The 122839-nt window shown below is 36.8% G+C and overlaps 4 protein-coding genes across 5 annotated transcripts; 3 read left to right on the plus strand and 1 right to left on the minus strand.

Moving 5' to 3' along the window:
• Positions 1-15752: 15752 nt before the first annotated feature.
• Positions 15753-34594, plus strand: ednra (endothelin receptor type A). The gene is made up of 8 exons (XM_005797581.3): positions 15753-16014; positions 18138-18659; positions 23104-23231; positions 25746-25944; positions 30014-30166; positions 30260-30393; positions 30801-30909; positions 31302-34594. Exons 2-8 carry the CDS (start codon positions 18186-18188, stop codon positions 31437-31439), a joined length of 1335 nt encoding a protein of 444 aa, XP_005797638.2. The 5' UTR covers positions 15753-16014; positions 18138-18185; the 3' UTR covers positions 31440-34594.
• A 9562-nt stretch (positions 34595-44156) lies between these two features.
• Positions 44157-50184, plus strand: LOC102216645 (transmembrane protein 184C-like). The gene is made up of 10 exons (XM_005797580.3): positions 44157-44273; positions 45060-45190; positions 45281-45317; positions 45447-45652; positions 46520-46594; positions 46684-46777; positions 46857-46969; positions 47060-47159; positions 47245-47416; positions 48468-50184. The coding sequence occupies exons 1-10, from the start codon at positions 44157-44159 to the stop codon at positions 48764-48766; spliced, it is 1344 nt and encodes a 447-aa protein (XP_005797637.1). The 3' UTR covers positions 48767-50184.
• A 230-nt stretch (positions 50185-50414) lies between these two features.
• On the minus strand, positions 50415-65254 carry prmt9 (protein arginine methyltransferase 9). Of its 2 annotated transcripts, none has more exons than XM_023333791.1 (13): positions 65169-65254; positions 62193-62392; positions 61533-61681; positions 61207-61443; positions 60191-60358; positions 60017-60119; positions 58352-58461; positions 57981-58173; positions 56900-57083; positions 54849-55533; positions 53719-53872; positions 51126-51248; positions 50415-50996 (listed from the first exon to the last, which is right to left on the minus strand). In XM_023333791.1, the coding sequence occupies exons 2-13, from the start codon at positions 62388-62390 to the stop codon at positions 50757-50759; spliced, it is 2544 nt and encodes an 847-aa protein (XP_023189559.1). In that variant the 5' UTR covers positions 62391-62392; positions 65169-65254; the 3' UTR covers positions 50415-50756. The 2 variants fall into 2 exon arrangements, with proteins under 2 accessions (XP_023189559.1, XP_023189558.1); XM_023333790.1 differs by lacking the exon at positions 65169-65254 and adding an exon at positions 62773-63786.
• arhgap10 (Rho GTPase activating protein 10) lies at positions 64717-121091 on the plus strand. Its single transcript, XM_023333792.1, has 23 exons — positions 64717-65602; positions 78086-78181; positions 78855-78916; positions 82464-82535; positions 82722-82823; positions 84581-84691; positions 85760-85864; positions 86150-86279; positions 86866-86972; positions 87108-87202; positions 88331-88412; positions 89204-89246; positions 89332-89400; positions 90359-90433; positions 94491-94575; positions 96918-96976; positions 98888-98993; positions 101521-101680; positions 104899-105040; positions 109843-109993; positions 116857-116952; positions 118569-118660; positions 119810-121091. The coding sequence occupies exons 1-23, from the start codon at positions 65449-65451 to the stop codon at positions 119896-119898; spliced, it is 2283 nt and encodes a 760-aa protein (XP_023189560.1). The 5' UTR covers positions 64717-65448; the 3' UTR covers positions 119899-121091.
• The last annotated feature ends 1748 nt before the right edge of the window (positions 121092-122839 follow it).

Below are 122839 nucleotides of genomic sequence, written 5' to 3' on the forward strand. Positions count from 1 at the left end.
CCCGAGGATTTAAAAGCCCACACTGACTGTCCCTGGAGGTCACCGAGGTGCCTGTTTTTCTTGGCCATATTTCATGAGACTGCATCTCTTCCTGATGGGAACTGAGCCTTTGGAAGAAAAAAAATGCTTTGCTTTTGACAAAACCAGCGCAAATGATTTCAAACAAGCCAGCATCCTAATACTGGGGGCAGAATGGAGTAGATTTACTTTGCAGGAGGATATAATGGATGATGCAAAATTTCTTATATCCCTTGATTTTCGTTAGATTTTGTCAATCACAAATATTGATGTATTTTGCCATGATTTTATGAGGCAGAATAATAACGAGTTCTGCATAATTTGAAGAAAAAGGGACATATGCTGCACAGTTCATAAAAATATTTAAGTTGCATTCATAAATATTGAGTCTACACTTTGCAGAACCACTTTTCAGGCCAAACATGTCTGCTGGCTTTTCACTTCCAGAAAAACATTTTGCTTACTTATGAAATAATTAAATCTCAGTTGTTTTGGATGAAGAGAGCTTTTTATCAGCTTCCACAGATTCTCAGTTGGGTTTGAGTCTGTTCTTTGGGAAATTTTAACACATAGCTATGTATTGATCTAAACATCATCACTCTGGTGGCATGTTTAGGGTTGTTATCCTAATGGAAGGTGAAGCTCCAGCCCAGTCTCAAGTATTTTCCAGCTTTAACAGATTTTCTTGTTGGATGTTTCTACTGAAGAAAAGCAATTCTTCATCATGATTCTTCCACCACAATGTTTCACGATTCGGGTGGGGTGTTCACTGTAGTGTTAGTTTGCAGCTCAACCAAAGTTAGCATAGGCCAGAAAGAGAATTGCAGCAAGGGACTTAAAGATGACTCTAAAACTTGAAATCACCCATTCCACTGGACGGACAATAGTCAACAATTGGTGTCTGTTTAAAAAACAAAACTCCAACAGGTACTGGAAAAAAGAAAAATGCCAACCAATGTCTCCAAAATCCCAAAATCTAATCACGAGACCTAGAGCAGGCTCTTGCTTCTTTTAATATGAAAATGAATGCCTGTTCTTCCAGAAAAAAAGACTTCACAACTCTCTTCCGGGAGGTGTGTAAGGAGGAAACCTTGCTAGCTAAAAAAAAAAAAAAATCACCACCAAAGAACAGGACCTCTAAGTCTCAAATTGAATTATTTAGACACTAGAGCAAAGGACTTACTTTCTACAAACCAAACACAGCTTTCCAGGAAAAGAACATCATGTCAGCTGTGAAGCACAGAGCTGGAAGAGTCAGTTGTTTTCATCTATACAATGACAGAGCTGAAGAAGAACTGGACATGACAGTGACTCAAAACTTATCAGTAAGTCTACCAAGGACTGGATGAGAAGTAAGATGCATACAATCCTTGGCAGAGACAATGCCTTGATCTTAAACTCACTGAGATGCTGTGAGGTGACTTAAAACAAGGCGAACATCCAAGAAACACCTCGAACATCTAGAAGCTTTTCACAACTTTTTGCAGACAAATGTCAGAGACCGGTAGATGTCTGCAAGTCTCTCAAAAGTTATTTCAGATGTATTAGAGGATTGGGTGTCTTGAATCTTTCCTCAGGAAGAAAACAAATCTTTGTAGATATATTCCGTTCAATAAAAACAAGTATTCATGAATTTTTCTTAGAATTATTTATGAAAAAAAATTGCCTATTTGCAGATTTCTTTAGAATAATATTCTAAAGAAAATGAAACTTAGAAAGCTGAGATACCTGGGTGGAATTCTAGGTATGTAGGCACCTGAGACGTTATTGGCTGGTGTTTGCAAATGAACCAATCTCATAGCAGCATTCATTTTCTTTGAGACTGATTGGGTGTTCCCTGAAGAAAAGAGAAGCGTAAAACTGTGGATGTTAGCTTCTGCTATTGTGCCAAGAAGGTTTCCTCTATGCACATTAATAAGTATCAAAGCATATTTGGTGTGTGAACTATTAAAATAGGCAGCTATAGGCGATTTTAGAGGGGATCTGAAGTATTTGCGGATGTCAGCTGTTTGCGGGTTGTGGTCCCTAATATTTATGAATATCCAGGTTCTGCTATATTTTGGGTGTTCTTAGTATTTGTTTTACAAGTGTAGAATTCAGAGTCTTTATTGAGCCTGAGATTGACCCTAATCCAAAGGTAAATTGGATTTTTACATGAAACTTTTGTATAAACTGGAATGCTGTTAAAGGTTATACTTCTAACCAATTTGGACAATAACTGTCTTGAGTTTCAGACATGGCTGAAAGTGGACCTCCTGCTGGTACTAATTTTCAAGTCCATCCTCAGGTCAGACGTATCGATAGCTGCAGCCTGTTTGAGCCGAGACCTTGCAGACTCGGGTCATTATCCTGGCTGCTGAGGCAGGTGGAGGAAAACGGCTGTAGGCTGTACTGTGATCCAAGACTTCTAAACACATAATCCGCTCTCCACTGAGGGTCCCTAACCACAGGAAGCCTTTTATGCAGCAGCTCCACAGTTCTCCTGGCCTCAGCACATCTGATCATATCTCCCTCAGATAAACAGCCATGTTTGATTGCTAAAGAAATGACATCACGTTTTATAACGGCAATGATGAGTGAAGTTTCTGTTGCATTGATCTCTTCTAGTGCTTTTTGTTCTTTACGTCTGTGTTTTGTCTGTGACTGGAGTCAACATATAGATTTTCCTTTTTCAACAACAGATATAATCACATTTCCTTCAGCTGGACTATGTAACATTAGTTTTATGAGATTCAGAGCAGTTATGAGAAACAGAGTCTTTGCTTTGAGAAGAGCATGAAAGGGGCAGATTATGAGAATCCCATCTTTCACATCAATCAGACAATTTGTTTTAAATGATTGAACATTTTCTAATATTTCATTTTAAGTTTCTGGTTCCACAGATTACTTTAGAAACAATTACGCAACAGAATATAATAAGTAGTTTTCACAATAAACAATGGATGCATTGCATGGGAAATGCATATGAACTGTGGCTTTGCAGGAATCCCGAGTATCCTGAAAGAACAAACACATGCACAGGGAGAACATGCAAACTCCATGCAGAAAGAATCACAGCTGACCTTATTGTCCAAAGACTGGTCACATGGTTTCAGAGTATTTGTCTATGGGGCTCTGATGTTAGAAGAAAATAAAAAACAGATTAATTTTTAAACCAGTTTTGATGTCATTTTCATCATTAGAGCCCCACAAACAAAAACACTTTTCTACAAATAACAGTTTTCAATTCTCAAATAGCCTTCTTCTGTACACCAGCTGCTTTAAGTAGTACAGTTGTGCCTCCAACCAGCAGACAATAAATGATTCAGTAATACTTTAAAATGGATTTATATTTATTGAAGCAGTGCTAAAATGTCTTTGGACAAAAAAGCAAAAATTTCAATCCATTATTGGACTTTCTAAATGTGATGATTTCCAGGTTTTTACTATGAATGATCAGATAAAAACACAGGTAACGCAATCCATAATCTACAGCTTAAAGGTTTTCTTTTTGTTGGTTAGTTTGCTTGTATCAGAAATAGCAAGAGGTTTCAAATAACTCATTATAACTATAATGGCAGGGCATTACTTTTAAGTCAGCATGAGTCATCTGTCATCATCATCTATGAGCTTTTCATTTTTATTTACTTCACCAAAAGATGTGTTGTGGTTATACAATCAGAAGCTTAACCAAAAACTGTTTTTAAATTCTTTCCCCGCATGGTAGAAAAAACATTATTTTCACATCTGGAGTCTACAAGCCCCCTGATTGGACCACTCTATTCATCCAGCTGTTGTGAATCACAGACATGCACACAGAAACACACAATTTGTGACAGACGGACACTCAGACAACATCACTTGAGCTTGTATTTATATGTAAACACTCCTCTTGTGCAAATATTAACTTGCACTCCTGTATGAAATGGACAGCATTCACTTTGCAGCAGATAATACATGAGCCTGTACAGCCCCAGATTGCTTACAGGTCAGTTCAGTTTGTATTCTGAATCAGATTACAGTATTTAATTTGTTGATTTGATAAATAGAAAGAAATCTACCTGTAAAAATATGCAGCAGGATGAACGTACTCATCTAAGAAAATGGGTTTCGGCCTTTTTAATCCAAACACATATTGTTTGTGCTTGTCTCGCTCCAAGTTTACCACAGTTCTGGCAGTGGTGCATACACACCTCTGTGCATATGCTAAACGAACTTTAGCTGTGGAACCAATGAAACAATCCGCTTCACTCTCGGCTTGTCTTGGCACCGTCACATATAAACTCTAAACTGTTATCCGACATTTTTTAAATTCTAACATTTCTGATAATCACAGCAGCCGTGACTTCAGCTGGAACGTTCAGTGTAAACAAGCTCAGGAAATGAAGCTGACGAAGATGGTGATGTCCACTCATTTCCAGTAAATGAGTGGACATTTTGGGCATAGGAGTTGTTAACCCTTTGTAAATCACTTGTTTTCTGAAATACTTCCTGTTGTAAATATTCATTTATTGAGGTTTTTTTTTTTTTTTTTTGCTCTTTTTATAGGAAAACTATTTTCAGAGTTTGATGGTTTAAAATATTGTAGGAAATTGTATTTTGAGAAGATATCTGGTTTAATATACCCAACTGCTTTAAAAACAATCCGATTTAATACTTTTACAGTTTTAGCAACTACGTTTAAATGTAATGCTTTTCACATGTTTTCATGGTAGTGTTTGTTTTCTCAGATGTTTTTCTAATCAACAGACCTCAACAAACCTCTCAGAGAAGCCCACCCAGCAAACTAAATGTTGTATCATGTAAGTGCAACTTCTGCTCTTAATTACCCAAATCTCCAAACATTCTGTGTCTCAGTAGCTCAACCCAGGCGATGCCAATTTCCCGTGCTTTGATGATCAACCACCGCTTGATGGGAATAACTGCACGAGTTTTGAACTAAAAAGATAACAATGACAACACAACACAATGAAGCATATACTGTACATCTAATTTGTTGTAAGAATACAATGAAGATTAGACAGATTTACCTGATAAAGAAGCCGATTCTAACTTGGGAGATCCAGAGTCTAATGAGCCTTTTCAGGGTTCAATGTGATAGAAATCAAGTAAGAAATATATTTTTCCATATTCCACAATGATAAATGCAACAACCGTCTTACATACTTTAAAATAAGGGAGGAATGTGTAATTTAAGAACAAGTAGTAAACCAATGAGGAATACAGAATCACTTTCCTAAACACTTTCTATAGGTTCTGGTAGTATTTCCAAAATCTAACAAAAACACTGGTGAAACACAGAAATATTTTGATCATTTAAACTTTTATCTCCACTTGCGCCTTTTGTCCCATCTGAATTTTCACCAGAAAAGGCAGAAGTTTTCATTGCTGATTTTATTGCAGGTAAGCAATGATATACAACAAAATTGCAAAAATAATGGCAGTTCTTACCCTTGCATATTGCTTTAGAGGTGGAAAAATACATTTAAAAGAAGTTTGAACAAATTTAGCATAAAATCCAGCGTAAAGACTCCAAGACTTGTGAAAACTCGCTTTTTGAACATTCAAATTTGAACTTCAAAGTTTTTCAAAAGCTTTTAATTTGCCCATTTAAGCACCCCTAAATGTGTATTTGTTAAATGAATCAAAAGAGGAACATGTATAAAAACAACATGTTCCAAACATCTCAAAGCTGCCTGTTAGATGTGTTACGATGAGATTTTGGCTCTTGTGTCTTAGTTTGAAAACAAGTTTCCTGTTTTTAATTGTCTACACAGGTGGGCCTCTGAGTATCCTTTGACCCTGAGGGCCTTTTAAGGTTCCCATTATAAAAGTCAAAGGTCAGTTTTGCGCTTCAGGCTAATTGATTTTAGTGAGCTTACCTATGCATATGTGCTCATGAATCACAGAAATCACAGCTAATCAGTGTGATTGGTTCTTTTGGATGTGAGCCCATCACTCCGCAACATTTAAGACTTTGATCATTAACCGATGGATGCTGTAGAAACAGTGCAATGAGAAGGACTTAGTGAAGAGGCTTTCTGTGCATGTTTATAGTAAATATTAAAACTATTGAGTATGACGTTTCAGAAGAAAAAATGTTCAGACATTCAGGCAACACTGGGGATGAAATCTTTCTTTTCAGTGACATAATCAGAGCCAGATGGTGCCGATCTTCTCCCCTGCTAACCTTTGACTCCCCCTCTCTCTGTCTCCAACTCCTACACTCAAGGGACAACAACACAAATCAAGGAGTTGCGCCTCGATCTACTGAAGGAGTAAAAATCAGGAGTTTGAATTAAGTGTCTGATGATTCAAGGAAACAACTATGACCTCTAGATTAAAAACCAATAAAATGAGGAACGAAAGATCATATTAGATACCTGGGGGTGAAATTCAGAAAGACTTTGGGATCATTATGAGTCTTATAAAGTTTGAGATACAATATTCAGTTCTATGTTTTTTATTCCTGCTATTTATACCATAAACCTGCTACATAAAATCTGATGTAGCTTAGTGTTATCAGTTCCACTTTGACCAAGTTACTGAGATCAGTTATTGTTATATTTAACTTGATTTTAGTCAGGAAAGAGTAAAACCTAAAATATTACAACACTGCGGGTCATTTAATTTGTCATCAACACAACATGCCGTCATGGCAGATTTAATTCAAAAAGAAAAGTTTCCATGCGTGCCGATGTAGTCACTGGGAAAGCTAACTAAGTCATTTGATTGTGTCATTTTTTGAACTCCTTAAGCACCAATAACTGGAACTTGTCATTTTCTATCTGGCTCTATCACTCTCTTACATAATTTTGGAGGAATGTTTGCCTTTTTGTTTCTTCCAGGCTTTACAGTGGACTCCTGTATTCGTGGAGGTTAAGGGCCGCAACCATCTGCAAATAACTAAATACTTAAATAGCTCAGAGCCCCCAAGTAAAAATTCTTACAACTGCATATTTTAATAGTTTAAACACCGCATATACCTCAATAAGCATTAATGCACACAGCGGAAATCATCTTGGCACTGCCGCAAAATTTAATATCTTCAGTCTTCCCCATCTCTGCTCTTGAGAGTATAGCCAATCTGCATCAAAAATTAACTGTGCTAATGAATTGGCTTCTTTGCAAGCACCAGCCAATAGTGTGTCTACACACAAATGGGTGAATGTGTGAATACTGGACAGTGAATAGACTGGGATACATTGTACTTCAGATTATCCAGTTTTTCAGACATCTTTTTACTACCACATGTTCTGGACCACAAAGCTGCCAAAAATCCTACTTTTGAAAATCTGAACCTACCAGCTAATGATTAGTAAACCAAGAGCATTTCATTTGCAGTAGATGGTTGCTCATCATCCCTGTATCTGCAGCAATAGGGTTCTTAATTTTTTTCCAAGGCAATAATATATGTCAGGACGTCTCTGAACAGCTCTACATAACATTTTATTCATAACATTTTATGGCACCTCAGTAATTTTCTTGTAGATTTACTTTTGCATTTGGAATCAATAACCCAGTTTGTTCCAGTCTTCTATGATTTCATATTCGACTCACTGACTGCAAAGTATCTAGGTTCTAAGGCAGAATATAAAGGCAAGGCAAGTTTATTTATACAGAACAAGTTATACATAAGGCAATCCAAGAGGTTTTACAGGACATTAAGCAAATAGGATTGAAAGAAGATAAAGCATAAGCATAAAATCATTGTGTTTAAAACACAAATAAAGGCATAAAAAAGAAAAATACATCAAAGAGTTAATTATTCAGATTGTTGCAGTAGACAACAAAACTGTTTGTTCCACAGCAGAGAAGCATAGAAACTAAATTATGAGAAAATCTTCAGACCAACAATTCTGCTTGACTGTTGTTATGAAGCATTAGAGGATATTATGTACTGTGTTTATTTTTCAACAACAGCAAAAAATAAGTATTGTGTTGTGGTGAAAATCTCTGTTGGTGTCTCTCTAATAAACATTGTTTTGGAAGTCTTATCACAGTGTTTGCAACTTTGCAAGAGAAAGTTGTGCTGTAATGTTCATTTTTGAGTGAAACGATTGTACAGGTAACCCTTTGAGTTTATAAAAGCAAACTTTTAAATTTAATATGCTAACTGAGGTATATAGAGTCTAACATGCAAAATTCAACACAATTAATAAATACTTTATCTTGCAGGAAAACTAAATGTTCTTGTTGCCTGTATACAGTAACTGCTCACTGTACTATGATGGACTTTATTTGAAAAAGGCATCACAATTTTCCCAAACTGATGGACAACAATGATGGCTGCTACTTGCTTTCTTAATTATTGTCAAAACAGCAATAGAGTACTTAGGGGTTTTCTATGTTCTTATATGTATAGTCATAATCTGGCACCTTTAATTTTTGTTTTACACACATTTTTCATGTTGATGTGTGCATGCTGGAAACAAAATTGTATTAAATAATTGTTATGATTACATTATTCTGACAGAAAAATAGACATTGGTATTGTTCTTGTCAGTTACACTTAGCTCACCACACTCTTATTAACCACAACAAAGTTTTCTGCTTCACTTTAATCAATATTCACACTGCTATTACTAAAAGCATTCCAAGCTTTTCTGCTTGGAGTTTGTAATAGCCATAAGCTTAAAGGGCAGATTATATTTGTATTTGGGCTTAGATATGCATAACAGCTGCAGGCGCCATACACAAATTGATGTTACTATTATTGTTCCCTCTACGGGGATGTGATGACACAAGGTCTGCTTTTTATCTGAGTTGAATGACATGTATACTGTATGAACATTGTGAAGCAAGTGATTATTTTGGCCATATTTTCTAAATCAAAGCTGGATAAACTTGAATTCTTGATGGATGTAAGCATAAAAATGCTGTGATGAGGGAGGATGGGGCCTAAGGAGACCAGCACCCTATATTAAGGTGTGCATAATTATTAGGCAGCTTCTTTTCTTGGGGCACAATAGACCAAAAATGGACCAGATGAATGGGTCTGTGCCTGGATAATTAAAAGGGCACTGAGCCCCACTTCAAAGCCCATTCTGCTATAAAAGAAAAAAATAAAAGCCCAAAAAGAAGTCATAATTATGAGATCCAAAGTTATAATTATGGGAATAAAAATCCTAATTTTGCGAATTAAGGTAAAAAATTGTTACTTTTCATGCCATTATTACAAGAATAAAAGTCATAATTCAAGGTCATGACTATGAGATAAAAAGGCATAAATATGAGAATAAGTCTCAATTTTTAGGTTTTAAAGTTTTCAGTTTTTGAGATTCAAAGTAATAATTATGAGAACAAAAGTCAATTTTGGGTTTTAGACTCAATTATAACAAAGAGCATAATTTCAAGGATAAAAGTTATAATTTTGAGAATAAAAGTAATTTTGAGTTTCAAACTCATAATTATGAGAGAAAGTCAAGCTGTTTTTGTTGTGCGTCTTGTGTTTATGACTTTAAAACTCAAAATTATGACTTCCTCTTCAGCTTATATTTTTTGTTCAGGGCAGAAATGGCCTAGTAGAAACAGTCCAAGCGCCTAAAATAAAATAAAAAAACAAACACCAAGCTATTTTTGACTGTAAGTTAATGTGTTTTGGAAAGTGAGCCTTTTCAAAAACCTCTAATTTATTAAATGACGATTTACACTGGCACATTACCTAGCTACCCCAGCTTAGCTTCGCACGTCACCTAGCAACGCAAGCAGAGCTTGAGTATGTTTGGTCAGCTGGTTTAAAGTAGCTGCTGGAAAAGACAAGTGTGTGTTAAACTGCTTATTTTTAATTAAAGTGACAAGACGCCTTAAAACAGCTCATTCTGAAAGGAGCTAATAATGGGCAGGAAACGAGCAAAGTGAAATCTCATTATCTGAGAAAGATTTTGTGCAATCATGGAAAGAACATGACAGAAAACTTGGCTGTTTTCAACTTCGGCGTTCCTTGATATCGATGAACACTCTGTTCCTACAGCAGTGCATTGTTTTCCAGCTGAACAGAAGAACATGTCACGAAATTAACATTTCCATCTCTGCTCAGGTATGCAGCAACTTGGTAAGACAGCATCCATTAAGCCTTATTTTTTATCCTACCCTGTACTTTTCACCGAAAATACTGATTTTTGAACCTTTTTTTATTTACTGAAGACATAAAAAGCATTTTCTTCAGTGGTTCCCTTTCTTCAGGCACAAAAACAATCCAATCCAAATGGGCTCAGTGCCCAACGTCAAGCAACAACAACACCGCTAGCAATCAAGAGAAATAAGTGGAGGGATTAAGTGTTCTGAAGAGAGGGGAGGAGAATAAGGTACAAGCCTCTTCCAACCAAAATAGCAACTGGATCTGATGGCTGGCTGCAAACAGATATAGAACAAGACACAAGGTAGGTGCAGACTAATCTGAAAATAGAAAAAGAGTAAAAGCAAATTTTGATTTATTTCCTTTACCTTTTTGTACATGATATAGAAAAACTTGTCCAATTAATTCTGAATGTAGGCTTACAAAAATCCCCAATAGCTTTTTGATTATAGTGCATGAAACTGTGCTGAAATATATGATCTTACATCTCTATCAGGTGACTGCACTGAGCAACATCTGGAGTTTCATTGTGGAAATCTCTTCAGTCTTTCTTGACTGATGTTTGTTATCTTTGGTCTTGGCCGCTTGGCCTTCACAGCTGTGTTTACAAGTAGCATGCTATGTTCAGATTGTCCACAGATGTTTTTAAAAGGCCAGCCCATCTGAGGAAAAAGCTGCAAAGTGTTGATCACAGAATCAGTTAAGCGTATGTTTTATTCCTGAGAGATTTGAAAAATGACATTAAGAACATAAGAGAAATGAAAGATTTGTTAGGAAATGAAAGTCACTGAAGATAACTTTGTTCCACCCTCCAAAACCATTTTTGCTGGTCTCACTGATATGGAAATATTTTGAGACATTTTGAGCATGCACTTGTGAACTTTGGGGTTGTGTAAAGCCAAGTGAGATGAACCAAGCGTCCTGCTGCCTATCAGGGCTTTTAGGTTCTGTCTGACGAGAGCCAGATCAGAACTAGGAATGCGTCAAGGCAGTAACTGCTCGTCAGAGAACAGCAGACACATATGATTTAGTAATAGTTTTGGAAATTATAGCAGTAGTCCTGCACTGTATGTTTTCAAAAGTCAGTTTGGTTTATATTAACAACTACGCTCTCTCCAGAGAAGGTCTGAGAATGTGTCATAGCCATAAATTTGAAAGCTTAATAACCTCCACTGACTCTTCTGAAACAGGTTACACAAACTGCAGAGATATAACCTTCAATCCACAGAGTATTTGACCTGCATGACATGAGTCTGATATTTGCTTCAAACTCCACGGGTCTCATTTATAAGTGTGATGTACACAGAAAATTGGGCCTGGAACTGACCTCTCACTTTCCACAGAAAGGTTGACATCTGTAAAAAAACCAAAAAACAAATTTGATGTGAGAATGTCCGGCTCACGCAAAACTATGCTAAAAACATTAAAATACCGTGGTGATGACATTCATGCATAAAGCTGACAAAAAGAAAAAACAAAACACAACACAGAGCTGCTCCACGATGCTGCCACCAAAGGTGGTGCAACTCTAGGATAATAGGCTGCCTGATGATTCATATGCTTCCCATTCATATATTTTAAAATATTCCTTCAACAGGAATCATCTTTTATTAGCTAATTATTACATTTTTATTAGAGGCCCCTTCCACATTACCTTAAATGTTATATTAACAACACAATGCTTACACCCAGACTTGGCTCCTCCCTGATGTAAGATGGAATTGCTGATGTTGATAAAACTGAGTAATCAGTTATACCGGCTTGTGTTTAGGAGTCGTAGGAGGTTGATGCTTGGTATGCAGCTGAGATATGAAGCAGAAGTTGAATATCCTTAAGTGCAAAACATTTCAGTGCCGTATAATTTGCACTGCAGCCCTTTTACTGGTGGGAGGACACTAAAAAATACATACTAAGTTTAAAACCTCTCTACAAAAATAACACATTCAGATAGACAGAGTTCGGATGGGTGCTTCAAATGCTTGGATTTCAACAAAATTCTAGAGTTCCGTATCAAGTAATTGAAAGTGCTCGATATTCTATGGACACAATTTTGTAATAAAGTCGTAATAAACAATTAGAGGATAAGACTGAAATCAAGTGATCATGTTGTGCTTAAGAAAAACACAAACAGGTCTGTTCAATATAATTAATATTTATAAATTTTAATGACTCAATGAATCCTTGATCTGCGTGGGTGAAATAAGGGTTGTCTTATATTTTATACATTAAAGTTATTGAAGTTGGGGGATTTTTTTCTTAAATTTGTATTTTGTTCTCAGATCAGTCAGGTGTGTAAAAGACAATTTTCAAAGCATACATTTTTTTTATATTTTAGTTTACTTTGTCCCTGCTATTTAGAATACTATCACAACACATTGTTAATAACAGCAATAAGTGATATAATATAATGGTGACATTAGTTTATTTGTATTGTTTTTATCTCCATAGTTTGGTGCTGGAAAAGTTTGAAAACTTACCATGAAAATGCTTGAAGAGAGATAAAATTTTACAAAAGTGTACGAAAGCTGAAATGCTAATTGCAGACATGCATGCTCACTATAGAGAATTTAAAAATAAACAACCATTTATGACTTGTGTTCATCCCAAACTAGCCATTTAGGCAGTTTTGGCAGTCATGTTGAGCATTTTTTACTTCCTTTAGTTTATGGCCAATTTACTTTTTCCAATGTTTCAGGTCTTTTGTAAAAAGTTTCAGATAAGAGGACAATCATATCCAAAGGCTCATTTCATCACAACTACATCATCTCATCGTTGTCAAGAATTCCCTTCTTTTCTAATTAATCTGTTAATTTTATCTTTAATATTTCATTTTAATATGAAGTGCTTGCAGTAATCAGAACATGAGGGAAAATGGTTCATGAAGACTCCCAGTTTCTGTTTTTGTCTGTGCTGTAACTTTTTGTTTGTGTGAACCATATGTCCCAAATTAATGAATCCAGGCAGTAAACTGAGCCCTCTTCACTCTGTCACTGCTTCTTGTCACAGTAGGATTGGCCTCAAACTCTTTCTCTGAGCCTCCCTCTCCATCTCATCTTCTCCTTACTGAGTCGCTCCCCGCTCTGTTCTTTCTGTTTTTGCGCAAGTGTCCCAGTTATAAAATTGCTTACATCCTACTCAGTCTGGGGCTGGATTGAAATTTCCCATAGGGTATGTACCAATATGCAGAGAGCACACTTCGACAGATGCCATCAGAGAACAAGCATATGAATTACCAGGCAGCCTGCCATCTTTGAGTTCAGACAGAATGGCATTAATACCTGATTACGATCCAAACAACAACACAACAACAACATGAAAGCCAAAGCAACTGGGAGCAGGTAAAGGTTTCATCATTTATATATTAATGGATTAACTAACAAAGACTTTTCCAACCCCCCAAACCCCCTCAAAAGTTAAAATGTCACGGAAGCTGCCAGCATTCAGAGGACGTTTGGGAAAAAATAAAAAGGAAAGAAAACAACAGAAAAAAACTAGGGTTAAGTTGTCAGCAAATTACGTTCCAATAAATAAAATATTTACAACTGCTGACCATAACTAATTCAAAGGCTTTGAGATATTCATGACTACAATTAAAGAAAACATGATTCCTTTAATTTCAAATAGTGGTAAATATAGGCATTACCTAATTACCTGAGCCTAATTACCTTGAAGGTAAACTACTCTCATATTAACCAATGTGCAACAATTTTCTATTTATTATGACAGAAACTATAAAATGATTCATAAAAAAATAATTATCAAACAGAATTTTGTGAATTAGGCAACTTAATAGACTTTTTATGCATCTTATGAAGTAGCTTTTGCAATAGGATCTAAAGCTAAATCAGTCTGCCACAGGTTTTATCGACAACAACAAATTCTTTGGCATGAGCATCATAACGTAAATATACCACACATTAGTGCTGCTGCTGTGGAGATTAACTCACTTCGGTGTGCTGGATGCTTGGAATGGCCGCTATAGTAGGGGAGTTGAACTTAACCACTTGAGGGCATTTATGTGTATAAGGGTTAAATTCTAATATGCATCATCAGTCATTCACACAATTGTTACTATATAAACTTGAAGGACTTTTTCCAAAAACGTGCCTCATTTTTTCATGTTAAGATGAAGCAGGATTTTAGAGTTGTAAAATAAAAATGTTTTTTATATTATTATTATTATTATATATTTATTGTTTATAGTTGTTTTTGGTTTAAAGCACTTTAAACTGTCTTGTTGCTGAAATGTGCAATAGAAATCAACATGACTTGACTAGATTACATAGCGTAGTCCACAGTGACACGAAGCATTTTGGAGTGCGAAAAATAGTCATAATTAATTTTTTTTAAATAAAGAAAGAAATTAACTAATAAGAAGAGAAATTGCAGCTTATGTTTTCTTAACACCGTTTGACTTTGAAGAACCTCAACCATTCGCAGTGTGTCAGCATATGTTTGGTTGTGTTTCTTCCTTTCTTTTACATTTCTCTTTTATCATATGTGTGTTTGGTCAATAATAAATATAACATTTTTATCACACCTTGTTTGGAAAGGCTCTCAGTAAAGGCTTTGATGCATTGCTGTGTTCTATTATAATTAGAAACAGGCTCGGTAAAGAAAAGCCTTAAAATAAATGATTGTGTTTTTTTTCATGATGCTACTTTCTTGACCATCCTGTCCATTGCCCCTAGTGTCACACTTGCGTTTCACTTGTTTCCTAGTTTTCAGTGTGAAATAATTAGAATAAAAGATGAATGTATTTTACGGCTTCCAGAAATAAGAGAGTGTACATTTAGACAAATATGTTGGATTTAAAAATTAATAACGTAATTCTGAAGAGGATTTGAAGAATGTACAAATGAATAGTAAATCCTGACAAGTGTTTTAATTTTAAATCAATGGCTCCACTCATCCAGCACTTTGCTGCATCAGCCTTTTCGAAAAGCAAAAGACACATTGTAGTGAATCTGAAAGCCTGCTTCCTGCTCTCAGCTCCCATCAACATAGATGGTCCATTTTGAAATCCATAACGCTCGCTGACGTAAGAGTACTTGACATTTAACTTTTTTTTTCTTCCCATCCGTCACTCATGGATCTCGTCATCTCAGGGAGCGCCCTCTCTGCTTGGGATTTGTTTGGCTTTGTTTGACATGTTCTTCTGTTTACTTTGGTTTGTTTTTGTTTGTTAGAAACTCGACGAAGCAGCGTAACCTGGTGTTGCAATTTGGCCGCACATGGAGCGCGTAAAAGTGTAGACTGATCGATTGTGAGCTTTTGCTTTTTTTGTTACATTTTTATTTCCCCTCTCTCAAATGAAACAAACATTAACTAAAGGTCTCCTTTACTGAAAGTCTGACCTTTGCAGCTCTTTGTGTGAGGAAACAGTTGCGTGTAATGTATGCAACTCATAGATGTGACTGAGGAGGGGGGCTTTTTAAGGAGGCATGAGGGATTTAAGGAAGGGGGCATAGTAGTGGAGCACTGGGCTCCCAAATGCCCCCCTATATCTGCGTGTGCATGCGTGTGTGTTGCTGCTGTTGGATATGGCTGTCAGCAGGCGGTGCCTCTGAGAGAAAAGGGAAAGGAGGGTAATGTTTCCAAAGGGGGCCCAGTCTGTTACCGAAGGGAGGTGGAGACTACTATCCCACCCAGTCAAAGTGTCTTGCTGGTGCTCTCTCACTCACACACACACACACACGCACACACACACCCACAAGCCTACACACACTTAGACATACTGCAAACTCTCCACAGGAAACTCTGAGCCATAATGTGAAGGCACCTCAGAGCAGACGGGTGCATTGCTCAAACCAAGTGGGATACGGCGCAGCTTTGATAGTGCGTTAATTACTCATGTGATGTGATACAGATGTCTGGGGGCTTCAGCTGAAAGTTTGCCTGACGGTTTCCAAGGGGGCCAGGCAGGCGTTTTAGAAGCGGTAGGTGAAAACCAAACGTATTTATTATTTATGCATGGATCAGTTTGTGTGCTGTCACAGATCCCAGCAGTGTCATGCTGATGCTAAACTGTGATGCTACTTGAAGGGCTGGCTGCTAAATAGTTCTTTGTGTACTTGGTGACAGCAGGGACTTTGAACAGGAAGAACTTTGGGCTATAAGACTTGCCTGCACCCTGACATGATGAAATGGGCTTCGGTGTGGATCTAAGAGTTTGAAACTTTAACAAGTCTTTACTAACAGCATAGTGTAATGAACTGTTCAGTATTTTTCAGGAAATTTGTTGACTCTTTTTTTTTCTTTGGTGAAAAGGAGCGTAATCCAAGAGGAAGTTGAATGTGTTGTTTTTTTCTTTGTAATTTAGCCTGCTTTGTATTTGAACTTCAATGCTTTTGTTGCTCAGGTTACATTTATTTATTTAAACAGTCATAACCATATGTTTAAAGCTTTTAAAATCAAAAACAGAGGCAGAATGTGGAGCGGTGGGAATCAAGAAGTGCAAACCCGAGAAATGGACATCGATCCAAACAGGACAACATTACAGTCTGAACTGAATTTTCATACAGGAATGAGTGAGAGCAAAATATGTGCTCCTTACACTCGGTTGATGTCTTATATTGAATGTCTGAGTATAACTATAGGTGGCATCTCCCATATGTGAGCCCGTTTGAAGACTTAAATATGCTATCTTCATGAAAGTTTCTGATTGAGACAATAACGCTTCAAAATTTATTCTAAATGAGTATTTACAGCTCTTAAACCTTTTTAACTTTTGTCTTTTTACGTCAAAGTTCCATATATTTTTTTATGATTTTTACTGATATACCAACAGGAAGCAGTGCATAATTGCAAAGTGGTAGGAAAACGCCATGACTTTCCAAAAGTTTAACAAAAAAAATCTTAAGAGTTGCCCCATTTACTGTTCTGCAACTAAATCAAATCCAGAGCAACCAATTGCCTTCAGAGTCTGCCTGTGTGTAATCTATCCTCAGTATACAAACATCTGTCCGATGAAGGCCTGAGAGGTTTGTTCAAGAACATTAGTGATCAAACTGTGTGAAAGACAAAGGAACACAACAGCCCTGGGTTTTTCCAGGTTATAATTGATTGTGAATGATATCACAAACTTTTAACTTCTCAGGAAATACATTTCATTCCCTAATTCAAAATGGAGAGAGATTGCACACCTGCAAAGCTAAGGTGGTTCTATTCACTTAAGCCGAGAGGTTGGGTAAGATTAGCGTTAATCCGAGAAGCCGCCAAGAAAGACTTGGTTTACTGGAGAAGCTTTGGCCTTCTGCAGAAGAGAGACTAAACTTTAAAAAAAAAAACAGTCCAACTCTATGTATGGTAGAAAACAAGTCACTGAAATAAAACTGATACTACTCTCATAGAAAAACATAGTGGTGGCAGTATCATGCTGTGGGGATGCTTTTGTCACTAAGGATGTGGAAGCTGGTTGTAGGTGGGAGGTGCTAAATACAGGATGATTCTGGAAAAAAACTAGTTGGTCTGTAAAGGTGTATGTCCTTCCATTTTACCACAATGTAGGACAAGGAGATAAATTGATTCAATCAATTAATCAAATTTACTGTTTCTGAATACTTCATTTCTGAGAAAAATCTGCATTTTGTTTCATAGATGCACTCTTTGAAATTCCATTGTTTAGAATGTTGTTAGTCCATCCAAGGATTACGATCTTTTTTGACAAACAGATTTACAGTTTCTGTAAATTTCAACTCAAAATTCAGGTCAACTCACAGAAGGAATGATTGAAATAAATAAAAGTCAGATTTGTAAGATATTGTCTGTCATTTGTATTTTTAATTACAGGAAAACAAAATCAATTAAATTCACAAATCAAAGTTTGAAAAAAAAAACCCAGAAATTTTATTTTTAGGCTATATCACTCACCCATTCCACAATGTAGAACTTTGTGTTAGTCTTTGACTTAAACTCACTATTAAATACAATAAAGTTTGTATTGACACATTGTGAAAAAGTTTAAAAAAGGGTCTGCATCTCAAATTTCTATTTACTTAGCTTTTATTCTTTAGTTTTAATTGAAAATGTAACCTGTACTTCTCGTTTCTTTTCATTCCAGCAGTGACATATTGAGGCAGTCTTCCAGTCAGTGAAATCAAAGAGCTCGATGTATTCGATAATGGGGACCGCAGCCCGGCATATGCTCATGCTAATGGCCTGCTTGGCAGCCAGAGGAATGTGCCAGATAAAGGAAGCGGGAGCCGAGGACTCTCTGCCAGTCATCCACTCCACCCTCCAGTCCCCAGGTCTCCACAGCACCGCCAGTCCAGATCTGCCTTCATTTGTCCCAGGAGCTCGGGTGCAAGCTTTGGGATCCAGCTCTGATAATAATACAGTCTTGAAGAGACCAGTTTCACCTCCAAAGTGCCTTGCATATCCCTCAATTAGCAACTATTTTAAGTACATCAACACCGTCATTTCAGTTATCGTCTTTGTGGTCGGCCTGGTCGGAAACGCCACCCTCCTGAGGATTATATACCAGAACAAGTGCATGAGGAATGGGCCCAACGCCCTCATCGCCAGCCTTGCCCTGGGCGACCTTATCTACATTTTCATTGATATACCAATCAATGCGTACAAGGTAGCACTCTCACTCCCCTTGCTGTTATGTGTGTTTATGTCTGTTCTTTACTTTATCTTCATAGCCAGACTGCTGAGTGACAGGTTGCACACTGTTGATATGATGAAAAGCAACAACAATGAGGGAGACTTGCTCAGATAAAAGAGGAATATTACAGACGGGAAAAGGTGGGGGAGGCGGTTTAAGGGAGACGGGAAAGCGTAATCAGTCGGAGGGTCGTTATCTGTTTCATGAAGTCAGATAAGTGATGAGAGGAGAACGGATATGACTGTTTTAAATAAACACAAGAGTCAGGCTGGAGCCATGAGACAAGCATGCCTCTTGTCTTTTACTCAACTATCACACAAAGACTTCTGTTAATTCTTCACTTGCAGTACTGTAAAAAGCATTTCCACCCCTTACAGAGTTTTTGGGGGATTTTGGTTCTTATGTAATGATTATAGAGAACTTATTTTGCAAAATTCACAGTCCACTTCCATTTGGGTTCCTACTGCTTCTAAAAACAATAAGTTAAATTTTTGTGGTGTCTGGAAAATGATTAGTTTCATATATCTCCCAATTTTTGAGTGACACTGTGCCGTTACCCAAGAAGAGCTCCAGCACCTTATCAGCTGGTTTTAATGCTGTGCAATGGTTGCTGGAAAAATACCATTAAGAAACCACTTGGAGAATTCTTGTTGATTGTGCAGAAGGCTTTACTAGTGCTTTTCAAAGATGTATGATTGCTTAATTGTGCATCTGTTTACACCCATTTATACTTGCAGGTGTAAAGTTGAGTTAGGAAGCAGCAGCTTATTTGGATTTAAAGTGACAAGAGAGAAAAATAACAGCTCAATCTGAAAGGAGCCCGAAAGACACTAAATTGGGCAGACTAAAATCTCATAATCAAAGAATGATTTTATGTGAAAAAATGCCATAGCCCATAGACCAAACCTAACCTGTTCAAGAAAGTGTAATCAATATTCTCAAAATATTGCAGATAATCAAACAAATCAGACAGAAATAACCGGAGTAAATACAAAAAGCATTTTTCAAAAGATAGGTAACCTAAGCTGGACCTATGTTTGACTTAGGAATTAACTGGTATGAGCCAAAATATTTGGTTCAGTTTCACTAACAACTCTACAACATAGCCTGTAGAATCAAAAAGGCACAAAACAAAACCTATCTTACTGCATGAAGTAGGCTAAAAGATCTCAAATAGCGACACATCATGCCTCAGTCTAAAGAGCTTTAAGTATATTTAATAAAGTCACCTATACTCATCTGGTTTTAAAGGCTTGAAAAATAATTTAGGCTTTGGATCTGTAGCGAACCACAGTGAGAGCCAATATTCATGTGAAACAGCGGCGAACCTTCCCAGGAGTGGCTGAAGGACAACTTCAAAAGTGCTTAAGTCACTCATTCAAGAGGTCACTAAAGAAACCAAGAAAATCTAAAACACTGCAGGCTTCACTATCAGTGATCATTGTTTGTGATGTAACAAAAAGAAAGAGACAGAAAAAGGCCTCCAATGGATGCTTCGTGGCTAACACCTCTGCTAACTAACAACAGCACAAAGATCTGTCTCACATTTTCCTTTAAAACATCTTAATAATCCCTAAGACATGGGGAAATAGTTTATGGACTGATGAGACTAACGTGAAGATTGTTGGGAGGTGTAGCGTTAACTTAAATAAAAATGTTAATGCTTGAAAACCCCCATCTGCAGCTGAATTCTCCAAAACGTGGAAACCAGTTATTAGGTTTAGAGACCAATTACTTTTATGACCATGCTCTTTTTTACATCTTGTATTTTTGTACTTTTTGGTGATCTGAAACAAAGCAAAAGACAGAAATCTAGTCTTTTAGGCTAGATTGTTGCATCTAGCCTAAAAGATGCAACAATCATTTGTGGAAATCTCCACATAAACTATGTGGAGAATTCAGTTTGTTCAGGCTGTAGCTTTTTCATTCTCGTGTTTGTGTAAAGTATTTACCACATAACAAACTTCAGTCATTTAAAGGCGCTGATTTATTAGTTGCTAAGAATTTGCATGAGAGTAACAGATTAAATCAGTTTTTTTATTTAGAAAAGTTTCTTTGTGGTTTCAAGTGACTCACGGCCCTGTTGTTTACTTTTACAACCACTTGAAAATATGAAACATTGCGTGACTTATGTGCTAAACAGTTGCAGACCCTTTTCAGCCTAACTCGATTTATGCCAGTAAACACTGTCAAGCTTTGTGTAGTAATAAAGAGCGATGACAGGATTGAGGGATCAGTCACACCGATCTCTGTGCAGCCACATTAAAAGAATGTCGTTTTGCACAGAGAGAAGTCAGGAAAGCCACCTGGTTAAAATTAACTTGGGACTCTGAGGGGCACAGCGACTTTGTTGTCTGAGCAACACATGTGCAAAAAGGAAACAAAAAATCTTATGGGGGGAGCAGTCTGCACACAATGAGTGAGCCACGTCCACAAGGTTGCAACCCCCCTGCCTCTTCTTCCTAGGGATAAGGACACCGTTTCCGAAAACACTCTTCCTTTGTTTTTATGTTGAAGGGAGGAAAGTACCTGAAAAGAACAAAGGTAAAGTTTCTATGAAGATGTCATTGATGTCATTGAATATAAACTTCAATGATATATGGCACAGAATTCAGATGCCTATAGTTGAACTTTAGATGTTAGTTTGGCCAGTTTGACTTCCACACACCATCTTTTCCCAATGAGCTCTGTAGTTCCATTCTTGCTTATTTTACACCACTCCTTGTAACTTCTAGTAACTCTACTAATTTAACCGGTTATAGCCACAAACAGCAATGCATTTGGATGTAATTTTAGTTAATATTAGATTTCTGAAGGCAGTTGATTGCCCTGAATCTTTTTAGGAGAGGTCAGAGCATAAGGATCTAGTTACAATGCATACAATTAAATGATTACAAATAAACTTTTACAATTTTGAAAACCATTAAGTTCCCCTTCACAATGATGCACTGCATTGTGCATACAACTATACAAAATGCATTGATATTTATGGTTGAAGCATGGCAAAATGTGGAAAAGTTCAAGATGGATAAACTCCTCTGCCAGAAACTCTAGTCTGAAAGCCAAAAGAAAAAGTTCGAGACTAAAATATGGGCCTGAACCTGCAGAAAGAACAGTTTGACTAAGCTTTTCCCAATTTTCCTGCGGAACCATTGTCATTTATATAAGAATGTCCATTTAATTATATTTATTTAAAAAGACTTTCCCTTCTCTATTAAATTCTTTTCGTTAATATGTAACTTGTCCTGACTTCATCAAACATTAAAACACACAAAAATTGACTAGAACAGAAAAGAACCGTATCTTTCCGACTGTTCTGTGGGGTTGTTTCTAACATAATCCCCAGAATTTTTGGGCATTTCAAGAAATTCCTTGGCATCAGCTTATAAATGTTACAGATTGGCTCCACTGCTATAGATTTTATGACTACACATCAAAAATATGGTGCAGTGACCCAACACTTGGTTCATGTTATGCTATGCAGACAAAGGGTGCATTCACAACAGCCCAGTTTATTGCCCTTTAATGCAACTCTAGTTCATTTGCCTAGGTAGTCAGATTTGTTTAGGGAAGGGTGAATGGAAAATTTAACTAATGTGGGTCAAAAAAGTGAACTCTGGACCACTTAAGTGGATATGTGAATGCAAGCGGACCAGAGATCGCTCCAAGAGCAGGAAGCGGACTGTAGACCAGGGGAATTCTGGGTAAATGCAACCCATAAAAGACACGAGTCTAGCACTAGCGGGAGAACAGGCTTGTGGTCTATTACCAGCGACAAAAGAGAAATCCTCCAAGTCTGACGTAACTCCATTTTTGTTTACATTTTGTGAAGGAGGAAGTTGAAGTCTTCTTCAGAGGGTTTTGTGTTGTTTCATTCAATGATTTTTGCTGCAACTCCATCACAGGAGAGGGGGGAACTGGTTTTACAAAGAGATTGAATGGTTTGAGAAGGTGCAGTGTGAACACGAACGATCAACTGCTGAAAATGTAATGAATGTTGGAACTTTGGCCCATAATCAAACCAAGTCTACGAGACCATCCAGTTTGAAAACACCCCAAGATGGCAGTAAAGTTAGGCTTATTCTTAATTCAGCTAATCGTTAACTGACAGCTTGGAGACGCTCATAGCCTTCATGTTTAGGAGTGACACATGGAGCTATGGCAAAATGAATTTCTCTGCTCTTATTTAGTACCATGTGGTAAATTGTACACCCCTTTTACAATGTTTATTTTTCAAAAATGCTTTTCATTTGGGTCCAAATCTGGAGAAATTAAGCCCGTTTTGTACATCTAATTCTTTCAGGTCTATAACAAACAGATATTTGATACAGATTTTTTTTTTTAAATCAGTCAATATCTGCTGAAAAATAACCAGCTGATTGTGTAGCGTTGTTTAAATAATGACTCTTTCCCACAGCTCCTGGCATCCCGTTTTCCCTTTGATGACCACTGGTTTGGCCTGTGTCTGTGCAAACTGGTGCCTTTCCTACAGAAGGCCTCCGTTGGCATCACAGTGCTAAACTTGTGTGCCCTCAGTGTGGACAGGTCAGTACGGTCAGACTCCTCAGTAGCACAAACATATGAAAAATATTAACCTTAATGTTATGAAATCTGTTTGATATGCTGGGAAAGTGACAAAGAAATTAAGTTTAAGAAAAAAATATTGAATCCAAATGCCTTTATACTGATGTTTAACTCTCATGGTCTTGTCTCCTCATTTGTAAAGATGCAACATTTTTTTGTTGTTGTTCTCAAACAAAGATACTAATTACTGCTCAGAATGTATGCTATAGAAGCCAGATTTTAGAAAACAAATTATAAGTAATTTGATTTATTTGGCAACCCCTTGTAATTAATCCTTTTTTCACATAGAGAGGAAATGCATTGCTCAAGATTTATTTTTGCTTTTGGCTTATTTATTTAAGAGACCACATGGAAAACATTCCTTAACAATGACAGGAAGACTAGATGATCACTTTCGGGAAAACCATTGACTCAGTACTACTTATGAGTTTGGTCTGCTGAATTACAAAGTATCCTTTTGCTCCTCTTAACCCCTCTTGCATCAGTTGTTTATAAGATTATCCGAAACTTTTGGCACCCATGATAAAGAAGTGTACAATGCTTTAGAAATTAAATTGCCGCTATGGACACTTTGCTCCAGTTAGTAAAGAGATGCACAGATGGGGACATTAGATATTCTGGGGGAGGCACAACAAAACCAAAATTCAGAACAAAGAAAGAACAAATAAGTAAATAAAAAAAAGTTGTAACTTCTTGAAAAATATTGCAGCTTTTTTATGCGGGGATGGAGGTTTTCTCAAAATTAGCACGACTGGCTGGTGAGGCCAAGCTGCCAATCTTTGTTTCAGTTCACATCTTAGGGCACCAGAAAAATGTAGATGACATATATTTTGGAAAACTGGAGAGTTACAAATGCCATCTATTTGTTTGTACTTTGCAATTACCTTTAAACAAATTTAAAGCATTTTACTCTAAAACTGTATTATCAACTAATATTTGTTGTTAGTCATATAAAATGTTGTTTTAAACATCTTCGGTGGGAAATTTGGACATTTGGTTTTTGCAGGAAAAGAACATGTTCTCTCTTTCCCATTTTAATTAGTATCCAACATAAATGTGTCTATTATATTTATATATCGGGAGTGAAAAATTATTGGATTCATAATGAAAAGAATATTCTGATTATCTTATATAAGGTCATTTAATTTGTCTTGAATTTTTTCCACACTATCTAGATACATTCCAATTAAAGATTGCATTTTTCTCCTTTTTTAGTTGTGAAGCTATGCTTCTGCACAATATGGCTTTACACATCTTTACATGGAGCACTACTATTCAATATGCGCACTTTGTGAAAACAACTTTACTTGCTGTATTGATAGCCAGCATGCTAATGAGTTTGACAGTGCCTTAAAATATTTTTGTAATGAATAAGTTATGGTCTTAAGTGCTGTTGTTCATTGGCATGTCACTTAATGCACTGTCCAGCTTCACAGATGCTGTAAGAGATTCAACCTTCTCCAAAAGGCTCAGAGGTTCAACCAGCCAGACAGTTTTAATAACTTCCATTATGAGGAAGGTCCAGGAACTGTTCAATTGCATTCACAAGCACATCATCTCAATTTGTTCCTGGAACTGCATAGCAAGTCTATTTGAGTACATATTACAATCTATTTTAGTCACCTTTGCATCATTTCACTGCTACAAGAAGAGGAAAAGGTGGATACATTTCCACTTAGTGAAATATAAATGCCGCCATGTTGTTCAACAGGGAAATTCAAATGTATCATGAAAAATATATTATTTTTGCCATAAAATCTTGATGCACAGTTTTACTAAAACATTTTGACAAATGGTTTCCATTAATGAAACAAACAAGCAAACAATTTATTTAGTGCGTGGCAAACACAAGCCAACACACAGAGACCTCGCTGCCAACATGGGCCAGCCTGTTTGGAGGCTTCACAAAAATATAAATATTAGATATTAAAAATAAACAATTGATCATCTCGCCTCATAAATTCCTAAAATTCTGATTGTCTGCTGACAGAGCATTTTGTTGTGTTTCGCATGCTGGCAGGCAGGAAGTCACTTTTGTTAGCTTTTGAATTTAATAAACAAATGGCCTTTTTCAGTGGTGTTCATGAGTCAGTGACTGAAAACAAAACTAATATGAGATTAATTGCAGCTAAAGTGGACATAAAAATCAAACTTATGTGAATTTAAAAGTTAAAGTTTAATCACACATTGTAGATGGAACACAATAATAGAATGGATATGTGAAGTGGTCACCCCAGGTCATTGAAACCTTATAGGAAACCCACATTCTCACAAATAAATTAAATCTTAACCTTACATTTCAGGTATTCATATTTGAAATATCAGATTTATATTCATCCATCCATTATGTTTCGCTCAATCTTGTTCCTGAATAATAACTTTCGGCTAAATTAACAGAAGCAGTTTATCATAAATAACCTTTTGGTTATCCATGTGCAACTCTGACTTTCGTCTTTGCATCTGCCTGTCACACAGGTACAGAGCCGTAGCATCCTGGAGCCGAGTGCAGGGAGTGGGCATCCCTCTCCTCACCGTCATTGAGATCGTGACCATTTGGGTGCTGTCGCTCATCCTGGCCGTGCCTGAGGCCGTTTGTTTCGACATGGTCACCTTCAACTTCAGCAACACCACCTTGCGCACTTGCATGCTTAATCCACAAAGCGATTTCATGAATGTAAGACATTATATTCCTTTTTTTCTGTTTTCAATTCAATTTGAGGTTTACAGAAAAAAGTATTTTAGTTGGCTGGTAACTTGGCTTACACGCAGTGTTTCTCAATTCCGGTCCTCAGGCCCCCCTGCCCTGCATGTTTTAGGTGTTTCCCTTCTGCCACACACCTGGATTGAATCTTTGGGTGATTAAGAGGCTTCTGCAGTACTTGGCGGCCGCAGAAGGCTTCATGCAATTATTTGAATCAGCTGTTCTGGTATAGAGGCACATCTAAAACATGCAGAGCAGGGGGGCCTGAGGACTGGAATTGAGAAACACTGTAAGTCAGGGGTGGGCACTCCTGGTCCTCGAGGGCCGGTGTCCTGCAACTTTTAGATGCATCTCTACTTCAACACACCTGAGTCAAATAATGAGGTCGTTAACAGGACTCTGGAGAACTTGACTGCACTTAGGAGGAGATTCAGCTGTTGGATTCAGGTGTGTTGGACCAGGGAGACATCTAAGAGTTGCAGGACACCGGCCCTCGAGGACCAGGAGTGCCCACCCCTGCTGTAAGTGATCTGAGGGATGATGTTTTAAAAAGTTGATTTTTTTTTATATAAATTTTGATTTTTCTGGCCATTAATATGAAGGTCCATTTTTACATTAAAGAAAAAAATAAAAGCCCAACAGATAGTCATCATTTTGGGTTTTAATGTTATAGTTTAGATATAATTATGACATAAAGTCGGAATTTTGACATACAGTGATATAATTTTGACTTTCAAGATTATAAGAGAATCAAAGCCATAATTTTGAGGTAGAAAATCATAATCTCGACTTTAAAAGACATAATATTGACTTTCAACATTATTTATGTAATATAAAGTCAAAATTTTGACATTTAAAGTTACAGTTATGAGACATAAATTCTGTTTTGAGATCCAGCATCACAATTTAGACTTTCAAATTTATAATTATGAAATTCTAAGTCATGATAATGACATACTGGAGCAATCCTCCATAGAAAAACAGTGCAGCTTTCTATCTCATAATTTTGACTTCGAAAGTCAAAGTTATGATTTTTACTCTTGCAATTATTACTTTTGTTCCTGTGAATATGTTTTGAAAAATCAAAATTTTATGATTTTAAATCTCGTAATTATAACTTTCTGTTGCACTTTTAATTTTTGTCTTTAGTGAAAATGGACAGTGTTTAAAGAAAAACTGAAAGATTATTAGAAAACATTGAGAACTATTTATAAAAGATTACACAACTATGTGGCTTCTTGTACATGACGTAAAAAAATAGAAATGGAATAAATGCTAGACACTTGTCTTTAACACTCCTATTAGTCTTAAGCTGCTTGCAGTGCAGTGTACTTTGGAAGCAAAGTACACTGTACTTGAAAGTGGCATAGAATTTGATGATTGGGAGAAGGCCACCCACCTCAAAATTGTGCCGAGGCTCTGTGATTCTTGGTTGTTGCGGCAATAAAAAGAAGGGGGGAGAATTTTCCTCACACTGCAGTTTCACCTCAACATTTAGCTTTCTGACAGAAGAGAAGCAATAGGAAACACCAAGTTCAGAGAGTTTAGGGTCTTTGCCTACAGGATATCCACTTACAGTCGGTGTCTCTTGTTGCACTACAAAATAAAATTTTAAAACCCAGATTTGGTGTGATCAGCACTCAGAGATATGTCCACAAGTAAAAAAACAAAAACAGATTTTAAGAGATCTCAAATGATTGGTAGTACAAAAATATTAAAATCAATTTAAATTTATATTTAATTTTAAAATGTTTGCTACACTCAGAGGTATGTGTGGGCCAAGTTTTCTCCCTTAATAGGACACATTCACCAGATTTGGATTCTACCGCTTCCTATGTTACACAACCTTATGTTACAGATGGGTCCACTTACACTGGCACGGTTTCTACTCTGAGGTAGAAACTAAAACAGACCATTTAAACGTTTTTTATAGACCACTTTAGGTTGAAGCTAATTTAGTTAACATGCAAATAGTGAATACATTCTCCAACTGCTTGAAGTGCAGACTCCAGTAAACCTCATTTCAACCTTCCTGTCAGTATAAATACAGAAAAAATCTCACTTTCTTCGAACATTGGAATTTCTAAAAAGAAAATAATGAAATAGCACAATATTTCAACAATTTTTTTTCTTTGCTATTTGACCATTTATGAAACTAAAAAGCCAAGACAGTGGAGCTCTAGTGTACAATGGTAGATATTTAAAAATTTGTAAAATAGAACTGAAACATCACTGGACACTGGACTGAAGAGACAGAACGTCCAATCCTGCATTGAAACTACTTGAAGTGAAAGCTAACATGTCGAGTAATGACTCCATCATTTTAAAGATGTAATATTTCTTTGAAATAGGAGTGTTTTTTTTAATGGACAGCTGACAGCTGACATGCATCCCGGTTGTGTTTGGAAGCTTTATTTCAGTGCATCAATGCAACACTGAAGCAAGCAGTCAACTCCAACATTATGTGGTTGTTCAATAAACAACTGAAATTGTTATCCATTGCAATTAAATAAAGAACAAGAAAGAAAATGTGTATAAAAGATATTTCAGTGTTGGAAAATTAGCAATTTCAGCCAACATTTTGAGTAAAGTCTCACTTTCAGATTTGGACACAGTATTTTTTCTTCCTTGTTCTCTCTCTTTGTGGTTGTGGCCTTTCCACATGCCTGACACACATAATTGATTGCAGGCCAAGTGCAATTATGGGGGCCTTGGCCCTCAAGTAGCCACATGTGCTTTCCCACACACTCAAAACTGCTGTAATCTCTCCCAGATATCAATATAGTGCCAACGTCTGAGAATCTATTATAGTTTAATTGCTCGTTTTACCTTTGAATTCTCTACACCCTGCATGATATATGGGGTGGTGGTTGGGCAGTGGGGGATACTTTGATTTAGGATGGCAAAATTCCCCCCATAATGATTGATTTATGAGTGGGGCTATAAAGTAAAACGACTATCATATAAGAAGGCCAGACAGGGTCTACTCAGTTTTGAAGATAGCACATTTATCATACCTTTTTTAGATCCACAGGCTTGTATTATACACTGCATAATTGGAACCAGCTTTATTTGCTACTTCTGAGCAAAAATCCCATAAACTTCACTTCACATCAAAACAGCAGCAACCAGACGGCGTTTTGTGGGTATCGAATGCAAAAGTGAGATATATACTATATCACCATGTCACTGTGAATAATGGTCATTTTTGACTTTCAGAAGCATTTAAATACAGTTTCAGGTACAGTATAAATCGTAGCTGCATCATGAACATAGTTGAGTTAGGATGTATTCACACCTGACACATTTAGCCCCCTGTAAATGAATCAGAGTTTGTTTCCCCATTGGTTCAGACCTTTGGTGCACATGTGAGTACAATCAAGCAAATCCTGGTGCGGACCAAACTACTGTACCACTCCCAAATGAATTCTAGTGCAGTCTGCTTTGGGTGTGAACACAGATTGGCCTTAATCCAGACCAACTACAGGAATTATACGTCAGTATGGTCTTCACGAGCCGCTGTTGCCATCTTGCCCTATTCAGCTTGAAGCTGAATTTGCAGATGCTTTTCCAAAATTAATATCACACCACAAACCTGTATTGTATTAGCTGTTCTTGACACAGAACAAATATGTGCCACAGAAATGGGCAGCACGCAGGACTTCCGAAGTTAGTTTTTTCCGGGTCTGTGATCTGTCCCGCTCTTCATCTTGTCTGTCTAACAGGAGCAATGTTTGTCACCCGTGTGGCTTTGCTTACAAATTTTGGTTCGGATGCTAAAAATCTCAATTTAAATGCAATCCACATCAAATGAAAAAAATTAAGTCAGCCTTTGGTCCTGACCAAAGAACTTTTCTAGTGTGAATATGCCCTTAAAGTTCACATGACTACTCTTTGGGTAAGGATTTGTGTAAAACATTAGCTGTGGAGATGCTTTCAGCCCCACAGACACTCAATTCTAAGGTGACCAAACTACTGTAAACCTTGAAATAAATGCAGTTCGAATATAACAGACTCCATCACTGTGTTTGCCTCTCTCTAGTTCTACAAAGAGGCAAAAGACTGGTGGCTGTTTGGCTTTTACTTTTGTGTACCACTTATCTGCACTGCCATCTTCTACACTCTCATGACCTGTGAGATGCTAAACCACCGGAATGGCACCCTCCGCATCGCGCTTAGTGAGCACCTGAAACAGGTTGGGTAATACTCTGATTTTGTCTTCAAATAAACTACGACTCTACACTTCCTCTTTACCAGGTGGAACCTTATCTTTTGTTTCTCTTTGCAGAGGAGGGAGGTGGCCAAAGCCGTCTTCTGCCTTGTGCTGATTTTTGCCCTCTGTTGGTTCCCATTGCACCTCAGCAGGATTCTAAAGAAGGTGATGTACCGCCCGACAGACAACATGCGCTGTGAACTACTCAGGTAATTTCTTACTGGAATAACTGTGCTTAGACCCGTTTTGGATGTCTTGATATGGCTGTAACATCATTTTGCATCTACCTTTTCAGGCAGTTGTATTGCATATTTATTTCTTTTAACAAAATTAGTTATTCATTTAAAAACTACACCGTGTAAAACAAAAAATTAAAAGTTATCCAAAACATCACCTGTCCAGGATGTATCCTGCTTCTCTCCCAGTGACCGCTTGACTGTGCAAGGATAAGTGGATACTGATAATGGATGGACGGATCTAAAACATTTTCAGTGCAACAAAAACAAAAACTGAAAAATGTGTGGGGGCAGCTATGTTTTGACGTCACAACTTTCACAAAACAGGAGTTCTCTAAGAGATAATACTTTATGATCTTCAGATATGTTTATCTTTTCAGCTTCCTGCTGGTTTTGGATCACCTCGGCATCAACCTGGCAACAATCAACTCTTGCATAAATCCCATCATTCTATACTTTGTCAGCAAGAAGTTCAAAAACTGCTTCAAGGTGAGGTTCTCTCTTATTACACATATTTACACATACGTGATTATGTGTAACATATAACCCCCCACATCATGTTTGTTTTGAGCTAGACTGGTCTGTAGCACAAACAGTGAATTCAACCCTCTTGTCCATGACTCAGAGGCCTCGTAGTGATGACATGCCATGAGCAAAAAGCCAAAGCAGCCTGATGATATATGTAGTCACTTCACAGGCTGAGGTCACAGTCTGTAAATGTCTGTCAAGGGAATGTTACCCAAGATAAACCTTTGCCTGACTTTGGAGGTTAAAGGGGCTTTGTGGGAACAAACAAGAGATAAGTCCACATATGGAAAAACCCAAGGATAAATACAGCCATGCTAAAATGTACATTTTTCTCTCTTTTTATGTTTTCCAAGTCGTGCTTGTGTTGCTGGTGTTACTCTGACAACCAACTGAACAGCATTGGACTCGTGAATGGTACCAGTGTCCAGTGTAAAAGTCCAGAACCCAACAACCTCCACACTGACAAAAGTATCAGGAAAGACAGCAACTGATTGCTCTCTGGAGGTTTTAATGAGTTCAAAGTGCAAGTAAAATGTAAATATGAAAATACAAACGTATATGAAAGCATAATTTGGACTCTGAAGGAACAAATCCATCTGGAAGAAAGAATATTTGGAACTGGAAGACAACAAACAACCAATGGAGTGACTTTCCTGAATCTCACAGAAGGGCCAAGCTTCCTGAGAAACCCCCTCTCTGTTTCCACACCCACAGGCAGTGACACAGTAGCCTCAGAAGAAGAGAAGGATGATGAGGAAGAGGAGGAGGACTCTTTAAAGGGATACAGCTGAACTCTATAAATTAATCTCTGTCAGGACCCAGGCGTGCTGTTCCTGTAAAGGGCAGCACCACTGGGAAGGATGCAACAAGAACGAAAAGGCTGTCTGCTGGCGGTCGGAGAGAATGATGTTGAGACACATGTACATGCTGTTCCCAGAAGTTTGCTACTGACTGGGATTAATAACCAAACAGGCATGTTACTGACTCAAACGACAATAATCGTCAAGACTGAAGGTTTGCAATTTATTTGACCTATATTCACTGCATTTAGCTGGATACTGTTCTTTTTTATCCCTCAAGATTTTTACAAAAAAAAAACTGTGGCAGAAAAATAATTTAAGTGTAATGTGAACACAGACCTGTGTATAGTAAAAGTAAAGGGTTACAAGATTTTGCAGTACTAAGAATCTTCCCAAGTAACTGGCATAAATCTGCAAGATTATCACTTACAACCCTGTTATTTCAAAACTCTTCTTAAAGGCTATGTATATGCAGTCACTTTTACAGCTTTTTATTTTAGTTTTGGGATTGTAGATCATGCCAGTAATAATTTCCATGTATAAATCTGTGAAATATGTGAAAAAAGAAACAGTGCAGGTGAAAGTTGCTAAAGACAAAATAATGCATCCTGGCAACATTTCTAGATTGAATGTGAGCTCATATAGTGATAAAATAATGCTTTTTATAGCAATTGTCCAGTACAAAGTCAGAAGTTAGGAGACATATTTTGTGAGAGACAGAAGCCTGGAGAACTAATAGACAGGCACCCTGCACAGGGATTAAAAGTGTGCTATGGCAAGAGCAGTTCACCCCACTAGCAAATGGCCACCTGTGTCAAAACTAGCAAGTTTCTTCTGACTTTTTTACTTTAACCAGCTATGATGTGGTTGTGTAAAAAATACTAATGGAAGCAGTGTTACCATGTGCTTAACTCTTGATTGTTTCAAGGAAACCACCAATAACGCCACTCACACTCCATAAGTCCATCTACAGTATGTGTCCCTTATAAACTAATGCTGGACATGTGATGGTTGAAAACCAGATCTCAAAGGAAAATACTAATAACAGATCAGATAGTAAGTACAATCGAGCACTCATTCATTTAGCTCAGACATTGAGAAAAAAAAACTTGTCAGTGTGCAGCTAATTTTCCTTAGGTATGGGAAATCTTTGGAGCAAGCGGTTATTGATTTCATTTAGTAATGCAATCTATGGTTTATTAGTTCATGTTTGTACTGAAAGCAAACAAAAAATAAAACAATGCTTCTTTTATTGAGAGAAACTTTATGCTAACAAACAACGCAGCTGCCTGAATTGTCTGGCTGCTGAGTCTCCTTAAGCTATCTAGTCTAGTTGAGTTGTTCCCTCTCTTGAATGTTGGTGTAAAAGGCATTTGTACTGAGAGACGTTTTGGTAGGTGACCTAGAACCTCCCCTCGATTCGTTCATAAATGTATACCACTGTTCCCGCAACAAGAATCTCTGGGTAAAATACAAGTGCGAACTTTAAACGTTTCTCTTTCTTGATAATAAGTAGCAACACATCACAACATACTTTGGTTTTCCAAGAAAACAAACCATTTTCTGTTCAAATCATTAAGAAATCTATACTAAAAAAAGACAAACTAGCTTTTTAATCACGACACTGTGAATTTTACCATAGAAATACAACAGTAAAGGTGTCATGTAGGCTTGTATAACCAAATGAACATCAATCTCTTTAATATCTTCACTTTTATAAAGTGTTATATGATAGTTGTAATACGTATTTTACTCAGGCAACACTAGCTTCATTACAATGCCATTATGCTACAGTCAGAAGATAATTTTGCTTAAAATCCATACAAGCACCAGTTAAAATAAAGAAATGTATGGTAATTTATAGGAGAAGAAGTAAGCTTAACTAAAATATGGGTTGGTTGTGTAAAAGGAAACAAATAGCTAACATTTATCAACCAGAATCGCATGTAAAAGTGAAAGATTTGACTAATTATCAATGTTGTGCACAATGTAATTATATTTTGAATTTGTTTGATTCAATACAAGTACAGTGGAAAACCAGTAAATCTGGCAAGGAGTTAGGGATCAAAACCGTCTGTAAATGGCTAAAACACTGGAACCCTCCTAAAAAATTTTATAGTACAAACAAATTAATTCTTAATTAGAATTTTTTTTCCGCTCTGAGGCTACAGCCAATCACTGCCAAGGAAGATGAAAGTGGTTCCTGGATTGGATGCTTAAAAACCAAGAAATAATGTATCAAATAAGTATTTCAGCTTCCCCAGTTGCATTTTTTTCTGAACATTTTTTTCTACAAAAAATACAAAAATCCAAGAATAGCTGAATGCTACAGAAATACTTTGGAGTTACGTTCCATTGAAAAATCTGCAAGTAAAAAAATGCAAATAGGCAGGGGTTCACTCGTACTTCCTTTGTAAGACAAAATAATGGTAAACTTTACATTTTTGCCACTTTAGCTACAATTTCAACATGAGACTTGGAACAAATACTCACCTACTTAACACAAAAGCAAAACATTAATGTTTTCTGTAGTAATACTACTCCAGTCAAAATAGCTTCCTTAAACACTGTATATATACTTGTATTTTCTTTCATTGATATGTGAATAAATCTAAACCTGTGAGTTTGAATGTATACTTGCATGAACGTGCGCCATTACTTGCACACCTTGGGTGTTTTGCACACTTGTGTACAGAAGAACAAGCAATGTCTTTTAGTTGAAGTATTACATTTACCACTATTCATCAAAGCGATTTGTGATAACCTGTGATCAGTAATGTGTTTTCATTGTTTTACATTCATGTCAGTGCTGCTGCTTAAGCCAATAAATCACTTTTCTCTTCCAACTGTTTCACCTCTTTTATTTTATTTTATGAAGATGTCATGTTGGTTTGTCAAAGAAATCAAAGCGTCTTTTCTGTTTCTCATCTGTGTCTGTGTGAAAGAGACGTCTGGGAGTGATTTAAAGCGCACTGTGACCTACTCCGAAACTGAGCCCTTAGGGTTGCTAATGTCAGCAGAGAGGATGTGAACCGCTTGGATGGTGGGAATTCGATACTTGTAATTCACTTCGCATTTCTCCCGCCCAGACCAAAGTTTGACCACAGAAAGGTTTGCATTAGTCTACTAATGTCATAACAGCATATTAGGTGCCTCTGAAACTGAGTAACAAAGAGATAAGAACTTTTCTTTCTAGAAAATAGTTTTCTAGACACTTTCTGCATCTACTTTAAGTGTTAAGCTTATTTCTATATTATTTTTCTCTCAAAAGGAGACATTTAACAGCACGATGCATGTCACCTATTGGTAAGCCAGCAGGTCGTAGTAGCAGTTACTTTATCAAACTTTGTTTTGGACATGAGCCTCAGCCAGGCCATAAACATTTTGTTCATAGAAAATCATTCATTTATCTTATCCCAACCCTCGAGGACCTGTTACTCAAAACACTGGAAATCACTGCTTTGTACTCCATGATTAAAGGAGGCACAGAGGAAGAAAAATAAATATACAAATAGATATTATTCAACTGAAGCATTGGAGCAAGGCTGGATAGAGGTGAAGCCGAATGCTCTGAGTGTGAGAAAAGCCTAAGGAGAGAGAGAATGATTTATTTCTGGAATTTGGTGGGAACCTTGCTTCTTGCCAACAATGAATTGAAATAAACCCTAAAACAAATAACAGGGGATCTCAAAAGGCCACAGAGCTTCTCTGTACAAAGCTCATAAAGATTTGGTTGTTGTTATAATAAATTTGGGCGACAGCAATAAATGACAGCCGTAGAAAATAAACAATTAGGCCCAAATGCGGATGATGTTGTGTAACATGCCTTTTTTAGCTCTTGATTTGGAAGATGTTTGGGGGGAAAGAAACACTGTATCAGCACTTACTTCACATTACCGCAATCTCAACTACAAAGAGCCAAAGGTGATGGAGCACATAATGTGAGGGAACCTTTTCCTATAGTATCTATTGCAGCTCAATTAAGCTTTGCAGTTATATTGTTTTTTTATGTTGTGTTTTGTTATAAATATCTTTCGTTGATAACTAGGGCTGAAAGAATTCCTCGAATGATTCGAGTACCTCGATTATTAAAATTCCTCGAGGAAAATTTACCTGCCTCAAAGCTTCGTTAATTTATGTTTTATTATTTAGCGCACTGTGCTCCGGCCGGAACATTATTTGCGTTGCGCGGAACTCTGACTTCCGTCTCTGAGTTGTTGATGAAAGCTAAGTGTTAGCGGCATAACGTCCAATATTCAAGTTCGGCCCATGGGGATTTTATTGGTCCATGATAATGTCCGGGTTTTCATCATCTTTGGTCTATTTCCTCCCCTCCACCCCCATCTTATGTACATACGCCTGCCCGCCACCCCCCCCCCCCACTCCAGGCAACATTTCCCATATTCTCAAACCCAAAGCTTGACAGGTATGAGGCAAAGTGAGAATTCACCTATTAAACTGACTGAAGATGAATACATAAACTAAAAGCTGGTTCATAGACATTTTTTATAAGCGTATTTGTGAGCCTGCCTCTTTATTATTAAATTGAATAGAATTTCAGATTTGTGTATAACTTTTCTTCAGGTTAGCTTAGGAAGTGAGCTTTCATTGTTACAGGTTAGTTTCCTAAACTACAGAAAAGTAACTGTTAGGGAAGCTAAAAAAAGAAAAACTGGACTGATGTTAATATCCGATAGTAACACTGGTGTTATGAAAGATTTACCAATATTTTATTTTATAATTTTTTTTTATCCGATTACTCGATTAATCATAAGAATAATCGACAAGATTACTCGATTACTAAAATATTTGTTTACATCCCTACTGATAACGTCGAAGTTTGAATGTTAAACATTTTGCTACCAGTGAGGAATTTGGCTTTCATTTAACATGTTTATTTTAACTGACTTTGGTGTAAAATCTAACGTTATCCATAAATAATGAAATAATAATATTTTTTCATAGTTTATTATTAGTTTATTTGAAACATGCAATTTGTATGTCATCTCAGCAACGTCATAATATTGTCCAATTGGTTTGGTTTGACTATGAATAACTGTAAATAATACCAAGGGAAAATATTAACAAAATTAGTCATTTATAAAATTACCACGTCAGAGCACCATCTGATTATGAGGTAATACCCAAATAGTTTGTTAATTTTTATGAATGATTGCTTGATAAAGCGTAGATGTTAAATAATATAATGAGTTTAAGTTCAACACTGGAACTTGAACAGCAAACTACTAAACTAAACACATACAGTAATAATCAATTTCTCGCAAAAACAGAAGAATTTATTAAGAATAATTCAAGTTGAAATACTTTAATCAAACTTTAATCATTGAGACACTAAAAACTAGCAAAATATGGAGAACAGGCTCACTAGAGATTAGCACACTCTGACTGTAACGTATATAGGACACAGAGGGATGTAGGGGGTCCTGTTGTTGTGACCTAAACATAAGAGACATGAGCCTCAAACTTAAATGTTGTGGATTTGAAGCAGCTGGACAGAATGTGGTACTTACTCAAAATAAACTGTCCCCTCATCTGGGAATGTTACCTCTCTAGAGAACTAAGGAGGATACATGGGGCACTTCAAGGACAGAAACAGAAAGCTTTGTCCACATGAACTTTTTATTTTTAGTGCTCCTAATTTATAAATGATGCAACTGATTTGAGGTTTCAGCATTCTATTTTTTCATGAGACACTTTTCACATACACCAAAATAAAAACTCATCCACAGTCTTGTGTTGTCTTTTATAGTCTCTTCGGCTAACTGTTTAGGATTCATATCTGCGGACTGACACGACCATGGGAAAAGGTTGACTTTGTGTTTGAACCATTTCTGTCACATTTTGGCCAATCCTATCCTGCTGAAAAGTGTGATGAAAAGCCAGTTAAGTTTTTCTAGCACAGTCTAAAAGTTTTATCAGTGATTCTTGAGAAGTGGGACAAAATGGGTTTAAATTTACCCCCCCCCCAAAATTTAACTATTCCTCAAGCTTATGTATTCAAATATGACAAATAATGGTTTGGAAATGTAAAGATGCCAAGGTGCAGGCTCCCAGTTGCAACATTTTTTTGAAAATTACATTTTTAATGGACCTGACCCAGAACTTTGTCATCACGATCTGACAAAAATAAATAAATTATTTTTTAATGACCCTATTAGTGATATTTTACTCAGTTTTACAGACAAATGCTTCTCAAAAAACAAAAGAAATATTATTTAAAACAAAAAACAACATAAAGTCCATCTGACAGAGTTGACCGTGCATGACGGAGTTGACACAGAACTGAAGGTGGTGAAAAAATTGAGGATAAAATGAAATATTGACACATGTGAAGTGATGCCATTTATGTAAAATACATTAACTGCACACGTATGTGAGATTTGTCAACACTATCACTGAAAGAGTCAGACTGTCAGTTAAAAACTGATGGAGTTGACAAAATGCCAAATTACCTCAATTTATATGATGTTATTCTGAAGGGTCCATGAAATCTTTACAGTATACTAAAATTAAGCGTTTATTTCACAAAATTTCATCAAAATTTTGTAAATTGTTAGTTATGGTGTCGACACATCATTGTTGTGACAAACAACTTAGGAATAAAACAGAAGAAAAAACTAAAAAATAACATATGCTAACCAGAGCTGCCTAGCCCTCTTAGCAAAGGAAGAGAAAGGAAGAGGTCATGGGGTCCTCAGAAGTTCTGATGCCCCCAATAATGCCTGATTTTTTTTTTACATTCTTTTTGTGTCTGACGTGTGGACAAAATCTTAGGACAAATTTCAATTGAGTTGGAAAATACATAACAATTATTTTTAATTAAATTTATTGATACTTTTATAATTATGTATTTGAATACTTATACTTAATTGTCATAATATATTATCTTAGTATTCCTTTATTTGTTTTAAACTATTATAATGTATTGAGTTCTGCTCCAGGACAAAGGATTTTAAAGACATCATCCACCTACTAGAAAGTTTAAAATAAAAAATATTCAGCAAGCACCAGGAAAATATACATTGTTGTGCTCACACAGCCCAGGTTAGTTTAGTCAGATATTTGAAAAAAATATATTTTGTGTATATTTTATTCAAATTTCGTGCTTTATCCATAGGACCTGTTTTGTCCTTCTTCTCAAGAATCACTGTTATTTTAAATGTCCTGATACTTCAAAGGGTTCAAAATGCCATTCGTTTTAAAGCTAGGTTTCCCAGGGCCTCTGTGAGGGGAGGAGAGAAAAGATTATTTTCCCCCTGCCCTTAAGTTAACTCTGGACTTATTTATAGTCTAAAATATTTATTCATTTATGTATTTATTAATTTATGTTATGTTTAGGTCATATTTAAATTATTTATCATTTTAGACCTTTGTTATAAATTTTATACTAAAAAATGATTCTATTTATATTTGCAAATATTTAACACTTTGGATGGGAGTAGCTTGTCAGCAAACAAGCAACTTTTACTTTGGGATCAATGGATGGATGTTACATGATATTTTTACCCCGCAAAAGAGGGAAGTCAGCATCTACTAAAAGCTCCAATAGTAGACATCCTTCCGATCAGTTGAGAAATATATTAATTAGAAATAATCTTCTGTTAACAGTTAAAATTAAATACGTTTAATAGTGCCAGTGTACAATTTTTATTTTCATGTTCAATGTTCAATTAGGTGACTGTTATGAGAAGTGAAATTGATGCTAAGACTTTTTACACTTAGTTATCTGACAATAAACCATTTTCAAAAAATAAATCTCACATTAATCTGTGAAGAAAAATCACTTTCAAAATGACAAGTCTGATTTAGTTGAAAGGTAAAAATCTATTTTTTTTTTACTTAGCAACAATCACATTTGGACATACTGACAAGGTTCACCTCCCCGATTTCTCTTCTGCTTTTGTTCCAGAATAACATGATGAATTTCACTGAAACATTCCCACTAAGTCAGAACATTTCCCAACCAAAAAAGGCCGACATCTTAAAAATAAACAGACAACTGTTTAAAAATTGCTGTGTTTTGTAAATGTTTAAGGAAGGAGGTGCAATTTAGTTGATAGATTGTGTCATGATTTAGACAGGATGTCTCCTCCTTTTGCTCGACATTGATTACTGTTATTCTTCAGACCCATCCATTCTCTTTATCTATTTATGCACATTTCCTACAAGACGCGTCCTGTAGGAGCTCCTATGTGATTCAGCCAGACGTGAAGGCTGCCACATCCTTCATGCCAAAATGTGCATGTGGGTTCGATCAAATGCAACATATGTTTATCTACCCTGCCCTTAACGTTGCTGTACACTGTGTGCTACTTCACACTGACAATCCCTCCAAGCTATCAGCCATGGACTTGTGGAAAGGACCATTTCTAATTTATAAAAGCCAAAAGGATCGATTCAAAATTAATGAACAATCTGTCCTATAACAACCAGTGATTTCAGTGACTGTGGGGCTGAGGAGATGTGGTGCAACAGTAAGGAAAGTTCTGCCTCCCCTCATATTGTACAAAACTGTGCGTGCAAATGTATTTGCATGCACAAAAAGGAAAACAGGCTGTAGGCATGTTCAAATTGCACAGTGAATGCTCTAGAAACCTGTATATTCTAGGCAAAACACTAAAAGCGACTAAAGAAGTCACAAAGTTGAACATTGTCATGTCGTCAAGTATATAAAAAATATATATTTTTACTTCAGTTTATTATATGTCCAGACTTCTTGAAAACATCTAATTTTTTATATTAATTTCTTAAGTTCTAAACCTAAAGTGCAATCTGGCCACAGTCTGATGAGTATGTTTGTGGAATTTCTTACTCTCTATTTGTACAACTGTGCAATATCTAAAGGTTAAGATAAGGAAAGTTTAATTGTCTCAGTTATAAATGAATGCTGACAGAACATGAGGCCAACCAATACAGTGCTGTTTTGATCCCCACTTGGCCTTTACAGAATTATATCTAGCTATTAAAATGATATTTATTTAGTTAGGGGAACAAAAATGCTTTAAAAAATAAAACAAAAACTGCTGTTTGCTGATGTTCATACTGGTCCAAGTATGAACTTATATACAACAAGTATGATTACATATATATATATAAGATTTAGCAATAAAACAAACATTCATTCATACTGTCACACAGATCTTTTAAGTAAGCAATACTCTTTTGTTGTTGTTGCCAGTTTTAAAAACTATTTTTGTATCCAGGTAAAGAATTAATAACAACAACAACAACAATAATAATAATAATAATAATAATAATAATAATAATTCAAATAGAAATAAGAAATGTAATTTTTAAAGTTGTTTCTCTTTATACCCAAAATTCACACTGAGAAAAGAAGTTTATTCAATGTGAATACCAGCATTTAAAAATAACCACAATGCTAGAAACTTAGAACTGCCGAACGTTTTTTATATGTATAAATACTGACATCACAGCGCCATCTAGTGGTTGCCGGCAATAAATGAAAAACAGGTGCAACGTAATTTGACAAAATGACTGGGTTCAGTCCATTTTCTACAGCGGGTGTCTGAGCCGGTAGAAAGGGAGGGGCTTACCTCTAATGGAGTAGAAGAGATTTCACTGAAAGAAGGAGGTATCATCTTCGACCTGAGAAGCAGATCAGAAGCAGTCCAAGTTTAATGTGTCATTTCACTTGTTCCTAGAATAAACATATTACAATGAAGAGTATAAGCAGCTGCTTGTAGCTGAATAGCAACGGTCATTCTGAATATTTCCCGATTTTGCTGAAATTGTCATGTCTGCAAATTACATATACTGTATATCAAGTACTCTCAGGTCACATAACCTCATTAAATCCATAATGAGAAAATGTGAAAATTCCGTATTTTAAAGACTGAAATAAAACAAATAACACAAGCACAAAAATAGAAAATAATCTGACATGAAAACCCCTTTTTCAATAGATAAGGCTAAGATGGAGCGGCACTGAAAGCAGCTCTTTAAACCATTCAGACTACGAACACAACAGAGACACAATCAAAACTGTCAGATGACTTATTACCCGCGATAATAACTCAGAAATAGACCAAATTAGGATGTATTTTTATTTCTTTCCTACTTATGGAAAGTTTCTGTTTATATCGTAGGTTTGTGGTGCCTAAAGAAAGATATAAAACTTCAGATATTTCACAAAAAGATACTAACATTCACGGAAAAACCTCACATAACCTTATATTAAAGCAGAAAGTACGGCGCCCACCGTAAGAAAGGCTTGCAGTATTCAATTATGCTGCATGACTGACCAGTACAGTATTGCGAGGTAACGCAAAAGGTTTTGCGAGGGAACGCAAAAGTTTTGCGAGGGAACGCAAAAGAAAAAAAATTCCCCATGCCCCCTAGGGGGCTCCATACTAATGGTAGGTCTGGGAAGTGAATAAATATTTTTTGGCCATCGTTAATGCAAAATTAAGCAGACTGAGTGATACCTTAAAACCTTTCAGAAGGTATTTTAAAATCGAGCTAACAAAGGGCACATAAGGTCATTCATCAAACTGAGAAGAATTACAGTCTAAAAATAACACTGGACAACCACATTCCTACAGTCCAAGAAAAATACTGGAAAAAGAGCAGCACCCTTTCCGCAGAAAAACTTCTCCAAGTGCACAAAAACAAAACCACAAAATAGGCTAATGAAACTGCTGTCGCCATTTTGCCTGCCCAATCACCAGTAACAGGTAAGTAGACCAGACTGGATTGGTACTTCAATATTTGACAACTAACCAGTTATGCGAACCACTCTAGAAATAAGTGCTGTCCAAGGTTAACACTGGAAAAAGAAAAGGGAGCAGCAGACTTACCACAGAAAAAAAGGAAGACAAACCTTCTGGCACACAATCAAAACAGTGAAGTCTAGGCGAGTGAATCTACCGCCGCCATTTTCCCCACCAATAAGTAAAGTAAACCAGACTGAGGTTAGTGCAGCAATATTTCACAATTAATTATTGTAACAATAACTTACTGACAAAATTAAGATACGATCGGTTTTCAAAGAAAAGAGGAAGAGTCCCGTGGCAATGTTCTCCGGGTAATTGTCCGAAGAAATGGCGGAGCCGCGAAACAGGAAGTGTGGGCACGCAGCTTCTTCGTTGTCGTCTTCTTCGTTTTCAAGATGTTAATAGCGATTAGCAAACATTACTGCCACCAACAGGTAAGAAATTAAAATAACTGCAGGAATAACAAGAAAGAAAATCTTAAAAATTAATAAATTTCGGGGGGAGACGATACCACTATACAAAGGAGTTCTTTGTAGTGCCTAAGGTTGTTTGGAAAATTTTGTAAAACTACATTTATAAAAGAAAGGAAATCCAGATAACAATCAAACAATATTCAGAAGTGAGCACTTTTTATAACAAGAAAAAAAATAGAAATTTGGTAAATAAATAAATAACAGCTTTAAACGTTTTAAAAATATAAAAACATTTGGTGAACATCAGGTCCGAATATTCTAGGTTGGACTTTCAGACTACGTTCACTGGACGTCGTTCAAAGATCTGTTTGCTACCTGGGAAATAATTAATTAATTGCATTTATTATTAATTAGAATTAACAATAAAACATTCTTATATAACACTTTCAAATATTTATATTTGATCAAATTTATTTGGATAAACGATAGATAGATAGATAGATAGATAGATAGATAGATAGATAGATAGATAGATAGATAGATAGATAGATAGATAGATAGATAGATAGATAGATAGATAGATAGATAGATAGATAGATAGATAGATAGATAGATAGATAGATAGATAGATAGATAGATAGATAGATAGATAGATAGATATTTGTTTTTTTGCCTCTACTTTACTTCATTCGGTGAATTGACAACGAGCGGACCCACTCAGTGTCCAATCAAATTGAATGGCGGAAGTGTAAACCAGAGAAACCCGGAAGAGGATGTTTAGTTACGGTTACTACTTCATAAGAAACTTTTAGTACCTACCAACGTTAACTTGGTTTAAAGTCTGTTATTATTTTTTTTTAAAGTATACAATGATTTTGTAGTTTTTAATCCGACGTGTTTATTAGTCTGTAGCTTTAACTCGTCCAGGAAGCATGGATCCTCGATCGGTTTGTTTACATGGTGAATCAGCTGACGAGCTAACGTTAGCAAACTTGAGTCACATGAGTTGTTAATAAAATACCAGCTGCACCTTCTTAAGTGAAACGCGGAGTTAGAGAAGGACTTAACGCGTAGATGTAGAATAGAAAGATTTGCTGGGAAAGCACTAAGTGAGACATTTGGGGTATGTTAATGGGAGACTAACTGCTACAGAAGGTAAAGGCTTTAGCTACAGGTTCCTGTGTTTGTCATCGGATCGGGGGACTGTTTTAAAGGCCCTGTGGTGACTGCATGACAAGATGCCTTGCTCCTGTGGGGACTGGAGAAGATGGATTCGGCCGCTGGTCGTTGTGTTGTATATTTTGTTGCTAATTGTCGTCTTACCGCTGGTCATCTGGGAGCTACAGAAATCTGGGGTAAGTTCATTTTCATTGTTCATAATTATTTCAACCTAATAATTAGGTTCCCACAACACATTATATGCAACACGTAATGGTTATTGTGATACAAAGGCTTAATAAACAGCAAATTAATTTAGTTGTACGTTTTTAAACATGGAATATTGTACCTTTTTACTGTTCAATTCTTTATAGAGTAGCACCGGTGTAATTAGTCAGGCAATCTGCTCAGGTAGTCAGCTTCTTAATAGACATGCTGCGTGTATTCTGTTGTGTTAAACACAATTAAGTCAAGTTCATTTGTACAGCACATTTCATCAACAAGGCAGTTCAAAGTGTTTTACATAATAAAAACAATATATAGTCATCAATTATGAAATAAGTAATAACCATTACAAATATTAATAGTCAAAATATTGATCAATGATCCAGTTACCACTAATCAAAGATAACTCTAATCAGGTGGATTTTAGTCTTGATTCAAAGGAACTCAGTTTCAGCTGTTTTGCAGTTTTCTGGAACCTTCTTCCAGATTAGAGGAGCATAAAACTGAATGCTGCTTCTCCATGTTTGGTTCTGGTTTGGGGAACGCAGAGTAGACCAGAACCAGAACACCTGAGATTATGTGTTAAAAAGCTTATAAATTTTTAATCTGAAAGTTTTCCAAAACTCTTTATCCTTTGAAGTTCAGTCATCAGCTGATGGCTAGCTGTTGCTGCTAGTCTGTATGTTATGAAAGCTGACCCAAATGAAAATCTGACTCACTATATTTCTATTTATGCAATTTTCTTCATCTAATAACAGGTTGGAACTCACAACAAAGCATGGTTCATTGCTGGGATTTTTGTTTTCATGACCATACCTATATCATTATGGGGCATTCTCCAGCATCTGGTGCACTACACCCAACCAGAGCTCCAGAAGCCTATTATCAGGTAAGACATGTCTGCTACAAAAACCCAACAAAGTACTGAATTTTTTTAACAATATTTTTACTATTCTCACAATTGTTTTTATTATTTCAGGATATTATGGATGGTCCCAATTTACAGCTTGGACAGCGTGAGTCAAATTATTTAAAAAAAAGTGTTTTTATTTGACATGCGTAGTTCTTAAATATGATTATAAGAATAAGAAGTATGACATTCTCTGCAGAATTGCCTGAGGCAGTTGTCTTTTGTTTTTTTCCAGTGGATTGCGCTAAAGTACCCCAGTATAGCAATTTATGTGGACACGTGCAGAGAATGCTATGAGGCCTATGTCATCTATAACTTCATGACTTTCTTGCTTAACTACCTGGAGCGTCAGTATCCCAGCTTGGTGATGATGCTGGAGGTCCAGGAGCAGCAGAAGCATCTCCCACCGCTCTGCTGCTGCCCACCTTGGCCAATGGGAGAGTGAGTTCCATTAATAATAAAACCAGTTTTACAGTTGTAACAAAAAAATATGACGCTTCCCACTGTGATACTATTAGTTAAAGCAGTGGTCTCCAACCACCGGGCCGCGGACCGATACCGGTCCGCAGACTAATTGGTACCGGGCCGCACAAGAAATAATGAACTACTTCCGGATCTTTTATTTTGAAAATCCTAAACCGGATTTTACCGGTTACGTCTTGCACGTCAAAGTTGAGCCAACTTGCAGCAGAAACAAAACAACATTGGAGTACTGCTTATTAAGTAATCATAAACAAGTGTAAATAACTCTTTAAACAAGTTTGGTAGTCTGGTGATTTTCCACAATGTGACGAAGGAACGATGTTAGCAACTTTAAGAGAGACATTAAGAATGGCAGTCAATCAATCTGGGAAGGATCATAAAGGCAATTCCAGAAAATTTTGAACACAACAAAACTTTGGCTTTGTTGGGCTTATTGCAGCCACAACACCTGGACATTTTTCAGGTAGTAACCATGAACTTATCAGTTTGTTATAATCATTATAAGGTTATCCATGTGACTACTGAATTTGTTAATTGAATAGTTTGTTGTTGTTCATGTCAGACAACACTTCACACTTATTGAAGACCACCTGACTTTTTTAATGTAATATTTAGGTCTTGTATGTGAAACATTTATATACATTTTAATAGACTAGGCTAAAACTTTCCACGTAGCATTTGCTGATACATTTATTTAATTTTATAATTTCTAATTCAGTTTGAATATTTCTTACTTTGTGTTTCTGATGATTTTTACGAAGGCTTATGCCCATTTATAGTTTGGCCTTGTCTTTAATAACTTCTTCTCTTTTCTTGTTTAACCAGGGTGTTGCTGTTGCGATGTAAACTGGGAGTCCTGCAGTACACGGTGGTAAGACCCGTCACAACAGTGATCGCTTTGTAAGTAAATTCTAATTTTGTGGCACCCTCTTCATTCTTAACTCTAATTATTTGGCATGTGATATAGTGATGCGTGTGTTTCTTCCTAGGATCTGTCAGCTGTGTGGCGTTTACGACGAAGGCAATTTTAGCTTTAAAAATGCCTGGACATACCTGGTTATTTTCAACAACATGTCACAGCTAGTAAATATGTTGCTGTTCTTTCAAATAATTGGCTGTTTGAAACTTTAGGTTTTTGTTGACATTTCTCATTTTGTTCCAGTTTGCAATGTACTGCCTGGTTCTGTTCTACCGGGCTCTGAGGGATGAGCTGAGTCCCATCAAACCAGTGGGGAAATTTTTGTGTGTCAAAATGGTGGTGTTCGTCTCTTTTTGGTAAATCTCTCTTTATTGCTGATATTTCATATCAATGTGTAGATAATCTGTATCTGTTTGAGGAAACCGAGGCTTTGTAAATGTTCCCAGGCAAGCTGTGCTGATTGCTTTGCTGGTAAAAGTGGGAATAATCTCAGAGAAACGTACCTGGGACTGGCAGAGTGTGGAGGCTGTTGCTACTGGCTTACAGGTAGGCAACATTGTTAAAACGCAGCTGAAATACCTAATCATTTAACACTGTTGTGAAACAAACCAAGCTGCATTGTTTCCTTCAGGATTTCATCATTTGTGTCGAGATGTTTCTCGCAGCCATTGCTCATCACTTCAGCTTTACCTACAAACCTTACATCCAGGAGGCAGAGGAGGTCTCCTGCTTTGACTCTTTTATGGCCATGTGGGACATCTCAGATGTCAGAGCAGATATTTCTGAACAAGTTCGTAATGTTGGTAAGTCCTTCATGTTTGCTGATTTGCAGGTGCATCTCATTGAACTAGAAAATTATGAATCAGTGAATTTATTTCCATAAATTTCTTCAATGTTATAGCTCATTATATAGAGTCATAACACAAAGTGTGATGATATATTTCAAAAACAATGTTGCCAAATTCTTTGATTAAAATGTGATTCATTTTAGTGAGTCAGTTAATTCCATACCTTGCAATTAACACAGAGATTGATTCTCACCACTAATTAATATACAAGCAATAAAAAAGGATTTTTAGTCCAGGCACATGAAAAAATTCGAATGTCATGAAAAAGATTTCATTACAGAAAGCGAGACTCGTCTATTATATAGATTCATTACACATTGCGTAAAATATTTCAAGCCTTTACTTTTTGTAATTTTGATGATTATGTCTTACAAAGAATGAAAATCCAAAATGTACCAGAAAGTTAAAATATTGCACACAATCAATAAAAAAACATAAACAGAAATGTCAGGCTAATTTATTACTGTTATTAATGTCTTGTGGTAGTAACAAGAATAAGGTAAACTAAAATATAACAAAATTTTATGTTCTGAAAAGTCTCTCACAGATGCTATACAACTGACTTGTTTGAGAAAGTTACAAAAAATCTCAAAAAAATGTCTTATGTTTTTTAGGCATTCAGCTCATATAAATAATTTTGGTAATTCAGACTTAAAAATCGAAGTTTACTTTGATTTAACTTTAGATAGTAAGAAAAAAACCTTATTAAATATCTGATTTCAACTATAAATAACTCTTTCCAAATGTAGGTTTTAGTTCACGTTAGATTGAACTTTATTACCAAACTGTGCAGTTTGAATGTCAAGCACTTTAAAGGACATCATACAGAGATCAAGCACTTTCCAAACCTTGTAAACATCTGTTTGAAATTCAATCATTGGGTAAATACACTTTTAGGGTTGAATTAGTGAAATAAATTCACTAAGATGCACCTTTTCTTCAGACATCTTTGGAAACAAGCTTCGTAAAATCCTTGAATGTGTTTTCTTTGTGGACTCGTTTCCAGGAAGGACAGTCATGGGTCGCCCAAAGAAGTCGTATTTTGGCGAGGCGCAGAATGACAGTGAGCGTTCTGGGCTTCTGTCTTCGGCGTCTCAAGATGCCATCACGGAAGCTGCAAGCAACCAAGGTCAGTACGAGGGGCTTGGAAGAACCCTCACACCGCATTCCTTATCGGCGCCAGCAGGGTTGGACTCGGCTGTGTGGGAAGAATGCCATGAGGCTAGAACTGACTCAAACCAAGATAATGTAAGGACGAATCACACCAAAGAACCAGAAGAGGCGGATCTCATAGTCATCACTTAGGTTGGTCTATTGTTATATGACTGGGCAGGTCCCAGGTCCAAAGCTTAGGCAAACAAATGACACTAAAGCTGATTGAAATCAGCAAGACATTTTTCAGCCGGTGAAAAATTAAAAGGACCTCTCCGTTAATGACAGCTGTATGAATGTTCTATCGAAGATTGGGTCTTACATGTGTTATTAACACGCATTTTACTATTTTATATTGTATGAGGAAAGGGAGAAAAAGCTTGTGCTCAAAGTCCCACAATAAATCCATTATAGCCGTTATAAAGCCAAGAGCATGTCTGCACCCAGGATTGTTTCTGTAGCCTTTCAAATCATTCTTTCTTAGCAACGTCTTTATATAAAGTCCGACAGATGAGCAGCTTTCAAATGTTCTTTTTATTAGGATGTTCTGGACTTGCAGGGCTTTATAGCATTCAGGAGGCTACATTAAGGTACTTAAAGGAGAGTTATTATGTAAAGTTGACCTTTAAGTGCTTTATATCATGGTATATTTCCTCATCAAAAACCTACTCGGAGTGTTGTCTTGACTCTTTCATACATGTTTGAGCAATTCTTGTGTCTCCCATGGCAACTATTCGGGGGTGCCTAAATGCTTGGTCATAGCTCTTCTAGACTAGAGACAACTGCAGTTAGCAAACATATGGAACCGCGCGTCTGCTGAGCTTTTGCTAACTACTTCTTAGTGAAAAGCTTCACAGAATGATTATAGACAATATAATGAAGGAGAATTGTTGTCATGATGTCCTGAAGGTGAGTTGTCAGAGAAGGAGCCTTTTAAAGAGACAGATTCCAATTTTAAAATAAAAATGTTTCCAGATCAAGGAATGAAGTAAAAAGGCAACATTTTTCTCTGTGTATGCAAACTGTTTGCATGGGTATATTAGATCAATGCAAGATGAACACACTCAGTGTGTACTGCATTTTATAATGGTGTCAGTAGATACAGAAACACTAAATGTGAGAACATACAGAACTCAACTTGAAGTAGTACAATCAGCTCTCTGTAGTTCAGATACTATAAATGCTTTAGTCTGTACAACTTCACATGTAGTCAGAATCTGATTCATTTTTCCACCCTGGAACCTCTTTCTATTGATTTTTCTCATTAGTTTATCAAATATGGGCAACACCAATTCATTTTTTTCATAACTACATCTTGAATAGATGTTTTTCCCTTTAATATTTTAATTATTTTCCACTAATATGGTGATTAGAACATGGATTTGTTCAGGCCTGCTGACGACATTATTTTCAAAATAACATACAACAACTTGACGTCTATAATCCTGAGCTCATGCATGTTGTTGCCTTTTTTTTATACATAAACCTTACTGGAATATATCAAATCTGATGTAAATACTACACTCATGAAATGTAAAATGTAAATATCAATAAAAAATGACCAAAAACAAGTTTTTCATTGTGTATTAAAAGAATTCCACATGCATTGGTGAATACACTGCAAAAACACAAAATCTTACCAAGTAATTTTGTCTAGTTCCATTGGCAGATTATTTCACTTCTAACTCATACCTTTTCATCAATTCTAAGAAATTATTCACTTAAAACAACCTCCTATGTCATTCTGAAAAGTTACTTGTAAGTTAGTTTTGTCTTATTTCAGGTGTACCAAGATATTTGGAGTAGATATTAGACCAAAACTACTTGGTAAAATTCTGTTTTTGTGGTGCAGTTTTCATAATAAACATTTTAACATCTGGTCCATAAGGACAATTTCAATGCCACAGTACATTTTGTATGTACTATGAAACTATTCATACATAAACATTACTAGAAAATTCTATCGCAGTTCCATCACAAGGGCACTTAAAAACTTTGTCATGCAGGTCATTGCTAAAAAAAAAACTACAGCTTAATATTTTCTTACCAGAATAAAAAAAAACGTATCATAATAGATTTCCTTCAGTCTCTGTAACAATGGAGCTCTCCTAAAAATGTATAAAATGACGATACCACATAGGTTTTAGTCCATCTGCACAGGAGCGTTGTCTAAATGAGCGGAGATGGAGATGGTGCTCTTGTGCAGCTTCACAGCTAGACGGACCCAGTCTCCAGCTTGGACTTGCAGGGGATCCTGCAGAATGGCAGCGGCCTGCTTCCAGTGGGAGTTCCGGCTGAGGGTGCTGACGCTGACATCCGGGTCCAAATGGATCTGGTACCAGAAGGGAACCGCAGTAACCCTGCCTCCAGAGGTGGTCTGCACCTGTGTGGGATAGGAATCAGTGCGTAGTGGGAGAGTAATTTCACTATAAAACTGTTGTTTTGGGATAAAAACTCCAAAAATAAATGACTCTCTTGACACCTTGGGCTGTATCAATAATGCATGTTTTACCTTGACTTCCCTCTCAGTGTAATTTTTGTTGACATCCATGAGGTCCAGAACAAAGAGCTCCAGAGCCTCACTGAGATGTCTGCACTCCAGAGTGGAGAAATCCAAAAAAACATGAACCGGAACCTGCAAGATGTGACATTTCATTTGGAAAAACAAGGAGCAGGTTAGGATGTATGAGCTTTCTCTAATTCACATGGGAGCAAAATTACACACAGGGCTGGTAAATAAATAATATAGAAACCAATTCAAATACATCTTATTTCTGACACAAACAGTGGGCAAACATCCAGCTGGTGATTAAAGTTTAAGTTGCTAAGAAACATTTATCCAAATAGTAGTAGGGGGTGTATGTAAATATTTGAACCCAAAATCTCCAAATGCATATAACATGCATACAGAGGATGAATGCATGTAAACTTCTTGGTCTTGGCTGCTGTTTCAGATTATGAGCATATACTCCTTATTTATGTAACTTTCTCTAATGGAGCAAAGATGTGTTTTATGTGATAGTAGGGCTTAGATGTGCCTACCATTGATGGCTTCAAAGAGAAGACATCTGCTAGAACAAACAGCCGTCCCCCATGAGAGGTCAGCAGACTTACGAGCGCAAACATGGCGCTGGAGGAAAACTGGGATTTCCAGACCAAATAAAGAAAAGGAATTTGTTGGAATTTGGCAGCTGGGAAGCGCAAATCCAAGAGGAGCAAAGAAAACACAATTCTAGACATCAGTATTCTGGGAGAATTGCTTGCTTAACTGGAAAAGGCATTAGTTGAAATATGGTTTTCTTTGGATATTGTAGTGCAACAGTCCATTTACTTAGAGTGGTGTTAAACCAACCACAGAAAATCCTGCATATGTTCAATAATATGTGTTAATGCTGATTATTCAACCTTAAGGAAGCATGTAAAAATGTAATCTCGTAGTACTAACGAATTAACTGAGCACTTCCGAACATCTGGTCTGTCTTAACCCTCTATGGCATGACTTTTTATTTTTGTGGGGAAGAAATATTTTCCTGCATTCTTTGGGAGCTTGGTGGTCCCTAATTACATGTCAATCATAAAATCGGACTCTGACACCTCCTGGAACCAGATTTGGGTTTGTTGCCTCAGGGTAACATTGGTCTAGAACACCAAGATTGTCTACACTGATTATGAGAAATGAAATACAAATCAAACAAAAACTATATTCATAAAAAAACTTTTTTTTGGTCAAAAATATGTCAAAAATCATGCCCCCCAAAAAATAAAATAAAGGAGCAATGTGAGGTACAGCTATGTGGTTTGTTGCCTGAGGGCAACGCCATGCCATAGAGGGTTTTAAGGCAATATATATAAGGTATACTAAAAAGTCAAATCAGATATATACCCTAAACATTGTTTTAAATGGGAATATTAAAATAGCTGCAACCATAATTCCCATGGTGCAGTAATGCTATTTCTCTAGATGGAAATGTTTTTGATTATATGTTTTTTATATCTACAACTGACTCTTAAAAGTTACTATTTGCAGACTATGCTACCTTTCTTTCTTCATTTTCCACATTTATACAAAAAAGGTTCAAATCATTCTACAAAATAGCTTTTTGTAATAAGAGGATTCACTTTGTTTTAAAATCTGAAAATAGAAATAAATTTTAGTTGCATTTTGTTAGCTTTCATAAAAATGTTTAGAAAATTGTTTTTTGCAGCTCTAGGCAAATGTTATTTTGTAGTAGAGGGGACAAAAGAGGTTCTTTAAATAGAAAAGTCATTGACCTCTGGCTTAGAAAAATACACAGCCTAAAGTAGAAAATGCTTCAGCATTGCATTCTTATACACACAGCACCATAATCTGGAAATCATCTCTCTTTGTAAGTCAGCCTACTGTGGATTGTTTTGAGGAAAATTTAACAAAAAAACCATTGGAATGTCTGAGATGCTAAATATGCACCACTGCTACTTTATCTCTTGCTACACTATGCAACTCCTTTGTCTGCTCCGATGAAGCCTCAATCACCTCCAAATTGAATGTTAAGTGTTTCTACTTTAACTGATTCACCTGATAATATTTTAGGTATCTCAGAGCACAAAGAGCTAGCATTCATTTTTCATCTTCACCATGATCAGGAGTTCAAGGAGAGAAAATAAAACTAAACAGTGAGGTCTATACATCTAGTGTGTGAAACCAAAGTCAAATTCTTTGATTCTGTCCATAAACTTGGTCAATAAACCTCAATCTGATTCTAAAAAGTTATGTATCCTGTTTTAAGGAAAAAATAAATTCTATGTCCATCATTATTTTACACTAAAAACATTGACCAATCAAAAGTCAGACATGACAAGACTTAAAATTCACTATATGCATTCAATTTCCCCACATTTGGACAAACGGTGTTTTCAATACCCAAACATTTTATGGCAGCGTAAGGAAAAAAACACGAGGCTTTAATCTAATTAATAATGTATGACTCAGAATAAAAAGTGGAACAAGAAATTATCAAAAATCATCTTAAAAATTGAATGCTGAACTGAAAATGCAACCTTTACAAGCAAAGTAAACATTTTAAAAGTTAAAGCCAGTTGATGGAGGACTCTAAAGGAATACTTACAGTGAACTGATTAATGAAAGGAGCAATATTAAATCCCAGAGTAGGTTCCCGGCCCTGGACAGCACTTTCCAGCAACAAAGTGTCAGACTCCACAAGCATACCGTATACAACAATCTTCTCTGGGAAAATACGCCCTCCTTCTTCCAGTAGAAACCTAACATGGTAAACAAGAGAAAAATAAAGAAATGCACGTCTTTTACAAGTTTTTTATGTCAACATTCCTGGAGTGGAGTCCTTTTAAAGCGACTTTTTAAAGTATATTTACAAAATTTCATCTATGGAGCCTTAAAAACTACTGAATGATCAAAAGACGGACAGACAACTTTCAGACAAGTGGTGTCCAAACTTTTTGCAACAATTGTCCAAAGTACTCAAGGGACAAAAATTTTCTTTTCCCCATTTAAAAATCCAATTCTTTCTCTTGTACCAACACAATAAACTAAACCTGCAATATTTTATGTTTGCCTTAATATTATTAAACCTTTTGCGGTAATTACTTTCGATTCTGCTGGTCTATAAAATGTTTTTAGCTTATTCACATGTACAAAAATGAGAATTTTCTTCTAAAACCTTTGCTGTATTTACCCCTGCATAATATATCACTGTATCCAAGTCGAGTAAAAAGTGGTTGGATGTTTGTGGCACGGCTGAAAATAGAGGGGAAAAAAAGTAAAAAATGAAAAAAAAAATGGTAACATGTTCTGTTTAAGAAGATATAACCTTGTCATTAAAAATCTCATTCTAAAAAATGTCAGGCGAAATTTGTACCATACTCGAACTGTGGTTGGGTCCACACAAAATTATCCCAAGGGCCATAAATTGCTCCTAAGCCGCACTTTGGACACATCTGATTTATACATGGGACCTAAAAATATATTTACATTTATATATACATGTATAACATAAATACATTCCATACTTTTGCACAGTGAAAATAAACCCTGACAATAACATGATAATCTGAATATAAGCAAAAAATGTGACTCAATTGCTTATTTTTAAAAGCGAAACCAAAAAAACTGAAACAAGGGGCGTTTTTATCTTGAACTGAAGCAATCTGAACACTCAGGCACACAGATTGGTCATATTTTGAAGCTACTGTGGACTAAAACAAATACTCTAGTCCTGACCTGGCCAGGGAAGCTTTCTCCATCAGCTTCTGCCTAACGAGCCCACATGTTTCCACGCAGTCGAGGATGATGGCGCTCCACAGCTTCTCATGGGACGGCCGCTGTAACATTCCCTGCTCGTCCTCTGTGTGGTTCAGCCAGAACTCCAGATGCTGCTCAGATATGTTGTTGGAGCGAGCGAGTCTCCTCAGGACGTTCTGCTGCTTGCTCTTCTCCACAGTGCTGTAGGCTTTTACTTGACCCTGGTGGGCTGCGATGAGGGAGAGCAGCGAGAAGCCCTCAGACACATCCAGCACGTAGAGCAAACTGCTATCCGCCACAAAGGAAGCCGTGCCAACCGTATTTCGATTTCGATTTTTAACCTTCAGTTCAGAGATGAGCTTGGTCAACGCGGTGCAAAAACTCTGATGGTAATCCTGATTGTTTAAGAGCGCCATCTCTGAATACTCCAGCATGCAGAAGTCTTCGGACTCACTCTGACTCGTCTGGAGGCACGCTAATTCGCTGCACAGTTCCACCTCTGGGTTTGGGTTTGGGATAGGTTTGAAAGAGTTGGGGAAGTCCGTGCGCTTGTCGAGGTAGATTCTGTGACCTTCTCTCAGTACGGCGACGCAGCTGAGCCTCAGGTAGGTGTCTTGGCAGGAAACTTCAACTATCAGCTCATCCAGAGGCTTTAGCCCAAAACCTGCAAAACGGAAAACAGGGAAAACATTTAACTTCATCTGATTATACAGCTACAAAATTAAACATAATATATTTTAATCTACAGTCAATTAGGACAGAAACTAACGATTATCTTAGTTATCAATTAATCAATATAAAATTGCCACATTCTGATGATTTTTAATTTAACCCTTTTTTATGCAATAATGGAAATACATTAAGAGATGAAAATGAACAAATAATTCAAGAATACTGGCAAAATCTCATTTTATATATGAGCAAAGTTTAAAATGATGTTTACTTCACAACGGTAGCAAAACATTTTTTTTTTTCATTTGAAAAACATTTTGAAAACCACATATCCTTTTCATTCCACTTCACAATTCTGCACTTCACAAATGTTGATTTATCATTAAATGAATAATTAAATGAATTTGATCATCCTCATTGTGAAAAGAGATCCAGGAGAGCAGACAATGAGAAGGCTCCTACTGGGATACCATCTGTTCACGTCATCTCGAAGCTCGTCAGACGTATTTGGGGGAAAATGCAGATTTACTGCTCATTAAAATTTCATAAACACTAAAGAGAGTCGCAGAATTTCAAGGCGTGCTGGGTGACGGATGTTTATCATCCCTGGGAAAGGTGGCGCCTCCTTTGAGCCCGTTTGAACTAATTAGCAGAGGAGAGACATGCTGTGCAGTCTGGTCTGCAACTGGGACATGTCACCTAATGTCAGCAGCTCTTCAGCTCGGCGCTCTCTGAAATCACAACAAAGTGAATCAAAAGGCCTTTATGTATCAAGATACTGTACAATAGTCATCTAATTTTAATCTCATATCTTTAATGCAACCTTTTAAGATTACAGAAGTTACTGTAACCGGTGGCTATAATTTTAGCCATTTGTACAAGTTTCCAAATGAGTATAAATGACGTTCAAATGTTAAACCAACATTCTGTTTGATTTCCAATGATTTCAGAGAGAAAAATCTGCGGACATTGTCTTTTCCTCTGATGGTCAACAATATGTTTTCTGAAAGTTTCCCTTTGGGTTTTCTTTACTTTTTTATTCTGTTTCATTTGAGTACTTGATAATTTCCATTTAACTCTGACCTTCTAATTGTAAAAAGGCTCCTAGGCTCAAGAGATGAACTAGTGCCATGTTGAAACATAACAAAGAACCTATTTTTTGGATTATTGGATCTTTAGACACTTTGATACCTGTTACGCCTCCATCTTGACTAAAATATGTGAAATAAACCCCCCAAAGATCAAAGAGCACAACAAAAGTTTGAAAGATAAACAAAAAACGCATGAAGACCAGATGGTGATAAATAATAAAACAAAACATATACTGTGAAAACATAAAGAACATTTGTCCATCATACTCATTGCACTGTGGACAGGGTAGATGGCTTGCTCCCAGCAGGTGTCTTCCTGCGGTCCGGTGGACAGACTGTTCTCCTCGTCCAGGTGGAGCTGGAACCAAACAGCCAGAGCATCCAGCTCTCCTTCCTGAGTGACGGGCAACCGCATCTCTCGCACCTCCCTGGAGCTCAGGCCCTCCAGTTCCTGGGAGTTTCACAATCATCAGAATCAAAGGAGAGACCAACAAGACTTTAACTAGTATTCAAAACAAAAATATCTCCATAAGGGTGGGTAGTGATGGATTTTATAGACAATGGTGGTCTACACAAGCACAAATACTGCATTTAGTTGTTGCAAACTCTTGTTCAAAGTGGGTGATGTGGACTTAAAGTTTAATCACAATAAAATTGATAACTATTTATCACTTATTTTCAGGCAACTCTGACTACGTATCAGAGCAATCATCGCCCCACAAACACAAATACTGCTATTGAAAAACACAATACACTTCTTTAGGACACCAATCACATGAAAAAGTGAGATTTTAATCACAAAACTGAAAACAAATTTACTGATTTGTTCAGAAAATGGAGAAAATAGTAAAAATAGCAATGCTAACAATACAGACAGATTTTTTTTTTTTTTCTAAATATCATGAATGGCAATTTAATGTGAAAACCAAAATTCTTATCATGTTTAGCCAATTGCTATTTCAAGGTTATATCAAGTCAGAATATTAATGCTTTCGTTGAAGGTAGCCTGATGACAAAGTCAACAAAAGTTTACTTAAAATCTTCAACTTATATTTGAAGCCATTTAAATTTTCCACTTTAAATATAAATAACATAAATTATTTCAATTTCATAAGCAGGATATTTGAGGAACACTAAAAATGCTTGAAATAACCAAAGGGAATAAAAAAATTGCTTAGTTATTTAAATTGAGGGCATAAATCTCAATGTCACATACTCTGACTTACTTCCTATCTCTGAAATATTTTCTAAATTCGTCTAATATACTAAAATATAAGAATAATATGTATGTAATATGTCGTAATATTTTACGATCTGTTTTTGCTTCAGAAAGTGATTTTTGTGTCACCTGAACATTGTTGAAGTCTATGGTGAGGGCCGTGAACGGCTCTGTGAGCGCTCTGTATCCCCCAGTCAGCCGGCTCAGCCTCTCTGTGGTGTACGGCTCTGTGGAGTCATCCTGCTCAGGGCTGCAGCTCACCAGACTGCGGAGTTCCCCTGCTGCCGCCATGGACAGACCACCCACCTCTGCAGCACACCACCTGAACCAAAACACAGAGACAAGCAGACAAAACAATGTGTGGGGAGTTCATCTCAGCATGCAATGTAAGACATTTCCACTGTGCATGCTGGTATAATCATTTCAAATAAAATTGAAGCATTTTGACATGATTGCTGTTTGTAAAGATCAGGGTAAACAAAGTGACCGCAGGAGTTTACCTGTGATGCCGGCGGATCTCCAGGCACTCGACGGCCATACAAAACACAGCAGCTCCAGCAGGGATGACCCGTCCTGTGGCAGAATCTTCTCCAAACTCACCCTCACCCCTCTGCAGAAAATAGTCAATTAAACGTGAACCTCAGAGGAAATCAGGTCCGTGCATGGAAAACAATTGCTGCTTCATAGATTTCTTTTTTTTTTTTGTCCCCAACCACAAAGCTGATGTTTTACACATCTTAGTGGAGCGTGTTAAGACCATACTAGGGAGAAAAGACATCAATCAGCACTGTTCAGAAAAAAACCCCCAACAACAATTAGGCTGGAAACAAGAGAAAGACTCAGACTCTCTCTAAAAAAACATGGAGCATGATCCTAGGTTTGCCTGAGGTTTGAAGTGAAAGAACAAGAAGACTTCTGGAACAATAACTTTTTGACAAATGAGACCAAATTAGAGACGCTTGGCCATAATGAAAAGCTCCATGTTTGGAGAAAACCAAACAGAGAATACATGCAGTAACGACTCCTACAAATAAACTATTATTAGTGGTTGAGTGCTGCTGACTTGGGGCTTATTTCGCAGCCACCAGACCTGGACACCTGACCATAAACTCCTCTGCATAAAGTATTCGAAGGTAAAACGTGGCACCATCTGTCTTGACTGCTGGAGCTTGGATGAAACTGAGTCATAAACATAAAGTGATGTAATGGCCTAATCAAAATCCAGAGCTCCACCTGATTGAAATGCTGATTAATGAGCTGTGCAAAAATTAATGTCTGCAGACTTCAATGAACCAAAAAGAATGGGACAAAATTCCCCCAGAACCACATGAGAGGCTGATCAAGTCATGCAGAAATCTGGTGAGAGTCACCGCTGATCTACAACCTACTGGGGTGTCCAAACTTTTTTGTCCTGAGGGCCAAACTGGCAAGTCTGAACTACTGGGGGGCATAAAATGTATTAAATTATACATGCGAAAATGTGTTTATTGTGATTTATATATATATATTTTTTTAATTTTCCCTTCTGAACAATAAACCGGATTTTTGTGAAATCTGTATATCATTAAAGATCCAAAACATAAAGAACCTTATTAAAAGAAAAACAGATAATTTCCAATTTGTTTTCCAATTTGTTGGCCAAAGTTTTTACCATTCTTGACCTGTCATCAGAGGCCGAACAAAACCATTCAAAGGGCCACAAACCCCAGGCCACACTGGTGGAAGCTCCAACTTGAGAAATTTTGGCTAAAACATATTTGCAGACAAAGGTATTTTTATCTTAGACAAAAAATTTATATATTATTTGTATAGTTTTGGCTTAATTACTACTACAGATATGTTTTTTTTTTTTTGGAGTCTGAATACTCCAGTTATCAATTAAATTGATAACTAATCTATTCAACAATTATTTCAATAATCTGTGAGCGCTCTGTATCCCCGAGGCAGCATTAATCAGATTTATTGCGATTAATTTGATTAATTGTGATTAATCCGATTAATCGTTTCAGCCCTGCAGAAATGTCTCATTGTATACTGCCTATCTGAAACTGTTTTGCGTTACAGGGACTTGTGGCATCAAAATTAAAGTTGTCCTTATTCTGCGTGTTAAGGCATTCCACTCAAAATATCACTTAAAAAATGACCTTTGCTCTGTACAGCGTTACCTTTGGAGGCAGGAGGAGGTGGTGCCAGGCATGAATAAGACTCTCTATGATGCCCTCTCCAAACAGCCCTGCGTCCACAGTCTCAGTCACCACCAATGAGACCCTGAGCACAGACAAAAAATTAATATGTTGAGTAATGTCTAAAAATTCAATATCAGCAGCTAGAATTTCTACCTGTTTGGGATGTCTGTTGGTACTTCCATCTCAAGGGACTTCTTATGGAGGATTTTGATGCTCCCCTCCATCCCATTAGCAGCCACCACCTCGCAGGCCAGTTCATACATTGTCTTTGAAAGCTCGCAGGCGTACACCTCAGCAGCACCAGCTTTCTTAGCACACATACTAAACAGACAGAAAACAGGCATCAGAACTGCACTTTTTGTTGTATCTGATTAAGTTACTTAATCAGTTAGTGATTTAGGGTGTTTTCACACCTGATAGACTGGTAGACTGGGTTCGATTGGGGACCAAAAATATAACATTTGTTACATTTTCAACTGCGGTGGTTTGCTTTCACACTACACTGTGTCCAAACTAATTAAAAACCCTTGCCTGTGATGGCACTGGACCAAGAACTACTGATTACAAATTTATTGATGGAACTTGACTTAATGTCGTGTTTTGATTGTTGATTCTATGTTTAATTGTGTTTCTGTGTTTGATACAGTATGATGTAAAGCACACAAATAAAATTTGATTTGATTTTGATTTGAAGGAAACGACACAAAAACCTATGAAGAAGACACTCAGTGAGATTCCTTCTTCACGTGATGTAAACAAAAATGGTGTAGCAACAGATTTTAGTGGTTGCAGAACTTCTCTTTGTCTCTGGTAAAATACTATGAGCAACTTGTCCCACTAGTGCTAGACATACGGATTTGTTTTGGTTGTATTTACCCAGAATGCCCTGCACTGTAGTCTGCTTCCTGCTTTTGGAGCCAGAGTTCACTTATACCAAACCAAGACGTAGGTTGTTTATTTTTTTGTTGTTGGCTCTAGTGGTTTTTATTTGAAAGTAGTTTGACAGGAAAGAGGGTAATGAGAGAGGGGGAAGACATGCGGCAAATGATGCCAGGCCGGGAGTCAAACCTGCGACCACCGGCACGAGGACTAAGGACTGTTCGCTTTTTAAGACAACTACAACTTTAAAAAATGTTCAGGTCTTTAAATTGTGACAGAAAATGTCTCACCCAAGGATTCCAGTGCCAGTACCTATATCGAGTACAGTTTTGCAGCCATTCTGAACAGCCTTCTGAATGGCCTGCTGGTACTTTCGGTTCCTGCCATGGTCGTTGAGCATGAGGAAATGCCAGCGCTCCACTAGCCAGTTGGCAACACGGTAAAAATTCTCTCTGGCTTCTGGAAAGTCTGGCTTCATCTTCAAGGCCTTGTGGAAATGGCCCGCAGCTTCATCTCTAAATCCCATTCTGTATTGTAAAACAAATGAAATTGATCTTGTTCAACTGAATACTGCTGCAAATATTGATAAAAAAGTCATGAACATGTAATCATGTACCGGAAAAGGTGTTCTCCCATGCTGTTGAGGATGACCTCATCAGCAGGGAAGATTTCCAGAGCTTGTTCGTAGCAGTCGAAGAGTTCCTGAATTCGTCCCACAGAGTCCAACTCTTCGGCCCATTTAAACAGAGTGAGCCTGAAAGAATCCTGAAAAACAACAGCTCTCTGTATTTAGTTCCGCTAAGCCATGTGAACACAAACACAATTTCTGCAAATGGTGAAGAGAACAGAGTGAGAACCACATGGCATGAAGCTAAGACAACATTTCTAGGAGCTGCGTATATAATCATCATCCTCAAGAAAACAATGCTGTATTTTCAACAAATAAAGTTTCCAGTCAAAAGGTGCCAAAGAACATCTAAATTAGCTATCGCTTTGCAAACTCCCCACATTTTAGGAAACAGTGAAGCATTTAAATATGTACAGGTACAGTAGAGGATGCAACTATGAGTAACAGTTTTTCAAAGAGGTACTAATGGTTTTTAGCCATGTTGGGTGTCTCTGGGTATATTTCTTCTATTCTCCACAGAAATAAAAAAAATAATGTACAAAATCAAAGTTATACATTTCCGTTTATATCATACTTCATAAATCTAATTTGATTATAACCACAAAATGTATGCAGGCTGGTCTAGAAAGTATTATACGCATTCTTCACCTGTGCAAAGTCCTTGAAAACAGGTGCAAGGTTGAGCACAAGTAGGTAATGGACGAAAGCTGTTCCATAATCCTGGTTGAGCAGAGACTGCTGGGCGCTCTCCAGGGAACTGGAGACCAGCTGGTCCCTGGCAGGGTCCACTCTGCGTCGCCTCCGGGCCCTCCTCCCATGCTTGGGCCTTGCACTGGCATTTGGCATCCCTAAACGGAAGGGAAAGTGAAATACAAGATTTCAACTTGCTGTAACTTGCTTTAACTACTTTGCCGGTGCAAATACCATGTAAGGATGCACTCAGATTTTATATAGTTATAGAAATAAGGATTATATTTACTTGGCTTTAAAATAATATCGCCTGCTCACTTTCTAATTTTAAGCTAGTGTCTCTAAAATATTTTTAGTGCTGCTCTGCAGTAATGATTAGTTCAGTTCCGGTTCGGGTTGCAAACTTGAACAGAAACCAAATCAGTGCATTTTAAAGTGAATATTCATTATGCCATCCCATCTTATATATTTATGTTATTGCTGATATCAGAGCACTTTCGGTTCTGTTTCCTAATATTCAGAAACGTGCAACACTTACTCTGAGCAGAGTTAGATTCCAGGCTAGTATATGGGATGAAATTGCAGCTGACCAGCAGCTGCAGCCAAACACAGAAGACTTATTAATGTTGACAGCACGCAAACCCGACCATGACGTCCATCAGCGGTTAGCCTCACTGCAAACAAAAATAACCCTGACAAACAAAAAGACAGAGGCCGCGTAATAATATCTGCTGTGAATATCACTGCAGCAGTTTATTTCCGTCTTTGGTAATATTATAGTTTTAACACTTATCTGGATGAAACCCGAAGCAGGTTTTTAAAATGAATCACATTTACAAACATCCAACTGAGCGGCGCAGCTGTCCGCTTGAATAGCTGCTCGGTAGCAAACATGTCTCCAATTACACGTTCCGTGCCTTCACTAACAAAATCGGATATTTACTTGCCTAAAGTTAAAAAAAGGACAATTTTGCTAGTAGAAGTGTGTTTATAAAGGATTTATTTATTTATATTTATCTACATATTTATCTACAATAAACGTGTCTACCTTAGTTTTGTCTTTGATGACATTGAGATATCGCAATTGAAAGACAAAGAGTACAATTGATCAAGATGGTTCAGTTTTTAGAAACGTGGTCTGAAGGAGCCTCATTGCATCTGAATGTGCCCAAGGTCGCATATCAATAAGGGCATTATCTCAACAGCAAATGACTGATTGGTTACAATTCATAGCCGTATTCAATATCTTATTAGTTATACATTCAAATTCTGCATACCATTAGTAAAAAGCAGTTGTCTTAACGACACACACCCATGTTTAAATGCTAGGTTTGAGACTTACACATAAAGAATGTGAGAAATAATTTTGAAACTTTTTTCTGTACTCATAGTATAATATGCTTTGTTATTACAGAGATTAATTTTTTAGCATCTATCTATATTTTATCCCAATTGTTATTCTACAGCACTATGTAGTGTTAATGACTACATGTTTGTGTTTTATGTAATAAGTAGTGGTGTTGTGCCATTTGGTTCATTATTCACAAAATAATTTTACTGAAAGTTTGTGATTTCTAATAATACTAATATGAATACAGATCTTCTACTGTGAAATGCCACCACCCTATATTATTTCAGTTTGGTTTTATAAATGTCTATAAAAATGAACTTAGAAATTGGATCAAACATTAAATATTGCACAATATGACAGTGAACTACTTTCACTTCTATGCATATTTTGCAAGAATAACAGCATCCAAATTTGACATGCAACGTTATATTTGTTTTTATATGATTATTCAGTACTTACTCCAGCTATGTAGCATTCATGTATCTTTTCATTAACTGTCATTTTGTGTTTTTACTGCTCAGATGAATAATCTAAGCAGCTGTATTGACACTACTTTTAGTAGCCTTCTGGGAAGTACTTTATGTTAAGTTGCTATTTTTTGTCTGTTTTTTATATTTAAAGTATTTATATTTAATCTCGGAATGACTGAAATAAATGAATGGTTAGTCGCCAGCAAACACAAAACGGAAATACGAGTGACTGAATTCGCGCGCACATGGACATACTCTTTGAACATGGCCGCGCATCATTTGTAAGCCAGCAAGCAAGGCGCCGCACAAGGAAGGCGAAATGTATGCTTAATTTCGAGATAGAGACCCACACCGACCATGTGATTAATATAAACATAGCAGAGGTGTTTCCGTACAAACACACACACACACACACACACACACACACACACACACACACACACACACACACACACACACACACACACACACACACACACACACAGAGAAAGGTTTTCTTACATGTTGCTTGTTCTCGATATGCATTTATTGTTCAGTGCTCCCCTAATGACCACGATTACTAGCACTAAAATCAACATTTAAATAGATTCATCAACGTTAGTTGAATGCAAATTACAGTGGTAGCATTGTTGCCTTGCAGCAAAAAGGCAACAGACTAAGCAAACTTAGCCTGGGATTTGTTTCTGCATGAAGTTTGTAAGTTCCCCTTGTACATGAATGGGTTGTGTCACAGAGGGACACATATTTGCACACACACACACACATATACACAAAACTAAGGACAAGCCCCAAACTGTGGAAGGAAGCGCAGTACCAGAAGAGAAACCACGCAAGCATCTATCAAACATTTTACGCGCTAAACACCTCCCTTCTCCACCTCCCCATGACTTCAACCGGGCCAACCGCCGGCTGGCTGTAAAGGGGCGCACCTTATTAAGTTTTCTACACGCTCTCAGATGTCAGACTTTCTCAATCTGTCACTTTACTAGGTGGAGTTCCTTTAATGGACAAAGGGAAAACGAGGCACCGCATCCGTTACTTTTCAAAAACATATATTTTAATTGACTTTCTAATGAGTCTCTAACTTAAAGGCTCGTTGTTGAACGGTCCTACCTGTTCGCCCTTCGTGGTTTTATTTGACAGCGGTGGAGCGGGGAGCAACACCCATGCAGCCGAGTCAGAAGTTACAATGCTAACAACTGTTAGCTGCTGCTTCTGCTACCTCACAAAGCGATGGTCCATCATTCTGACCTGAAACCTCCGGGAAAAACAGCGGCGGTGTGATCGCAACCGTTTGTGTTTTCACAGCTACAGAGTTTACGTAGCTTTCCTTTTTCTCCCCTTTCTCTTCCCCTCTTCTCCTCCGTCGTTTGGAGACGAAGCTGTCACAGAAATGGGACTGGCCCCGCTGGAATTCAGTGAGTGCTATCTGGACAGCCCCAGCTTCAGGGAGAAAATCAAAGCACAAGAAATTGAGCTGGACAAAACCAACAGGTTCATCAAAGAGCTCTACAAAGATGGGAAGAACCTCATCAATGCGACTAAACGTAAGTTTCCAATCATAAGTTTGTTTGGAATCAAGCTTTTGTTGTACTTAAGGGTAAAACTAACTTTATTCTTTTACTGCATCATGCTGTGATGAGGTGGCTCGACTGACAGTACAGCTATTGTTAATGAATGTAGTCATGTATCTGATCAGATCAAGGCGTTGTCTTTTTTTTTTTTTTTATTCGTGTCAGTATTTACTCTGTCACATCAAGCCGAATTTCAAGCAACTATTAACTTTTAACAGTTACAGACACCATCAAGTAATAGGTTTCTGTTCTTAATCTAATCTTGAAAACGTGTTTAATATTTGTGGTACGCTGGGTGAAAAGTCATCTTAAATCTGCTGGGCAAATTACTGCAGAATAAACAATCAGATAGTTTGTCACTTACTGGAGAACATGTCATGATGTGACTTTGTTTCGTTTGCTATTTTGTTGTAAATTGTTGTTAAAATCTTCAACATCAGACCCACCTCCCCAAAACAAGTTCCCATAATTGATGACATCATTAACAACACATCAGAGCTTATTTTAGAACATTCAGCTTCATTTTTCCAGTTTATTTGCTTCTTTACTTGTATTCTTTAAAGCTGCTGCTAAAACCTTGAGCAGTGTGGGTCATCCGTTGAACTTAGCAACAATAAAACTCATGAAAGTTCTTGGAATAGAACTACGGTGGACTGGATTAGAGATGAACCAAGTAGGCTTTTCCTTGCCAAGGAAGATTTGTTGTTTTTTTATTTTTATTTTGAGGACTACAACAATAAAACAAGTACTTAGTTCAGACGCAAAAGAAAATTAAGGACAACTTTGTTGCTACATTTCGTAAAATTTCAAACAAACAAATCGGCATTGGCCAAAATCGGAATGGGTGATCAGCTGGAGAACTGCAGTCAGTGCATCCCAACTTAATATTTGATTTTTATTAAGCTTAAAAAAAAGTGTATGAAAGTACAGCATGTTGGTGCAAGATTTTAGTGTTGATCCATTTTTTTTTCCCATATTTGACAGTTGATTACAACCTGCCGGTTTATGTTTATTCTGAGATGTCATTTCAGAACACACCAGAGAAAGTTGATAAGGCCACAAACCATTTTTCATCCAGTCAGTTCACACTGTTGTGATGTCATTGACCCAAACATGCACAAAGCAGAAGTAATTGCAGGGTTTTCTAGTGGACTTTGCGTACATTTTTACTGTCAGCATCTACATTTCCATTGGCCGTATAATTGCACAATTTGACATTTTGAAAATAAATTTGCTTAAGGGAAACACAGCAATTTAAAAAAAAAAACAACTAATTTTTTGATAAAAAGTTTTTACACTAGGATGAGGTAATTTTTTGGCTGCATCAAAATTTGTTTGCTTCACAAAACTACAGTGGAAATATTTCACATTACATGATCATATTGCCACTGATGCAAACCACAAAGACAATGACGACAGGAAGTAGTTGGAGGATGATGGCACGGCAGGGATTTTTTGAGATTTAGTGTAAACAAACTTAACCGCGTGTGATTCTAATTTTCTTTCTTATTTAGGCAAGGTAAATTTATTTATGTAGCACATTTTCAGCAATAAGGCAATTCAAAGTGCTTTACATGACTTAAACGGAAATACAAACAAATTAATAAACCAAAGGAAAGAGCAAAAGAAGAAAAATAATCTAACAATGTTGATCCAAAGTATATAAACTAAATGCCTATTTAATGGAAAGACTGAAATTGCGAAATTGTTTTTTCGACATTGGCGGAAAACTGACAGTTTTGCTCACATTTGTAATGGAAACACAGCTATTGTGAATTTGTTAAGGAAAATAAAAATGCACACTTCGGTATGACAAGATAAGTATCATCTTATTTACTGGAAAATGTCTTTGACTTTTCTATGTTTTCCAGACCTGATTCTCATGGCACACTACCCTGGATGTTTTAGATGTTTTCCTGCTTTAACAGACGTCATTCAGATGATTACAGTTCAGCAAAATCCCGTTAATCAGCCATCAATTGATTTAAGGTGTGCTGAGACTGGAAAACATCTAAAACATGCAGGGCAGTGTGCCACCAGGACCAGGGTTGGAAAACACAAGTTTAACCTGTTTTTTTTATCGTGCATTGAAAAATGCTGGAAAAACTTGGTGGCTCAGTCTTGCCCTATTTATGTATCCTGGTCTGTTATAACCTCAAAACATCAGCCATGCTTACTTCTGTAAAACCTTCGGCAGTGTGTCTCCAAACATGTGACTTATGATTTTCATTTTGCCTGAAGCGCAGCATGCAGTTATTAAGTGAAAATTTTGACAAACTTAAATTGTTTATTGTTACAGAAGGTGACTTCAGTAGAATTCCAGCAGCATAATTAAGGATGTTAGTATAATTTATCATGACAGAAAACTTCTCACTGAAACCATGACCTTGGCATAGATATAGATCTCTTTAAGCACATGGGCACTTAGTGTTTTATCAGTTAGGTTTGGTTGAACTGCAAACATCTCAGCTTTTACAGCTCAACAACAGTTAAAGACATGAAAGCATTAAAAAAAAATGAAGGCGCTCCACTTTACGTGAAACCTGTTTATTTCAGAATCTACAGTCACCTGAGTCATTTTTTTAGATATTTTTGCTTAGTGTCACTCCTTCAACAGATGATCCTTTGTTACTCCTGTTGTAACTTGATTAGGAAATGTTCAGCTTAGCCTGCAGCAGCTGTTGCTCTTTTTCAATCATCCAATTCTCCGCTACTAGCTGCTGTTTTCACACTCGGCATTCTCAAATTACATGACTTCTTATTCATTTTGTATGACACATCATTTCAATTTTATAGTAATTTTATTAGTGAAAGGAAAAATGGTTGTGTTTTTAAAGTTCTGAAACTTTACATGTTTTCTAAGAAAAAAAGTGTTATCATCCAGACACTATTTTATTTAGTCGCTATAGCCATTACGTATATTTTGCAGTCTTTTTTGCAGCTACATGCTTCTTTCAGAGGAACTCCCATGGAGTGATGAGGCAGATTTTGGCTTCCAGTCACTGGCAGATGAGCTGATATTGGTTCAGAGTGTCAGACTATGTTGCATAGTGTCTCGTTTCAGGAGGACATGCCATGTCTTGCATTCCCTGCTGTATGTGACTGTAGCTTAAATATATAATCCCAGCTTCCCTTTTTTCTTCTTCTTCTTCCTTTTTAAGTGTTTCCTAAAATTTGCCCCGAGACGCCTCATCTTCTAATTCTCATTAGGTTTGTGAAAGTTTATGAGAATGTCAATGAATAGGAAACTCTGGTCATGGCCTCCCACTGGGACTATTGCAAAATCAGTTAAAGTTTCAGGAAGGAACTGATGTTCATCTTCTTATGTGCTGACATTAAATTCTCTGTGTCAGTGTTGTTGCCAAAGCTGAGACAGTTTCTCTAAAAAATGTCAAAAACATTGCATTATATTGTTTCATTGCTCTCATGGTGACACATTTGTCAGTTTTTTTCCTTTCAGTTTAGCAGCTGTAGCTTTCAAATTAAGAATTGCATTCTCTTTTAGTTTTGTTTTTGAAACATTAATAGATAAAAAAACCCTTAAGCAATGCATCTTATAAAGAAACAAAATCCTAACTTTGAAAGATGTGAACACATTATTTTAAGGTCATTCTTGAATGTGAAAAGTGGATGTGAAATCTTAAGATCTTGCAAATATGTACTTTGATGTCATATTTTGTATGGCAACGGTGAATGTTTTGTTTACCTCCGGATGATGTCAGGTAGATTTTTATTGAATAAAACTGGAACCCAGATCAGAACCTTTTTAATATGTTGACATTAACTAGAAATATCCATCCTTCATTACCCACCCAATCAGCAACTTTACTTAAATTCTTCAACCATTCATCCAACCACTTTACAAACCTAGTTTGACTTTCCACCTGCCCACTTTATAGCCCATTTAACTCATTTATCTCCCCACTTTTGCCACCTGTTCAGCCGATTGAACCACCTGCTCTACCAAGCAGTCTATTAACTTTGCCCAGCTTCTTTTTTCATCCACTTTGCCTGCCTCTTTACCCTTTGACCTCCCATCTTCCCACTTTACACACCCACTTGACATGCTCATCAATCAGCATTACCCCCATTTACCTGTTACTAACCCTCTGTCCACCTGCTTTAGCCACTCACCAGCTCCCTTTAGCCATTAAACTCCACCTGTGTTACCCATCTGTTTTACTGTGTAAGCCTCCTATCTTACACATGTACTTTAACTATATAGTCACCCACTTTACATACCCTCTATATTGTTCCCACCAAACTTTATGAGCTTCTGCATCTCAGCCACTAAAGATGGAGTTGTATTCTAACTAACATCCATCCAAATGGCCAAAAATTGCATCCAGGCTTTCCGTTGTGGTTACGATATTGAACAATATTTCAATCTACCTACCATTTACCTGCCTAACCAAGCTACTTAATGAAGAAAATACAGAAATATTTTCCTTTTTTTTTTTTTTACAATATATTGTCATTTTTAATTTTAATCTCCACACATTTTTAGACTGATAGCGAAATGTGAAAAACGCCACCACAAGATCTCAAATCTGCCACTTTTTTATAAATGAAAAAAATCCCATAATGTGAGGGTTGTAACATACATATTGAGGGGGTTTTTTGTAGTCCGCTTCCCCTTTTCTCTCTCTTTTTTTTTAAACCTCTGGTTTTTAAGTTTTTCACACATCCTAGTCCCAGTCACTGCTCAACCATGAACTTGACTTTCATCCTGATTTAAAATGACTAAAAGGCCTTTCAAAGCAAATATTTGTAAACATAAGTATAATAGTCACATTTAAGAGAAATGTTTAACCCCTTCAACTAGTTTTAGCATTTCTTTCCTCACAGGCTGGGACGTTCATAATAAGTCTCTTTTAGTGAATCAAGCCTTGGGTCATTTTGAGTTGAGTATAAGCAAATAACAGTGTTGTTCTTGCACACACACTTGGGGTGGAGCTCAGCGCCAGCCTAGCTGACATGTGGACATTGCTCCTACTGTAGAGTCCCGTATGGCCGTGTATTTGTTTCTCCTCTCCACAGATCATCCAGATTAACAGAAAGTTTCCTCCTTTAAATGCATGCTATAATTTGCATGTTTGGATTGTTGCAATGCTCATTTCTATTGGTGTGATTTTCTGTTTCCGGCCATTTTTGTTGATTAAAAAATAGGTTAAAGTGCCAAGCAGAGAGATAAGTGTGTGTACCTGCAGTAAATATTGACTCATTTCAGGGCTTTTGTGAGTGTAAGACCAAATTTGCATGGTAATGTGTTTCACTTTTTGTTTGACCTCAGAGTGATCTAGTGTTTGGGCAGCGAGAAGCAGAGCTGTTATCTCCCTCGGCTGCCACAGCTGAGAGGATGTCCCACTACGGAAAGTCCTTGGTTGTAGGAGGAAACTTTGAAACCTGGCTCTGAGCCAGAGAGTCATGACATGGAAGTGCCCACTTGTGCAGAACGATGCAGATGGGCTTCTGTTTCACAGGGTTTCCTCCATCTCCTGTCTTTACCCTTTCATTGTTTTCTAAAGCCAACATATTATTTCTTTTTTTTAATGCAGTAATATACTCATTAATACTTTGATGTTGCTCTTTAAGGGTTGTTATTGCTGAAATAAAATCCACAAGAAGACATAACAGATTGTTGCTGTCAGGTCTGCTTCTGAACGTTTTCAAGAAATCTGGCGATTTATTTAGTGGATTTGTCTTTGAAAAGGCCGGTCATTCGATGGTCTCCTTCTCCTTGGCAGACAGGTTTAAGAGTAGCCTGTCAGGGTGCGCATTGGCAGCCTTCTCCTGTCTGTAATCACATTACTTGTTCTGCCAAAGAGCCACATCACAATCTTTCATTAAAATTGCATTAGCTCAAGATGTGAGCTCATTTGGGAGGAAGGGATTTTATCGCTTTCTGGGGAAGAAGCTCTCTATGAAGGCATTGCTTCTTCTTTCTTGGTGCAAATGTGCACAAATGTTAATGCATAGGATGTTTTCTAAAATGCCATCCTGATTTTGTAATCAAACGCTTGGTCAGGGCTAACCGGATGCAGCACTCTGCAGCCTCTCCCTGCACACTTGTTTTGAGGATCAGGAAGCCATGAATGAAGTAATACATGTTTAGTGGGCAGGGAGCTGAGGGGGCAGGGACACGGTGGGAGGGGATGTTCGAGCCGGCTCTGTCCGGGCCAAAGGTTGGAGTTGAGTGGAGCAGAAATTTAGCCTGGAAGAGATGGGGAGAGTGAAACAGGAAGTTCTGTGGAAAGGTCCACTGTGGAAACACAGAGGGCAGCTCTGACCTCAGTGGCAAATCTGATCATGCTGTAGAAATCATAACAAACAGCCCGCCTACTAGTGCCAATTAATACACTGCGGAGTATTTAATAGCGGCTGCTCTTTGACACGGACTTGCATTTTATGTCTGAGGTTTAGGAAAAACTTTGGTGGAGCATCCATTACATAGGATGCTGTTTCCTGCTCTCGAAGTTGGACATTATGAAACGATGGGAATAAGAGACTACGCCCTCTTTCAGTACGTTCGATTTTGCAAATTATTTAATTATTTCTAAAACTCTGACCTTTGCAGAGTTAAAAAATTAATAAATATAACGTCAAGAGAACAAAACGCACAACAGCTTCTACCCTGTCAGTATTCAATAAACAAAGATAAAGCAAAATTAGTTAAAAATTAATAAAACATGTTTGGAAAGAGTTAGACAGTGGTTCAATAACTCTAGAACCGCCTTAAGCATTAATAACCTGAGCTTATCAATATGTCAGGTTATGATTATGGAGGAAAGTTAGTCCAGATTTTTATATAATTGCTTAATTTGCTTGAGGATTGTGGGAGTTTTTTTGTTAAAACTCTTTGAAGTTTCTGCCACAGGGTATCAAATAAATTTTTATTAAAATCATAAAAGTGTGTTTTGATACGTGAGGCATTTATTGATGAAAAAAAAAAATCTGAGTTCTTAGTTTTTGTTAGATTTAATGAGTAGCAAAAAGTCTTCATTATCTGACCTGTTCACCAGTCAGAGCCGATCAGAGAATTTTGTTTGTCAGATTGTTTAATGGAGCTGTGCTTTTTAAGTCCTTCCTGTGATGTTAGTTTTTATTTAATGGATAATGTCTGTGTAATTTCTGTGGTTTTATACACATGAGGTTAGATTTAATTAATTGCAGATCCTTTAATTATGCCCTGAGAAGTAAGTGCTTGGTGTTGAGACCAGGTTTACTTTCTTTTTCTAGAACTATAGTTTCATGACTTTTTTTTATCATCACTTCAATTCTGAAATTCTTTTTTAATCCCAGAGGAAAATTAAACGTTGTTGTAGCTCATATTGTAACTGGTATTCCAAAATGTGCTGCTGAGTTTACTTTGTAACACGGCTGCAAACGGGGAAAGTCTCGTAATGCAGTTGGTATGAGCAGACGGGCATAAATCGAAGCGTAATCAAAGCACAATGTCACAGCAGGCATGAAGTGAGAGCAGAGCATGTGATAAATAACACTCCAGGCTAGAATCGAACTGGTATGGAGCATTTATTTAGCATCTGCACTATCTGCTTACTGTCAATTCAACAATCAACACAAAAAAATCCATGTCCTGTTGTTATTGCACAAAATATGCATTTATGGTTTGTAATTTAAGTATAAATTAGATGGTCTATGCAACATTTTTTGTTTAATCAGTTTGCCTGTTGCACTGTGAAACATTTACTTCATCAACTTACTTTCAGAGTTTATAGCTGCATGTTTTAGTTAACATTGATTTGGTATGTTTTTATCAATAAAATCCATCTTCTGTTGTAGCTACTAAAATGTGAGTGTATATTTCAGAAACCCCCTTTTCTGGGAAACTAATGTTTAAGTGAATCGTGGAGACTTGGGGCTGTTTTTAGAGGAACATTGCTTTCAGTTTCAGATAGAGACGAGGTGGGGTCTGCATGAGTCATGCTTCGAAGCCTGGACTCTGGGGCCTCTCTGGTGTTCAGCCTAGAAACTAGCCAAGTTTGACAGTTCCCAGGTTTACTCTGAAATACCTTGCTTTAAAAGGCAAAAATCAGAAGAAGACTTTGCCTTGGACTGCTGTGTGCCCTGGAGTGTGTGGTATTTCTGTCTTGTAATGCTCCTTTTCTCTTGGAGCGGCTCTCCTGTCCATCTTTCGCACATTTGTGTTTAGGTCTTAGCTGTTGCTGTTTTCCTCTGCCCTGCTTGTTGTCTGATTCTCATTATTGCTGGAGCATCATAAAAATCAAGTAATGCTCATTCTTCATGCTTTATGTCATAAGTTTCATTGCTGGGTTATATTTTAACAGTCCACCCTGGTGCAGTTGGGCTTTTTTGTGCACTTTGGGCATATGGCTTTCATAAAGAGCCAGCATGTTTATCCATTTACATAAGTGTTGTTGGAATGCACTTAAGTAATGTTCAGAGATGTAAAACTCAAACCTGTCTTTGATAAATAGAAAAATAAGCATGGAAAAAACAAAAACACATTGCTTAATATGTCTGTTCTGCGCAATGAGTGAACTGTTCATGAATCTCTAAAAAAAACTGGCACATTTCAGCAACATAGCGAGTGACGCATAAGCTTGTTGATTCACAATCGTGTGACTTTTTTTTTTCTTCCTCCCCTCCAGGGGGTCTTTTGTGGGCTCTAGTGTCCCTTATATGAAAGTAGGCTGACAGGAAAGGGGGAAAAAGAGGGGGGAAGACATGCGGCAAATATCGCCGGGTCCGGGAATCGAACCCGCGATGGCCGCGTCGAGGACTCAAGGCCTCCAAACGTGGGTCGCGCTATCCCCGATGTCACCACGGCACGCCCAATCGTGTGACATTTTAATGTTTTTTTTTTTGTTTTTTTTTTTGGTAAAGTGCGTCAAGGTTCAGATTGTTGTCAAAACATGTTTTTACCATGTTGTGAAGCAGCTGAAAGGTGGCTAAAACAAGGACTGTAAACAGTTCTTCACAGCATTACAATCTTAAAATCTGCCATGCTGTACTGTATGTGGTCTTTACAAAGTATTGGTGAGGTGTTTTTGTACACATTAACGCAATGGGAACTCCATTGCATGTGATGAAGTATGAGCTTCCTGATTGTGTCAAGCATACACAATAACATCCATAGTGATGTTCAGGTGGTTTATTATCATGATGGAAGCATAAGAGGTTCTGGGCGGAGCATGTGGGAGAGATCAGATCATATTAAACATGTGGGACTCTGTGCTCTCTCGTGTTTCTGATTGAGAATTTAAAATGGGAATGACTATGCTTGCTTCCTGCTTTGTCTAAGACCTCATCCTCTATAGGGTGGATGAGGTCCACCCTATAGAGGTGGACCTCACCTATGATCCAACTCAGTTACAATTACTGTAAGACTTTTTCAGCTGCTTTTCTGAGTTTAAAGTCAAAGGCTACAACATGCTCCTCTGATGCTTTTCACCCTTTTCAACTCTATGCAATTGTAATGAAATGAAACATCAGACTTATATAGGGCTCTGTTACTGCATTCAAAGATGCTTTACAGTGAAATCACCCATTCATGCACGCATTTAGACTCTGATGATGTCAAGTAACTAGATTGTAGCCACAGCTGCCCAGGGGCAGTCTGAAGCAAGGCTGCCATACATCAGTGCCATCGGACATCCTGATCGCTACCATCACGCAAGATAGGTGAAGTTTTCTCCAAGGACACAATGACAGAGATGAACCAGCAACACATAGATTGCAGGACGAACTTGTACCTCATAAACATTTACCTGTTATTTTCTGCTTTCAACACACAAAAACTATGACATAAGAACAGAGGTGAAAAAAAGTGAGAGAAATTTCAAACATTATCAGATATTACACGTCCTGTTCACCACTACTTTTGACTTTCAAATTGCTTGACTGCCTTTTCACTTTATTTATTGACAGTTTGTCAAAAAAACGTGTCACCTGTTTGTGTGTGGCTGCCGTCATTCCACTTACTGTGAATAAAACGATTAGAGGAGGCTCACCTTTTATGGATTTGCCCATGCCAGTTTGGATTCCTGCTGTCTGTTTAGTTTGGATCCTCTTAGATTTACAGTTGCTTCAGATAAAATGGATACATCCATCTTGTAAGTGCCTCAATAATCACCTCTGTTGGCAGACTTATGTTTGCCAGAATACTTTCTGTTGTTTAGATCGATCAGTAACCTTTACCAGATTACTGAACTGGAAAAGGTTATGGACAGAAACAGAGTAGATTTAGTGTAATGTGTTTTATTGTCACACTGTTTTATCATGTTTATTATCTGTATCTAAAGAATGAAGGAATGTGGATTTTTTCTTTTGTCACATTAAGATGAGGTGAAAAATCCCAACTGATTATACTTCGAAAGAGTTGAGTATATATTTATAGTCAGGCTTTTTGCCAACAATTCCCTTGAGCTAAAATGCGCTCACAGAACATTTCCTCTATAGGAATATTTAAAGGCCTTATCAAAACACAAATACTTATAAATGCTGCAGTACCAAAGTTGGCCTATTGTTAAGGAAATCTCCTCAGCTTCCTGTATAACAAGAACTTTACAGATCTGGTATTAACCGGCATCATGACTGATTCTAGTTATAAGCGGAGAGCTTTAAGAATGAGTGTTTACACTTAGTTATTTATTAAAATTTGAGCAAATATCACTGTTTATTCTTTAGATCCTGTCCTGGGAGGAAAATTTAATGATTTGTGACTTTGCACAATTCATTATAATAATTCCTGAATACATCATGTGATTTATTCAGATGTCGTTACACTCACTCAATTGTTTTCTGTCTGTACTTCTCAGTACCTTTATTATTATTTTGGTCTCATTTTGATTCACAGACATTTTAAAAATGTTTTGTGCATATAGACCTTTTACGAATAATATATGCATTTTTTTTTTGTATTTGACACAGTAAGCATGCTTTGACTATATCAGTAACAGCCTTTTAAATTTTCAAATGCTGGAAGTATTTTCTTCACATGACATGGATGTATGCATGTCATGTACGCATGTTCATTTTAAACAATTTATTTTAAGTATTTTTGTGATGACGGGAGATATCCACATGATATATCTTCTTCTTTAGGGGAGTCACATCAGGCTTGCATTCAGAATGCTAAACTAATGCAGATAATAACCCCAGACAACCTCTGAAGGCGGCCTGTGCGAAGCTGTCCTCAGTTCACTTTGGTTGTGTTCAAACTTGTATGATTAGATTACCCAAGACAGATGATTGGGCCAGCACTGAATGGGTACTTAAGGAGGTTTAAAAGTTATTACTAAGATAAAATCCACCCATCTAGTTCCAGACCCTGGCATATCTCTCACATGTTTAGCCCAAAGAATGCTAAGAAAAAAAAATTACAACAGTAAATATAAATTGGAACAGTGGAATTATTTGTAAAAGATTTTTGACTGTAGTCAGTGTAATAGAAGTCTGTTATTCCTGTAAACCAAAGGCCAAAGAACATGAGTACTTGTGCCATGACAATACTTTTTGTTGTCTTGGTTTGTCTGGAGTTTTGAGAAGATCTAAGATTGTATTTTATTCTTAAGTTTTTAGCAATTTATGCTGGTTTCGGGAACTATGCTGAAAGTGTACCTGGGGTGCACTGACAAATCGGCCGGCCGATACATCCACGTAAAAGCAATTTTATGCACCAACCTTATCTGCCTCTGCAAGATTCTGGAAATCAAGCCAACTTTTGCTCTGTGAGAGAGGGATGACTGGTCACAATAGTCATCCCACAGAAAAAATCGATATCTGCAAAGATTGGAATCAGGAGGTCAAGATTTTTAAAGATTAGTGATCAGCCAGAAAAAAGTAATCGGTTGAGCCCTAAAATTTACTGATGTTGAGTTTGACATTGTATACTTTCTCCAATAATTTAGGTTAATCTAATTTACTTTATTAATAAATAACACAAAGATCCAGTAATCCTAATTGATACAATGTTTATTAGTGATAAGTATGTTTTTTTGTGTGCAGAAAACGTAATATTAAGTTCAAAGTTCTCTACCATAGTAATAATACAGTTGGATAGGTGTACATGGTAATCTAAAGTTGAGGTCTTTCCTTTTATGTTTACAATTTGCATAACATATGGTAAATATGTTGACAGCTGTCTTTGGTAACATTTGGCTTGCAGACAGATACCAAGTTTGCTCTTTTTTGTGGTATCATCATGTGTGCTTAACAGGATGTAGCAGAACATAGTCAGACAGGATGTTAGCATTGTGGTCCAAACACATCAAACCTCCTTTTCAAACACATTAAATCTCTTGACGGTAAATGATTTCCTAGCATCGACTCTTAGCACAATATTTGGTTTAGTAAAAGTACTGTTGTATGTTCTTATAACTGTGAATGTAATTTTTTTTAAAAATAAATTTGCACCTATTAAAAGATTTTGTAATTATGTTTTTCTTTGTTCTGTTTGCGACTACCTTTCAGAGCTCGGGATGGCTCAGCGAAAGTTTGCCCAGTGCCTGGGGGAGTTTCAGTTTGAGTTCATCGGCGATGCAAAAACTGACGATGAGAAATGCATTGGTGAGAGTGGTTTCTCCCTTCTCCTGTGATGACAGAACTAACCACTGGTTTTGTCACAGTCTTCATAGAAATGCACTTTAAATGTTTGTTTACTCTTCTTTATCCACCAGCCAATTAAGAACAGCCACAACTAGAATTATTCAACCCCCACTGCAATTTCCTTTATTTACTTTTTAGCTAGTTTTTTTTTCATCTATAATATTTTATCTTAATTTTACCCCACTTTGAATCAGGCTTCTAGAGAGATTAACAAAACTAGCTGAAGCTTGCGATATAAAAAGAAGTACCATATAAATTTCTTAACACAATATTACAAGTGATTTTTTTCATAATTAAGCACAAAATGTAAATTATAATGACGACTGCAGTCTTAAAGATTTCCAACCTCTTCATGACCAGCATCTTCCGTACTTAAGACATTTTAAGTATGATGTAATGCTAAACTAAGACAAAATGCTTGTAATGTAATTTTATTTAACTAGTTAAGCTGTTGTTTCTTTTTTTTATTGCGAACTCTTAAATAATTTAGATTCTTCCCTGGAAACCTCATTTGCAGCAGATGTTCAATAATATTTGTGAAACTGATTGATGCTCATAGCACAGCTGAGATGTATTTGAAAAAGAGACAGACAGGATGAATTCTAATTATTGTTTTTTTTTTTTGCCTCTATAGACGAGTCTTTGCAAGAGTTTTCCATGTTCTTGAAAAATCTGGAGGACCAAAGAGAGCTGATGGTGAGAGGATTTAAACTCTATTTACAACCTTGGGAAAAATAAGTGTGGGTTTGAGACCAGATGCACACAATGTTTTGCAATTATTTCTTAACTGCCCACATGTGTAATTTTATCAGTTTGTGTGCGAATTAGACTTGACTCAGCAAAGTGTTTTTTATAAGGTTATAAAAGAAAAAGGGTTGGTGGCAAAAGTAGAAGTTTGCTTCCTATAATTTAAATGTTTTGCTTCTCTTTGTCTCACTTTGATTTACACATTGAGTCATAATGACACATTTTGATTTCCTTCTCACAACATTCTGTGGGAAAATGTGGTTATGTGGCAAATATGATTACTAAGCTAGAGCTGGTCTGCCCATTTCTTTTATTTGAGACAGAATAACAGGAATTTTTCACCCTGCTATTACATTGATATTATACTGAGTATTAAAGTTAAGTGTACAATTCCTTATTTAGATTTGTTTCATACATAGACTTAAATTTTGATGTTCTGTTCTTTGTAGTGTAACGCCACTATAACAAATTAGCTTAATTATTGAGATGCACCAATCTGATATTGATATCTGTATCAGTCTTGATATTTAAAAACATTTCTAGATTGGGTATTGGTGAAAATGTTACAGTTTTATTTTTGCATATTTGACTAAAGTAGTTAACCTATTTTTGCCAGATTATTTATTTTACATTAACGGTTACAATCCTAATTGCACTGAATAAACAAATTAAAGTTATGTTTTGTTTTTAAGTTAGACTAAGCTTATGAAACTATTGGTGTATTTAAGTGTGCTGTACTGGTCCAGAGTTATCAAAAAAAATTCTAATTCAGTACAACTATGTCTGTTCAGAAAAAAAAAAAAAAAACGTTTTAAGTCAATTCAGCACTGTTTTTCTTTATTAGGTCTGTACTGGCAGGTACTAAACAAAACAGTGGATTTAATTAGGCAGGATTTGTAAAGTAATGTTACCTCAGAACTTTAAACTGAAGGATTGGAACATACACAAATTTTAGCAATTTTTAAAACTGGAGCTACGTAAAACTTTGGTGTACCTTTATACAGTTAACTATTTGTGCAGACGCACCTCACTGGTTTATTGGTTGCGTGTACCAAGGTGAGTCGAGTGGCTGCAATAAAAAGAAAAAGGCAGAGTACTGGAATAATTTACTAGCTGCTTGGAATATTGGCCCACCTTCATTGTAAAGTATTTATTTTCAGTACAGTTTAACATTTAAAGTCCATGTATTTTTGAGCTCCATCTGATTCTGGAATATGTTGCTTTTCATCTTATATATTTTCTTAAGTCGGACATGCTTTCTGTGACTTTGATTTATTTATTTATTTTTTTTAATTTAAAGTATTAATCATGTTTACCCACCTGGCCAGTTCACTTGTCAATTTAGAGAATAATCATTTATTAACTATTTTTGATAATAATGGCATGTTAGAATTTACCTAAATTACTATTTGTTAAAATATATATTTTATTTTTAAGAAGCTACATTATATTTAGCTAGAAAAACACATGTATATATTTATACTTTCTTTAACATTTACCACATTTAAGCTGTATACATATCAATAATATGTAGGAATTGATTGCAGTTCATACCTGAATGCACATTCATTTGTGTCTCATCTCTTCTGAGGACTATGAGATTCCTTTTGCTATTCAATAATCGCAAAAAGTTTTGATACACGCTCAAAATATATTTTTTTGAGTATTTTTCATACTCGCATCATTCAGGTGACACAGTGAACCAGTTCCTCTATTATTGCTCATGTTTGAACAGTTTTTCAACTACCTGGGAGTGGCTGCACAGATGACTGCATCCCAGTTGGACATTATAAACATCATAGGTTTACATAACAAGACAAATCTCATAAGGAGCAACTGTGAGCAAGTCCACAGTTCTGCAACTCCTTACTCATAAAACTAGCATGTGACTAAGGTAGCAGTGTTAGTCAGGTATTTTAAGAGCTACTGAAATCACACCTCAGGTAGTTAAGAAGCGGAAGTACTTTGGAGTCATTTGAAGACTTTTGTTTAGTGATGGTTGAAGTTAGTGACACTTGGACATTTCTACAGTGCCTGAGATTTTGTGTAAAAGTTAGTTTTCTGGGTAATGTCTGTATGTAGTGTCTGAGGTAAAGGTCAGAACCCGTCATCAGTGGCTGGCTGATATGATTGTTGTGCCAAGTAGACCACAGCGGTAAGCACTGCTCAGCACAGAGTGATGACATCACACTGCAAACAGAGGAAAGCAGTATGCATGTGCAGACATGCCTTGCAGCTAGCGCAGCAGAAACGACACAAAAACATTAACAACGGGTTGCATGCCAAACTCACTGTTCATGTTTATGTAAAATTTACTACTTTACATAAACAGCCATGAAAGCATCAATTTTTATTTACAAATTTAGTTGTAAATAGATTAAAAAATGCAAATATACAACATGAGTAATTGAGTTTGTACAGTGTAGGCCTGTCACAGTAAAAAAAATGTATTGCCCCAGGAAAGAAAAAATCTATAACATTGTTATTTTGAGATAATTTTCAAGTAATGTAATGGAATAGTAATCAAAGAACACATTTTCAAAGATAAATAAACTTCATATTCTAATGAACATTTAACACTGAAACTGAAAGACATGTTAAATATCTAAAATACATGAACAAAACAGAAACACCAAATAAAATGGAAACTGAAGTCTGTAAATAAAATTGTCCTTCAGAAAAGCACTAGTTGAAAAAACTAGAAGACTGAAGAGTTTTGTCATCCAGTTTTTGTTAGAAAGAGACAGAAAAGAGAAAACAATAAATCATTCAAATGGAAATTATTGAGCTTGTTTTAATTTATCAAGATATTAATTAATTTATTGATTTATTGATTATTGCGACAGGCCTGTTAGTGCAGTGCCTTGCAAATGACTTGATACCTTTTCAACGTTTCATATTTTTTGTTACACTGAAACCAACAGAAAGCAGGATGGATTTCAAACTTTCATCTGCTGATGAAAATTTGAAAAGTGGGATTTAGATTTGTAGATTGACCCCCAACACTGATGCAGCAAATAAAATCCGGTACAACTTGTTGCCTTCAAATATCACATAATCAGTAAACCCATTTATAATTTAATAGCAATGTTCATAAAGCTATTATGGACCTCAGAGTTGTGTTGGAGAACACCAGTAAGCAAACAGAATTGTGAAGACACAAGGATCACAGCAAACAAGTCTAGAAATGCACTTTTGAAAAGGTTTAAAGCTAATGGCTAATAACTAGCATTTGCAAGGCAGCCAATCCAGTCGCGGCATTAATTTTCCTTGGTCCTGATTGGCAGATTTGTAGGTGGTGGATATTTATATAAAATGTTGAAAAGCACCACCATTTGGTCTATCATGTGTTGTTCTATCACTTAAATTTCTACTTTAAAATTTTTGTACTGTATAAACCAAAAGGATTTGGTTTCCACTGTCTGTTTGAGTTACTGGAAGTGCTAGAAAGTAATTGTATTTTATTGAGATAAAATAATATCTGTTCTGACTATAGATGCGAAACATCACAGAAACTTTAATGAAACCCCTCGAGAAGTTCAGGAAGGAGCAGCTCGGTAACGCGAGGGTAATGTATGATGATTCATTGCTTTTTCTCCAAATTTCTTAATTTTAGTGGATCTCTTTGAATCTTAATAATAACCTTTTAGATTGCTTGTCTGCTACAATTAATGATTAAAATAGAGACCAGCTTAATTCTTTTGAATATTGTTTTTCCTAAGCTAATCACATTTTTTTGTGTTTTTTCTGGAAGGCGGAAAGAAAAAGGTATGAAAAAGAAACAGAAAAGTACTACAGCTCCCTGGAGAAGCTTTTAAATTTGTCGGCAAAGAAGAAGGAGCCTCAGCTGCAAGAGGTATTTATCTTTCCCAGAACATAACAAAAAAAAAGAACAATCTTTTGTAAGTTTACAGTTAGGTTTTGTTGTTGTTGTTGTTGTTACACTTGCTTGTTGACTGTGTTTGGTTTTCACTGACATGTTGGACTTGGGGCTATTGCTGCTTTCTGCAGTTTCTGGAGCAGTCGTTGCTATACAACCTTTAGTTGATTATTATGAACTGCTTGGAAACCAGCAGCGTTTTATGTAACCCTTCTGACATCTTGTTTTTGTCCGTCGTTAATGCCATGTTGTTTGTATTGGCCAGCCAGAACGGAGGCTTGAACTTGTGAACATAACTTCGGCAGCCTGTTCTGTTCTGATCCAGTAGCTTCCGTCACACATTATAAACAGACCTAACTGCACCAATACTTCATTCACGACATTCAAGATAATCAAATTACAGAACAGTTATGTTGTCATTGACTCCACCATGTGAACGTTCAGCTCGTGTGTTTTACAGGAACTAATAGTGGATAAGTCGTGGTTCAGCAATTGTGGATTTATCTGTTGAACGTAACTCCAAAATATTCTAAAGAAAATGCAGCTTGGAAAGCTCAACTACCTGGGCCCCATTCTTCCTGACATGCTACTGGCTGGTGTTTGCAAAGCAGCCAATCTACTAGCAGTGTTGATTTTCCCGGGCACTGATTGACTGTGTACAAGAAGACTGTAGAGGTTAGCTTTGGTTGTAGTATTAAGACAGTATTCTATGTGTATCAATGCATATTAAGGTATATTTTATGTTTGAACTATTAGTAGGCAGTTGTTTAATAGCAGATCGTTTTTAGAGGGGGTTTCAAATATTTATGTATTTTTAATGTACTAATTGATATTTTGCAAATTATATTTAACTATCAGCATATTTTATTTCTTGCTGTAGCACAGTAGTTGTCAGTAAGCCTATTTCTGCCCAGTTTCTCATTGTAGTGCACTGTTGTTTATATTAAAATCCTTTTCATTGACAAGAGTCAGGGTTTCCAGTTCCCAGTCAGGAAATGGTGAATTAAATCTGAGGTCTGTGTAATTTTTACTCATGGTTACTCATAGATCCACTAACAGACCCCTAACTTGCTCTTAATCTTACTCTTGCTTGTGTTCCTGCAAAAACACACACAATTACAGTTATTACATTGGTTGTCCAGGATCAAAATTGTAAATATATCATAATTTTACCCATCTCTTTGTACTTTGCAACATTTTTAATGGTATAAAAATGTTGTTCAGGGAAAAAAACAAATGGATACAAAAACATAGTTAAGGAAATATTAATAAGATGTTGCGACTATACACAACGGCTACATTTTAAGGTGTTTTCCAGATTTCCAGTTTCCCGTTCATTTAATTTTTCTGGCATTTTTTTGAAACTTTAAAGTTCACTTTGACACCAACTACTGGAGCTTGTCCCGTCCTTGGGAAAGCACTCCTTAATTTGAGCTTCCTTAGACGTCCTTCTGTCTTTCCTGTTAGGTGCCTGTGTGTGTGCATCTCTGATTTTGCTTTGCAAATTAGGAGTCTGAGGCAGTGTGCTGAGGCAGGCCTGCTATCTGAAGTTATTTTTATGTGAAGTTTACTGACAGCAGTATGTTTACCCACTGCAGATGTGTTAAGGAATAATTCAATCCCATACTTTAAGGGCAAAAGAAGTCGTACAGTTCTCCAAGCAGCAAGCGTGTGTTTCTTCCTTTCCTCCACATGTCTGTAATTATCATGGTGTGTGTTCTCCACCTCTCCAGGCAGACAGCCAGGTGGAAATCATGAGGCAGCACTTTCAGGAGGAATCACTTGAATATGTGTGTAAGCTGCAGGAGATCCAGGAGAGGAAGAAGTTTGAATGTGTGGAACCTGTGAGTGGCTAACCAAACTCATGCAGTTTTGATTAGCATAGCAGTGATTCCTAACTTGGAGAACTAGAAACTGAAACTGTTTAGCAGATGTGATCCATCAAAACATCGATCCAACATCATCCATCCATCCATTTTCTGTACACCCTTGTCCCTTAGAGGGGTCAGGAGGGGTGCTGGTGCCTATCTCCAGCTAACGTTCCAGGCGAGAGGCGGGGTCACCCTGGACAGGTCACCAGTCTGTCTCAGGGCAACACAGAAACCGATCCAACATCAATCTAGTTTAAGTTTTTTAGCCATATTTAGACAGTTGGGTTAGACAAGCAACAAATTAATGCTTTATCACTTATAACTGATCAGTCATAATAAAAATGATTAGTTAGGTTGAACTTAAGTCTTTTAAATCTTGTAAAGAATATTAACATTTTAAAGTTTGTCCCCAAGTTGAGACTTAGAAACATGTCAATTATGGATAGAAAGTCAACATGTCATAAAACAAAATCCATCTCACAATACATCACAAACATATGTACGTAACAAAGCCACCCCACGTAAATTATTACTCAAATATAGGATCCTAATTTTAAAAAGTGTTCTACCGCTGTGTTTTTTGGGGGTTTTTTTTTACCCCTTCAGGGGGTCTTTTGTGGGCTCTAGTGTCCCTATATGACAGTAGGCTGACAGGAAACGGGGAAGTAGAGGGGGGAAGACATGTGGCAAATGTCGTCGGGTCCGGGAGTCGAACCCGCGACGGCCGCGTCGAGGACTCAAGGCCTCCAAATACGGGTCGGGCTAACCCCTACGCCACCACGGCACGCCCCCGCTGCAGTTTTTTAAGAAACCACTTTTAGAAGAAACTGACACACAAATGCACAGTCACTGAAAAATCTTCCTGACCTGTGATGGATACATCCGATCTCATAAATTTATATAAAGTAAGATGTGACACTGTAAATGTTTAGTTTATTTTTCTAATTGGTTAGTTCCCTACAGTAAAATTGTTATATTTGTTAAATTTGTTACAATATAGTGGGAAACTTTATTAACTCATATTTGTTTCATATTTTGTAGATGCTGGCATTCTTTCAGACTGTATTCACCTTTTATCACCAAGGATATGAACTTGCCAAGGACTTTGACCATTATAAGACAGATCTGCAGATCAATATTCAGAATGTAAGAAAAAAAACTATCCTGGATGAATAAATTATTTTATTTGCTATTGTTTCTGCTTTTTATGAATCTTAACAAAGAAAAGAACATGTATATCATAAACGTCCTTCCTTTCTTGTTTTTGGTTGAAGGTCTAATTGCTTGTTTTTGTGTTTTGTGGCAAATTTGATCAAGTTCACAGTGTTTTCAGAAAAAAACATGTTTGCTTTGAAATGCATTGGCCTTCTATTAGGAAGGTCATCCTACACTCACTTCCTGGAGTGTGTATTTGCTTCCTCTCCCACCCAGACAAGGAGTCGATTCGAGGGCACACGGTCAGAGGTGCACGAGCTGATGAAGCGGATCAAAGACACACCACAAGAATACAGACAGACCAGCCCCATCAGTTTTGAAGGATACCTTTATGTGCAGGAAAAACGTAAGGTCATATGAATAAGCAGAAACTTAGAAAAAACATATTTGAAAATAAAGTGACTTACAAAAGTATTTCTGTTCAATCAGATTTACTTTTAGATATTTTTTCACATCACAACCACAAAAGTCAGTTTATTTTAATTAACTTTACACTCAATAATCAACTGTGAAGTGGAAAAAGTTTGGTGTGCATTTGTAGTCAGCCCCCAGAGTCAGTGCTTTGTTTAGCCAGCTTTATTTTTTAGCAAAATTGCTCATTCTCAGACAGAGTTGATTGAATTCATTTGTGAATAGCATCATTTTGTCCTGCTGAAAAGAAGCTTTCCCGCAGCATGATACTGATATCAATATGCTTCACCATGTAGATGCCGTGTCCATGCAATGTATTCCATGTAGATTTATTTTTAGGTTGGTCTTTGTGATAACTGTTGTGAAAAGGACTTACTACCTGAGCTATTTTATAACAATCAACCCCAACACAGGTCAAAATTTATCTCACAAAATTCTGTTGTAACTTGTGAAACCCAACAAAAAATATTATGAAAGACACCTTTCACATTAAATTTGTCTGTGTTGTATAATTTGTTCAGGACCACCCCCCTTTGGTTCAAGCTGGGTCAAACGCTACTGCACTTTTGTCAAAGAGCAGAAGATTCTGCACATGGTGACTTTTGACCACAGATCAGGTGGAAAGATTGTGAGTAGTCACAGTATGCAGTGCCGTTACTTATTTATGCCACACTTTTTATAAATACAAGCTATTGCTTTAGCATTGTAGGTATTTTTTTTTAAATAAAAACCTTTCAGAGTGTAAGTAACAAACTCATTTTAGGGTGAGACAGAGTCCGTCACACTCAAATCCTGCGTTCGCAAAACAACAGACATGTTGGACAGGAGATTCTGCCTTGAGCTGGACATAACAGACAGGTAAGATTTCAATTCAGTTTATTTTTATAATGGCATGAGTCGTCTCAAGGCACTTTAGAAAAAAAAGTTTTCTATCTCAGGAAACCAAGCAGATTGCATCGAATCTGTAACTGTGTTTTTATTATCTATGAAACTGAGCAGATTGGAATTAATGGAAACACGCTAACTTAAAAAAAAATCATGTTTTCAATAAAAAGTATGTTTTTGCACTAGGATGAGGTGATTTTTCAGCTGTATCGAAACTGGTGTGTTTCACAAAAATGCAATGGGAACATCTTTAATGACTTGCCGTGTGAGTAAATGTATTCATGTATGATTTTAATTGCTGTTCTTGTTTAATGACTTGGAAAACACAGCAATTGCAAAATTGTGTTTTTTCAGCATACGCAGAAAATTGCAGTTTTGTGAACTTTTTCTAATGGAGACACATCTATTTACTTGTAGCATTCCCTCCTTCTGGACAAGCATGTAGCAACTGTAGATAATTGCTTGCATTGTGTTGTTGACTATGCAGAAATCCTGCATGCATGCATATCGAGCATGCATGTGGTGACAGTGGAGAGGATAGACTCCCCTTTAACAGGAAGAAAAATCCAGCAGAACTTGACTTTATTAAGTCAGAGCATATTCACAAAAAAGAAAGAGAAGAACTGATGTAGGAGCACTTAAGTTAAAGAAAAGTAAAAAGTTGATAGTAAGAGAGGGAGAGCAATTAATCTTGGATTGCAGAACATGTAATAGCAGGACTTCTCACCTGCAGTAACAGACACCCATTCAGTCAAACAACTTAATTGTGCCCAGCCTCCTTTCATACGATGAGCAATGCCCCTTATTTAGAATGGAAATTTGAGTGTGCGCATCAATTCTGACTGTCACGAATAATTTGATATCCATCTGGCCTTACATGATTATGGATGTCATAAACCAGTTGGAGAGTCTGAGAAGGCTTATGTTTGTAGTTACAGTAAATTCAAGGGGAATGTGTCCTTGGCAGCAAGTGTTTATTTTTGGCATGCATAATGCTAAGCACCCTGAATGTTTCATCCTGACACTTAAATAGCTGAGTGTCTTGCTGTACTGTAACTCAAAGACTATTTCTGATGCTAACGTGGCATGCCTCTCTCACAGGCCTGGGACGGTGCTCACTGTGCAGGCGCTGTCAGAGGATGACCACAAGCTTTGGATGCACGCCATGGGAGGGAAGGAACCTGTGAGTCAACCTCATGGTGTTATCATATACATCACACACATGCCACGTTTTATTCTGACAGAACAGACTTTTGTGGTTAACTTACTAGACAGACTTGTGATGCATTTTTATTTAAAAACATAGTTTTTTTTTTTTTTTTCCATCTAGCTCATTTCTACGCCCCTACAGCATTTAAATAAAGGGAAAAAAAATTTTTTGCAAGTAGTTCAAGAAAGTCAGAGTTTATACTCATAAACAACATTACAAAAAATGAAATAAATAAATGTAAAATCACAAATAAACTATAAAAGGCTTCCAGATACTTTTTTCTTTGCATAAATAATTAAGTATTGCCTAAAATATGTCACAACTCTTGATGTCCATTTGGATGGACATTCAACTTTTAAAAGGATCCTATTATTTAAAAAGGATTTTAAAATAACTTTAAATTTGTTGATCTGTTTATTTATTTAAGGATCTCCATTAGTCTACCATAAAAGAGACTATTGTTCTTGGGGTCCACACAACAAATCAAACTTTTACAAACCTTACAAAAAAACCCATGATGAAATACCTTAAGACAAACAAAATCAAAGCACAAAATTCAAATCAACCACCTCAAGAAACTGAATTTTAATTTTTACTAGCTTTAAGCTATAGTCGTCAAGATTAACAAAGCCGACCACTTAATATGTATCAATCTGTGTTAAGTGTGTGAATTTATATATATCATATGTCCACTTTTTGATGGGAATTACTAAAGAAGCATCAGTTATTTTTTTTCTATTAAAGAAAGTGTTTTTCTTTTTCAGATTGGTTGCTATCTTGGAAGAGCTCTCTCTAAGGAAAGAGGAAGTAAGTTTCTAGCAGCACAAGGTCTGAAGGCTTTAACAGTATACTAAATAAATATTCTTGAACTTTTCTTTTCCCTAACTTGTAGTCGATGCCCAGTTGGATGACGTGGGTTTAGGTTTTTTGAAGAACTCCATCACTGCAATAGAAACGAGAGGTGAGTACAAAATATTTATAATCATTACTTTAGGACAAGGGTGTCAAATTCCTGTCCTAAAGGACTTGTGTCGTGCACTCTTTTCATGTCCAAGTCCTGCTTATTACCTAATTATGAGATTCAGGTATTAACAGACGCATCTAAAAGTTGCAGCATGTCGGCCTTCGAAGACTGGAGTTTGACACCAGTGGTTTAAAGGCTTTCAGTTGGATAAATTTATCCATGGAAATCTGCATTAGTAATCAAGGGCAACAGTACCATTATCCAGCAAATGATTTATCAGAAAACAATTCAACTAACAGCTTAATAAATGCATTTAGATAAATATTATAAATGTTCATGTAAATGTTAGTAATTAATTAGTCCCAAAGTTCCAGAATTAGATAATCTGAAAAGTCAAATAGACCCCAGCATGTGATTGGTCACCCTGTCTTTAACATTTTAAACCCACCAACTTACTTTGATGGACCATTACATTAATCAAACATGTCCTGCATTAAAGTTTCCATTAATTATTTCCACATTTTATTGATGAATTGGTTTTTCTTAAATAATTGTAAGTCAATGTTCTTTTTTATGTATTTATTGTATGTATTTGAATCGTTTTATGTACCATACTTATTTCCTGAATAAAAACACTTTTGTGATTCATAATTAGTTGTCTGTGGATTGTCTCTCTTTGATAATTAGTTGTCTATGTAGTGTGTCTGTTTGTACACAAGGGGGCAGACCTTCTCCAACTATTAGAGAACATGAAGTGAGCAGGTGCTGCAGGCAGCTTGCCTTGTGGATGTACAAATTATGTAATTCATCTGTTTGAGATAGTTTTTTCTGATTCAGATTTTGTTTCAGTGAGCTTGTTTAAATCTCCTAATAGTATCATCAAGGATGACAAAAGATTAGTTTTTTAAGCATGTTTCTGCATCTTTTTATTGTTTTTATCCTTGTTACTCAATAGGTATTAATGACCAAGGTCTGTACAGAGTTGGGGGTGTAAGCTCCAAGGTCCAGAAACTACTCTCATTAATGATTGGTGAGTAACATCAAGCATTTTTCATCACTGTAGTCAACAGATGTATTTTTAAAAGGCTTTTAATGACATCTTTGTTTATTTTCAAGGAGTTAACCTGCCAATATAATTGATCTGTCTATTTGAGGTGATTGCAAAAAAATATGGCAACTATCTTAACTTATTTGTACCACTTCTCTAAATTGCAACAAATGTCAGAGTGATTCTTTGCCTTGCTAAGACATGTTACCACCCCCCATCACCTTTCCAAACACCCAGACACGGTCCGTCCAATTGGTATTCTTGAGCTTTTTTGGGTTTTGCTGCATCAACACACCACTAAGCCAGCTTCTCCCGTTCTCGTGGCAGGCTCATTCTGTCAGTTGCCTTTCTCAATCACCCTTATGTCTCTCGCTTGTCTGTATTCCCTTTCAACCAACTCCTTACCTTATCCTCTGTCCTTTCTATTGCTCTCTGTCGGCTCTGTGGTTTCCTGCTGTCTCCAGCAGACACCAGCTCACTTTCAGCTCTGTGTTCAGAATGACAACGAACTCAGGCAGCAGCCAGACTGTCTCAGCTTCCTCTCTCAAACCTTCTAGTCTGCCAACCTGCTGATTCATGCTGTAGACACCATTAACACTTTGCTGCAAAACTTTGAGAAGTTTTACAGCCTGATTATGGTGGAAGTTTTGAGCCTTAGTCTTGGCGTTCCACTGCAGCACAGATTATTGTGAGGGAAAGAAAAATACATGGTGTTTGCCCGTCTTCTCAAGAGATGCGTAAATAAACTTTGTATACATGAAGCAACTCCCATTGAGTGGGTGAAACAAGCTTTAGACCCTGAAGAAAGACTTGAGATTCTTCCACCATACTTCATTTCATCTCTTAGTCATAGATATGGCCACAGTCCAGTCAGCAAGGACACGCTGATTTATGAAAAAATCTTCTCCCGTCCTATTACAGTGCAAACAAAGAAAGCAGCCCCTATTGAATAACAGGCTGTAATATAGCAGGAAGAAAACTGTTAAAGTGAGCTTGAATCTGAATCTCTGGTTTAGACAGACTGGTAAACAGCAATATTTTACAGCATTTTTCTGTAAAAGTAGCTGAAATACAGGTTTTCTACAATGAACTGAAAAATAAAATGGAAATTTGATTCTTAAATTACAAAAAAGATGGGGTGTATAGATACATCCAGCTAAAGAAATGATAAATGATACATAGAACAAGAACAAGATACATAGTAGTAGTGTTGTTAGAAAAAAGTCTAGGTTTCATTATAATAATAGAATAAGCTCATTGGACATTTTATGAGGTACATCTTGTCTTCAAAATTTATCTAATTCATTACAGCACAGATTTGAGATGTTGGAAATATCTGAAAACTCATTTGAAATTGACATTTTAGAATCAGTTTCTGCAGATTTGTGCAGTGTAATTTGAACTTTGTGAGATGGTGTATTACATGTATTACATGTATTACATGTAATACTAGTAAAATAGTTGCTTTACTACTTTTTAAAAATAATAAAGCAATCACAATGCTACATTGAAAACATGAACGTCCTTTATTTTTTTAAAAAGGAATGTACTGAAATTCTCTGACCTTGTAAAATCTAAACCTATACACCTATACAAAAAAAAAAACATGAGCTTCCACACAATATTAAAAAATGTTTTGTGACAGAGAGAGGGGTTATAATTTAAGAGAAGGAAATTTTAAAACCAATGTGTGAGAACAACCAAATAGTACAGTAGACTGGTAAAAATGTTGTATAGGATGGGTGTCTTGAAAGGTTATTGTTTTAGTTAATGTTTGAAATAGTTGAGCATTGTATGACAGGAATGTGTGGTTTAAGTTTAATCTAATGTGGGAATATTTTAAGATGTAGGAGAGCAGCAGAAATTCATAATATGTTTTATCTTCTACCTGCTCTTTTTGAAAAAAGAACATTTAAAATAGGCAGGCCTATTTGTTTTAATTGTTTCTGTTCTTGTTTCTTATTTTTGGTAATAAATACATAAAATCCTACTCACTCCTGTCGTAAAGGAACATGGTTAGCAACAAGACAAAGGTATGCTGTAGCATTCAAACAAAGCTCCATTAATACAAAAACAGCCAGAGATTTGCCAGATAATAATCTCTTTACCATTACTCCACCATTATACCTAGAATGCTGCAGTTGCTGCGGATATATTGGCTGTACATTTGTGATGTGACTTTCTCAATCCAGCAGAACCAAAGATGCTCTTTTTTCAGATATGGTGACTGGAGATCACTGGATTGCAGTGATCTCATTTTAATGTTTAATAAACCAGTTTGAGGTAATTTGAGCTTTGTGAACTTGACTTTCTTCTAGTGAAATAGAAGATTGGTGCACCAGAGTAGAGTGTGGTGTCGAAGCCATGTTTAGTGCCAGGAAAATTTGTCCCGCACCATCACACCACCAGCACCCTGAACTGCTGATGCAAGGTGGGAGGGATCCATTCTTTCATGTTGTTTATGCCAAAGTCTGACCCTACCATCTGAATGGTGTAGCTGAAATCAAGACTCAACAGACCCAGCAACGTCTTCCCAATCTGTTATTGTCCGATTTTGATTAGCCTGTAGGAATTGTAGCCTTCATTTCCTGTTTGTAGAAGAGCGGGCGTGGTCTTTTGCTGCCTTGGTTGAAACAAGAGATTATTTGAGCTGCTGCATCTTTTCTATCACTTCAAACCAGTCTGCCCATCAGGCTCATGACACCAACAAGCCATTTTAGTTCGCATAACTGCTGCTTACAGGATGTGTTCTCTTGGCTGTGTGAAAACCCGAGTAGATCAGCAGATTCCTGTTCCTGTATGACACCAAAAACCCCACGCAATGTTCAAAGTTACTACAGTTTAATTTCTTTCCCAATCTGAAGTCTGTTTTGAATGTCAGCAGCTCATCTTTACCAGTTCTACATGCCTAAATACATCGAGTTGCTGCTGTTAGATTTGCTACCCAGTTCAGGTTTAATCAGTCCAAGAGTGATGCATTGGATGTAATTGGAAGAGAATTAAAGAGAATAAAATAGTCAGTTATAAGCGTTTTTAGAATTATTCAAAGTTTTCAACTTTATGTAGGTGGCTGTGGTCCAAATACTGGCCATCCTTTCTATCTAAAGTTGGACCATTTATTTGAAAATTGTATTCAAAAATGTTATTTTTGTTCATTAAATATCTTCTTCTTATGGTGTTAAGGGGCTTCATCTCTACAGTGGTTGTTCCCTTTAATTGTTCTCATTATGCTGAAGTCATCACATGGTACTTGTTACTTAATGTGAAATAATAACCAAGATGAATGCCATGGTTTGCTTCTGTACTGTACCTGGCATTGCTGCTCCATCTGTTTTTTGGGTTTTTTTTTTTTTTGAATACCTGGCCTGAGTGTAACAGGCAGGTCTATTAGTGCCAGAAGAGTCTGTGCAGACCCCATCAATCCTCAACACAGAGACACACTCGGCTTCAAATATTTATTTCCAGAAGTTGACATTAGACAGGTCATTTTTGTAGAGAGTGCAGCCAGAGAAACCCACAATCCTGCCTGCCTGCCTGCCTGCAGTGCATAGATGAAATAAGGAGAAAAAAACACACTACTATCAGGCCAACTTCCACCTGTCAGTGTGACTCAGGCCTCTATGCATGTTTTCTACTCAAAACACTTCACTGACTCATTGCTCTTCCACATCTCCTCTAATTTGTGAGAGCTTTCCTTACGTATGACTACAGCTCAGTGAAACTTCAGCACCACACACCTCTTAAGTCCCTGTGGAGCCAGCGAAGTAGTAAGGGATTAATTAAACTTATAATGAGTATAGAACTAGCCACTCTCTACAAAACTGCAACTTCTTTCTGCATCCACTGGGAATACAGCTGGTCCCCAGAGCTACCAACAATGCTTTTATCCTCAAATGACTAACAACATGTTCATATTTATTTTACTTATTTGAACGTTCTGGGCCGGCCACAAAATAGGCCACAGTAACTCACGTTGCAGAATACTTTTTTGTACTTTTCAGATAAATAAAAGTAAAGATTTGCTTAATGTTTTGTTTAGATGAGAAGAGTAACGAAATGGACCTATCAGCCAGTGAAGACTGGGATGTCAAGACGATAACAAGTGCACTAAAGCTCTATCTGAGGTAAGATTCAGTCATATGATATACAAATACAGGCTCATATATGTCTAAACGACCCAATTTATGCTTTTTAACGTATTCTGAATTTGAAAGTATACCAGGTGATGTTATGCTTGATGGTAAGTGGGATTTTTCATTCCTGTTACCTTTTAGGTTTTACAGGGATTAGCCTGAGTTAAGAGTCTTGTCCTCATTATGTCTCTCTGTGCTACTGTGATGTTTGCGCTCATCTAAAGCCTTAATTATAACCTTATTCCTTACATCACGTCGCTCTACTTGAATTTCTTCCTCAGCCTAAAAGTTCATCAGTTTTACTTTTGCCTGCAATTTTCCCATCCTTCAGAAACGGTGAAGCTGGAACAATTATCCCCCATTACGAGAATAAATCAACTCGCTTAAAATCTCCTTTCCCCTCCTTTTTATCTTGCCACAGAAATTAAATAAAACATTTTAAGGAGGTCCAAATGTAAAGAAACAAAGTCCATTTTGTGAGAATTTCTTGAAATTTCATAAAAGGCATAAAATGTACAGTATTCTGATATGTTGGAACCTGTTTGTTGCTTTTTGCCTTAGAGTCATCATATAAGGCTAGTAGAACAAATTTAAAATTTTAAGAGACAGCAATTAGCTCAGTAGACAGCAGAAAAGTGGCTCAGTATGGGCACATTTTCCTCCGTTTTAAAGATCACATCTGGTTTACAGGCAAAGAGTTGTTTTTACTGCACATGTAAGTTGTTTAAGCTTTATTTGGACTTCAGGGTGAACTGAACAAGGCCTAATAAATTCTTTCAAGTGAAATTTAGTTGGCACTTTATGCACTGTATCACATGAAAAGAAAGACCTTTGTAACTTGCCGCTCCTTTCTTTAAGGTAGCAGTTACAGTAGCGTCAAAGCAAGATGAGGTTTAGATAGCAGTGCATGAAGGCTTCATGTTTTAAAAAGCTACATAAATACTGTAAATGAAAATTATGCCACTCTGCTTTTATTTTTTTGCTCATGCTTACCCCTGCATTGTGATTTTAAAGGTATTTTAAAAGCACTATCAGTTTACAATCTTGTAATTTTACCGATATTGTTTATAGACTTCTAAGAATACAAGAAAATCCAGTTTCTGACGTTATCAATCTCTTTTTTTAACACGTCATTAGATAAGTTATTGTCACATTGTCCATCCCACAAATTACACACTTCGTCTAGGTTTATACTCAGCATAAATGGTTTACAATTCACAAAGATTCAAAATGTACTTCAACAATCTAAGGCAGTTTTATTTGTTCTTGAACGATGTAAGAGAAGCAAATCAGAGGCCTTGTTGGTCGAGGAAAATTAAAAATAATAAATGAGTTTTCACTCTGAACATCCAGGTGAGGTGTGTAAATGTCTTCTTCTGTTAATCAGGCATTTTTTCTTTTCTAATTTATATTGTAGCCTCAGTTTATGTAGCCAGGTTGGCCATGCAGGCATGTGTGTACAGGTTTGTTCAATTATAGCGAATTTTTGACCGCCCTCCCCGAATAAACCACTTTCTGAAGCTGCAAATTGCTTTTACAAGAAGTGAAATGAACCTCAGTTTTCCAGTCAGTTCTAGACTTTTGGTTGCTGATGATTCCAACCCAAGTATTCTTTCCTACAGTCATATGTTACCATTTTATTAAGTCATATTTTCTTCTAAGTTAAATTAAATTGCATTGTATTATCAAATAGTCATTTTTAGGGCTGTTCTAACCTACCAATAGTTAACAATTAGTTAATAATAATGTTTTATTATATTTATTATTATATTATTTTATAAATAATACTAAAGCTGGCTAATTAATCTGAAAGTTTAATTAACGTTTAAGCTATAATACTACTTCTACTACTAATAATATTAATATTCATAATAATAATGGAAATTCCATCTTTCTCCCTTATGCAGCAGTGCAATGATACTGCTGTTTTCCACTGGTGTATTTGCAGAGTATGACTAAGTTTTGTTGATATTGAGAATATGCTAAGAATTCAAACAAATTCCAAAGTGTTTTAAATACATATTTTTTTTAAAGCTCTAATTAAACCTGTATTGTTGCACCTGCTGGAGTAAAGCAGGTCTGATGCCTCAGTTTTCTCTTTAGCTAAATATTTTTGGCTGTAATCCAGCTGCGCTGTGAATGTACCTTCAGATGAACTTGGTTATATCAACCCGTGTACCTTGTAATTCCATCCCGTGGCTTAGTCACATTAATCACTGCTGTGTGCAGCCACTATAAAACAATGTGCCGGCTATTTCTGTCCCCTCTGCTCACTTCTTCTTTCCTTCTCCACCCCTCCCATCCCTCCTTACCCTCTCACTGTCTTGTTGAAGGAGCCTACCCGAGCCATTGATGACCTATGAACTTTATAAGGAGTTCATCAACCCAGCAAGTAAGTTTCAGCATACCAATTTCTTCACCCAGATGAAAACTATGTCTCAACAGAACAGCAGATTATGCACTATCTCTCAAAGTGACAAGATCAGGACAGATAATTTTACACATTTAATATGAAATATACAAGGGATCATTGGGTGATTATAAAACCTGCTGTTTCTGTAGCCAAACCCAGAATCGCAGAGGATTTGTGTAGTCCAGTCATCCAAGGCTGGCATATCTGATTACAGAGGCTAGAAGTTGATTCACTACAACACAGATGTGAAACAGTTCTCAGAAATTAGTTAGTTATATAACCGTGCTCCTCACAAATTCATCAGACTTACTTTGGTGTCCCCCAAGGCTCTATTTTAGGCCCCCTATTTTAATTTGCACATGCTGCCACTTGTTCATCAGGAGGCATTTAATGAGCTTCCACTGCTACACACAAATATCTTTGTATTTCCTAATGATCCCTGGGCAATAAATACAGTTTTTTTTTTTATTTTGTTTTGGATATAAACACCTTGATGGTAGAAAACTGTCTGCAGTTCACCCAGAACACAGCTCAAGGTTAAATCATTGGACATGAGGCTGAGAGAAATTAAAAATCCCTTTAGAAACTGGGTTCTTTCCAACCCAGCACTTAACTTTATTCCACATATCAAATGTATAATTAACACAACATGCTAGTTTTTAATTTTGCAAGGTTGTTGTTTTTAATTTCATACAGCACTTTGATTTATGATTAGTATAAAGGGTGCTTTAAAACGAAAAGTTAATAGATTTTATCCAAATATTGGTTCAGTGATTCATAGGAAAGCTACATGTTCTAATTAACATGTAAATTAATATGCAAATAAGGTATGCATATGAATTTATTTGATTTTATTCTATTTTTTAGATATTTTATATTGTCATATTTGACTTCAGAAGTTTACTTTATCAATCTAATTGTCCTGAAAATTAAAATTATTCATATTTTTCTATAACTTTTGTTAACAAAATCTGCATACCTTTTAAAACTTTTATAAATAAAGATGATAAGCTAATGGAGGTTTTAGATCGTAGTTGTCCAGTAACCTTCAGCTGTGAAAACTGTAGTTTTTCTCCCACCCACACAGCATAATTTTGCATGAATTGCCTTCAAATCGAGCCAAACTTGAGTCTTATTACAACAAGTGCTGTAATTGGATCAGGTTGATGTTTTTATCAGGCACTCGCAATGCCCTCATAACGATGGGAGGAAAAATGGATTAGCAATGAATTATTTATTTATTTTTCTTTTTTTTTGATGGATGACAGCATCCATAAGAAGCTTTTTTTTCCCCACATGTTTAAATCCTTGTCGTTCCCATAGTAATGATATTTAGTGTGTCTGTGTGCGCTGCAGCGTGGGTGTTCAGATGCTCACATGTGAGGAAATGTTTAAGACATGATCTTGGAGGTTTTTATGCAACCTTTTTTTAACACGATAGCGACAGCAGTGTAGAGCCGTCTCCCTCCTGCCAGCGATTTGGACTCTCCTGCCAAATTCAGAGAAGGTTCAGGTTCAACTCATTGCACCTCTTTGCTTGAACAGGAAGGCATCTTCTTGTAATCTGTAATCTTTCACACTAAGGGTGATCATTCCTAATACGGTGTTCTGAAAAGTCTGCTTCAATTTTAAGTATCTAGATGAATAAAAATAAACATACTTTTTTTTTGAAGTGATAAAACTTGCATTTTCTTCTCTCTGATTTATCTTCTTCAACTTCAGCTCAAAATCTGTTTGTGTACAGCTCAGATAAACTGAGTATTCAGCATTGAATCGCCTGTTTGAAGTGTAATATTTGATCTGAGCAGCTCTGGCTCTTTGCCACTTTAAAAATCCTTGTAGTTTAAAATGAGTGCGTGGCTGTTTTTTTTCTTCCTGCGTTTTGAATAGAGGGCGGCAGTCCCGAGTCTCGCATCCAAGCCATCCACCACTTGGTCCACAAACTACCGGAGAGGAACCGACAAGTCCTCGGGCTTCTCATGAAGCATCTGGCCAAGTGAGTGGTCATAGTTCACCCAATCTCCGCCTCCTCTCTCTCAGTTCTCTCTCATCTCTTCATGTCTGTCTCCTCGTTCTCACTCCACATGCTTTTTCTCTCCATCTCCCTCACTCCCACTCTCTTCACTCCCCCTTCCCTGCTGTCACTCCATCTCTTCCATGTCTGCTCACTGCTTGCTAACAAATTTGACTTTTTTTGCCTTTTCTTGGGCAATTTTCATGCAAGTTGCTTAAGGGGTGTAATTGTATCAGCTTATTGTACCTGTTTACCATGCCCATTTGTTGCCTCAGAAGAACAATAGTCAAAGTGGAGCTTTTATTTATTTATTTTTTTAATCAAAGATCATTATTTTCACCCCTGGCTGGCCCTCTATTATGAATCACTTATTTAGCATTTAGATAAAAGGAAAAGATTTAGGAAATGTTTGCCAACATTACAAGGTTTTACCTCAGCAAGCTTTTTATAAACTAAATATGAGCAAATTGAAGATAAGTAAATAATCCCTCTTCCCTGAGGCAGTAGAAATCTGGTGAGTCTTATTTCATTGAAACCCGCTGTAGAATCAGGCTCTAGTTTAGAAAAAAAAGTAAGGCAGCGCTATTGAAATTGAATTTGGATTATCCAGCGTGAAATTCTCCAGACTGGAGACTTGAATATTTTTCTAAAGTTGGCGTATGTGCATGTCCTGCAGGGGAAGGAAGCAAAGCCAGAATTTCACACTCATATCTGAAATGGTTGCAGAGATGTTATAAATGTGAGTGTCACCAATGTTTTTGTCTTCAAAGCCACTCTTTGAAGCTATTTAAACTGTCTCTCTTCAGCTGTGACACGCATCATCTTGTTTCGAGTGTGAAATCTCTTCACCGGTCTAGATAACTTGAATTTAAGGTTTATTTCCACTCCTATGACCATCTTGAAGTCCTAGTTTTGAACTGGATGTTCAAAGTGTCCGTATTACTTGAGCTTTTCCACATTTTTTCCTTTTACAACCACAAACTTTCATGAGTTTAGTAGGATTTTTGTGCAGCAGACCAACACAAAGTAGTGTAGTGCTGCTTGATTTTGTATTCATCTATCTTCTCTCTATCTGTAAAAAGAAAATCCAATGCAAACTATTTCCATTGGTGATCAAACAGCATAGAGACTAGCTGAAAATATTCACTTCTAGAATCTGCCCAGAAGACAAGTTGAAGTCAAATACTCAACAAATCTGACCTTAAGAAGATCAATAAAAGCAAAAATAATTGCTAAACACAAGTCAAATAATTGCTTCTGCAGTTTGCCACAAGACATGTAGTGTAAAGAGCAGGCGTGTGAAACAATGTTCTCTGGTCAGGTGAGACCATCCTTTAACATTTGGTAAACTTGGAAAATAGCATATACCAAATCACCCTGAATACGTCATTCCCACAGTCAAATATGGTGGTGACAGCATTATTATATGGGATTCTGTTCTGAAATAAGGTTGGGAATAGAGGTAAGAATTAATATAAAGATGGACCGAACTAAATACTGTAAATCCTGAAAGATATTTTCAAACTATCCAAATTACATAGAGAATCTGTGACAAAACTGGAAATTTGTTGGTGTCTTTTGGATCACCGTTAGTTGCAGTTCCCTGCATCTACTCTTCCTGGGGTCCACACTTTCTGCTTAAACAACTAAAATATATGGCATACATTGCAGAAACATATTCAAAACAAAAAAAAAACTTTAAAAAAAAAATAGAGGCCATAGATCAAAACAAATGAATTATACTATTTTGAAAAAATTCTACAAAAGAACATTGACTTCAATATGTTAAACAACCCATATATGGAAAAACATACACAAGTATATGATACAATATAAGATTAAGAAGGAGTAGTTTAGTTAGTAGTTTTTCTTGTAAATACCTTTTTGAAGCAGTTTTTCTTTCTTTTGCATCTCCAATATGTGTTCAGTTATGTGTTACATGTGAACATAACACTTAAAAGAATTTCTATGAATTTTTGGAAGTATAAATCTACCTTCTCTATATTCAAACTGAATCTGAGGTATTTTACAGAGAAGAATTGGCAAAATATTGGTTGGTTGAATAAAAACAAAAAAAAATGTATATTACACTTTTCAGATTTTTATTTGTAAAACAGATATTGTTTTCTTGCATGCATCATTGTTTTTGTATGCCACATAAAGTCCTCTCAAAAATTACTGAAGTTTGTAATTGTAACGGGATCAAACATAAAATAGGCAAAAGATATGACTTCATTAAAGCTGACCAGGGGTGTAGTCCTATCATTAGTAGAGTAGACATTTACACTTTTTATTTTTATGAATAAAACTCAGCCTCATGGTGCAGTTAGAATACATAACTGAGCAAAGTTCAATAATTTATTTCCTAATCTAATGATGTTGCTATTTGGTTGCAATTTGTTTCAATACACAAATTCTTCTCCTGCAGAGTTCTGTCTCTTATTTATGTGGCATAAAGTTGAATTGGGTTGTTGAGTTAAAATGTTAAAGTATCTTTCTTTTCCCTCAGCGTTGCAGCTCACAGCAAACAGAATCTGATGACCGTCGCCAACCTGGGCGTGGTGTTTGGTCCCACGCTAATGAGGCCGCAGGAGGAGACCGTCGCTGCCATCATGGATCTCAAGTTCCAAAACATTGTTGTGGAAATCCTCATTGAACACCATGAAAAGGTAGCACAGATTTATCATTTACTTAGAGCAGTTTTCACTTACAATAGCACCTTTTATATGGGATGTAACTTAAAACTTTGGTTTTGAAAATAACTATTTGATCCTTTTCTGATTTGAAAGGTTACCTCAAATGCAGTGATGTGAAAACGTGTTTCTCCCCTTTCTCATTTCCTAATTTTTTGCATGTTTTTCACACTTAAATGTTTCAGAACATTAAACCAATTTAAATATTAGTAATAGACAACACAAGTGTTTTTAAATGAAGGTGTTTATTATTAAAGGAGAAGGAAATTAGAAACCTGTATGGCCCTGGATGAAAAGTGATTATCCCCTCAACCTAATAACTGGTTTAGCCTCCCTTGGCAGCATCAGCTGCAGCCAAGTATTTGTGATAATTCCTGACTCGCCACCAGGTAGGGCTGTGTGTCTGAGTCAGACGGTTTCATGCCCAAATCAGGCTGAGTGACGTAAAGTCATACTATTTTAAACATCTAGGAGAATTCACCTTCTTAGGCACCGCTCAGCCTAAAGAGGCCAGTACTGAGATGGTTTTAGGCAAAATAATGCAAAACTAAACAAATTTACACAAAACTGTAAAAATTTGCACAGAAACATAAAGATAGTACCAAAGTAACCAATTTAGGCAGTTTTTCAGTTTGGGGATTAATTAAAACTTTAAACATCTCCATTCCTGACCCTTAGAGGGCGCTCTACCCTGTTCTCGAGGTCTTGACTTTCTCATCTGATCTCTCACCGACACTAAATATAGATAATTTGAAGTCTTCCTTCCCATTACCAGCTTCTGCATTGAAGAGTGTTATTGTTACCCATGACCCAGTAGTGCTAAAGGCAGGGTCTGTTCACTGATCAGATTTGTTTTTCATTCTGACTCTGCTGTCACCACTCAGGGCCAATCAAACTGACATGCTGCCTATTCCAGTCACCAGCCTGCTTCTTGATGCATCTCTTGTGGGAATGTTAGAATGGAAAAAAACGATTCTTTGGGTAGATGTTCTTTAGTAACATCATTAGGGTAAGGTCAAGGCTGTCTATGATAGATAAATACATTGATTGTAATTTGTATGCTACAAGGGCGCACGACAAATTGTCAGAATTGTGGCTGGGCAGTAAAAGATATAATACTTATTAATCTTACTGACATAAAAAAGTATTTTTTTCTGTTTTTGGATAAACAGACAATAAAACAATTGGGTCTTCATTTATTTCTAAGTGAGCAAACTTACAAAATCAGCAGGAGATCAAATAACTGCATCCCCCACTGTACGAAGCTACTATGAGACTTTGATTCATTCTGGCAGTGCAAAATTGTCTTCATAATTGTTTTTCAACTTGGCTCAAAGCTATTTTTACTGAAGGCAATGTGTCCTGTGAAACTCAAGATGAATAAAAAAATGCGGAAATATCAGGTGACAAACAGAAAGCTGCATGAGGCGGCTATGTTTACCACCTTTGTTGACATATAATTACTTGATACTGAAGGATAATGAAGGTGCAAGCAAAGCAAAAATATGTTTGGAAGTCTTGTTTTATTTTTATCATGTTAAGTTATTGCTGGTGACAAAGACAAATTACTTATTTGATCAGAAACCCAGATTATACGTGACTTTCCTCTCTCCTTTTGGCTGCAACAAAATCTTTCTGTTTTGAACAAATATTCAGGAAGTGAACATGAATTATGTCAAATTTTGTAAATTTTGTCTGATTCTGTGCAAATAATAAGTGATATAAATATTCTTCAGGCACAGCAGTAAGAAAGGTACCAATTGAAGTTCCTAAACATGCAAAACTTTTCAATCTGGCCATTAGGGGGAGCTCCAAGTGCTTAATCTTGGCTGCTACACCTGGTGTTCCAATAGTTTGATTAATGATCAGATAATTGTGTATATTTTCTGTATTTCTGAAATTCTCAGTCTTTCTGAATGCAATAATTTAAAAAAAATGTAGTTGTGACCCCCAAGAAAGCCATTAATCTGTTGTTCCTCAAAAGGAGATGATTTTGCGTCAAAGCAGGAAAGGTTCTGAGACTAGGTTTCTAATCTGTTAGGAGGAGCACTTCTTCCTTCACAGAATCGGATGAGAACCTGAGCTTTTAAAAGTTTTTTCTTCCTCCCCCTGCCTCTTGGTTCATTAAATTGAAGATATGCGTTGTGTATAATATTTTTACCCAAGCTCACAAATCCAAAATTGTTTGCAAGCCCCACAGAAGGCAGCTGAAAACCAGCAGGGTATATAAATGTGCTAAAGCATCAGCAGCCCTGTGTACGTATACAGCTCCACTCTGAATCTACCCAGTGTCCCCGACGCCAGCCTGGTGATAAAAGATGTAGTGTTAGAATGCAGCAAGAGCATTTTGGAAAGTACAGCATGTTGGAGCAGAGGAAAAGCTGAGCAGACAGACAGACAGGCATTAACTTTCCTCACAGCTGAATCCCACTCCAGACTGTTGATACCCCCAGATACCAACACTAGACTCTGTTTTACATTCACCTCCATCTGCAGAGCGAAGCAGCAGAAACTCTCAGCCATATCAGATTTCTCACTTCTTTTTTTTTCCTATCTGCCTCTTTTCTACAAACTTTCTCTCTCATGCCTTCCCCTCCTCTGCGTCTCTCTCGTTCACACTCCGTCTCGCTTTCTCCGCCACTTTCTCTCTCCTCCCTTCCCTCTGCACCTCCTTCTCCCCCCTCGTCTGTGATCCTTTCCGAGGCTCTGCTGAGACTTCCTCTCCTCTGTAGCCCTATTCTCTTTCAACTCCACATCTAAAGTTTATATGTAAACATGGTCCAGTGTAAACAGCCTGCACCACTTGGCCAACCTTTCTCAAGTAAAAAAGTGTGTTTATTTTATTTCTCGCTCTTTCAGAGAGTGGGTCAATTTCTCTGAGGGGAAAAGTCACCTTAACTTAGACCCAGATTTTTGAATAAGGTGTGATTTATGGTCTGTGTGGAGCTGCTCTTGTTTTCTCCTTTTTTTTAGGGAGAAATAAAATCTTCTTAAGAGCAGTATATATATTTTTTTGTCCAGTCAGTGTGCTGTACAACTTTTTCTGAGAGCTGTAAATACTTTTTCCCCATCTACCACAACAGAAAGACTGAGTTTTCAAACTTGTGAGGTCAGTTGAGGATGTGCTGCTGCTAATAGAGTCTCTGTGCGATGCATGTTGTTTGGTTAGATACTTACTCACTTGTGCATTGCAGATCTTCACAGATTCTCCAGAATTAAGCCCTCTATCACCTACTGGCCCAGTGTTATCTGCTCCCACAAGGCAGTCCAAGAAAGTGAGTCGACAGAATCGGCCCTTAGCCGTCTACAATCCACAAGTCCTTGACATTCAGAATGGTAAGAGATTTCTGAGGTTCTGTCTGTATCTTTTCACATTTCCTGGTTTGTTGGAGAGGTCATGAAGGGTCACTGCAAACATCACATCATATTTATCCAATTGCACACAGTATTGCATACAATAGCAAACATAAAGATGTATGCTTGTGGAATACACCAAGAATTTGTAACATTATGACAGCTTACATTGGTAGTGGCTGTAGCATAAACTGATTAATCAATTGTTTTTGGTTTTTAAAGATCTAATTTTTAAAAAATCTGGATTTTTTTCCCCCCACCAATGCTCTTCTTGATTTTCTATAGTTCAGATGGATGACAGCACATCCAAAGCCGCCATCTTGTTTGACAACCGCATTTTACATCTTCTATTTATTTTGATTTTGAATTCACTTCAACTTTACGACAAAGCATAACTGCTAAGTTTTGTTCGTTTGCCATGTTTTACATAAATAAAGTCAACTGACAGAGTTGAAATAACATGAGAATAAAGTGTTAATATTACCAGAATAAAGTCGTAATATTAGGAAAATGAAGTAGTAAATTTATAATAACGCCGACACAAAAAATTACTTGTCCAAGCTTTTCTGCTTAGAATTTTAAGACCTTCTTCTGGTAACATTGTGTCTTTATTGTGCTAATATTATGACTACATTCTTGTAACTAAATAAAAATTACCGTAGCCTGTCCCAAAAATGTACAAATGTTGTAAAACTCACAGATGGAATGACAGAAATAAAAGCTACTAGTTGAAAGTATTTTCTGAGAACAAAAAAAACAAAAACGATTAAAATCATAAATCAGACTTGGGAGGAAATAAATTGGAGGTTTTATTTTTAAGCTATATTGCCTTGCTCTAATGTAAAGGAAACAACTTTAATCATTTCGTTATTGTAGCACCTGTCAGTTGATGGACTATATTATGCAATAGTTCATCAGCGATGTATTAAAAGCAAGAAAAAATCTGGCTGCTGGATGAATGTCTGAAAAGCTTTATTTTAATGTTGTAAATTTATGTATTTAATCATGTAATTCTTTTTCTTGCAAATTTACAACTTTTTTGACATCAAAATCATCAAAAAGACATTAAACTTTTCTTGGCACAAGTCTTCTACTTTACCAATTATTTTTTAATGTACAATGGCCTTATTTTCAATCGCATTACAATCATAACAGTAGAAAAATCATTTAAAAAAAGAAAATAATTTACTAAAAGACAGCGTTTATTTGAGCTAGCAGCTAGCTGCGTTTCCCTTTCACTTCCTGTAAGCCTTAAAGTCACTCATTCAGGCCATTACACAGTGCCTACTACAAATAAGATACTAGTTACACATGACACACTAAACTCTGCCACCTCCTGTCTGTAATACCGTGTAGACATAATTGCATTTGTGGCCTTTACGTGCCCTTATGTACTAATGTTTTCCCCTCAAGTTTATTGAAACATGACACTATAAGAAGCTCCCACGGGGGGTTGCATCAGGAAAGCAGATCAACCGACCTGCTGACCCAAAATCTAGCTTCTGCAATTTCTGATCCAGGGTCAGTCGAATCCCTCTCCCCCTTGTCTGCAACACCAAAGGAGTCTAAATCTGCTTACCAGATTGCCTCTGTTTGTCTTCTTGCACAAGCTTTAGTGTGGCTTATTTTAATATCAGGAGATGGAAGGCATAATCCTTTTTTTAACCTTTGTGTTTTTTTATGTGGGTCCAACTTAATGAGGTCCAAATCAAATTTAAGGGTATTGAAAGGCTGAAGAGCAATGCATGCAGATGGCTATTTTTTTTTAAATCAACCTGCAACTATGTTGGTGGGGAGAGAACACACAGAGTGTGTAGAAGTGTATTTAGTTCACTGTTTGTGTCAGAAATACTTACAGTAGATAATGAATTTTGGAACAGCTAAGGCAAATATTTTATGTTGCAGTAGGTTATCAAACTGCATATTGTGTCTAAAAATCTGGTGAAATTTGTGCCACATGTTTTCCAGTGAGTGAAACTGTTTTGAATTATCAAAATGGAAACAAATTTGAAATGTTATCAAGTTTTATATTCACAACAAAACAAATTCAAATCATGCTACAATAAATAAATGAATAAATTATATCTCTTTTGACCAGATTAGACTGTTTAGTTATTTCTAGCATTTTTACTGGGTGTTACATTACATAGAGGTGCAATAATTTTGAAAACAACTAAAAAGTTCAAGAAGTGAGACTCATGTTCTATGCAAAGTGACATGTTTTATGTGGGAGCTAATACTACTTACATCTAACACAAAACAAAATATTATGTTTCTCAGGAACTGAAAATATTACAAAAAACCATTAAAATTAGCTTTTTAAAATATATTTTATAAATAAAAAGTTGAGTGGAAGGTGAAAGGTTTGAAGGTTTTCTTCATGAGGCCTGGAATGTTGCTGGAGTCGATTCTTTAAGATTCAACATTCACAGACTTTATGGACTACAATGCCTGAAAAAGACACAACATCAAGAGTCTTTTCTGCGCTTTGCAGAAAAAAGCCTGAACCTCAGTGGACCTAAGTTTTCTTTTCAAATAGTATAGTAATAAATTTTCCATTGTATTTTAAGATCAAAGTCTCGAAAGTTTGGTGGGAGAGTGGCGAGTCATAGAATCAAAGTTGCTTGAGTTATGGTGAGCGTTTTCCACTGTAAGTGATTGTGCACATCTTCACACTTCCTTCTGCTGAAGAGTTTTATTGAAATGTTAATTTAATTTTTCCAGCAGCACCATTTGACTGCCAAAAGTACCAATGCCTGCTTTATTGACCATGATATCACTCTGCTTGACTAGCCAGCAAACTGCTCCAACCTAAACCCCAAAGAGAATCTACTGGCTGCTGTTCAGAGCAGACGTGTGCAGCTTTTACACTCCACAGAGCCTTTTTTACCTTCACTTCAGCTAAATGAAGCTCATTTAGATTCATAAAGGACATGACCTGTTCAAAAAAGAAATATTTGATGATTTACTTGATATTTACTTTAGGAAAATAGGTTTCATTTTTAAAGAACCACCATTTATTTCTGTTCTTTGGTTTTAAAATGAAATGAAAAACATTTGCAAAACGGGGATGAACACATTTTCTTCAGTAGGATGTGGATATTTGTTGAAAATGTTACAAATGCAAATAATTTTTCACTCAATGGCAACAAAGACCAAGTGTTAAATGCATAAACTGGACATTAAATTGGATCCCCACCTATTTGCTCTTTAGTATATTTTCCAAATCATGCATGGAAAACTTGTCCATTTGCAATTTTTTGTGGAACATCTCTAAAATATTGAAAAGAAAGATATTTTAGCATTGGATGCTAACATGCTGAGATGCAGTGCTGCTTGAAATACTATTGGCTGCCATTTGCAAAGCAGCTAACCCAGGAGCGGCATTCCATGAAGGGAATGCCGCTTCTGCGATAGCGTTTCTACTGTGCATATTAATGCTAGATATTTTTAGCTTTTGAATTATTAAAATAGGTCTAGTCGTTTTTAGAAGGGGGCTCAATTATTTGTGGATTTTAGCTATTCATGGTCTCTATCCCTTGGAAATACCTGGAGACCGCTGAGAATGGACAGACGGAACAGAAGCCACCTTTCCCGTATTATAAATGCTTTTAAGTTAGTGTTACTAAAAAAAAATTACATTCTCTCTGATTCCATTTTCATTAGCTGAACTATGATCACCAAAATAAACGTGTATTGGTGTGCAGTGTAATAACATTTTTGAATTGACTTACTTAAGTAAATGAACTGTTTCACATTCTAATTTCAGAGGCACCCATTACATCAATATTAGAAAGACTTTTTACACTGATTTACCCATTTATTCAAATCAGGAATGCTCGATTGACACATCATGAATTTCACCCATCCCATTTGTTTCAGAGAGACTCCATGATCTCCATCATCTGGTATAGAAACAAATTAACAAAAAAAAGAGCTATTTTACTATCCATAGTTACAACAACAAATTTTACTGGACAAGAAATTGTCCAGAAATTATTGCAAATAAATAAATAAATAATATTGTTGCGTTGAGACCATTTATTTTCAAATGATATATTGATAATGGCATAATAATGCAATTTTGTTCTCTGGGAGACCAATAGATGTTACTTTTATAAAGAACACCTCACAATGCAACTGGAAGATGCTTTAAATATCCAAAATAAAACGCAACCAGAAATAAAAATGACAGACCACCGAAACCATAAGTGAAGCATAACGTCAAGTCTCTCTAAACAAAATTGCCTGTCAAAAAATTTTCATCATAACTTAATAAGTTCTCTTTTTCTAAGAGTTCATCTAACTTGTGACTCTGAGTTTTATTTAGTTGATTTATTATGTGATTAACTGAACGATTACGGTAATTGCAACAGGCTTAACTGTAACATTGTTCCACATAGTTAGAGTATACTTCTATTGTTTACGTGTTGAAAAAGAAGTTTGTTTGTACTTGAATGTTTTTTTAATAAATAAAGTGGATAGAAGAAGTTGGTTCTCCCAGGTGTCTCTTAGGTTCCTGCCTTTGACTGCATCACCAGGAACACAGTGAACTTTGTTATCTCGCTTGTTTTGACAAAGGTTTGGTTTCTAAAGACCCCTGATGATACACTGTTCCCTTTGTGTTGATTAATTATTCAGCTGCTTTATCAAACAAGCTTTCATCACTGAGCTGTATGGGCTAAGTCTATATGGAATACAAACAATAAAAACATGTTATTAACAAACTTGTTGATTAGATGGAGATTATTTGTTCTTATTGTCTGTTTTTGTGTTTTCGGCAGCGGGAGACGGTTCCGTCTTGACAGCAGATGAAACCTCGATGGGCAGCAACGAGTCCGTGTCGTCCCAGTCGTCGTCGGCCTCCACCTCAGAGCTGGAGAAGGCAGACCACCCAACGCTCACCGCCAGCCTCAGCTCAGGCAGCAACTCTCGGTAGGGGCTTCTCTTTACTTTAACGCAATTTCTGTGGCACATTTTTCTGTTATTTTTTTTGCTTTATTTTACTGTCTATTGGGTTTTATCCTGTTTTATTCTGTGTGTTTTTGTATATTTTATTACTGTAAAGTACTTTTAAGTTGTCATTATTATTTTGTATGCAGTATTTTTAAAAGTGTGCTGTAAATAAAGTTTAGCATTTAACATAACCATGTAAATGGTGGCGGTGAAATAAAACTTCAAAAAACTGATTAACAGAACTCAGCAATGCATCTAAAGAAATATATTTTGCTGTTTTTCAACGGTGGCTTCATACAATACAAATTTTATTATTTTGTATGAGCAAATAAAAATAAATACTGTTTCTAATGCTAATAAATTTAAAATGATTCATAGCATTAAGGTGGTCTGCCTTACTAGTATGAATTACTCTGCAATCAGCGGGCATAGAAAACAGATGAATGCTATTTAAGCATATAAGCAAAACTGTGTGCTCATAAATTATTTAAATACTGTTTTTTTGTTACCAAACATCACAAGGAGTCAGAGATGGAGACTAAACACCACCAGTTATAGCCTTCCATCAACTAATAAAAATGTTTATTTTATTTTTTACCTCTACAGCTGCAATAACATCTGTATTTCATGAAATTGTCTCAGATCACCTTTTAATGTTGGTTTTGAGTTTATTTTCCATGTAAGATTATCCTGTGAAACAAAAAGTGTAATTAGTTTTATCTTAAAAACAAAAAGCAGTTTATGTAGTTTACAGCTAAGACCATTTACCGTGTCACATGTTGTACTTGAGGATCAGTCATGTTTGGGGAAGAATAAACACAAAGATGCACATTTAGAGTACAAACATTTCGTAGCTTTGCTTAAACTTTTAAGAACTTACATTGAGAAACAGAGGCTGTCTAAAGCAGAAAATATCATAACATCATGCCAAATGTGCTGACTTTGAACACTTTATGCACAGGTGGGTGAGGTCTCTGCTTGGCCCACTTCTACTACAAGGCTAGAAATATTTTTGGTTCACTGATCAAAGATTTCAATGAAACATGAGAACACGACTGTTTACCAAACTGTTGGGTTTCTTGCAGTTGAAACAACCTTAACAGACTGAAACAATTTTTTTCTGGTTAGAAATTGATTTTAGCCTTTAACTTATAGCAGAATAAAACCTCTTACTTGGTTCAGATTTATTCTGCTGACCAATTTTTTGTCTTCTTCTTCTCATTCCTTTACTTTCCAAGTTTTCTCTAAAATTCAGACAACTTTTTTCAGGCTAAGAAATTTTTTCTCAGACATCTGACAGAAGACAAGTTTTATTTCTTTACCAAGGTAAATTTTCTTTCTTTGATTTTTTTTCATGTTTTCATAGTCCTTGTTGGTAAACGTTCTTCACTCCAGTTGCAGTCAATTGTGTTTTCATAAAAGTCACAGAAAGTTTGTTGTCCTGCTTCATAAAGTTTCATTTTGCTTTGAGGATTGTAAACTAATGACTAGCTGAGCAAAGCAGAGCAGGTCACATTACACATCTGCAGCAATACAGTCTCCATTTTACTGTTACTGTCATTGTTGATGCAAAAAATGATTGTTGGGCAGCAAAATAAGGCAATGATGTTTCATAAAACTAGCTGGGCAAAGAGCAGGAATGTGATTCGCAAGGACTTAGCAGAGAAAATCAGATCGAAGCATCAACAGAGATCTGGATTAAATTTGCGTTGAAATTCTGATACAGATTATTTGAAAATGTAGAGATCAAGAACCTGATCAGTTATCTTGGATACAATCAGGCTGAAGAAAAAGAGAATTGTCATAGTTATACACAAGTTAGCATTGATTAATGGTAACCTGTCATATTCTGATTCACCAAAGTGTCATGGCTTAGCTTACATCTCTGTAGCTTTTCCATTCTATCCTCAGTCCCTCCAAGTCCTTGGTTCCTTTTGTTGTTTCCAGGCCAGAACTTGCCTTGAATGCTGATATAAGAGATGAATTATTGGGTTATGCTGCAGATGTTAGACTCTCTGCTGTGTCATGTCTACAGACTCACCTTGAAATAGACTTCCTCTCATTCATAGTCCATTCTCCCTCTGCTGGAAAAAAAAAAAAAAAAAAGAAAACTAATCCACCTCCCGACTTGACAGGACCGAGTGATTTCTTTACTCTGTGACCTCTGTGTGGGGCATGTCTTTGGAGTTGCAGGAATAAATGGACAAGACTATATATTTCTTATGTAACCTACATTTTATTTTTCTGTGTGTGTTTTTTATGCTTTCCCACATATGTGGCATCACGTCGGAGGACGGAAGGAGCGAGCGGGAGGAGGTCGTAAATCTCAGGCCTTATTTGTTTGGAAGACAGGTGGCCGTTCGTTGGCCGTGTAAATTGTATTGACATTGGAGAGATATTCATCTTGTTTACCCTTATAGCCGCAGCCCCTGTCCCTTTATGAAGACTTGCGCCATATGTCACAGGGTGTCGCCCTGGCTTTGCTCACTCATAAATCTGCACATGTGAGAGGGTGAGACCTGTTAGCACAGCACCTCCCTGGCGTTGGACCCAGGGATTCAGCGTGCAAAGCGAGCAGGGATTGCAGTTGCTAGATTACTTCCATGCAGTTTCAGAAATGTGATATGTGTAGTCTCCTATTCCCAGAGGCCCATCTGGGCAACAATTTCTTTTTGTTAGTTTTTTTTGTTGTTGTTGGTTTTCTGCAAAATCTGCCTGGTCCTACACAGGAGGCTTCCTCATTCACAATATCTTACTGTAACTTTTTTTTGTGCTCTTGCTTCATTTATCTTCTCTGGCATTTTCAATGACTCGCCTCATTTCTCTTCTTCTCCTCAAATTCAGTCACAGCTTTTCTCTGCTGCCCCAAGTCCTCACAATTTGGATATTCAGCCATTTTTTTTTCTCTTTTTCCTCTGGACTGTCTATCCTGCCTTTAGATCTCCAGGCCTTTTGCACGCACACAGCTGTGGATCATAAGATTGTAGAACTGAGCTGATTTCCTGCCCACCCAACTGGCAGTAGTTTTGATCCTGGTTTCTACTACAGACGGATATGAATCCCACCACTGCCCTTCTTCATTTGTGAAGGCAGTTGATAGTCCCGCTCATCCCCACGTTAGCTACATGCAGGATCAACAAGGCTCTGACGCTTCACGTTGGAATTCTTGCAGTAATGAGAAGCCAGCAGTTTGCTTGTCTGCAATCCCTCCTGCTTCTGAATAGTTTGTTGGAATGATGGCAAAGAAATTGCCATCATCTTAATCTTATTAATACCATAACAAATATTCTCAAAAAGGTTTGCAATTTCTACAATTTTGGTCTCTCCCGGATGAAGGAATGTGGATAAGAACAAATATAAGAACCAGTTTTATTTGTTTACTGTCTAACGTCACACAGTGTGGTAGACTCTGTTCGATTGGGGACCAATCAGCTGGTTCAGTTCAATTTCACACTGCACTGTCAAACTAACTTAACCCTTCGAAAAATTTGTTTCCTCCCTCGACTGTGGTGGCACTGCACCAAGAACCATTGAAGGGAATTACACAAAAACATCTGAAGAAGACATGATAGAAATTTCCTTAATCACAAAACGTAATTAAAAATGGAGTGGTGTTAGATATTAGTGTTTGTAAGATGTCTTTTTTTGTCATTGGTAAAAGACCACATGCCATTTCTCCCACTGGCATGTTTGTTTTGGTTGTATTCATCCAGAATGCCTTGAACTGTAGTACGCTGCCTGCTTTTGGAGCGGTCTTACATACGCATTCGAACTGCGCCAGAGTTCACTTCAACCGAACCGATATCTAGGTTTTTGGGCGGACCACAGTTTGCTTTACTTTTTTGGTCCTCATCAGAGTTTAGTCTTTCACATCTCCCCAAACGAACCGGACTTTCTAGACAGACAAACTGGAGTTTGATTAAAGTGAACTAAACAGGACTGGTGTGAATGCACCCTAAGATCTTCTCTTATTTTCTAATGAGTCCCTCGAGATGCTGACGGCAGAAAGCTCAGTTTAAGGGTTTATAAATAACCAGCAAGTCATGTAATCCTCGCAAAGAGTCAGAACCAAGTATGATCACCCACAATAAATCTTTTTGGTTGCATTTTACACTTCTAGTATTTGTGCAAAGTTCTTACATGTTTTTCTATTGTTTGTAGAATCTCACAGCATAGGTTGGTTTTACATTATCATTTAAAAAATGTAATCATTAAGTCAAAAGGTAAATCTAAGGTTTACATTTACAGCGAATGCTTGTTTAAATTTGAAAATTATCAATTATGAAAGAGTAAAATAAAAGTATTTACTCTGGGAAACTGTCACAAAAACTTCCATTGATTATTTTGGTATTGCCTAAAAGTCTAGCAAGGACATTTTGAAATCTTGAGAAAAGCATTTGAAGTAGGATGAGCGATCAAACCTGGAATGTTGATGTGCTTTAGTTACAAATGTTTTTTTTTTTTTTAATCTTTGCCTTGCCTGTGTTTTCAGTTTTATTTCTTGTCTGTTTAATCACATTTACTAAATAATCTCTGCTTTGTTTGTCATGGGTGAAATCATCAAAAAGCAATCTAAAGCTTGATGCTATTTCTGTGGGAGAGACAATTTCCTTTGCCTTGCTTTCGCTGTAATTGTGAAGACAATTTTGACTGAAGTCAATTTACCTCTCATAGATTTTAGGACTTTCCAGAACATTAGGAAGGCACCTGTTTGATATCCCCTGTTTATTTTCAAATTAGTCAAATACAATTTTCTTTCCTTAATCAGTTTTACTTATCCACTACTAAAGATGGCGATGGAAACATATATGACATACATTTTTGTGCTTTCATTGTGTGATTTACCTTCAATTACATCTGTTAACCTTGAATTGAAGAAGATGGAGACATGCTAAAAACTCTTTCAATTCTAAGATTGGACATATTAGTCAATTTTGTTTAATTGGGAAAAGCAACACCCAGATGCTGCTAATAAAATACAGTACACTTGGATGACTGTTTAAATTCATCTGAAGCATGCAGGTATGAGTTAACACAACGTCTAGGTGAGAAGCGATCAATGGCATCAATCAATGAAGGATTATTGGGTTGTTTCCAATTTATGACTCTAGAAAGAGAACAGTGATTCAAGGGAAGACAGTTGACCCTTTCACAAATTATTTGCGTCGTAAACCCACCAAGATGAACTAAAAGCTGGAGGAAGTTAACACTGTGCAAAAAATCAGCATTGCATTCTTTTCAATACAGTAATAGACTAACCAGGTCCTGGTTTCCCAAACGAAAATCGCACTTTCTTGCTCTTCTCATCAGAAATTATTGGTAAATAATTATTTAATACTGGCAAAAAAGTACTAGTTTCATTAGCAAATTATTTCACTTGTATGGGAAAATGTAAAATAATTTGCCAAAGGAACTAATACTTTTTCATCAGTATTAATCAAGTTTATTTGTATAGCACATTTCAGCAAAGTTTTAAGGGCTTTATTTTATAAAAAGGCAGAAGTGTCGTCCTTACACATCAAAATGTTGGTTAGTGTTTTATTTATCATGGAGCAACTCTAAACTGGTGCGATTTAGTTGTGATTTAAAGGAACTCGTTGAACTCAATTAAGAAATTGTTGAGCTAAAACAAGCTTCTATAGATTACTGAAAAGTTACTTGTAAGTTAGCTATGTCTTATTTCAAGTGTATAAATATATTTACATTTGAAACTAGACCAAAAGTATTAGTTTTTTTGCAGTGTAGTTATTGGTTATCTCCCAGTGCAGTTCAGATGAACCCACCTGGTTTTAACTGCATGTAATTCAGTTCCTCTGCAAACGGGTGAGGTGTTAGTGCTCCTCTCCCCCTCCTGGTTGTGACCCAGGGAGACAGTGATTGTACTTGGGCCCAGGTTAATGAGTGGATTTGCTGCACTGCAGCGCACTGTCCCCCCATGCTGATGTGGAGCAGCTGAGCACCACAGCACTTCCACACTGCTGCAGAGCCATAAATCACCCACAGTCAGGCCCGGACTGAGCTGAACAGCTACCGCTGGGGATGGACAAGCACACTGAGAGAGAGGCAGCAGAAGAAACGAAAGGCAAGGAAGCAATGCAAAGCGGACAATGAAAGTGTGAGCATACTACTGCGTGTTCACCTTCACAAAATACCCTTTAACGTGTGCTCTCTCTCTCACCGCTGCCACTGCCAATGAGCCACTATTCACAACATCCTCCCCACCTCAAGCCCCTCCTCAGCTGCTCCCTCTAATTGGCTTTATTAGCGTCTCTATGGGAGCGGCAACTAGAAGCAATTTGCTCATTATGTGCTGTATTAGCACTGGCCCTGGGGCAGGCATGCAACACAGAGGGAAGCCTGGCTGCACTCTGCCTTTAACAGGACCCCTGCCTCTAGTCTTTCCAGCAGCTACAGACCTGTTGGCCCCAACAACAAGCAGTTGTCAAGCACAGCTACTACTACTGTACACCAGGAACACTTTGAAGCTCTGCTAAAAGGGACATTTCACCTTTTGACTTTTTAAATAGTGTTGTACACACCCAAAATAAATTCAAAAATAAGATTTATCTGATTATCCCACTGTAATAATAATCAATTTAATGATAATATTATATTTAACTGTTATCTGGTACCTCAGCACTTTATATTTCCTGCTTTACTGCTGAAAACGAAAAATCCTTTTCTCCAACTTTGTTTAAAAAATGGTTCTGCTGCATTTGTTCGGTTCTGATCAAAGTTTGCTGTTCTTGTCCCAGAGGATTCTGTGGAAGGTTTGGCTTAAGAAGCGGTGCATTATTTTTACACCCTGTGAACAATAACTTTTCTGTTGTGATCAATTGCAGATCTCTGCAAGCATCCTTTTCTGCATCTGGAGCTTCTGGGGACAGTCTAACTGCTGCAACAACAGCTGGTACTGACAAAGAAAAGCAGGAGCAGAGGTAATACTGGGTTTTAGTTAATTTATTTCTGAATTCATTATGATTACCTCTATTAAAACTTCTAGCTTCATATTTCTGGGTCAACATTATAAATTTAGGCTCAAATATGTACTGTACATACAGTGCGATTAAAAAGGTATTTACCGCTTTTGCAGTGGAATACCCAGTGAGAACTCACACACACACATGGAGAATGCCCAAACTTTGTGCAGGCTGGGATTTTGAACCCAAAATCTTCTTGCTGCAAGGCAACAGTGTAATTTTAAAGAAAAAAAAAACAGGAGAGATATTTAAGGGTGCAAAAAACCTCACAGCACTGCACGTTAGAGAAAATCCACCATAAATGCTGGTTTTCCAATTAGCTGAATTTGTTTTGTTGTGAAATCATTCCACTCTGGAGTAAGGATTGTTTAAATAAATCCTTAAAAGCCCTACATTAATTCAACATCCATGGAGAGAAGCTTTATAAGGCAAACTATTTGTTGAAGTGTTTGTATCTCAGTATTTCCCCTCCGGTTTTCATTCACTCCCTCATGCTTTTGTTTTACCTTGAACTTTATCTATGACTGCAATTGGAGCAAAAGCTTCAACCCTCCCGCCTTCTTGAACACAAATAGTCCCTGATTAAAGATGACAGAAGGTGCGTCTCTCTGAATGACGACTGTCTGCTTTGGAATAAAATATTAAATAATTTTCAATGCCATCAAATTCTGCCGAGGAACATGCAAAGAGGTCTATTCGGTCCATTAGGGCTATTTTCATGTAAATGCAAGCCCTCATTTCTGCAAAATGCCGCTCTACATTCTTGTAAAAATCTCCATATGAGGGCTCTGCTCAACGTTATTGTATTGACAACTGTGACCATGCTTTTTTTTTCCCTTGCAGTTTTTGTGCCTCCTTTCTCCTTTTTTCATCCTGCGTTTTTGCTGCCCAGTGCAGAGAATATGAAATATTTATCAGGGCATCTTGTGTTGAAGCCAAGATTCAACATAATAATGTTGCCGAGCTTTCGAGATAATAGTTTGCAATGTCGTGCAAAACAGGTTTCCTGCAGGGACAGTTTTTATGTTGTCAGGGGAAGAAAGAGCATAAATATTTTTTGTCAAAAAACTTTGCAGCATGATAAGTATGCTTTGTTTGACTGCAGTCTCTGATATCAAACTGATTTAAAATTCACTTTCCAAACTCACAAATGTGACTTTGAAAAGCTTAAGCACCGTCGAGGGAGACGTATGTTTGACGTTTATTTGTGTGTATAAACTCTCTTTAGAATCCCGCCGCCAGATTTTAATTATCTCCCTTGATGGTTGTCGGCAGTGTGTCCTGATGTGTTCCTGCTGTACCAGACCTGCATCAAGCACGTCTCAAAGCGTGCGCATGCACAATGCAGCATGCTGCAGGTGTGATTTAGCTCATTCCCCACTCTGTCTGGGCTACCAGAGTACTGTACCCAAGCCCCTTCTGTTGGTACTTTTTTTGCTTATTTTCCAGTAAAAGCCAATTTTTGCTGTTTCAGACTCGTGCGTGAATGAACGGTTCAACCTGTGCCCAGATTGAACTGTACGGTAATCCTCCCCAAAGCCTCCGCCAGCTCGCTGATTGCCTTCATTTTTCAGTGTCACCAACAGGAAAGCCAAGGCAGTGTACCCATGTGAGGCCGAGCACGAGACGGAGCTCTCCTTCCAGGTCGGAGCAATATTCAGCCATGGTGAGTGTTATCTCCAACTCCAGTCGCTCACTCACAACCTGCTCTGGAATATTGGATTTAGGCAGAAGGAGGGGAACTGGGCTCTCAATCTGATCTGAAGTTGGAGGGAGTGATGAGGACAGTGATGGGGAGTCTCCAATCAGCTTTAAACACTTCTATAAGAGAAAATAAAAGCTTGTTTTTCTTTTCATTTACCAGAAATTGTGTTGTTTAAACAGAATCAAATGCTTTCTTTGAGTTCCAGCAACTCTGTTCACATATTTTTTTATGATTTGGGATCATCCCACTGAAGCTAATTATTCCCTGCTTGAATGAAGATGTTCTGTTTCTGATAAAAAGATTTAAGGACTGAAAAGGGAAACACTTTAATAAAAACAAATGCTTGTTAAACACTGAGAATCTGTTTTGGGTTCATTTATAATTTTCAGCAAACTACCAAACAATAATTTTAAGAGATGATAACTTAAATTATTAATTTAAAGGGGACCTATTGTGTAAAATTCACATTTTGTACTTTTTATACTTTCATTTTGCCCTCTACTTCTTCTTAAAGTAGTTTTTTTCTTTAAAAAAAATCACCCAGCTGTTTTTTTGGCAGTAAATTAAAGCTTTTTTGTGTCTGGAAAATGAGCCATTTCAAAAACCTTTGAATGTAACCCCACCAAAGCTCAGTTTGTCACCTAGCATACCAACCAGTTGTATAATTGTGCATCTCTTTGTAGCAGAAGCATAAACATTGAGTGGGGGGCGTGGCCAGCAGCAGCTTATTTGAATTTAAAGTGACAAGAGGCCTTAAAATACCTCATTATGCAAGGAGATCAAAATAAGCAGAACAGAGTAGATTAAAATCTCATCATCTAAGAATGACTTTGTGCAAAAATACATGTTTTCTAAAGCCCATAGACCTATGCTAACCTGTATAATAGGTCACCTTAAACAATAATGGCTGTAAACCAGGAAATTTTTATATAAAACATAAGACAAGTTCTTATGGTTAAACAATAGAAGAAAGGAGAATGACTGAATTGAAATGATTAAACTGCATAAACTCAGGGTCCTTAAATAAATGTCTGATATTCTCACTATCTAACACTGAGCTCTTTTGCTTTGTGTCTGTTCCTCGCCCCCCTCGGTGACGCTCTCCTGCAGTGGTCCCGTCGAGAGAGCCTGGCTGGCTGGAGGGGGAGCTGGAAGGAAAGAAGGGCCTCATCCCTGAAAACTACGTGGAGATGCTGTAAAAAAAGATGACGGAGATATTTATATAGCGTTTTATCACACCAAGGATTCACAGCAGAGCTTCTCTCCAAGTAATAATATCAGACATTTTTACAGGTAAATCATCCCAGACTCCACTATACAAACTTTGACGGCCAAGTAGACATGACGACGCATTTTAGAGCTTGTTTTAGTTAATTAAATAGTCAGGTGTACATTGAGACGTTGCATTTGTGCAGTAGGGTTTGCTTTACAGTGTTCTGCTGTATATTACATGCTGTAATCGTAGTATCCAAGGAATTTAGCAGCAGCACCAGAGAAAAGGTGTCTGCCTGAGCTCACTCTCCTCTGCCCTGTTATACATGGTATCCATGAGCTCAAAGTCAAAGGGAGATCCTCGGAAAGTCCAGCACTCAACCCGCTTTAGCCTTTTACCCCTTCCAACATAAATTGTAGACCTTTATTTTTTACTAGATTAGAAATACCTGCGTGCCTTAATCACAGAAACACAGAGTGGTGTACGTCTGTTTACGGGTATGTCTGAAACCAGTTGGAGTGGGGCTGCTCTCACCTATAAAATGTTTTATTTGCACCCTTTGTTATTAAAATGAGACACGTTGCCGCTATAATTTAATTAAATTGGCACATTTATTGCATGAGATTTGTATTTCGAACACACTTTGTTCTCTGTTTGTTGTTGATGCACTTAGTAAACCAGTGAATTTGCCTGATGATCTTTCATGTTGAACACTAGCAATTATCAGGGTCATCAGAGACTGAAAGCCAAGTATCTTTTTTTTTTTCTCAACGTTGCTCCAGTTCTGAGCAGAAAAAAAATTATACACTCCAACAAAGCTGAATTTTAAAGTACCTCAGAATATTTTACGTTTTAAACTTGCTGTGTTCGTGTTGGAGATATAAAAAAGGTTACAACAAAGTACATTTCAATCTGTTGTGTGATAGACTGGTTTTATCTTTTGCTTAGACTGGTTTCAGTCTGCATATATGTAACATTGCATTTTATCTCCCCAGTTCTTGTGCTAAACACTGTAATTTCTCTGTGAGCTTTGGTTTGGCATTCTGCTTTCAGCTGTGGTTGCAGTAATTTAAGATGATTGTTGGAATTATTGAAGGCCTTTCACTTTTTTCTACTTTGCTGCATCTTGTTGATCAATGTTAAAAAAAATAAAGTTTTTTTTTTCCTTTTTGTTCAGTGTTTAAATTTAGGTCCGTTTTTTTCTTATCAATTAAAATTTATTTTACAAATGATATATTTTGTTTTTGGTTTTGTTTTGTTCTTATTGAAACAAAAATTTCCAGACATTTGTGGTTTGTTTTTAAATCAGTTAATATATTTTACACAGTTGAAACCAGAAGCTTACATACAATGAATAAAAAGACACAAACACTTTTTTTTCTCACTGTCTGGCCAAACTTCTCTTGTTTTAGGTCAGTTAGAATTACAGAAATGATTTCTGTTTGCTAAAAGCTACAGTAATAAGAGAATATGTCTCTCATTATTGTCTAAATTAGATTTATTAACGTCTTCAAAATCAAACTTTTACATACAGAACGATTTGTAATGAGGGAAAAGCCCAGACGATGTCATGGCTTTGGAAACTTCTGATTGGTTAATTGAGTTAGTTGAAGGCACAATTAACTCACTGTCTCTGGTTTCAATCAAAAGAAATGAGTCAAGATATCAGGAAGAGAACTGAAGCTGCAGCATTCTGGTTCACCCTTGGGAACAAGTCCTACATCCTTAAGGTGCCTCGTTCATCTGTATAAACAATTACAGGAAGTATAGTCATGATAAGAATGTCCAATTGTTATAGTACTCAGGAAGGAGAGGGGTTCTGGTCTGAAATGTACAAATCGACCACAGAACTAAAGCCTAAGACCTTGTTAAGTTGCTGCTGAAGCTGGTGAGACCATGTCATTATCCACAGTGAAACATGTTCTGTACCGACATGAGCTGAAAGGCCACTCGGCAAGGAGGAGCCCATTAGTCAAAAAGAAACATAAGTAGCCAAATTGTGCTTTGTACAAAGAGAGAAAGAGCTTCATTGTTAAAGTTTCCAGTGGTCTCATGAAACTGCAGTGGAACTGTTTGGCCATGATGACCATTGTTACATTTGGATGCTTGTAACCCTGGGAGCACCCTCTCAACTTTGATATATGTGTTGGCCCCAAAATATGATGTTGTGGGGCTGTTTTCCCACAGGAGGAACTGATGCACTTCATTGAATATATTGCATCCAGAGGAAACATCATGTAGAAACACTAAAACATCAGCTACAAGAAACCAAGATATTTTTAAAAGATTCAAATTCAATTTTGGTATCCTGTGCTAACATGGTGGCAAGGAGAATCTCTGGGGTTTTCTTTTTTTTAAGCATACCTCTAGTTTTGTCATTGAGTACCAATCAGGTAGGATACATGTGTCTGAATAACGTTTAATGCTAACATGCAATGGATTTGAATTACAACTGTGTCATCGGCATAGAATCGAAGAGATGCACCATCTGCAGCAAGCCCCATGTCATTAACGTGAATTGCAAAGAGAGTAGTACCCAACACAAAGCCTTGAGGCACACTCTGTGACATCACAATAACGACAATTGAGGATTTTGACACACTTGAAACCAGAAACGTAGTTAGAAAACTTGGTCTGAACTGCCGATTTGAAAATGTCTGTGATTTGATCCACAGTGTCAGTGCTACAGAAAGTACCACACGGTAATCCTTGGCATTGAAGGCGTTTGCAAAGTAATTTCAAACTTTTTATGAAACAATACCAGTCTATGTTGTTTTCTGAAACCAGGCTGACATGTCGAAAATACTATTAGGGCCCAAATGTCTCTTTAATTGGTCATTCTCCAGTTTCTCAAGCATCTTAGTTAGAATGTAGAGTCAGAAATGGGTCGATAGCTGCTTTGTGAAGTGGGATCACCACCTTTTTAG

Source organism: Xiphophorus maculatus, chromosome 5 (genome assembly GCF_002775205.1).
Source record: "Xiphophorus maculatus strain JP 163 A chromosome 5, X_maculatus-5.0-male, whole genome shotgun sequence".
NCBI lineage: Eukaryota > Metazoa > Chordata > Actinopteri > Cyprinodontiformes > Poeciliidae > Xiphophorus > Xiphophorus maculatus.

What these genes read in the sequence shown, in the direction of transcription:
- ednra (XM_005797581.3), top strand. Translation starts at nt 18,186, where the DNA reads ATGTATTCGATAATGGGGACCGCAGCCCGGCATATGCTCATGCTAATG. An exon ending in TGTGCCCTCAGTGTGGACAG is followed by an intron (nt 23,232 to 25,745) that starts GTCAGTACGGTC and finishes CCTGTCACACAG; the next exon opens with GTACAGAGCCGTAGCATCCT. An exon ending in ATGCGCTGTGAACTACTCAG is followed by an intron (nt 30,394 to 30,800) that starts GTAATTTCTTAC and finishes TTATCTTTTCAG; the next exon opens with CTTCCTGCTGGTTTTGGATC.
- LOC102216645 (XM_005797580.3), top strand. Translation starts at nt 44,157, where the DNA reads ATGCCTTGCTCCTGTGGGGACTGGAGAAGATGGATTCGGCCGCTGGTC. An exon ending in CAATTTACAGCTTGGACAGC is followed by an intron (nt 45,318 to 45,446) that starts GTGAGTCAAATT and finishes GTTTTTTTCCAG; the next exon opens with TGGATTGCGCTAAAGTACCC. An exon ending in CCACCTTGGCCAATGGGAGA is followed by an intron (nt 45,653 to 46,519) that starts GTGAGTTCCATT and finishes TTGTTTAACCAG; the next exon opens with GGTGTTGCTGTTGCGATGTA.
- prmt9 (XM_023333791.1), bottom strand. Translation starts at nt 62,390, where the DNA reads ATGCCAAATGCCAGTGCAAGGCCCAAGCATGGGAGGAGGGCCCGGAGG. An exon ending in CCCTGTCCACAGTGCAATGA is followed by an intron (nt 55,534 to 56,899) that starts GTATGATGGACA and finishes TCCGTTTTGCAG; the next exon opens with GTTTTGGGCTAAAGCCTCTG. An exon ending in ACACTGAGAGGGAAGTCAAG is followed by an intron (nt 50,997 to 51,125) that starts GTAAAACATGCA and finishes TATCCCACACAG; the next exon opens with GTGCAGACCACCTCTGGAGG.
- arhgap10 (XM_023333792.1), top strand. Translation starts at nt 65,449, where the DNA reads ATGGGACTGGCCCCGCTGGAATTCAGTGAGTGCTATCTGGACAGCCCC. An exon ending in TGCAGATCAATATTCAGAAT is followed by an intron (nt 85,865 to 86,149) that starts GTAAGAAAAAAA and finishes TCTCCCACCCAG; the next exon opens with ACAAGGAGTCGATTCGAGGG. An exon ending in CCTTTATGTGCAGGAAAAAC is followed by an intron (nt 86,280 to 86,865) that starts GTAAGGTCATAT and finishes TAATTTGTTCAG; the next exon opens with GACCACCCCCCTTTGGTTCA.